General features: G+C 43.8%; 2 protein-coding genes and 2 non-coding genes across 4 annotated transcripts; 2 read left to right on the top strand and 2 right to left on the bottom strand.

Annotated features, from left to right (window-relative positions):
• The first annotated feature begins 41,378 nt into the window (after positions 1–41,378).
• On the top strand, positions 41,379–43,613 carry LRRN2 (leucine rich repeat neuronal 2). The gene has a single exon (XM_044285713.1). The coding sequence runs from the start codon at positions 41,508–41,510 to the stop codon at positions 43,611–43,613; it is 2,106 nt and encodes a 701-aa protein (XP_044141648.1). The 5' UTR covers positions 41,379–41,507.
• Positions 43,614–65,555: 21,942 nt separating this feature from the next.
• On the bottom strand, positions 65,556–119,933 carry MDM4 (MDM4 regulator of p53). Its single transcript, XM_044288411.1, has 11 exons — positions 119,796–119,933; positions 113,802–113,917; positions 109,653–109,727; positions 80,655–80,788; positions 80,362–80,411; positions 74,235–74,296; positions 73,579–73,657; positions 70,897–71,048; positions 70,259–70,411; positions 69,661–69,738; positions 65,556–69,462 (listed from the first exon to the last, which is right to left on the bottom strand). Exons 2-11 carry the CDS (start codon positions 113,880–113,882, stop codon positions 68,932–68,934), a joined length of 1,395 nt encoding a protein of 464 aa, XP_044144346.1. The 5' UTR covers positions 113,883–113,917; positions 119,796–119,933; the 3' UTR covers positions 65,556–68,931.
• A 303-nt stretch (positions 119,934–120,236) lies between these two features.
• TRNAK-UUU lies at positions 120,237–120,309 on the top strand. Its single transcript has one exon. It is a non-coding gene; the product is annotated as a tRNA-Lys (tRNA).
• Positions 120,310–120,590: 281 nt separating this feature from the next.
• On the bottom strand, positions 120,591–120,663 carry TRNAK-UUU. The gene has a single exon. It is a non-coding gene; the product is annotated as a tRNA-Lys (tRNA).
• Positions 120,664–144,179: the final 23,516 nt, after the last annotated feature.

Raw genomic sequence — 144,179 nt, 5'->3', positions numbered from 1 at the left:
AATCCCCTGCTCCCTCCAAAGCTGCACAGGGTACAGGCAAGACCTCCAGCCACCTAGCATTGAGATGCCACTGCCTGTCCGGGGGTGCCAGCGGCATTGACAAAAATCACCAGTAACGGGGCATGATCCGAAATACCCCTCGGGAGGTATTCCACCTTAGACAGCCACTGCAAAAGTTCCCTGTTAACGAACACCAAATCAGTACGGGATAAGGCATCATATGAGGCCATATGACAGGAATATTGGGATACATTATGGTGGGTACTATGGGGAAGGGGGAGAGGAGTACTATGGGGTCATCTATGGGGGGCACTAAGAAGGGGTATTTTATACTTGCAAATTATGAGGGAGACTGAGGGCATCTACTGGGGCACTATAGATGGGGCATTTTATACTGGTACATTATGGGGGGCACTAGGAGGAAGGGGGAGAGGAGCACTATTGGGGGCATTTACTGGGGGCACTATATAGAGGTATTTTATACTGGCACTATGGGGATATTAGCTCAACTGGGGGCACTACAAGGGGGTATTTTTCGCACTGTCTATTATAAGGAGAATTATTACTACGGGGGGGGGGGCATTATGGTGGGCTTTATTACTCCCCCATGGTATGAGCTCCCTAGTAGCAGCACCAGCCTCTCTCTGCTCTCCCTCTGCCCCTTCTCCAAATCCTTATTATGAAATATTTCTCTTTAGGATAAAACACAACATCGGCTCCACCGATTCCCCCAGCCAAAGTGTTGAAGTGGTGTCCGAGATCCCCAAGGGCCAAGCCAAGTAATTGTACGTTTTCATGTGAAATATGTTTGTTATACACATATAGCATACACTGTGCCACACAATATACAGTATACCTCTACACTGTGTAGTCTTGTGGCGGTGGACAGAAAATAATCTGGAAGTGCCCCTCCCAAGACCAGGCTCTGGATCCGCCGCTGTATAGTAGTGGATACGTCAGTCACTATCTTGATCATTTTTTTATTTATAGGTAGACACAAAACTTTTGATTGCCATAATATATCAACTTTCAAAAATATTATGGAATATTTAATGTACCTTTAGCAGAAGAAAAAACTGTCTTTCCTACAAATAACATAAATTTTATGGGCATTAATATTGATACTAGAAAAATGAAATTCAAAATTCCAGAGGAAAAAATTATTTCCTCTCATACGCTTTTAACTAATTCATCATCTGTTAAGAAAACAACTTTAAACAAATTAAAATCTGCTTTAGGATCATTGAATTTCATTACTAGAGTGATACCTATGGCAGGGGTGTTTCAAAAAGGATGTATGCAGCTACAAGTGGAAAAAAAAATTGGGGGGAAAAATATAATGCAAGAACAATATGGCAACAATATTTCACTAATACTAATGCATACAGTGGGTTATGGTGCCATATATAAAAAGCAATGGTCCGCAGAAACATGTCTAAATAACTGGATTGACTTGCCATATGTAAAAACTGTTTTCTTATTATTGTTTTCTGTGCTCGTTGCTTTAACAATTTGGAAAGATGATTTTAAAAATAGATGTATTTTACTTTATCCCGATAACAAGGGAGTAGTTTTTACAATAAACTGCTTATCTGCCTAATCTCAAACAGTAACAAGCCTATTAAGACAAATTACTTTAATTTGTTTGGAGAATAATATTTGGTTAAAAGCAAAATATTTAGAAGGCAAAAAAAATGTAATCCGAGATGCTTTATCCCCGAGGAATTTCGCACATTCAGGAAGATGTTACCAGAAGCAGAATTGACAGGAATCCCTTGCCCTCTACATCTTTGGAAAACTATTTTGAATGAACCAGTGAATTAGTTATAAAATCTTTAGCAACTAATACATGGGCTGCATATGCAGCAGCATGGTTTAATTGGAGAACTTTTTGTTCTGCCAACAACATAAAATTATTAGAATACAATTTAGAACACAGCATCAATTTTGTCAGAAAAGCTGCATATATACAAAAAATGTTAGCGGGAATATCCTTTTTTCATAAAATTCTGAAAACTAAACCTAATTTAGAGAATTTTGAGTTAATATTGACACTAACAAAACTAGGGCCATTACTCGGAAAAAAAAATCAAAAATTCATTTCTTACCTACCTTTTATTTGTTCTTATATTTACTAGCATTTTTAGTTTCCTTTTTCGGTGCACTTCACATCAACAAATTCACTGCCGCAAATAATAAATCAGAAGCAAATTTATTAATGAGCGACATATCATTACATAAGGAATATTTAAGGATATTCATAAAAAGGTCAGAAACAGATCGAAACACACAAATAAAGTTTCTGTGTGATACCAGGAACAATTAAGCAGCAGTTCCAAAAAGTTGGAGTGAGTCCCTTCACCAATAAAATCCAAAAGAGTACTTAAATATGGGTCCGTGCTAGACTTGAATGGCGAGTGTTTCACAAACAAGAAGTCTTCATGGAGATTTCACAGCTTCACAGATGCATCCCCAGTATAAGGTCTCGATACCCACGGTACCTACGGTACGTACCAAAATAGTACAGGGGTGTTTGAGGAAAAACTAAGGTTACCACGAGAACAATTTTGTGTGGTGTGGTTTTTGTTCCGGCTGCAAGAATAGATCGTTGGCAGACAAAAAATGTAGGACACAAAATGTCATATTTTCATGTTCCAGTCAAAAAGAAATGAAAGTGACAGGACAACTATCTTGTGAGTCTGCAGGGGTAATCTATGTGTTAGAGTGCCCCTGCAGGTTACAATATGTGGGCAGAACCCTAAGGAAACTCAAAACCAGAATTAGTGAACATATAGGAAACATAAGAAGAGATCTTGAAACTCATAGTGTATCTGCACATTTAAAAAAAGTTCACCACAAAATCCCTGCAGGACTGAAATTTGTGGGGGTTGAACATGTACATAAGAATTGGAGAGGTGGGGATGCGATGAAACAAATAAATAAGAGAGAAGCACAGTGGATCTACGAATTAAATACGCTATAACCCAAAGGCCTCAACATTGAATGAGACATGAAAGCTGTCAGTATGGATTAATACAACAATATTCCATGAGATTTCTAGTATAATACTCACAGGCCGCTTCCTTGAATGGTAGAGGGTGGGATATTATATGATATAAGGTAATGGGGATGTATTAGGTGTTTTTAGGTAGAGTAGGGGTTTTAGGTTTCCATATCCTTCATATATGCATTTTTATATTCAAACATGGCAAGTCATTGCCCACTGCCCAAACCTAAAGATTGGTTTGTACTCTAGGTACAGGGCACCAACCGGTGGATGCACGATCATGTTGTCTCCTTAGGGCATGCGTATATGTCATTCGATGCCAGTAGGTTTTGTGCTAGTCACAGAGTGATTCTACATTTGTCGCTGTGATTTAATATATGTTGCGCATTTTATTTTATTTTATATATGAGAACATTATGAGATTTTGTACTAACTTGTATTCTGGAAACCGAAAATGACATAGTACCCTAGGCGCATAAGATCAGAGTTCGGGTGGATTTGATTGTGACGCCCCAGACGAAGCAAAGGCGAAACCTGGGTCGGGCTAATTTACGCGCTTTATGCAAGTTGTTTTATTGTAAGTACAATCAATTATACCTTTTAACAAACGATTCGGGTATTGCACTATGATCTGTTCCTCTTGAAGGAAGTCGCTTTGCTGGTGGGTATCGAGACCTTATACTGGGGATGCATCTGTGAAGCTGCGAAATCTCCATGTAGACTTCTTGTTTGTGAAACACTCTCCATTCAAGTCTAGCGCGGACCCATATGTATGTACTTATTCAGAAACAGATCAAATTGGAAAAGGCTAAACTAGTTTCCATCATCTATCTTTTGTCCAGTCAAAGCTATGAAAGAGTGGATAGCAATTAGAGCTTATTTACATGAAAATAATTTACCACTTACTAAGTAGCAATTCAATAATATCCTTGCTAAATGCAAAAAAGAAGCGGGTTTACACAATGAAAAAATCTCTTCTCACTCTTTCAGGATAGGTGCGGCTAAATTGGCAGCAAAAATTGGGCTGAGAGAAAAATATATAAAAAAGATTGGGAGATGGAACTCGGATAGATTTAAATTGTATATAATACCTGAATTGGAATTATAATTTCTTTTTAGATCATCTGGATTATCGGAGACAAACCGATTTTAGAAGCAAAAAAAACAAAACGTTCCTTAATAAGATTTAAGTCCAAAAATGTAGGTTTCAACAACAAATTTCCCATATTTTGGAGATGCATAAATTGCCTGAGTATAAAATTTATTTATTTTGAATGTTTAGATGCAACTAAAAATTGGCCATTACCGAATATATACATTGTTCAAGTGGGTTTGTTTGACATGGGTAGATTAAAAACTCATGAGTTATTAAAAGAATTAAAGAATTTGTTACAAATAATTAATGTTCATTTCTCTAATACTTATTTAATTGTTTCCAAAATTTCACCTCGTTTAACTTGAAAAAACTAAATTATGTTTTTCATGGAAAAAATTTGAATAAGAATTAACAAGGGAATAGAGAATTTCATGAAATGTATAGATGGTAAGTCTTACAGACATAGAGAGTTAGAAGGTTTTATAAATAAATTATACGATTTTCTGATATCGGTTTGGATATTCTGAATGTGGGCTTTCAGAATATGATTGAGGTTGGCTATGGTTTCAGTTGTTTAGCCATTCAGCTTTGCTTTATGGCAGTATGGGGTAAAGTCGCCAAGGGCGGACTATTGTTGTTTGATATTATTTAAAATTAGTGTTGGTATTAATTATATAATTAAAGGGAGTCTTTCACATAATCTGAGCGTTTTAGACCACTCAGATCAGGTTATAGACTCTTTGACCCTCATTACCAATGGTACCTTTCTTTTCTGTCTCCCTCGTCCAGATCATGAAAAAAAAACACTTTTTAAACGTATGCAAATGAGCTTCTGAAGGTGCCCAGGGGCGGCTTTACTGTCCGATGTGCCCAGAAAAACACATCTCTTTCAGCCCTCTGGCCCGCCCTTCTGTCCTAATATTACCTCCTCCTCTGCCTCCAGCTCGGACGTCACGAGCGGCAAGAGAAGTAGTCAGGCTGGGAACTGGCCTGCACCTGCACACTAGTCTGCCCATTATGGGCAGAGGAACAGCTTTTCATATTGCGCATGCGCCAGCCAAGTAAAGACAGCCGTCCCGCCGTCCTCTGGTGCCGTTCGTGACTTTCGCAGGCTGGAGGTGGAGAAGTTAATAGGACAGAAGGGCGGGCCAGAGGGCTGAAAGAGGTGTGTTTTTCTGGGAAGATCGCCCAGTAACGCCACCCCTGGGCACCTTCAAAAGCTCATTTGCATACGTTAAAAGGTGTTTTTTTTTCATGATCTGGACGAGGGACACAGAAAAAAAAAGTACAATTGTAATGAGGGTCAAAGAGTCTATAACCTGATCTAAGCTGTCTAAAACGCTCAGATTAGGTGAAAGACTGCCTTTAAAGTTCAATGGTAACATTATACACCGTGGCCTAAATAATCCAAAAATAAAAACATGGATTTAACAAATGTGTTTTGGTTATTATTCATAAAGATTGACAGGTTAATGGGTTCTATGACACCATGTTATGTTTTGTTCTGTTGGTTATTCTAGCCCAGTTACTATGCATCTCCAGCTGGTTGCTTACATTTTATTAGATGGCTAACACCCTGGTAACGATATCAACATTTAATGGGGTTGCAATTCACCGGTGAAACGCCATCATGTTTTCCACATGTCTAGGATTAAAGCTAACATCTTGCTTCTACAGGAAGCAAGCGTTTTCGATTTGTTCCATTCTATGTATAATGTTTGGTATCATGTCCCTAGCCTTAGTTCAGCCTCTAGAGGCGTGAGCATAGCATTTAATAGGGGTACAGTGTTTTCCTTTAAAGATATGGTAGAAGATCCGGATAGTAGATACCTTTCACTTAAAGGGCAGGTGGAGAATAGGATGCTTACTATATGTAATCAATACGCGCCAAATCAGGGTACAGTTAAGTGGCTAAAAGGGTTCTACGCAAGATTTTGCTTATAGGGAGGTATTAGTGTTAATTGGCAGGGATTTCAACCTGGGGATGAATCCACTGTGTGACTCATCTTCACAGCGCTCAGCCATTTCATTCAAGGCTCTAGGGGGTCTCCAGGCATTTCTATCTTTCTATCTTTTGCACTGTTATATACCTAGGGAGGAGAAGACATGGCGCTTAAATAAAACCTTGTTCTCTTCTTATCCCACCATCCACTCTTTATCTGATAAATTACAATCCTATTTCAAATTGAATACCCGTATTGACACATATTCCTTGGTACAGTGGTCGGCACATAAGGCCTAGATCAGGGGAGAATTGATAGCTCTACGGTTCTTTACAAACAAGCAACTCCAACAGAAAATTTCTGAATTACTTTCTAAAATAAGCTTTCTGGAACGTCGGTATAAGCGTTCATTAGCTCTTAGAGACCAGAACTAGCTTGATATTCTGCGGCAAGAACTTAGAGAGGCCCTAAATGGTTGGGCAGCAGCAGCATACCTACGCATGAAACAAGAATACTATGTATGCACATGGTGATAAGGGTGGGAAAGTTATGTAATTTCTGGTAACAAAAAAAGGGGAAATCCTGCGCATGGGTCAGAAAGATTTGCACTTCCCAGGGGCAGCACTGTGTTTTGATGGAAGCCATTGCACATACATTTGCATCTATAGCCACCTCTATAAAATCTGTCCCAATGAAATCCGGTGCCTGGAAGCAGATGGTTTTTCAATTTTGTACTATAAGTTCTTTCTCACCTAGGCCCCTCATATGGAAGCCTATTTTAATGACTTACTTCAGGGCTCCCTCCCAGATCTGCATTCTCTAGAAGATCACATTTCAGTCTTGCCAAAGGAGGGTAAGGATAGTTCTCTATGTAAGAATTATCGCCTGATCATCTGCTATATACCGATATTAATCTGAGCCGCTGCAGCTGCCAGGTCAGGTTCCGGAGCGTGGAGGAGGAGCTTAGGGGCGCAGGCGCAGCGTTAAAGTGTTGTGCCTTTACAGAGAGCCGCGGAAGGATCTGCTCAATGTGTGAGAGCGGCGGCCAGTGCTCTGCAGACAGGGAGGGAGCAGAAGACTTCAAATAGTGAGTACCTATTCTTATTGTTGTTTTTTTTGTTGTTTTTTTTTACCAAATATCTTTCATTAAATGGAGGCAGGGTCTAATTAAGGGGGGCAGGGGACTGGATAAGGGTGACAGACACTGGGTATGATTAAGGGGGCAGGGGACTGGATAAGGATGACACTGGGTATGATTAAGTGGCAGGGGACTGGCTTTGGTTGACACTGGGTATGATTAAGGGGTGCAGGGGACTGGGTAAAGGTGACAGGGTATGATTAAGGGGCAGGAGACTGGTTTATGGCCCTTAATCATACCCAGTGTCACCCTTATCCGGTCCCCTGCCCCCTTAATCATACCCAGTGTCTGTCAGGGGACTAGGTAAGGGGGACACTGGGTATGATTAAGAAGGGCAGGGGACTGGGTAAAGGTGACAGGGTATGATTAAGGGGGGCAGGGGACTGGCTCTGGGTGACACTGGGTATGATTAAGGGGGGCAGGGGACTGGGCAAAGGTGACAGGGTATGATTAAGCGGGGCAGGAGACTGGCTATGGGTGACACTGGGTATGATTGTACTTGTTTGCACTTGCACTTAAATCATCTGTAATTAAAAAAGAAACTGTTACAAAGATTGTTTTCCTCTTTGTGTATGTTTAGGCAAATTGGGGGTGGGGGTACGGGCACAAGATTAGCTCGCACAGGGCACCTGAACACCTAAGGCCAGCCCTGCTGTCGAACTTAAAAGTTTACTACTCTAAATGTGAAGCATTGGCAGTTAATGTCTCCTCTCCAATTATTAGTACCTTGGAGAATAGGTATCCTTTCCCTTGGCCCAGATTGCACATTACCTACCTGGGGCTTAAAATTAGTCCTTCCCTAGCTATCAGATTTGATATGTTTGAATTATACCTTGCTCCTCAAATTCATTTAGGTGCAATTATCAGAGCTTCTTTTGATGTCCTAGATCGGTAAGAAGAACTATCTTGAATGTTTTATCTTACTGTGCTTATTGTACTTGTTGCAAACAGCAGCTGTATATTTACCACTCTCCTTTTTTTTTTCCAATCAATTTGTTTTCGGACTTTTTGTGGAAAGGGGGGACTCCCCACTTAGCCTACAGGCTTCTGGTCCTACCTAAAGACTTGGGAGGATTTGGTCTCCCAAGTATAGCTAGATATTATCAGGCTACTCATATGCACAACCAACTGGAATTACTAAATCCTTTCTGTGTTAAGGCCTAGAGACTGATTGCCTCTTAGAAGCAATGTTGTGGGCGCAGTATGCAGCTCTTTGGGGCTTGCCAATTCACTTCTTTCCACAATTTCCAGTCCATTACTTAAAGGCCTGCTTCACTGACAGCTCTCCTTTGCTCTTTCCTGTTACTCCCTTCTCATCACATGCCTGCTCATTTAGTGCCATATGTGGATCACTTAGGTATTTGGGACTCCATAGATACATTTTTGCTGGGCAGTGTGTATACTGGGGGTGGGTGGTTCTGTGATTTTCAGTTACCTAGGTGGTATACATTTCCGGGTAATTTCCCAGGTCTTCCTTTCCAGATAATCCTTCCGGTCTCCCCCTTCTTTGCTGGAGCCACTTCTCCTTCAGCCCACTCCCCCTAAGCACCTGATCTCCAGACTGTATAGACTGATATCCATAGATATGGTTCAAGGGAAGCCTTCATACCTGCTGGCTTGGAAAAGGGGATCTTGGGGTCACCTTCTCTCCCTCTCAATCTGAGCTAATCATTTCCCATTCTCATGGTCCCTCTCTGTATTTTAGAATTCAGGAGAATTTGTTCAAGATGCTGAGCTGCTGGTATAGATCCCCAGATGTGGTAGCTTTCATCTACCCAGATGCTCTAGATGTTTGCTGGTGGTGTGGACACTCTCCTGTACCACATCTGGTGGGTGTGCCCTATGATCCAGGCTTTCTGGTAGAAAATTGTGGAGCTGATTGATAAGATATTTTCCCTCTGCATTGCGCTAACTCCCTAATTAGTCTTGTTAAATCTTTGGAAGACAGCATGCTCAAATTAATTTCTCCCTCTTCCATGATTATGGCAGATAAATTACTTGTCCTATTGAAATGGCTGAATTCTGAGCCTCTTACAGTGGCAATATGGATAGACAAGATGAAACAAATATATTGCTTCGAAGAGCTTTCCCACTGGAAACTTTGTACACATGAGAAGACTGTTAAGCTGTGGGCTCCTTGGAGGGCCTGGGTGACCCAACAACAACCCTGACATCATAGAGCCTTATATTTACTCTGTTCCTTTGCATTTGTTCTTCCATGCACTATTTACCAGTGGGATAGCCTTGTTGTGTTCCTTCGTTGGCTACCCTTGGAGGTTGTGAGATGCTTGGTGTGCTGGGTCGCTATGTTCGGTTTATGTGTATTTACCAAATTTTGTTTATAAGTTTCCTTTGCTATTTTTGTTTACTTACTTGCTACTTTGCCATATTATTAGTGGCTTTTTCTGGGCCTCATTACTTATATGCTCTTATTGCAATGGCCTGCGCGCCGGTATTAACTGTCAAGCCTAGGAAGATGTAAGGCTTTCTTTTATGTATCTTTATGTATTGGAAAAATCTAAGATAAATTGCAGTTAATTGCAACGTCACTCCTTGCCATGAAAATTAACTTATATCATAAATACCCCATTTCCACTGCATTTCAGCCCTACCACAAAATGACCTAACATCTTTTTAGTAATCTTCTCGTTAGCTCAGGAGAAAGTGTTAATAAGGACAAGACAGCTGATATCACACTGTCATGCTGATTGAATTAAAAAAGCAAACTGGTTTGAAAGGAAGGGGGGAGCAGAAAATTATTGTGTTCTGTTAACCATGGATATCTTCACAGGCAGAGACATTAAACCAACCATTTATCGTATCATCTACAACTTTAAGGAGAGAGGTTCAATTGCTGTGAAGAAGGCTTCAGGGCACCCAAGAAAGTCCAGCAAGATGAAGTCTCATCTCCTAAAAATAATTCAACTATTGGATTGAGTCACCACCAGTGCAGAGCTTGTTCAAAAATGACAGCAGGCATGCACACAGAGGCGCAGGGTTTTGGAGGATGGCCTAGAGTCAAGAAAGGCAGCAAAAAAGCCACTACTCTTCAAGAAAAACTGACATTCTACAGGGAGTATGGGGATTGGATTGCAGAGGACTGGAGTAAAGTTATTTTCTTTGATTAAGCCTCCTTCAGACTGTTTGGGACATACAGGAAAACAATTGTAAAGAGAAGAAACAGTCAGCACTACCATAAGCCCTATGCTATGCCAAGAATAAAGCATCCTGAGACCATTCGTTTGTGGAATTGCTTCTCATTCAAGAGAATGGGCTCACTAAGAACACTGCCATGATAAAAGAATGGTATCAAAACCTCTTCCAAGAGCAACTTCTCCCAATGATCCAGGAGCAATTTCATGATGAGCAATGCTTTTTCCAGCATGATGGAGCACCATGTCACAAGGCAAAAGTGATAACATTGAAATTTCGGGCCCCTGCCCAGGAAACTCTCCAGTTCTCAATCCACTGAGAATCCTCGAAGTACAGGTGGACAAACAAAACCACAGAAATTGTAATAAACGTCAAGCACTTAAAGCACTGATTATGTAAGAATAAGTTAACATAAGTCAGAATTTGGACCAGAAGCGGATATCCAGCATGCAAGGATGAATTGCAGTAGTATTGAAAAAGTCTTTGCATAAACTTGATTTGTCAATAAGAAAAAAAACTTATAAAGTATGACATGCTTTTAATTAGACTTCTGTATACTATAGAAACATCTGATCTAAAAACAGTGAAGCAGCAAACTTTGTAAAAACTGAAATTTGTGTTGGTCTTAAAATTTGACCATGATTGTATAATACGGTGATAAAAGGTCATTTGAATCCACTCATTACAATCCAGCAGAGCTGAACATGGTAAAGGGTAGTCAAGGCTGTTGCGTGGGTTTCCACATTCATGCTGAAATATAACAAAAGTAAGGAATTAAAGGGGTTTTTCAAGGCACTGCTAAGTTGCATATGGATTAAAGTGGGAGAGCAGGACAGTGTCAAGCACAGCGCGCCAAAGTAACAATACATAGCATATCTTCAGTCTTTTACATAAAAGATGGAGGGGTTGGATGAGGTTTTCCTTCATATACATATTCGTTGATTTGTGTGCAGAGGCAAAAACATTTAAACTTTTGAATAAAATGATAGGGGTGGATACAAACAATGTCAGGTGAGCTACTCAACATCACAATGGCTCCAAGAACATATTTACCCCATCGCATTTCAGGAATGAACAACCATAATATATGTGAAAGCTATAAACCCAGTAAAGACTCCATCTAGTGCATAAATACCATATTTTTCACCCTATAAGACGCACCAGCCCATAAGATGCACCTAGGTTTTTGGGGAGGAAAATAAGAAAAAAAATATTTTTAACCAAAAGGTGTGCTTTTGGTGGGTTTGGAACTAATGGTGGTCTGTGGGTGGCACTATTACTGGGGATCTGTGGATGGCACTGTTATGGGGGGACCTGTGAAGGACACTGTTATGGGGGATCTGGGGATGGCACTGTTATGGGGGATCTGCGGATGACGCACTGTTATGGGGGAATCTGTGGATGACGCACTGTTATGGGGGGATTTGTGGATGACGCACTGTTATGGGGATCTATGATGGACACTTATGGGGGTGATCTGTGGCTGACACTGTTACAGGGGAATCTGTGGCTCACACTGTTACAGGGGGGATCTGTGGATGGCACTGTTACAGGGGGGATCTGTGGCTGACACTGTTACAGGGGAATCTGTGGCTCACACTGTTACAGGGGGGATCTGTGGATGGCACTGTTACAGGGGGGATCTGTGGGTGGCACTGTTACAGGGGGGATCTGTGGGTGGCACTGTTACAGGGGGGATCTGTGGGTGGCACTGTTACAGGGGGATCTGTGGGTGGCACTGTTACAGGGAGGATCTGTGGATGGCACTGTTACAGGGAGGATCTGTGGATGGCGCTGTTACAGGGGGATCTGTGGGTGTCACTGTTACAGGGGGGATCTGTGGGTGGCACTGTTACAGGGGGATCTGTGGGTGGCACTGTTACGGAGGGATCTGTGGGTGGCACTGTTATATATGTGCCATCCACAGACCCCCCCACCCCATAACAGTGCCATCCACAGACCCCAGCCTATAACAGTGCCATCCACAGACCCCCCACCCCTTAACAGTGCCATCCACAGATGTTCCCCATAAAACTGTCATCCACAGATCCCCCCCGCCGCTCCAGTGCTGCAGTATACAAATATAAAATGTCTCATTCAATTAAAAGTGATTACACATGCCCCCTCACTCCTAATATTACCGTACATCCTAACAGCTTCTATACAACCCAGGCAGGCAGGCCAGACGGCCGGCGTGTCACTCACTGACTTCACTTGCCTGCGCCGCCTACTTCCTTCATAAAGTAGGGGGTGCAGGCACGTGACAGGGAGTTACGCTGCCGCCCACCGGGCCTGCCTGCATTCTACAGAAGCTGTTAGGGTGTACTGTAATATTAGGAGTGGGGGGGGCATGTGTAATCACTTTTAATTGAATGAGACACTTTATATTTGTATAGTGCAGCACTGGAGCGGCGGGGCCGGACTACAGTGACTGCACCGCCCCGCCGCAATTGCCCCCGATTCCTCCCCCGCAGCCCCTGACGAAGCTAACAGCGAAACCCGGGTCGGGCAATCATATATGCATGTGAAAATTTGGAATATGTGAGTATAATAAAAATTGATCACCTCGAAATATAGAGGGTATTGCACCATTTGTTTGTGCTTCTTGTGAAGGTAATCCTGATCCGGTTTGGGGTGCACGGCTGGTGGCTCAAAGGGAGATCAAACGGCTGGCTGGAGGTGGATAGCAGGCTTATTCCATGTGAAGTACGGACCTGTGATTGACACTGCCGGCAGCTGAGTAGACGCTCGGCTGAGTATATTTATGGTTCTTTTTCCAACCACTTTCATTAACTGTTAATATACAGCGCGGTTCCCGTTCTTAACTTTTATCCTCCCAGTCCCTCCCCGCTCTCCCATACATCGCAGCCAGCGATGTAAAAATGTCAGCATTCGTCCCATAAGACGCAGGGGCATTTTTCCCCCATTTTGGGGGGGAGGAAAGTGCGTCTTATGGGGGCGAAAAATAAGGTAAAAACTGTGCTAAAACAACAAATTTTTGGTTGTCACCCAAAAATGGTACCAATAAAAACATTAAGTTATCCTGCAAAAAAAGAGCCCCTGCACAAGACGATTGTCAGAAAAATTAAAAAAAATATGGCGTTCAGAAAATGGAGACACAAAAACATTATTTTTTTTCAAAAATACTTTATTATGTAAAATTGAAACAAACAACCAAAGAAAGTAGACATATTTGATATCATTGCGTCCGTAACAACCTGCTCTATAAAAAATAGCACATGACCTACCCTGTCAGATGAATGTTGTAAAAAATATAATATAATAATAGCATTTTTAAAACAAAAAAAATGATGTGTTAGTGTCGCCATAGTCTGAGAGCCATAGCTTTTTTATTTTTTGACCGATTGTCTTAGTTAGGGTCTCGTTTTTTGCGGGATGAGGTGATGGCTTGATTAGTCCTATTTGGGGGGGCATAAGCCTTTTTTATCGCTTGGTGTTGCACTTTATGTGATGTTGGGTGACCAAAAATTGCTTTTTACACGTGAAACTTTTTTTTAAACACTATTAAACCCGACAGCTCCTGCACTCCCCCGGCAGTCACATGACCACCAGGCCAGGACAGGAAGTGCATAGCGCTTCCTGATCTGTATAAGCAGCACTCGTTGAGCGCTGTGTATACAGCGATCTAGAAGGTTGGGACACCTGGGAACTGTCCCTGCCTTCTCTCTGGGTTTCCCTGCTGTCCCTCCTCGGCAGCTGCATGATTAGCGTGCAGCTGCCATCTTTGAATGGACGTTTTAGAACGTCCATTTAGAGATAAACAACCACCCATAGGACGTTTATATCCTATGGGCGGTCAGGAAGTAGTTAAGGACAGCCAGGTGCTGCAAAAACCCGGATCGGCACTTACCGGTAATTCGTGTAAAAATATACAAATTCTTTTTTAGAAAAGGTGTCTACGGTACTTGTCTTTTAAAAGACCTACGCCGCTAACCTTCTTTACTGAAATGTAGATGCTTATTTATTATTGGAGTCATATCTGCAGATTTCCCCTTCCATCTTGTTGTGGTCTCTGTTTTTTCTGTACTCAACCCATTCCACCAGTTTCTCTTTTTTGAGGCTCAACCTTTTGTACATTGTTTTTTTAATCTACTCAAGATACCTTGGATGTTGACAATTATGGTTGTTACATAAGTTATTGCAGTTACATTTATTACTTTAGTTTTGTCTCGAAAAGAGTCTGAGTAATCATTATACTGTATGTTGAGTAATCTAGATGGTTCTATTGACAGGTACCCTTTAAAAAGTTGCAGTAAACTAGAGATAAACCTTAGATGTTTCATACAGTGGCGAATTATGGTGTTAATTGATAATTGATAAGTGGCATGTTCACGTATTAGTGCTCTAGTCCTTGGTACTCAATGTTGATGTTGGCTCAGAGCCTCGTCCTTGTTGACCATTAATTGCTTGCAATAGTCTGTTCCTTGTTGTCCTGTGCTTTAGTGTGCCAATCTGTCTTTTGTGTCTTTATTTTCACCCCTGCTTTCCTCCACTTTCAGCAGGAGTGCCTAGTATTTTCGAATAAAATTTTGCTGCTGTTATTCAACAGTTCCTCTGTACTTTATGTTCCTTAAAGGTTATAAACACCTTCTGGCACAATTTTATAAATTAATTTTGGGCTAAAAAGCATTTTTGTAATTGGTCTTTATTAAACATTTTCAGCAGTTTTAGTAATATAGAGGTTACATTTCAGTTTATTCCAAGTACCATCAAATGACAGCTCCTATATAGCTCTTATCTCTGATCTCCCTACCTCATAAACATTGATTTAAGCCATATTCTTATCTGTTTGCTAACAATTTATCTATAATGAATATTTATGAAGTCAGGATATCAGAGATCAGAGCCCTACATGAGCAGTCACCTGACAGGACTCCAAGTAAATAGAAAGTGACAGACTTATATTTAATCACAAAAACTGCTGAAAATGTTTGGTAACCCCTTCATAACTGCAATCCATTTGTATACCCGGTATAAACGTCAAGCCAGCTCTTTAATCCAAGCGCTGCAAAGCGCTTGGATTAAAGCTTCTGCCCCTGCACTGCTGCTGTCACGGACAGCATACAGTGCAGTAATGCCTGCAAGGGACCAATCAGAGTGGTCCCTTGCCGGCAATCGATCCAATTGGTTAGTCTGTTCAGACTAACCGATCGGATCGCGGTAGTGCTAAAATGCCGGTTTCAGGCTCTGATCTGCGCTCTGCAGATCAGAGCCAGAAATCAGGTAATGTGTCCCGATCTGTGCCCCCTTCCTGTGCGCCTCCAACCCCCCACCACGACCGTGAGCCATGCCTCTGCCTGCCCCTGATGCGGTTCGTCCCCGCCCCCCCATCCATGTATCATGCCCCTGATGCAGTCCGCCCCCTCCCCGCCCAATACATTTATCCTGCCCCCATCTGTGCCCCCTCCATGCTGGCGGTACCCACCGTTTCCAGCCATGCCCCATTTGTGCCCCCTGCCCCAATGCGGTCCCCCTGCTGTGTTTGATGGCGGCGGCTCCATTCCTGAGCCGCCGCCATCAGCAGCGAGTGTCAGCTCTTTGCTGACACTCTGCTGTAACCCCTAAGATGCCGCGGCAGCGGCATCCATATAATTGAGGGAGTGGGCTCCCTCTCTCCACCATCGGGGCTGCTGCGCTGGGATTGCAGCGCCCGATGGTTGCCATGGCAACCAGAGGCTTTGCAAAGGCGTCCGGTGTTGCCACCTACAGGACATCTAGTAGTATTATACTTTGCAATGCAAGAGCATTGCAAAGTATAGTACAGCCATCAGCCCCACTGGATCTTCAAGATCCAAGAGGGACTTGATAAAAAAAAAGTGAAAATAATAAAAGTAAAAATAAATACATAAAAATGTAAATAAAAAAAATGTAAATTTTTTTTATTGCCTTTTGCTATAAAAAACGCTAAAAAACCCACACATATTAGGTATCACCGCGTCCGTAATGACAGTCTCTATACATATATCATATGATTGACCCCGTCCAATAAACACCATATAAAAATTTCAAAAACTGTGTAAAAAAAAGCAATTTTTGTCACCTTACATCACAAAAAGTGCAACACCAAGCGATCAAAAAGGCATAAACACCCCAAAATAGTACCAATCGAACCATCACCTCATCCCGCAAAAATTGATACCCTATTTAAGACAATCACCCAAAAAATAAAAAAGGCTCTCAGACTATGGAGACACTAAAACATAATTTTTTGGGTTTCAGAAATGCTATTATTGTGTAAAACTTAAATAAATAAGAAAAAGTATACATATTAGGTATTGCCACATCCGTAACAATCTGCTCTATAAAAATGTCACATGACCTAACCCCTCAGATGAACGCTGTAAAAATAAATAAATAAAAACTGTTCCAAAACAGCCAACTTTTTGGTCACCTTGCCCCATAAAGTGTAATAATGAATGATCAAAAAATCATATGTACCAAAAAATGGTACCAATAAAAACCTCAACTCTTTCTGCAAAAAACTAGCCCCTGCACAAGAAGATCGGCAGAAAAATAAAAATATATGGCGTTCAGAAAATGGACAAACAAAAATGTAATTTCTTTTTCGAAAATGCTTTATTATGTAAAACTTAAACAAACAAACAAAGAAAGTAGACATATTTGATATCACTGCATCCGTAACAACCTGCTCTATAAAAATAGCACATGATCTACCCTGTCAGATGAAAAATATTGTAAAATATTAAAAATAACAAAACGGTGCCAAAACAGCAATTGTTTTGTTACCTTGCCTCACAAAAAAAACGTAATAAATAAATAAATATGTACCCCAAAATAGTACTAATAAAACTGGCACCTTATCCTGTAGTTTCCAAAATGGGGTCACTTTTTGGGAGTTTCTACTGTAGGGGTGCATCAGGGGGGCTTTAAATGGGACATGGCATCTAAAAACCAGTCCAGCAAAATCTGCCTTCCAAAAACCATATGGCGTTCCTTTCCTTCTGCGCCCTGCCGTGTGCCCTTACATCAGTTTATGACCACATATGGGGTGTTTCTGTAAACCACAGAATCAGGGTAATAAATATTGAGTTTTGTTTGGCTGTTAACCCTCAATGTGTTAAAGAACAAAATGTAATAAAATGGACAATCTGCTAAAAAAGTAAAATTTTGAAATTTCATCTCCATTTTCCTTTAATTCTTGTGGAACACCTAAAGGGTTAACAAAGTTTGTAAAATTAGTTTTGAGTAACTTGAGGGGTGTAGTTGGGGTCATTTATGGGGGGTATCCACTATGTAAGCCCCACAAAGTAACTTCAGACCTGAACTTGTCCTTAAAAAGTGGGTCTTGGAAATTTTCTTAAAAATATTAAGAATTGCTTCTAAACTTCTAAGCCTTGTAACGTCCTAAAAAAAATAAAATGACATTTCCAAAATGATGCCAACATAAAGTATACATATGGGGAATGTTAAGTAATAAATATTTTATGAGGTATCACTATCTGTTTTAGAAGCAGAGAAAAAGAAATTTTGAAAATTGCGAATGTATTGGATGTTTCTACTCCAGACTCAGTCCACTGCTTCCGCAGGTCCCCAAGGTCTGGAATCGGTCCTTCACCACAATCTTCCTCAGGGTCCGGTCACCTCTTCTCGTTGTGCAGCGTTTTATGCCACACTTTTTCCTTCCCACAGACTTCCCACTGAGGTGCCTTGACACAGCACTCTGGAAACAGCCTATTCGTTCCGAAATTTCTTTCTGTGTCTTACCCTCTTGCTTGAGGGTGTCAATGATGGCCTTCTGGACAGCAGTCAGGTCGGCAGTCTTACCCATGATTGCGGTTTTGAGTAATGAACCAGGCTGGGAAGTTTTAAAAGCCTCAGGAATCTTTTGCAGGTGTTTAGAGTTAATTAGTTGATTCAGATGATTAGGTTAATAGCTTGTTTAGAGAACCTTTTCATGATATGCTAATTTTTTTAGATAGGAATTTGGGGTTTTCATGAGCTGTATGCCAAAATCATCAATATTAAAACAATAAAAGGCTTGAACTGCTTCAGTTGGTGTGTAATGAATCTAAAATATATGAAAGTCTAATGTTTATCAGTACATTACAGAAAATAATGAACTTTATCACAATATGCTAATTTTTTTAGAAGGACCTGTATATATATATATACTCCCCAATGTGTCCAGTATATGGATGTACAGTGTATATAAAAAGTCTACACTTAAAATGTCAGGTTTCTGTGATGTCAAAAATGAGACAAAGATCATTTATTTCAGAACTTTTTCCACCTTTAATGTGACCTATAAACTGTACCACTCAATTGAAAAACAAACTGAAATCTTTTAGGTAGAGGGAAGAAAAATAGAAAAAAAATAATAATATGGTTGCATAAGTGTGCACACCCTTAAACTATTACTTTGTTGAAGCACCTTTTGATTTTATTACAGCACTCAGTCTTTTTGGGTATGAGCTATCACCATGGCACATTTTGACTTGCCAAGATTTGCCCACTCTTCTTTGCAAAAACACTCCAAATCTGTCTGATTGCGAGGGCATCTCCTGTACTCAGCCCTCTTCAGATCACCCCACAGATTTTCAATCGGGGCTCTGGCTGGGCCATTTCAAAACTTTAAAGGTGAAGCCATTCCTTTGTTGATTTGGATGTATGCTTTGGGGTTTGTAGACTATCAACTGTATGTGTATATATATATATATATATATATATATATATGTATGTGGACCCCTGTAATTTACATACATGTCTGTATATATACTCAGATATGCCCCCAGGTTGTATGTGTGTGTGTGTATATATATATATATATATATATATATATATACACTTATATTTTATGCCCCCAGTTGCGGGCACATCAAAAGACAGAGGATCAAAGAGATCCTCTGCCTTTTGCTAAACACCGGAGATGTTTTGCATAACAAGGACAGGGGAACAAAGAGCTCCCCTGCTGCTGTATGCCATGTACCTCCAGCACTGTAATTACAGTGCCAGAGGTGTGTGTCGCTTCAAAGGCAGGAGGATCAAAGAGCGGGTATGCACGGGCTGATGCATTGATGTCATATCACCGCGCCAGCCCATGTGCACATCCCTGCTGCTCGGGAGCGAGCCCCGCCGCATTTAAATAGTCTAGCGGCGGAGCACTCATCAGTTGAGCCCTGCAGCTCAAGCAAGAATATTATTACCCTTTCCCACTGCCACCAATATATCCCTACTCTCTGCCATATTACCCCTGCATTATCATTTACCCCTACCCTGCCATATTCCACCAATGCCCATTAATCCCCTTCAATACCCGGTCCCTGCATTTACCCTGCAGTACCCTTATCACTGCATTTAACCCCTGCATTGGACCCTGTAACCCTTGTATTGTATAACCCCTTGTAAGGACAGTCTATCGTCAGGTGGGAGAGCGCTGCTGTGATTACATGTATGTGTGAGTGTATGTCTAGGAATTATAGTTTGGATTGTATAGTGTTAGAGTAATTAGGTTTATTGTCGTGCTGTTAGTGTATTACAGAGTGTGTGTGTGTATATATATATATATATATATATATATACACTCACCTAAAGAATTATTAGGAACACCTGTTCTATTTCTCATTAATGCGATTATCTAGTCAACCAATCACATGACAGTTGCTTCAATGCATGTAGGGTTGTGGTCCTGGTCAAGACAATCTCCTGAACTCCAAACTGAATGTCAGAATGGGAAAGAAAGGTGATGTAAGCAATTTTGAGCGTGGCATGGTTGTTGGTACCAGACGGGCCGGTCTGAGTATTTCACAATCTGCTCAGTTACTGGGATTTTCACGCACAACCATTTCTAGGGTTTACAAAGAATGGTGTGAAAAGGGAAAAAACATCCAGTATGCGGAAGTCCTGTGGGCGAAAATGCCTTGTTGATGCTAGAGGTCAGAGGAGAATGGGCCGACTGATTCAAGCTGATAGAAGAGCAACGTTGACTGAAATAACCACTCGTTACAACCGAGGTATGCAGCAAAGCATTTGTGAAGCCACAACACGCACAACCTTGAGGCGGATGGGCTACAACAGCAGAAGACCCCACCGGGTACCACTCATCTCCACTACAAATAGGAAAAAGAGGCTACAATTTGCACAAGCTCACCAAAATTGGACTGTTAAAGACTGGAAAAATGTTGCCTGGTCTGATGAGTCTCGATTTCTGTTGAGACATTCAAATGGTAGTGTCCGAATTTGGCGTAAACAGAATGAGAACATGTATCCATCATGCCTTGTTACCACTGTGCAGGCTGGTGGTGGTGGTGTAATGGTGTGGGGGATGTTTTCTGGACACATTTAAGGTCCCTTAGTGCCAATTGGTAATCGTTTAAATGCCACGGGCTACCTGAGCATTGTTTCTGACCATGTCCATCCCTTCATGACCACCATGTACTCATCCTCTGATGGCTACTTCCAGCAGGATAATGCACCATGTCACAGAGCTCGAATCATTTCAAATTGGTTTCTTGAACATGACAATGAGTTCACTGTACTAAAATAGCCCCCACAGTCACCAGATCTCAACCCAATAGAGCATCTTTGGGATGTGGTGGAACGGGAGCTTCGTGCCCTGGATGTGCATCCCTCAACTCTCTATCAACTGCAAGATGCTATCCTATCAATATGGCCCAACATTTCTAAAGAATGATATCAGCACCTTGTTGAATCAACGCCAACATATTATATAGGTGAATCTCATTACAATAACATGATTGCTCATTAGAAACATATTCAGTGAACAGGAGTAAAAAATATGATTCTTTTAAAAATATTACAGTGTATCAATGTATGTGGATCACCATAGTGTCCACATAGTGTACATATATGCAAATAAACTGTAAATCGTACATACACATCGGTGTTGCATACATAATTAGTGCTGATTATCACATAAAGTGCAGCTGTGCAAAAAATACTGGTCAATTATATAAATTAAAAGAGGGACAAACCCACACTATGAAATCCCATGATGCGATCCAATATTGGCGTCCTCTGGCGCGTACTGCGCAATCGCCAGTATACATCAGCGGACCGCGAGAGTCCGCAACATCCCGCGCATCCACACAGAATACTACGTCAATGCTGGGATGCTTCCAAAATTCGCGACTTCTCCCCAAATCCCGCGCACCGTGCGCCGATGGTTTCTACATCCATTACAATCGCAGTAAGCCACTGTGCATGACCGGGAGATCAGGGACCAATGTTGTCACTATGTAACCATGGTAACCATGCTAATACGTGGTGTAAGGGAACGGTAATCACATGGAAAACGGGAAATGCCATCCGAGATACAGGCACCATAACTTAATACCATGCCTGATCTCCACTGCGACCAGATACTCGGGCTAGTCAAAGCCCAGGTTCCAGTCACTGCACCTCCGTTTCCAACGATTATAGATGGGGACAGTGTGGATGCGGGTGTTACACACAGGCACCCGCAGCCATTTCTGGATACATGGGCCTGTGCGGAACAAGGGACCGGGACACTCTCATGTCACATGTCCCCTGCTCTTCCACCCAACACCCCCCTCTGCCCCATATGAAAGCACCACATTGTTCTAGAACTGAACACTAATATATATGTTAATCTCCTGATCATATTTCATCATAGATATGGATATAGGGAGAAATCCACAAAATAAAAATTATATAGACACAAACAATACATGTAGATCGCATAGAGATTTCATCAATCTCTATTAAGACAATGATCTCCATTAAGGTAATCTGAAATAAAGGGGAGAAAAGAGAATAAGTAAAGAGCACAATCTTAACTTACACACTCTCAGACGAATATCAAGAATCCCACTGGTACATGATTATATCACCCTAAAATCAACATTTAGTCCACGGGGTTACAAAGTTTGCAAAAAAATCCAGTATAGTTCCCGCTGCTTCAGTGTCAGTGACCTGTCAACCCCCGTCGTGGCATGGCGACCAGTGTGTCCAGCTTCTGTGAAGTGTTTGGACACTGGTAGATCCAGTTTCTTTTTCCTAATCGTGTATGTGTGGTGATTTAATCTTGTTTTAACGTCCCATGTTGTCTCTCCCACATAGAGGAGACGGCAGGGACATTCCAGTAAGTACACTACATAGGAGGAATCGCAGGTCACATGATGTTTAATTGTATACTCTACTAGAAAAAGAGGTAAACATGACAAGGGATACCAAACGTATTCCATTTATCACACGGTTTTCACCCCTGAGTAACAAAATTGGTGATATTTTGAAGGGGCATTGGCCTATTTTGGGCAGCAACTTCAAACGCATTCCCGAATTTGCCAATCCCCCAATGATGTCATACAGACGCACACGCAACATTAAAGATCAGTTAGTGCGGGCAGACATCGGGACTAGTAAAATCTCATTTAGCACATATTTTGGTGCATTTGGTCCCAATTAAGTAATAAAAAAATGCTAAAAATAGAAAAATAAATAGACATATTTGGTATTGCCGCGTCCATCTGTATAAATATATCACATGATCACCCTGTCCGATAAACACAGAAACAGAAACCTGAAAACCCATCTATTCAGAAAAGCCTACAACCAGTGACCCTGCTGCCTCTATACCGCCATGAACAACTTCACCCGCACCTACTGTGTCCTTCTCCCATACCATGTAGATTGTAACCCCTTAAGGGCAGGGCTCTCTCTCCTTCTGTACCAGTTTGTAACTCGGCTTATTTATGATTAGTGCAATTGACTGTATTATGTACAGTTGCAAGAAAAAGTATGTGAACCCTTTGGAATGATATGGATTTTTGCACAAATTGGTCCTAAAATGTGATCTGATCTTCATCTAAGTCACAACAATAGACACTCACAGTCTGCTTAAACTAATAACACACAAACAATTCAATGTTACCATGTTTTTATTGAACACATCATGTAAACATTCATAGTGCAGGTGGAAAAAGTATGTGAACCCTTGGATTTAATAACTGGTTGAACCTCCTTTGGCAGCAATAACTTCAACCAATCGTTTCCTGTAGTTGCAGATCAGACATGCACAACAGTCAGGAGCAATTCTTGACCATTCCTCTTTACAGAACTGTTTCAGTTCAGCAATATTCTTGGGATGTCTGATGTGAATAGCTTTCTTGTGGTCATGCAACAATATCTCAATCGAGTTGAGGTCAGGACTCTGACTGGGCCACTCCAGAAGGCATATTTTCGTCTGTTTAAGCCATTCTATTGTTGATTTACTTCTATGCTTTGGGTCTGTAACGGTCACGTCCACACACACACACAGGGGAAAGGATAGTGACCACTGCGCTCCACCCTCACCCCTGGCCCTGCCTACTTGCCTCACGAGTCCTGATGACAGGGGACAACTGGACGACAGTCCCTTACTTAGGATATGTGCAGGGAAGGCAGACAAGACAAAATACGGAACGTGAACGGACCAGGTCAGAACCAAGAGAGCTACGCAGTACAAAGGGTTAAGCAAAGAATGTCAGGAGAAGCCGGGGTCAAATACCAGGAGAGTAGAGAAGTACCAGAGGAGTCCGCAAAGAGTAGTCAGGTGGGAGCCGAGGTCACAATACCAGGACAGATGCGCAGTACAGGAGGAGCAGGCAAAGGATCATCAGGGAACAGGATCAGGTGAGTATTCAGTAGTCCAACAAATAGCCAGGAACCTAGAAATTAACAGGCAACCTGTGGCCAGCAGGCTGCCTGTATTAATAGTGGGGAGTGAGGGTCATGTGATGTGGCCAGCGTCACATGACTGACAGACCGACCAGTCGAGCACCGAGTGGTCAGCTCGGCGCTCAAGGCAGACCTAGGAGCAGGGAACCTCCCAGCTAGCAAAGCCGCCCTGGGAACGAGGTCAAACACAGATCCTCGCTCCCGAAGCTAAGCAGCAGGTCTGCGGCTGATGGAAGACCGAGTGCGCCTTCGGCACCCCGTTACAGTACCCCCCCTTTTACGAGGGGCCACCAAACCCAAGACTTCAGGCGATGGCCTTTCAGGGTGTTCTAAATGAAATTTTCAAACAAGTCTAGGGGCATGAACCTCCCTGGCAGGTACCCAAGATCTCTTTTCAGGTCCATACCCCTTCCAGTGAATCAGGTACTTCAAGGAATTACGCACCTTCCTGATATCCACTATTTTAGACACCACATACTCGATCATTAACAAGAACCGGCAGAGGCGAGTCTTTCGATGGTACTACCGGTTCAAAATATTTTTTAAGTAGAGATTTATGGAACACATTATGAATGTGGAATGACTCGGGCAGCTCCAACCTAAATGATACCGGGTTAATTACCTCCGTGATCTTATAAGGTCCAATAAAACGAGGAGCAAACTTTCTAGAAGCTACCTTGAGAGATAGATTCTTGGACGACAACCATACTTTATCCCCAACCTGAAAGTTCACCCCCCTTGAACGTCTCCTATCGGCCTTGAGTTTTTGAGAACTTTGAGCCTTTTCTAGGTTCGATTGAACCCGGGCCCAAACTGTGCACAGTTCGGAGAATAGTTTATCCGCTTCAGGGTTAGAGGAGGAGACGGATGACCCAGAATGAAAACGGGGATGAAAACCATGGTTACAAAAGAAAGGGGAGACCCCAGCAGAAGAATTGACACGGTTATTCAAAGCAAATTCAGCCAACGGAAGGAATTTGACCCATAATTGCTGGTCATCAGCAACATACTGTGCAACCTCAAGAATTGTTCCACAGACTGATTAAGGAGTTCAGTCTGCCCATTACTCTCAGGATGGTAGGCGGAAGAAAAAGACAATGAAATTTTACATCTTTGACAGAAGGCCCTCCAGAATTTGGACACAAACTCCACACCCCTGTCAGAAACAATATTTTCCGGGATGCCATGTAAACGAACAATCTCTCTTACAAAAATAGATGCCAGGGTTTTAGCATTCGGAAGTTTAGACAAGGGAATGAAATGAACCATCTTGCTAAACCTATCGACCACTACCCAAACTACAGTCTTACCCTCCGCCAGCGGTAGGTCAGTTATAAAGTCAATCAAGATATGGGACCAGGGTCTACTGGGAATGGGTAGGGGCCGTAGGTTACCAGCAGGGGGAGTCCTAAGTGTCTTAGACCCGGCACAAACGCCACAGGCTGACACATAGGACTTGACATCCCTGGTCAGAGTGGGCCACCAATAAGATCTAGAAACCAGATCCTTAGTGCCCTCAAAACCCAGATGTCCACAAAAGGCAGAATCGTGACACTCCCCCAACAGCTGGAGACTAAATTGTACGGGAACAAACAACTTATCTGTTGGGGTGGATGCCGGTGCCAGATGTTGTTCAGCCTTAATGCGAGCCGAGATATCCTGGGTTAGAGCCGCTAAGATGTTTGCTGGTAGGATGGATTCAGGCGGTGCCTCAGTGGGTTGAAAAGAATGGAAGCTCCGAGATAATGCGTCTGCCTTCACATTTTTACTTCCCGGCCTGAACGTAATGGAGAAATCAAAACGGGTAAAAAACAGAGCCCATCGGGCTTGTCGGGGATTCAACCTCTTAGCAGACCCGATGTCTTGCCCCCTCCAAAAAATGCCTCCACTCCTCAAATGCCCATTTAATAGCCAACAGCTCCCTATTACCTATGTCGTAGTTTCTCTCCGTGGGAGAGAATTTCCTGGAGAAGAAGGCACACGGTCTCAGATTAGTGAGGCTAGCAGGACCTTGTGAAAGGACTGCTCCTGCGCCATCCTCGGACGCATCCACCTCCACAATAAAGGGTCTCTCCTGATCAGGCTGGATCAGAATGGGATCGCTACTAAATGCCTTTTTTTATGTTTCAAATGAAGAAATGGCTTTGGTAGCCCAATTCTCCAAATCCGCCCCTTTCTTAGTAAGGTCGGTAAATGGTTTAGCAATTACAGAAAAATTCATGATAAATTTACGATAGTAATTAGCGAAACCCAAAAACCGTTGTAAGGCCTTTAAGGATGAAGGCCTTACCCATTCCTTAATTGCCAAAACCTTACCAGGATCCATCTTAAAGGCGTGAGGAGTCAGAACATGCCCTATAAACAGTATCTCCTGTACACCAAAGACACATTTCTCTTGCTTAGCGGATAGCTGGTTCTCCCTCAACACCTCTAATACTTTTTTGACATGAGACACATGAGATTCGAAATCAGGAGAGAATATAAAAATGTCGTCAAGATAGACAATAATAAATTTACCTAAGAACTCCCTAAGAATATCGTTCATTAAGTTTTGGAACACAGCTGGGGCATTGCTGAGTCCAAAAGGCATCACCTGATATTCAAAGTGTCCTATCGGAGTATTGAACACTGTCTTCCATTCGTCTCCTCCTTGATTCGGATTAGATTGTATGCCCCTTTCAGGTCAATCTTGGAAAACCAGGTTGCCCCCAGAACCTGGTTAAATAAATCAGGAATCAATGGAAGAGAGTATCTATTTTGGACAGTGATTTTATTTAATCTCCGGTAATCAATACAAGGCCTAAGACCACCATCCTTCTTCTTAACAAAGAAAAACCCTGCTCCCATAGGAGAGACTGAAGGTCTAATATGCCCTTTAGCAAGGCTCTCCTTAATATAATCTTCCATAGCCTTGCGTTTGGGCTTAGAAAGATTATAAATTCGCCCTTTAGGAAATTTGGCACCCTCTATTAGCTCTATGGCGCAATCATAAGGTCTATGGGGGGGTAGAACCTCTGGAGTAGGGGATGAGAATACATCAGAATATTCCTTAATAACTGAGGGTAATGTATTAGACCTTACTGAAACCCCAGCCTGGACCACGGACAAGCATGAGTCACACTTAGGTCCCCATTTCACCAACTCTCCTTTGGACCAATCTATTATGGGGTTATGTAAACGGAGCCAAGGCAACCCTAGTACCACCTCAACCGGTAGGTTTTCCAGGACTAAAAGAGAACATCTCTCAGAGTGGCACACACCCACGGTTAGAGAAATTTCATAGGTACATGACCTCACCGTACCACCAATCAGGGGGATAGCATCAATAGCCATGACATGGATAGGTGTAGGTAAAGCAAACATTGGAATACTCAATTTACTAGCATATTTAAAGTCAATAAAGCTGGCCGCTGAACCGGAATCAATAAAGGCCTTACCCGGGCACTTATTAACCCCCAGAGAAATTGTTATGGGTACCAAAAGCTTACATTTGGAAAAATCAGGGTGTACCTGGTCTTTAGGTTGTCTTGCCTTAGGAGACTTGTCAGAGAGGACCCTCTTAGGACACTTGTTGATCCAATGGCCAAGATCTCCACAGTAGAAGCACTCTCCGCGTCTGCGACAAAGATTACCCCGGGTCATGCCAACCTGCATGGGTTCCTCGGTGGAGACCTCAGTGTTGTCCCTGGAAAAGGCCTCTGGCTGGACCACCATCTAAGAACAGAACTGTCGTTCTTGTCTTCTCTCTCTAACTCGTCGGTCAAGTCGGACAACTAGGGTCATCATCTCCTCTAAGGTCTCTGGAATTTGATAACTGACTAATAGATCTTTTAAATTATCAGACAGACCAGACCTAAAATGACTCTTCAGGGCTGGTTCATTCCATCCTCAGGGGACACACCACCGTCTGAATTGGGTGCAATATTCCTCCGCAGGGAGATGGCCCTGAACCAGTGCCCTAAGAGCTGTCTTGGCTACCAGGGCCCTGTCTGGTTCGTCATAGAGGGTACCCAGGGCCTGAAAAAACCCTCCACAGAAGTTAGACAACTGGCCCCAGGAGGTAACGAGAATGCCCAGTCCTGGGGATCACCCTGTAGTAGAGAAATGATAATCCCCACGCGTTGGCTCTCGGGAACGGAGGACACGGGGCGCAAACGGAAGTAGAGTTTGCAACTCTCCTTAAAGGAGAGAAACCTCTTCCGGTCTCCAGAAAAGGGTTCTGGGAGCTTGATCTAGGGTTTAAAATGTGGACTGGAGGACTGAGGAGTGGAAGGACCTTGCCCTAACTAAAAAAGAATGGAGTTTGTCTCCTAGCTCCTGCACCATCTGTGTCAGGTTAGAGACATGGTCAGTCAGGGTAATAAGAGGATTCATGATACATTGGTTATTGGGCCTGTTAATCTGTAATGGTCATGTCCACACACACACACAGGGGGGAGGATAGTGACCACTGCGCTCCACCCTCACCCCTGGCCCTGCCTGACAGGGGACAACTGGACGACAGTCCCTTACTTAGGATATGTGCAGGGAAGACAAACAAGACAAAATACGGAACATGAACGGACCGGGTCAGAACCAAGAGAGCTACACAGTACAAAGGGTTAAGCAAAGAATGGTCAGGAGAAGCCGGGGTCAAATACCAGGAGAGTAGAGAAGTACCAGAGGAGTCCGCAAAGAGTAGTCAGATGGGAGCCGAGGTCACAATACCAGGACGGATGCGCAGTACAGGAGGAGCAGGCAAAGGATCGTCAGGGAACAGGATCAGGTGAGTATTCAGTAGTCCAACAAATAGCCAGGAACCTAGAAATTAACAGGCAACCTGTGGCCAGCAGGCTGCCTGTATTTATAGTGGGGAGTGAGGGTCATGTGACGTGGCCAGCGTCACATGACCGACAGAACGACCAGTCGAGCACCGAGTGATCAGCTCGGCGCTCAAGGCAGACCTAGGAGCAGGGAGCCTCCCAGCTAGCAAAGCGCCCTGGGAACGAGGTTGAACACAGATCCTCGCTCCCGAAGCTAAGGAGCAGGTCTGCGGCTGATAGGAGACCTTTGACACCCCGTTACAGGGTCGTTGTCCTGTTGCAACACCCATCTTCTGTTGAGCTTCAGCTGGTGGACAGATGGCCTTAAAGTTCTCCTGCAAAATGTCTTGATAAACTTGGGAATAAATTTTTCCTTCGATGATAGCAATCCGTCCAGGCTCTGACGCAGCAAAGCAGCCCCAAACCATGATGCCCCCACCACCATACTTCACAGTTGGGATGAGGTTTTGATGTTGGTGTGCTGTGCCTCTTTTTCTCCACACATAGTGTTGTGTGTTTCTTCCAAACAACTCAACTTTGGTTTCATCTGTCCACAGAATATTTTGCCAGTACTGCTATGGAACATCCAGGTGCTCTTGTGCAAACTGTAAACATGCAGCAATGGGGTTTTTTAGACCGCAGCTTCCTCTATGGTATCCTTCCATGAAATCCATTCTTGTTTAGTGTTTTACGTATCGTAGATTCTCTAACAGGGATGTTAGCATATGCCAGAGACTTTTGTAAGTCTTTAGCTGACAGTCTAGGATTCTTCTTCACCTCATTGAGCAGTCTGCACTGTGCTCTTGCAGTCATCTTTATAGGATGGCCACTCCTAGGGAGAGTAGGAGCAGTGCTAAACTTTCTCTATTTACAGAAAATTTGTCTTACCGTGGACTGATGAACAGCAAGGCTTTTGTAGATACCTTTATAACCCTTTCCAGCTTTATGCAAGTCAACAATTCTTAATCATAGGTCTTCTAAGAGCTCTTTTGTGCGAGGCATCATTCACATCAGGCAATGCTTCTTGTGAAAAGCAAACCCAGAACTGGTGTGTGTTTTTTATAGGGCAGGGCAGCTATAACCAACACCTCCAATCTAATCTCATTGTTTGGACTCCAGTTGGCTGACATCTCACTTCAATTAGCTTTTGGAGATGTCATTAGTCTAGGGGTTCACATACTTTTTCCACCTGAACTGTGAATGTTTACATGGTGTGTTCAATAAAAACATGGTAACATTTAATTCTTTGTGTGTTATTAGTTTAAGCAGACTGTGATTGTCTATTGTTGTGACTTAGATGAAGATCAGATCACATTTTAGGACTAATTTGTGCAGAAATCCATATCATTCTAAAGGGTTCACATACTTTTTCTTGCAACTGTAATTATACCTCTTCTCATATGTACAGCGCTATGGAATGAATGTCACTTTAATAATAAATAATAATAATTGCCACTAGGGTTCTCACTTCCACCTAACTGGCAGTCCACTCCCTTTTGTCAGGCAAGATCCGTCCCCAGTAACAGACAAAAAAGACAACTCACAGAAAATGCAAGGGGGGGGGGGGGCTGCCAGACCTTGCTGAGATTCTGATAAGATTGCTTCTACACTGCTTCTGAACATCACAGGAGCCTCCTGCTTTTCTGTAATTCTGTAAGTGTAATGTATCCCTCCTTATCAGTATTTTTCTAGCTCCCTAGAAGAAAACAAACATAATGGGAAGTAAAGGAAGTGAGGTCACTGCATACTGTACTGGCAGAAGTGAGACATCCACTGCTTGTGAGATAAATGCATCTAGCTGAGCAGCTGAAACAGGGAATAATATGGCTGAAAGAGACTTTAGGGAAGCCCGCACATTTGTTCCTTTACCGTTATGATTGTACAAAGATGCACATGAAACTCATTATGAAACTTTTTTGGGAAAACTCAGGTACGCTTTAAGCCTCACTTGAACACTGTGCAGTTCCTTTGTTAGTCCTCTTGGAAATATATGAATACATTGAGAACTGGGTGTTATCATTATCCTTGTCAATAGAATGTGTTTCTACGCATTGTCAGACAGTAGGGACACACTCCATCAATAAGAGGAATGGCAACGACCAGTTTCCTCTGTAATACTTCATGAGGAAGTATTTACTAAAACACAAGGATGTCACTAAGGGCCCCAGGTCAGAGGTTCAGCTTTGGTCTCCAGCCCTACTTCCTCAAGCTTAACAGCTTCAGCCTGTCTATTCATCTTCTTTGATTGGCCATCCACTTCCCAAATAGTGACCACACAATGTAAGGTGCATGACAGAGGAAGGGGACCTACTTTTTGTGTAGTACTTGCTCTCTGGTGTCAGCCAGTTTATCAGTATCCAAATGTAATTTACCTCGGCTGCAGGTCTGATATGGACCTCACATTAAAGGGGTTAACCAGGAATAGATAATGATAACTTATCCTCTGGATAGGTCATCATTATCACATTAGCGGGGGTCCAAGTCCCAGAACCCATGCCAATCAGCTGCCACACTCACCGGCGCTCTGGTGAGCACAGCTGACTCCTGGAAGCTATTCAACCACAGTGCCATACATTGTACAGAGGCTGTGCTTGGTATTGCAGCTCAGCCCCATTGACTTGAATGGGGGTAAGCTGCAACTAGGACATGTGACCGATGTACGGTGATGTCACATGGCCTAGCAAAAGGCCATGGCACTCATGGAGCGCTGGCCTCTTCAAACAGCTGATTGGCAGGGGTCCCATGTGTCGGACCCCTGCCAATCTATTGATGACCTATCCAGAGGATAGGTTATCAATATAAATTACTGGATAACCTCTTTAATTACTGGATACCCCTATACACGAACCCCAATCTAAGTAGTGGTAGGGGTGGAGTATAATTTTCTGTACAGCTCAATTGTCTTTTCCCTATAAATATGCGCTAAGAGAACACTGTAGCACTTACAGCAGCCCATCTGAATTTTTCTCCACAGCTTCCGTTCCTTGCCTTTATACTGATCTACTGATACTTTTGGTATTAATAGATCACTTTTGGCAGTGAGGAATTTCAGATTTACGATACTTTGGATGCTGGGCATCAAAAATTAGATCAAATAGTTTTGCTTATGGAGTCCTGTGGACCAATTCGCAACTATGACTGCTGTGACCCCTATAGGTATGTCACTGCTAAAACAGGAATGTCAGGAGAGTTGACCAGTCTAGAACCATATGTATATTTACTAATAACTAAATATTTCCATATTGATTTATGAACTTCTCCTAGTGAGTAGTATTCAGAATAGCTACTTCTTGGCTTATATTGTAAGCCATGCTACAATGTCACACAGTCCTAGTACATCTGTGCTTCTTAACGTGAGATAAAAAATGTGTCCTTCAGTATTTTACTTTGCCAAGACTACTTGGTATTTGTTACTCCTCCTCTTTTGCTGTGCTGGAAAAGCTCTTTTTCATTTAATTTCTACCAGTTCTTTTCTAGTTTTTCCTTCCTTCCTGGCTCTTCGGATGCCTCCTGTTTAGGTCTCACATAGTTTGACTGTGATACTCCTTCCTCGGTGCTGGGTATTAAGTGCTGATGCTGACACTGCAGGGGTTATAAATTACCTCTGCTCCAGTCTAGAGAAGGAGGTGGCTTTCCATGCAGATCCCTTTTTCTCTCTCCTACAATACAAAAGAATCGTAAGGGTTTCGACACTGGCTATGAAACAGATTACGCCAGGCTGACTGATTAGTGTGGACTGTGGTAGAATTCAAAGCTCTTTGTAGTTCTCGTTTGAATTTTGTCCTTCGCAGGCAATGTGCAAGTAGTTTTTATTTTAATGCCATTTATTGGTGCATTATTTCTAGTACCAACACATATTTTTTAAACCTACTACTAATGTAACTACTGACCACTTCCATATTATTATCTGTTGAGCACAGAATATGCTTTTTTTTGTCTGATGTGATAATCAAAAGTGTCATGGCAGATGTGTGAAGGTGAGTATACTGCAGTAGCATAGGCATACCTATATCCGTAATAGCAGCAATGGATCCTAGATGCTGTGGGGACTCACTCAGGTACTAGAGAACTAGACGGTCATTCTTGTTTTGTGAGGAAAGATTTTATATGTGGCATGATACTCTAGAGAGAGTTCAGAGAAGAGCTACTAAACTAGTACATGGATTGCAGGATAAAACTTACCAGGAAAGGATTAAAGGACCTTAACATGTATAGCTTGGAAGAAAGAAGAGACAGAGGGGATATGATAGAAACTTTTAATACATAAAGGGAATCAACTCGGTAACGGAGGAGAGCATATTTAAAAGAAGAAAAACTACCACAAGAGGACACAGTTTTAAATTAGAGGGGCAAAAGTTTAAAAGTAATATCAGGAAGTATTACTTTACTGAGAGAGTAGTGGATGCATGGAATAGCCTTCCTGCAGAAGTGGTAGCTGCAAATACAGTGGAGGAGTTTAAGCATGCATGGGACAGGCATAAGGCTATCCTTCATATAAGATGGGGCCAGGGACTATTCATAGGATTCAGATATATTGGGCAGACTAGATGGGCCAAATGGTTCTTATCTGCCGACACATTCTATGTTTCTATGTTTCTATTATCAATCTTTTAACTTCTATTTAAAGACAAAATCCACCTCGAATACCATTTTGGATTTTTCAATCTAAACAGGTCCAAAATTCTATGTTGACAAATTTTTTAATACATCTATAGTTGTTGGAGCTCTGTTTCTCTTAGACAGAGCTCCAACTCAACTGCATAGACATACATTTAAACATAACATGCTAGGTATCAGCAGCCACCACTAAAGGGCGTTACCTCTACACACTTCCCCTGCCTGACTTTTTTTTTTACTACCTACCTTCCAAAAAGCCAAAACCATTTTTTTTTCTCATTCACATAGGCAATATTCTATATGATGCATTAAGTAGCTGGAAAAAACTAATGGTGGGTGTGATTAAAAAGAAGGGCAGTTTGTGCTATTGTTTTATTGAGTTCATTTTTACGGCATTCACTTTGCGGTAAAATGTACACATTACCTTTATTCTGGGGGGCAGTATGATTAATGCTATACCAAATTTATATCCAGTTTTTTTACTACTTAAAAAAAGTTAAAACTAGTTAAATTAAATAGAAAGCACTGTCAATCTGATAGCAATATATACATAAGCTAAGTAAGTTTTAGGAAAAAATAAAATATTTACTCATTTCCCTAGTTCTATTTGGCCCCTTTGTTTACATGCAGTTGCAGAGCTGTGGGGGGGACGTAATAACAATCTCTGAAGGTATCAACAAAGACTGCCTTTCCTCTCCCCCTGCACTGCAAAAGGGGAGAAATAATTTGCTGCTGGTGTATCTGTGGGACTAGCTGTACAGTACAATGACATTGCTGAGGCACACAGGATCTTCCCCCTAGCTGTTTTTGTGCAATTCTTTGCAGACACTTCTTCACAGCCAGCAGAAGAGTACACATGAGAGAACTCCTCCAGCCAGCTCTGTGTTTGCAGGATGAGGAGGGAGGGAAGATCCTGTGCACAGTATTTGTCTCCACTGCCTGGAGAAGAGGAAATCCTGCAGCTGCTCAGTACCTGAGGCAGAGCCTCCAACCCTGAGTCTGTGCTGCTGATGGTACAAGGAGTTAAACTTGCTGAAGAATCCAGTGGGAGGAGAGACACAGAGCAGACAGCTCAGCCAGCAGATCGGGCAGTGCAGAGAGTGTGGCCAGCAACTCAGGCAATGGAGGGGGTGTGGCTTATCACTCCAAACCTGTTCCCTCCTGCTCCATCAGGCTTGAGCACGGAAGGTCATCAGAGCAGGGAAGGAAGCTGATATCACAGGTCATGTGACACTCAGTTAACTAGGAGAATAGAGCCACTATACATGAAGTAAGTGAATTGAAAACCCCTTACATCTGCTTAGTTAGAAACATACAAATAACAATAAAATAACTTGGACAACCCCTTTAAGTCCTGCCTCAAATGCCATGGCCACAACTGATCATGGCATCTGAGGGGTTAAATGTCTGTGAAGGGAGTTGTATCTGATCACAGACACTGCATGTATGGTGGATGTCTGGTCTTTAAATATTGCACCCACAGGCACCACAGCCGACATGTGCCTATGGTGCACACTCATCTGTTGAGTGAGAACAATCTTTAACCCGTTTCCGACCAAGTTCCGTACATGTGCTAATGCATTGGAGTGTATGAGAGAAGCAATCTAATGACTGCTTGTTATACTTTCCTAAGGGAACTATAAAAAAGTTAATAAAAAATGTTTTACTTCAAATCACCCCCCCCCCTTTTCCCTAAAATGGTAATAAAAATATGTAAACAATAAAAAAATACAAGTCATGGGCATCACCATGTGTGAAAACGTCTGTACTAAGAAAATATAAAAGTATTTATTAGGGATCGACCGATTATCGGTTTTACCGATATTATCGTCCGATATTGAGGATTTTAACTGTTATCGGTATCGGCATTTATTTTGCCGATATTCCGATAACAAATCGGGAACACAGATCGCGCTGCTGACAGCGCTCTCCGTGTTCCCTCTGCAGCACAGGGGAGAAGGAAGCAGTGTCTCCATCCCCCCTGTGCTGCTGCTGCCGCTGCAGCCAATGGGAGGACAGGGAACAAGAGGAAGGGAGGAGCTATGGCCACTGCGCCACCAATGAAGATAAGTCTCTCATTCATTCATATACAGGAGGCGGGAGCTGGCTGCAGAATCACATAGCCGGCTCCCGACCTCTATGAGCAGTAGCTGCGATCTACAGTAGTTAACCCCTCAGGTGCCGCGGATCGCTGCTTCCGCTCATAGAGGTCGGGAGCCGGCTATGTGATTCTGCAGCCCGCTCCCGCCTCCTGTATATGAATGAATGAGATTTATTTTCATTGGTGGCGCAGTGTGCCCGCGGCCCCCCACCCCCACCCCAGTATTAACAACATTGGTGGCGCAGTGCGCCCACGGCCCCCGCACCCCAGTATTAACTAACAACATTGGTGGCGCAGTGCGCCCACCCCCCCCCCTCCCCCGCAGTATTAATCATTGGTGGCAGTGGCCACAGGATCCCCTCCTCCTCCGATCGGAGCCCCAGCAGTGTAATGCTGGGGCTCCGATTGGTTACCATGGCAGCCAGGACGCTACTGAAGCCCTGGCTGCCATAGTAAGCTCCATGCTGCTGTGTGCACAAAGCACAGAGCAGCAGGGACAGTGTGGAGTCCTATTCACCCTGATAGAAGGGTTCTAGTCCCTAAGGGGGCTAAAAGTTAGTAAAAAAAAAAACAACAAACAAAAACACCAAAATATTAAGTATAAATGAAAAAGAAAGATTTACAAAAAAAATACACATTAACAATAAACATTCATTTTCAGCAGGAATTATTTTTTTTTCAAAATTGAAAATTCACATAATATCGGTATAAATTATCGGCTATCGGCCTAAAAGTTCACAAATTATCGGTATCGGACCTAAAAAATCAATATCGGTCGATCCCTAGTATTTATCCCATACGGCAAATGTCAATAGGGAAAAAAAACTCAAAATGTCCACAAAAACTGAATAAAAAGAAAATCAAAAAGTTGTACAAAACCATTGCTATCAATGAGAAGTACAGATTGTCCCACCAAAAATTAGCTCCCACACAGCTCCATACACATAAAGTTATAGGGGTCAGAATATAGTGGTAAAAAATAAATATATATATATATATTATTTTTTATTTTTATTTTTTCAGTTTAATATTTTTTCCAGTAATAAATTATACAAATGTGGTATTGCCGTAATTGTACTGACTTGGAGAATGAAAGTAACAGGTCAGTTTTACCATATAGGAAAGACCGTAAAAACAAAACCCATAAAACTGCAGTGAAATTTAATTTTTTTCTGATTTCATTCCATTTGAATTTTTTTTCCAGCTCCCTACTACATCATATACAATATTACACTGTGGAATTAGAATGTGCAACTTGTCTCGCAAAAAACAAGCCCCCATACGGCTATGTAAACAGTAAAGCAGAGAGTGAAAAGCAAAAACGCAATATTTAATATATTTTTGACTAATGTAAAAGATGTCACAAAATATATTTTCCTCTCACATGGTTTCAGGGAGCAGCAATGAAATAGGTGTGAGGCTGAAAACACACCTATAGTGGTACTTGAAAGTTTGCGAACCCTCCAGAATTTTCTAAATTTCTGCATATATTTGACCTAAAAACTCAATCATATTTTCACACAAGTCCTAACAATAGATACAGATAACTAAATCAAACAAATGAGTCAAAAATATTAGACTTGGTAATTTGTTCATTTAGGAAAAGGATCCACTATTCATGTTTGTGAGTTGCAAAAGTATGCAAAGAACCTTTAGGATTGGCAGATAATTTGACATTGAAATTAGAATCCTGTGTTTTTTTAATCAATGGAATAACAATCAGGTGTGGAAAATCTGTTATTTTATTAACCACTTGCCATCTGGGCCATTTGCCCCCTTCCTGACCAGGCCTAATTTTGCAAAACTGACATATCTCACTTTATGTGGTAATAACTTTGGAACGCCTTTATTTATCCAAGTCATTCAGAGATTGTTTTCTCGTGACACATTGTACTTCATGATAGTCATAAATTTTAGTCAAAATATTTCACCTTTATTTATGAAAAAATCGCAAATTTACCCAAAAATTTGAAAAATTCACAATTTTCTCAATTTCAATTTCTCTGCTTTTAAAACAGAAAGTGATACCTCATAAAATATTTATTACTTAACATTCCCCATATGTCTACTTTATGTTGGCATCATTTTGGAAATGTCATTTTATTTTTTTAGGACGTTAGAAGGCTTAGAAGTTTAGAAGCAATTCTTCAAATTTTTAAGAAAATTGCCAAAACCCACTTTTTAAGGACCAGTTCAGGTCTGAAGTCACTTTGTGGGGCCTACATAGTGGATACCCCCATAAATGACCCCATTGTAGAAACTATACCCCTCAAGGTATTCAAAACCTATTTTACAAACTTTGCTAACCCTTTAGGCGTTCCACAAGAATTAAAGGAAAATGGAGATCAAATTTTTGAATTTCACTTTTTTGGCAGATTTTCCATTTTAATCAAATTTTTTCTTTAACACATCGATGGTTAACAGCCAAACAAAACTCAATATTTATTACCCAGATTCTGCGGTTTACAGAAACACCCCACATGTGGTCATAACTGCTGTATGGGCACACGTCAGGGCGCAGAAGAAAAAGAACTCCACATGGTTTTTAGATGCCATGTCCCATTTGAAGCCCCCTGATGCACCCTTACAGTAGAAACTCCCAAGAAGTGACCCCATTTTGGAAACTAGGGGATAAGGTGCCAGTTTTATTAGTACTATTTTTGGGTACATATGATTTTTTTGATCATTCATTATAACACTTTATGGGGCAAGGTGACCAAAAAATTGGTTGTTTTAGCACAGTTTCTATTTATTTTTACAGCGTTCACCTGAGGGGTTCAGTCAAGTGACATTTTTATAGAGCAGATTGTTACGGACGTGGCGATACCTAATATGTATACTTTTTCAGATTTATTAAAGTTTTACACAATAATAGCATTTTTGAAACCCAAAAAATTATATTTTAGTGTCTCCATGTTCTAAGAGCTATAGTTTTTTTTTATTTTTTGAGAGATTTTCTTATGTAGGGGCACATTTTTTGCGGGATGAGGTGACGGTTTTATTGGTACCATTTTGAGGGACATACGCATTTTTGATCACTTGGTGTTGCACCTTTTGTGATGTAAGGTGACAAAAATTGCTTGTTTTGACCCTTTTTTTTTTTTTTTTTTTTTTTTTTTTTTTTTTTTTTACGGTGTTCATCCGAGGGGTTAGGTCATGTGATATTTTTATAGAGCTGGTTTTTACGGACGCGGCAATACCAAATATGTCTATTTTATTTTTTCTATTTTTAACATTTTTTTTTATTCCTTACTTGTACTTTTTTTTTTTTTTTTTTCAACCCTTTATTTACTTTTTATTTTACACTTTTCGTCCCCCATAAGGTCATACAAGACCTCTGGGGGACATTTACTTCACTTTTTCTTTTTTTTTTTTCACTGTTGATTTCTCCTGTAACTGGGGCTGACATAGTAGCCCCAGTTACAGTGGAAATACACCCCCCAGAGAGGCTGCACAGAGCAATACTGCGCTGTACAGCCTCAGAGCAGGGCTGATCGAGGTCTCTGAAAGACCTCACACAGCTCCTGCACTCTCCGGTCCCGGCGGTCATGGAACAGGAAGCGCATAGTGCTTCCTGCTCTGCATACACAGCGCTCGGTGAGCGCTGTGTATGTAGCGATCCAGAAGGCAGGGACACCTGGCAACCCGATCAGCAGCTGCACGATTAGCGTGCAGCTGCGATCTCTGAAAGGACGTTTTAAAACGTCCATTAGGAGATAGAGATCCACCTCCCGGACGTTTATAGTCTATGGGCGGTCTATGGGCGGACGGGAGGTGGTTAAAAGAGAGCTATTAAAGTCTGATATTCCCAACACATGCACAAACAAAGGAGATGTCTCTGAAGACCTCAGAAAATGAGTTTTTTTTATGTTTATTAGGCTGGAAAAGGCTACAAAACCATCTCTGAAGAGTTTGGACTCCACCAATCCACATCAGTCAGATTATGTACAAATGGAGGAAATTTAAGACTATTATTACTACCAACAAAGATGATGCCAAGTAAGGCGTGTAATAGTCTGCGAGATCACAAACGAACCCAAGGTAGCCTCTAAGAAACTAAAGGTCTTTCTCACATTAGCTAAATCTTCATGAGTCCACCATCAGGAACAAAAATGGTGTACATGGTAGGTTGCAATAAGAAAGACGCTGCTCTCCACATAGAACATTGCTGCGCTTCTATGTGGTCACCTTGACAAGGCAGAAGGCTATTTGAACAATGTTTTTTGGAGCAATAACACCAAAATAGAACTTTTTGGTTTGAATGAAAAGTGTTATGTTTGAAAACCCTGCATTCCAACATTAAAAAAAACTCATCCCATTTGTGAAACCCAGTGGTGATAGAATCATGGTTTGAGGCTTATTTGCTGCATCGGTGCAAGGACACCTTGCCACCATTGATAGAACAATCAATTCAGAATTATACCAGCAAATTCTAAAGGAAAATGTCAGGACATCTTTCCGTGAACTGAACCTCAAGAGAAAGTGGTTTATGCAACAAGACATTGACCCTAAGTGCAAAAGTTGTTCTACAAAAGAATGGTGAAAAAAATAAATAAAGGGGGTCATTTATTATCCAGAAATAGATTGAGGCGCAATGGTTAGTTACGCCGCAATCTGCGACTTTTCCCTGCTCACGCCAGGTGTAAAAAAAGTGGGCATGATGTGGGAAGGGGTAATGCCCGACAGGCCGTCTCATTCATAATTTTCTATGCCTGTGTTAGGCGTAGAAAATATAAAACAGCCAGGAAGCTGGCTTACATTTAGACTGTCGCTGGATGCGAGGAAGTTATGTAGAGGCCTGCGCCTCTGCATAACTTCGGTGGATCCACCGCCAGATATAGGGGTTGTTAAGACCGGCCTCTAAAACGTCAGTCTTAATAAATGACCCCCAAAGTTTTTGAACAGTCAAGTCAAAGTCCTGACCTTAATCCAATAGAAGGAACTGAAGTAAGCAGTGATGCTGTTTTGTGCTAAGGAATGGGCTAAAGTTCCTCCAATTGGATGTGTAGATCTAATCAACAATTACTGGAATTGTGTAATTGCAGTTTCACACCAGATACTGAAAGCAAGGGTTCACATACTTTTGCCACTCACAGACTTGTGGTATTGGATCTGACTGTTGACGTGTGACTTTTCACATATATGACTGTTCACATGTGTGACTTTCTGTGAGGATGTTCTGTTATTTACACAAGGACCATGTTACTGTAGCTTTTTAGTACTGTAAATGGGAAGGATGTAGCTAATGAATAGTCAGGTTAACCCTGATCCCAATCATAAAGCTGATTAGAGATTTGTATTCAAATGTATTTTTGCTTCTAAATGACTGTATTAACAATATAAACTACATTTAACACAATAATAGAACTGTATCTTGTAGCCATTTCCACATCTCACAAAGTAAGTTGTTTTCTCTCAGCACTTTCCTTTTGAGGCCAGCACTGTATTTGGCCAAACTGAACATGTCTAATACTTGCTGGTCCGTCACCATGGTGACAAGTGAGAGGCTCTTAGGAAACAAAGGGCCATGGAAGAAAAGACTCAGCTTGTGGGGGCGATGCACAGGGAGAAGGAGATGAAAAATAGAGAAAAAAAAACACTAGGGATGGAGGGAGATAGAAACAAGGAAAGTGCATAAAAGGAAAGAGGTGTGTGAATAGGAAAGGGGCAGGTGGGGAAAATTCGATCATTCTGAAGAAGAAAAGAGGTGATGAAAAGAGGCCATAGATGAAAAAGAAAACATGCAATGTGCTGAATCTGATTTCTGCATTTTTAATTCTAACAATAATCCCTTCTCTCCACAGATCCTATCAAATGTTGGATGTTCTAAATGATGATTTTGCTCTCAAGAGGAAGAGCCCAGCAGCTTGGTGTTCATGATGATAAAAGGGTGGTCTTAGCTGACACTCTAGTCTTCTGGATGAAACTGCTCTCTTATTTTCTGTAAAGAATTCTAATTCATACACTTTATCTATGTGGAGAATGAATTTTGATTACCCCTCTCCTGGCTGCAAGATGAGAGTTCTTGTGGTCAAGTTAATCCTGTTTTGGGCATCCTCAGCTATGGCAGGCATTCCAGCTGTGCCTTGGAAAGTGCAGTGTCCATCACAGTGTGTCTGTCAGATACGTCCCTGGTATACTCCCAGGTCAGCCTACAGAGAGGCCAATACTGTGGACTGCAACGACCTATTTGTCACAGCTGTCCCAAATGCTCTACCAGCTGGGACTCATACACTTCTTCTGCAGAGCAACAATATTGCACATCTGGAGCAAGAAGAACTAGGTTACCTGAAAAACCTGACAGAACTAGATTTGTCTCAGAACAGTTTCTCACATATTAGAGACTTTAATGCCAGGCAACTACCAAACCTTGTAAGCCTCCACCTTGAAGAGAACCAGTTGGAAAACTTGCCAGATCATAGCTTTTCAGGACTTGAAAACCTTGAAGAATTGTACCTTAATCACAATCAACTGAGTGACATATCTCCCCAAGCATTTTCTGGTCTGCAACGTTTACTTCGTCTTCATCTGAACTCAAACCTACTGAAAACACTGAATAACCAGTGGTTTAAAGAAATGCCATCTCTTGAGGTCTTGATGGTTGGCGGCAATAAGGTTAGTTCAATCCTAGACATGAACTTTAAGGCACTTTCCAATTTACGGAGTCTTGTTCTGGCAGGTATGGGGCTTAAGGACATATCAGACTTTGCATTAGAAGGATTACTTAACTTGGAAAGTCTTTCTTTGTATGATAACAAATTAATCAGAGTACCAAAAGGCGCTCTGCAAAGGGTGCCAAGCCTGAAGTTTTTGGATTTGAACAAGAATCCACTGAGCAGAATCCAGCAAAAAGATTTTGAAAATATGGCTCAGTTAAAGGAACTTGGATTAAATAGCATGGAAGAGCTAGTATCTATTGATGAATTGGCTTTAGTGAACCTGCCAGAACTGACCAAGTTAGAAGTAACTAACAATCCTAAGCTTTCTTTCATCCATCCCAGGGCCTTCCAGAAACTGCCACGCATGGAAACGCTAATGTTGAATAACAATGCTCTGAGCTCTTTACACAGAGAAACTGTAGAGTCACTGCCAAACTTGCAGGAAATTGCTATGCATGGAAATCCTCTGAGATGTGATTGCGTTATCCGTTGGGTGAATGCCACAGCCTCACATGTACGCTTTATGGAACCCCAATCAACACTATGTGCCGAGCCTCCAGAATTAAGGCGTACACAGTTAAGATTAGTCCCTTTTCGCGAGATGAGTGATCGTTGTCTTCCCCTTATTCCTGTGCCAAGCTTTTCACCTCGAGTTCGGGCATCCAGTGGACAAAGCATAACCTTACACTGCAGAGCACTTGCTGAGCCAGAGCCACAAATATATTGGGTAACCCCCTCTGGAGAAAGGCTAGGAGTATCTGCAAACTGGGGTGGTTACAAAGTACAAGAAGAAGGCACACTAGAAATACAGGTGGTCTCATCTGCTCATGCTGGAGTATATACCTGTGTAGCACAGAATTTGGTGGGAGCAGATTACAAGAGTGTTCACCTCATGGTCAACCAACTATACCCACCTAGAGACGATCCTGTCCAGCTTAATGTGGGAGAAGTAGGCGAGCGCCATTTATTGCTATCTTGGGTCCCACCACTTAATGCTCTTGGATGCAGCCTGCGGTGGAGTTGCCTAACACCTGGTGCCAGTGTTGAACGTGCAAGGCTTCCTGTCGGTCTGAATTCATACAATGTCACAAGACTACTTCCAGGAGAGGAATGCAGGGTATGCCTACGTGTCTCCATCCTTGGGGGCAGAGTGCGAACGGCATGTGCTAGTGCCAGGACTAGAGAGACTGGCACAGGTTACAAACATAGAGGACAAAAAGCACTAACTGCACTAGCTTTCTGCTCATTGTTGGTGGTGATTGGGTTACTTGCCCGATATCGTCCAGGTGGCAGCTCAGACCCTTCGTCACCATGGTCTCTCTCTGGCAGAGTTATTTACCCTCCAGTTATACACCAATGGAACCAGAATAAAAAAGAGCATTTGTCAGGCATCAATGTGCCAGCTACTCCTTTGTGCTAATAAACATTTGCCTACGTTTCAGAGACTTTCCCAGATAGACTTTGGAGAGTAGTGCCTTGGAAAGGATCCAAAAGTGAGAGAACGTCTTAAAGAACTCAGGCAGATAGGCAAAGAGACAAAGTCAGCATGTGGGCACGGAGATGTTTGTAGAAACAAGTGCTGACTAATACATAAGAACATTTATGTACCTAAAAACACAGTGTACACTCACACAGATGTGTAGTTGCACAAATGAAGAATGCGTCCCTGCTGTACACCTGCAAAGAACAAAAAAATGTAAAATAAAAAAATAACTGAAAATGTACGCAAACATTTTACAAGCATGGAAGGACACGCTCAGTAGATACAGATAGTACTCTTACAGCAAATACACATATTGCATTTTTGTAAAGTGAACAGAAGCCTAATTTCATGTTAAATCAGAAAATTATACAAAAGGTGTATAGTTATGTATATGCTACACAATGCTGTGAATTTGTTGCTGTGCAGTTACCTGCCCTCGAACTTCCGGCTCATTTCCTGGACTCCTGAAGCATCAGGGTCACAATACACTGGGTTATCATTTTGCTAATTTTCTATGACTGAAGTCCAGATATTCTCAGTATACCCATGCAAAACTACTAAAAAACTATACAACAAAACTTGCATTTAAAAAGCAAGGAGGTGTCCCACCGTTTATATCATCTGATTCCAAGAAATGGGGACCATTTGGGATCACCTTTACTTTGATTGTCACTGGATCAGAAAGGAATCTTGGACTTTGTAGTAAAAGGCAGCCAGACTCCTCTTTAAATCCTTTCCCAACTAATATGTACAATCGTGATTGTTATAATAAAGCTCTAAGAAGCAAAAATTACTGGACTGCTGTGTCTGAAATAGTGTCTGTGTGCTCAAAACATTATCACTCTGCTGTCACAAGAACGACACATAGATTTGTAGTCTTCTAGTGTTAGGCTAGTGTCTAATATTTTTCATTTTTTTTAGGGGTTTTTGCATTTTTTGCCTACATTTTGCAGATGTTGCATGGAAGTCTGGTTTATTATTTGATTAAAAAAAATATATAAAACACGTGTAAGGTGAGTTGATATTTGTTTTATAACAGTGAGGCAGTGACCTTCCAAGGAGACATACTTTCCTCAGAATTTTTTTTTTTTTTTTAAATACAAATAATGGCATAAAAAAACTGGCAGGTACAAAAACACACTGGGGAGATTAATCAAAACTGGTGTAAAGGAAAACTGGCTTAATTGCCCTTAGAGACCAATCAGATTCCACCTCTAATCTCTCAGAGCTCCTTCGCAAAATGTCAAGTCAGGCATTTTTGGGGAATTTTATTACATATTCTATACATATTCTTAAGCCTCAATGCTATTAAAAAGACATCTAAACCTTTTTGAAGCCATCTACTGTATTTGCTGCGACTAGCTCCTGTGGCAGCCTATTCCAGAGATTCACAGCCCTTACTGTAAGGGCTGTTTCACACGAGCGGATGCCGTGCGTGTCATCCGCAGCGTGAATGACAGCCAAGCCCCGTTCTGAATAGCAGAGACACGCAGCATTAACATGATTGATAATACTCCGTGCCTCTCTGTGATCTTTTTTACTACAAAATCACGGTGACAACTTTATCTCACTGTGATTTTGTAGTAAAAAGATTACAGAGAGGCACAGAGCATTATCAATCATGTTAATGCTCTGTGTCTCTGCTGTCCGGAGCGGGGCTTGGCTGTCAGTCACGCTGTGGATGACACGCATGGCATCCGCTCGTGTGACACAGCCCTAAAGAATGCTTGTCGCCTCTTATGACTGAATCTTTTTTTCTCCAGGCGTAGGGAGTGGCCCCTTGTTTTTTGAGGTGGTTTAACACAGAATAGCTTCCCTTCATATTTTTTTGTATGGTCCGTTTATATATTTGTACAGGTTAATCATGTCCCCCCTAATGTCTTTTTTCAAGGCTAAACAAATTCAGTCCACTTAATCTTTGCTCATAACTAAGATCTTCCAGGCCCTTTATGAGCTTAGTTGCTCTCCTCTGTACTTTTTCTAACTCCAGGGCATCCTTTTTATGGACTGGTGCCCAGAACTGAACCGTGTATTCCAGTTGAGGCCGCACCAATGCTTTGTATAGTGGTAATATTACATCCCTGGTCCGCGAGTCCATACCTATATTAATACAAGGCAACATTCTGTTGGCCTTAGAGGCAGCTAACTGGCATTGCATGCTGTTATTTAGTCTATGATGTACTAATACACCTAGATCCTTCTCAACGAGTGACTTTCCCAGTTTTACTCCCCCTAGGACATATGCTGCATGCAAATTATTAGCCCCCAGGTGCATAACTTTACATTTATCTATATTGAACCTCATTTGCTAAGTAGAGGCCCAAACAGTCCCATTCTCGATGTCATTAATGAATAGGTTAATAGCGGACCCAGCACAGAACCTTGGGGTATACCACTTATAACTGGGGACCATTACGAGTACGATCATTTGGATACAATCATGAAGCCAATTTTCAATCCAACTACAAATTATAGTTTATAAATCAATAGACCTCAATTTACCCATTAGTCATCCATGTGGGACAGTATCAATTGCCTTTGCAAAGTCCAAAAACACAATATCGACAGCCTTTCCTCTGTCCAAGCTTCTCCTCACCTCTTCATAAAAACAAATCAGGTTAGTATACAGCTTCTGTTCTTAGTAAAATCATGTTGGCTATCACTTATTATATTATTGACAGTTACATAATCCTGTATGTAGTCCCGTAGAAGGCCCTAAAACATTTTTCTCACTGTGGATGTTAAAGGTGTTCTCCGGGAAAGATAAAAATGAAAATACTGAAAAAAAAACATCAAAAACATGTTATAAATAAACTCTTAGATGTCTTTAAATATTTATAATTGCTCCTTTAGTCTAGGGCAGGGGTGGCCAACCTTACCGACACAAAGAGCCAAAAAACAGGAGCAACAATCAGGAGCAACAAGCTATACATTTACACACGAGTCACTGTATTTTTCAGATCACCAATCCTCATCTGACCTTAAAGAAGATCCCCAAACCTCATCAGACCTCCAAATCAGACCCCCAATGCTCGGATCAGGCAACACAAATCAGACTCCCAGTGTCAGACCCTCAGTGCTCAGATCTCGCCCCCCCCCCCATGCTCAGATCTCCCCCTTCTCAGATCTGACCTCCATGCAGTGGCGTGCCTAGGGTGTTCGGCAGCCGGGGCGGGTCCTTTCTCTGGCACCCCCCCCCCCCCCATCAAATACTTAGAAAATATATATTGGACCCCCTCACAGTAGTATTACCCTCATTGTAAAACCTTCACAGTAGTTTTGTACAGATGCGTTCCCACTCACAGTAGTTATGCCCTCTTTGTGCCCCCTTCACAGTAATAATGCCCATTGTGCCCCCTTCACAGTAGTAATGCCCACTGTGACCCTTCACACTAATAATGCCCATTGTGCCCCCTTCACAGTAATAATGCCCATTGTACCCCCTTCACAGTAATAATGCCCATTGTGCTCCTTCAGAGCAATAATGCCCACTGTGCCCCCTTCACAGTAATAATGCTCACTGTGCCCCCTTCGCAGTAATAATGCTCACTGTGCCCCCTTCACAGTAATAATGCCCACTGTGCCCCCTTCACAGTAATAATGCCCACTGTGCCCCCTTCACAGTAATAATGCCCACTGTGTCCCCTTCACAGTAATAATGCCCACTGTGTCCCCTTCACAGTAATAATGCCCACTGTGTCCCCTTAACAGTAATAATGCCCACTGAGCCCCCTTCATTGTAGTAATGCCCTCTGGCTCTGTGCCCCCTCTATAGTAGAAATGCTCATTGTGCCCCCTTCACATTTGTAATGCCCTCTGTGCCCCCTCCATAGTAGTAATGCCCTCTGTGCCCCCAGCTGTTTGAAGAGAGGGCAGCGGTCATATGAGAGCTGCTTTCTCTGTTCTGTTCACCTGCTCGTCGTAGAATTTGCAGTGATGAGCAGGTAAACAGAGCAGAGAAGGCAGCGCTCATACAAAAAAAAAAAAAAAGCAGACAACCCCTTTAAAGACATACTTGGAAAACATTACATACAGCACTACATAACATACAGGGTCATACAGCGCCACATACCTCTTACATCCAGTGACCCTTTTGTAAGTTCAGCAAAATCTTTTGTACTCCCTGAAAGAGTCATATTAGCATCATTTTGATGTTGTAAGTCTCTACACCTCCATCTCCCATAATCGGGGTATGGACGCGGTTGCAAGGTGTCTAAACAACACCCCCTATACCGCGAAATGTAGAGAGTTCATGATTTCTCTTGAGGTTGTGCTCACCTGCAACTATTTCATGTTCCACGACAGTTTTTATGTTCAACTACGGGGGACCGCTATGGGGTCTAATATGGTGCCAAAGTATGCGAATATTTTTATGGCACACATGGAGGAGGAGTACGTCTATGTGAGCCACCGCTTGAAGCATGTCCTGGGGTGGTGGCGCTAAATAGACAATATTTTCCTCCTCTGGACTGACACACCATCGACATTATGCGATTTTAAGGATTTTCTTAATCAAATACATCCAGATGTACAATTTGCATTAGTCTCATCGGATACTGAATTACAATTCCTAGATATGACGGTCAGAAGGATTGATAGCCATCTATACACTGACCTTTTTGTTAAACCCATTGACAAAAATACGTTGCTTAGATATGATAGTAACCACCTTTTCTCTGATGTAGGTATTCGCTTTCCTGCTCTTCGCCTGTTACACCAGATGGTGACTTCTTTCAGCCGCGTCTCATCTCTGCAGAGTTTAACAAACAAACCTCTTATTTTCTTACTTTTCCATCATCCTCGCAACTTCTCAACACCCCATCCAGCCACCCCCAATTCTGTGTCCACTGTGCTCCCCAATACTTTCCTGCAGAAAGTCCCCCTGAAAATACTGGTACCACACAGATTTTAAACCTCAGATCAGACCCCCATTAGACCTCCATGTAAAGACACCGACCCAATATCAGACCTCAGATAAGACCCCCATATAAGACCTCCAGACCCCCATATCTGACCCCATGAGACCTCCAGACCCCCAATAAGACCCCCATACCTCCATCAGACCCCATTAGACCTCTAGACTCCCAAGTCAGACCTCCAGACCCCTAATCAGACCCCCATTAGATCTCCAGACCCCCATTAGACCTCTAGACCCCCAATCACACCCCCATTAGACCTCCAGACCCCCAATCAGACCCCATTAGATCTCCAGACCCCCATCAGACCTCCAGACCCCCAATCACACCTCCATTGGACCTCTAGACCCCCCAGTCAGACCTCCTGACCCCCATTAAACCTCCATATCAGACTGTAAAATAATAAAGTCACTTACCTCTCCTGCCGCCACTCTCCGTGTTCTGGCTGTCTTCTCTTCTCAGGGCCGGTGCTTCAGTCACCTGACCTCCTGCAGCATCAGTTAAGATTGCGCTCTGTACGTCCTGATGCTGCAGGCAGCCAGGACACAGCAGCGCCGGCTCTGAGAAGAGCAAGCAGGAGGAGGGGTAAGTACTGGACAGCGCTCAGAGCGCTTCACTCCCCCTCCTCCTGCAGACTAGTGAGTGCTTCCATTATGGAAGTGCTCACTAGTATTCCCTTTATAAGATGCACTGCATCTTATAAAGGAAAAAGCAATGAGTGCTTCCATTTGTATTGATTGAAGCGCTCATTGCTTCTGTTCTGGCACCCCCTGAGAGCGCTGAGCGCCAGCACCCGCAGTAAACTGCCCCACCCCTGGGCACGCCACTGCCCCCATGATCAGAGCTAACCAACCCCTGCTCAAACAAGACCTCCCATGCTCAGATCAGACCCCTATTGCCCATATCAAGACACCCCATGCTCAGATCAGAACCTCCCATGCTCAGTTCTATAATTTAAAAAAAATCTCTTCCCTCTCCTGATCAGGCACTGGGCTCCTGACACGCTCTCCACTGTGACCTGATGAGCACAACGTCGGGTCATAATGCGTATCTCCCCGTACTACGTTCTCACACTGTGTGCATCAGGACGTAGTGGAGAGTGAGCTGGAGCTGCAAAGTAGCAACAGTGCCCAATCGGGAAAAGAGATCTGAGCACTGGGTGGAGAGTCAGCCGGCCTGACTGCTTCCCGGCTCCACAGCTAGAGCCTCACTTGAAGAGGCAAAGAGCCGAATGCGGCTCAAGAGCCACGGGTTGGCCACCCCTGGTCTAGGGAAGAATCAGTCAAGTATCTAAAACTCCTTTCTGAAGCACAGGGACACAGCGGAGCAGTTATCTCAGCTGTCATCTGCACACAATATACAGCTTCACATTGCTGAGACCGGCAGACTTTACATAGGGCTCTGTGCTCTGCTTTCTGACACCGGCCGTCCTGCAGTGTCACGAGAAGGACAGATTTTATGATCATAAATCAAAGAGCCGCCATTTTCGGGCACTTTCACACTAGCGGCAGGGGACTCCGGCAGGCTGTTCCAGGGGGTGAACAGCCTGTTGGATCCGTCCTGCCCCTAGTTTACGTGTGCCCCCAGACTGCCGCTCCATCCCCAAAATGTTATTTTAGACCACGGGAGTACAGGCCCAAAATATTATGCATTCACTGGACAGAAAAGATCAAGTGATTATATGGCTGGAGGTTTATTAGACGGTCATTGGATATCAATTTTCCTGCAGGCCAGTAGAGTACTGGCCCCAAACATTAGGCATTCACCGGACAGAAAACATCAAGTGATTATGTGGCTGGAGGTATATTAGACGGTCAATGGATATGAATTTTACTGCAGGCCAGTGTAGTACAGGCCCTAAAAATTATTTATTCACCGCACAGAAAAGAACAATTGATAATGTGGCTGGAGGTACATTAGGCAGTCACTGTATAACAATTTTACTGCAGGCCAGTGGACTACAGGCCCCAAAAATTATGCATTCACCGGACAGAAAACATCAAGTGATTATGTAGCTGGAGGTATATTAGATGGTCATTGGATATCAATTTTAATGCAGGCCAGTGTAGTACAGGCCCCAAAAATTATTCATTTAAAGTAAAGAAAAGAACAAGTGATTATGTGGCTCGAGGTATATTAGACGGTCATTGGATATCAATTTTACTGTGGGCCAGTACAAATACATGTATACAGATAGAACCCAATAATGAGTATTTGCTGGAAGCCGGTAAATCAAACCCCTTAATCAATATTTGGTGGAAGCCAGTGTATTGCAGGCCTCAATCAATATTTGTTGTAAGCCAGTATATCAATACCCTGTATCAGTATTTTGTGGAAACAGGTATATAGAACCCAATAATGAGTATTTTCTGGAAGCTGGTATTTCAAACCCCTTAATCAATATTTGGTGGAAGTTGGTGTATCACACCCCACAATCAGTATTTTGTGAAAGCAGGTATATCGCACCCCGTAATCCGTTTTTTGGGGGGCAACAGGTATATCACACCTGTTGCAATTACTTATTCCAATAGCGTTTTTCCCTCTATCTAGCTGCATTATTGCAGCAGAACCGCACACTGCTGCACAATACAAATGCACTATAATATACACTGCTCAAAAAAATAAAGGGAACACTTAAACAACACAATGTAACTCCAAGTCAATCACACTTCTGTGAAATCAAACTGTCCACTTAGGAAGCAACACTGAGTGACAATCAATTTCACATGCTGTTGTGCAAATGGGATAGACAACAGGTGGAAATTATAGGCAATTAGCAAGACACCCCCAATAAAGGAGTGGTTCTGCAGGTGGTGACCACAGACCACCTCAGTTCCTATGCTTCCTGGCTGATGTTTTGGTCACTTTTGAATGCTGGCCGTGCTTTCACTCTAGTGGTAGCATGAGACGGAGTCTAGAACCCACACAAGTGGCTCAGGTAGTACAGCTTATCCAGGATGGCACATCAATGCGAGCTGTGGCAAGAAGGTTTGCTGTGTCTGTTAGCGTAGTGTCCAGAGCATGGAGGCGCTACCAGGAGACAGCCCAGTACATCAGGAGACGTGGAGGAGGCCGTAGGAGGGCAACGACCCAGCACCAGGACCGCTACCTCCGCCTTTGTGCAAGGAGGAACAGGAGGAGCACTGCCAGAGCCCTGCAAAATGACCTCCAGCAGGCCACAAATGTGCATGTGTCTGCTCAAACGGTCAGAAACAGACTCCATGAGGGTGATATGAGGGCCCGACGTCCACAGGTGGGGGTTGTGCTTACAGCCCAACACCGTGCAGGACGTTTTGCATTTGCCAGAGAACACCAAGATTGGCAAATTTTGCCACTGGCGCCCTGTGCTCTTCACAGATGAAAGTAGGTTCACACTGAGCACATGACAGACGTGAAAGAGTCTGGAGACACCGTGGAGAACGTTCTGCTGCCTGCAACATCCTGTCGGGTTGTAATAATTCAATTAAGAATTATTAATTATGGTCATAAAAATTATTTATCATAAAAAAATTAAATTTATAAAAATGTTCATAAATTCTTAAAATCATGACCTGGTGAATTGTAGACAACCTAATTGATACAATTCACATCTGAGGCCGACTATTTCCTCAGATAAATAAGTTCTTTTTGACGTGAGATGACGTTAATGATAAAACATGTAGTTCTGCATTATACAATAATACACAGGTTTATAAAAAATATGCAGATTTATTGGTTACAAGGTTATAAACATATATAAGTAAATAAACACAATGATACATGCAAAGGAATGTATATAGCGTTAATATAAAGCATTACAAGTTTAACAATACATGTGAGTGGAAATAACTTGTCACATTATAACCAAGCTATTATTAGGTTAGGATATCAAAAATATGAACATAATTTATATACATTACTTCTGTTCAGAGAAAATCTCATGATATCAGGACGGGCATGTCTAATCCTAGACATCAATATGGAATGCTAAATACATTCCACCCCCCTCTAACCAACTACACATCACATGACTTCAGGTATGGGCAAATCCATTCAAGGATATAACTTAGAAGAGATAACTGTATCCTTCCGCCCCATCCTGGACTATTTTCACAGATATAACTTTGGTAAGACTATTAAGACAAATGACAGGGATATAGGATCTTTGCTAGACCATATTTTAAATGGAAAGGACTTGAAATAAGTCTTTCCTGTGGGAATCCATCACTTAGCTTGGCGAAGAATGTTCTATCAATATATATATATATGTAAGCAATTATTTAATGCTTTGCTAGATTATGAGTCTTGATTCTTCTGCAGGTAGAATGAAGCCTCACAATATCCTAAAACTACATCTCAATATGGAGATGATCAATTAATTTAATTATGTATTTATTCGCCAATCTAGATGGTATAATTTCACCCACACTATCAAATTAGTCTTAATAAAATGAAATATCATTTTCTGTGTCTCTTACCAAGTTCTAGTAGGAATCTCACTTCTGCTCCTAGGAAAGCTGGGTGGTCCATCATAGCACATCTCACCATGGCTTTCATCTTGATAGACCCCTCTAAAGAGCTTACTTCTCTTTTTTCTCTTTCTTGTGTGTGTCCCCCCTCTGTCAGCCCATACCATCTTTTTATCCTATCTTAGAAAGGGCTTGGCCAAGTTTTATCATTAACTAGTGACCTCACTTTATAATTAATAGAACCTCCCTTTAGGGAAAAATATACCCTAGATCTTTGTTACCCTAACACTAGATGGCACTAGTATTCCATACAAAAATCGAAGCACTCATTTATTTCTCTTATTTATATAATAGCAATAAAATGTAATCTAAGGTTTCAGACAAAACCTTGAGAAGATCTTGAAGAGACAATGAGTTTTATACTTGGTCAACTAACTTGTGTATCCTTAAGTCTTTTGACCAGACTTAATTAAATCAAGATAAATAGGGCTATCTCAATTCATTGTTCTTGGAGGAGACAGGGTTTGTTCATGATCACCTGTGTTCACATTTCTCCATTCAAGGAAAGAAATAATTAATTTGTGTGTTACACCGAGACAGATTTTAAACATACAGGGCTCCCTCCTACATATCTTCTGGCAATGTGACAAAATCAAACCTTTCTGGGACTCGGTTCATGAGACCCTGGCCTCCATTTTTCCCTTTTCCATTCCTAACACACCAGAGTTTTTCTTGCTCTTTCTCTCGGATTTGCCGTTGAATCTGTTTCGGCGGTCCTGTCTACGTCACCTGGTCATAGCGGCTAGGTCTTGTGTCCCTGCGAGGTGGAAGTCTGCCTCTCCTCCCTCCATGGGAATGTGGGTTCAGAGGGTTGAAGAGATTCGGAGAATGGAGGAACTCACGGCATCTTTGCACGGTGGTAACAGAGCTTTTGTTGCTATGTGGTCCCCTTGGTTCACCTTTCAGGACTCTTCGGAGTATCGGAGTCTGCTGGCTTGAGAGTCTCGTTTGGATGCTCCTGTACACTTCTCTTACCCCCCCCCTGCTACCTTACCCTTTATCCCTTAATGTCTCCCTGATGTCCCTGTCCTGTGTCTCCCCCCCCATTCATGTTGTTGTTCATTGAAATTTTCTTTATTTTTATGCTGAGGCCATGTCTTCTTTGGCCCTTTGTTTCTCCTTTTTCTTTTATTCTATATGGTACATATCAGATATGTCACGGTGCTTTAGTGTGACAGTAGGCTGCGTATCAAACATTGTCTTATGTGCTGTAAATGTTGGTGCATTATTAGATTATGCTTATGGTTGACGGTCGGCGCTGGCCCGACTACTATTTTTTGTTGTATGTGATTCAACATGCCATGATTTTGTTTCCTTTGCGAAATAGAAATAAAGAATTTCAAAAAAAAAAAAAAAAAAAAAAAAAAAGATTTTAAACATGACAGAGGAGTTTATACCTCGTTTCTAATCTTAAAACTGAATATATCTATGAGGACTATACTCTTATATATATACTATATATTCAGCACACCTATTAAAATTGATAATATAAAATCAATCTACTCCTATATTGATTAATATAAAAACCACAAAGAAAGATTAGAGTCTTTCTATTCACTAAAATCATCAGAACTCGAATACATTGTCTTATCTAGGCCTTAGGACATCTCCTTCTCACAAAACAGACATAGGTAAACACTTTGGTATATATCGTAAACCTTAGGTTAGCAATTTCAGAGTAAAGGAAAAAAAATCACTCTGCCTTTTAAAATAAGACAAAAATGGTTGTCCCTTAGGCTCATGTCCATACTCTTATATAGGTCTTATAATTATGGACTTTATTCATACCCAATAGTTCTGACAATCCTCCAGCATGACCGGTTTGGCATTGGGTCAGTAATGGTGTGGGGTGGCATTTCTTTGGAGGGCCGCACAGTCCTCCATGTGCTCGCTAGAGGTAGCCTGACTGCCATTAGGTACCGAGATGAGATCCTCAGACCCCTTGTGAGACCATATGCTGGTGCGGTTGGCCCTGGGTTCGTCCTAGTGCAAGACAATGCTAGACCTCATGTGGCTGGAGTGTGTCAGCAGTTCCTGCAAGACGAAGGCATTGATGCTATTGACTGGCCCGCCCGTTCCCCAGACCTGAATCCAATTGAGCACATCATGTCTTGCTCTATCCACCAACGTCACGTTGCACCACAGACTGTCCAGGAGTTGGCAGATGCTTTAGTCCAGGTCTGGGAGGAGATCCCTCAGGAGACCGTCCGCCACCTCATCAGGAGCATGCACAGGCGTTGTAGGGAGGTCATACTAGCACCTGGAGGCCACACACACTACTGAGCCTCATTTTGACTTGTTTTAAGGACATTACATCAAAGTTGGATCAGCCTATAGTGTGTTTTTCCACTTTAATTTTGAGTGTGACTCCAAATCCAGACCTTCATGGGTTGAAAAATTTAATTTCCATTTTTTAAATTTTTGTGTGATTTTGTTGTCAGCACATTCAACTATGTAAAGAACAAAGTATTTAAGAAGAATATTTAATTAATTCAGATATACGATGTGTTATTTTTGTGTTCCCTTTATTTTTTTGAGCAGTGTACTTTCTATTTTAGAAGGTATATTTTAGGTATACAGAGATTAGTGGCTACACCTGCTTGGAAAAGCTATTTCTGCAAAAACACCTGCGCTAGCACACTAATACGATCTGGACAGCACATCTCTGTGTAGCACAATAAAGTGCAGCATCTGTGTCAACAAGCAGGAAGATTTCCTCTCAATGCTGAGCACTGCTACTAGCAGACAAATATGAATAGCCATAGCGCTACAACAGGTAGTACCAGCATTTTCTATAATCAGTCAGTCTAAAAAGGACTGTTTCTCAAAGACTCTCTACTGATTTATACAATTTTTTGGGATACAATCTTTTGGAGTCCATATTGGATTCCTCATTTGATCTTATTTTCATATTTTTATTTTCCATATATTTTTTATTCTCACCTACCACCCCTTACCCCCCCCCCTTTTTTATATATTAATAAAATTTCCATTTGTTTAGTTATATTGCAGTCATATTGTATTTATTCTATACCTTCAAGCATTCCAGACATCAACTATTTATACTGACAACATCCATCCATTCCTAGGTATTGAGTGCCCTCCACATCCACTAACTTTACAGCACTTATATTATAGGTATAGCACACCCCTCTATCATTTTTTAAAATATTTTTTTTTGGGGGGGGGGGGGGGGCAGCAGGTATATCAGTGGCAATTACTTATTCCAAATTGTCCCTCTATCTAGCTGCAGTATTGCAGCAGAACTGCACACAACTGCTGCACAATACAAATGCACTATAATATACTTTCTATGTTAGGAGGTATAAGTATATCACACCCCTCTGTATGTCACATCTATCAATAGCACACCTATACCTGTCCTTAGAAGGACTATTGTGGCCCTATTAGCTAGCGTTTGGTGTCGCTAACAGCCTGTCCCGGCTCCACACAGCAACCTCTCCCTACACTGGCAAAAAAATGAATGTAAAATGGCTGCCAGATCGGGTTTAGTTATAAGGTAGGGGGTATGTCCATGTGCTGAAACGTCTCAATTGGCTGTCCTGTACCACCTGATGGATGTGTAATGGGTCAAAGTTTGGCGCTATGCAAAAAAATATGGCGGTGCGAATATCACCATATGCTCGCATGTTCGGCGAATCGCGAATGAGCAAAGTTCGCCGCAAAACAACTGCAGTGCGAACCGCAAGGCCATCTCTACCCGTCTCATTCACCATTTTTTATGTCTGTTTTAGGTGTAGAAAATGGTCTCATTGAAAGACAGCAAGGAAGCAGTTTTAAATTTAGAACGTTATAAAGTTATGGCGAGGCCAGCGCCTCTTGATAAAGCCCCATAGCTGGCAGAGGATCCGCTGTAGTGTCTAAAACGCTGGTCTTAAAAATGTGTCCCAAAATGTAGGAAAGGTCAGTGCGGCTTATCGGACAAATACTAATGAGCGCTTCTATTATGGAAGCGCTCATTAGTACAAGAGGAACGGGAAACTGTGAATGCAGCGCAACCTGGTCTTCTGCAGGCTCCTCACTCTGTGCTGTGACTTGTGCACAAGGTGAGGACGTCGGCATTCTGTGACCTCACAATATGGGATGCCAGGTCACGGCACAGCTTGGCAGGAAGAGCTCTGGATGTTAGGAGTGGCGGCAGCATCAATAGGAAAGACAATTTTTTTAATGTCTGCTCTGAGCATGGGGGTCTGAATGGGGGTCCTCAGGAACGTGTAGTGCACCTCATAACTCATTGACCTGTTCTGGGCATGCTCTGTGACCTGTGCAGAGGTCAATGTGCAGTGAGGACAAGGTATATGGTCACCCCCACCTCTTATCATTGGTGTGACCCTGTTATTTGAATGTGGCATTACCTTTCCTAGTAACCGTAACCTATCAAAGTCTACCTCTTATCAAATGCATACATTAGAAGGAAGACTACGGAACCAGCTCCCACTTCATTGAGACGCAACTGAACAATGGATGGTACCATTGCCAAGGCAACCATACAACGCCCAGCAAGTATCATGCATGTGTCCTATTCTAAGCAATAGGAGAAACAATGGAGAGACACTGTATACTTCGAAATGCAGGGTTTTTTTTTGTCAGTCATGTTCCCAGTCCTGACCAACACATCTACAGTTAAGCTTCCTGAACATGACCGTATCTGTTTTGCGGTCAGCAAATCTCGGATCTGCATAATATGGATGCAGTCCGTGTGCAATTCGCAAAAAATGCAGATCGAATGTGGACCAAAAATAGTCATCTGCATGAGGCTTTAGTCTGAATGTACTGTGGTCATTAACCTCTTAATGACCAGGCCTGTACTAAAAGGGTTTTGCAGAATCAACATATTGATGGCTTATCCTCAGTAGGTGTCCACATCTTGGCAGCTCCACTAATCAGCTGTTTGAAGGCACTGCAACCTCTTCAATATTTACCCCGACGCCTCTATCTGTGCACCATCTACTTAGATGTGGCTGTTCAGGGTATTGCAGCTTCGTCCTATTCAACAGAAACAGGAGGAAACTGCGATACCCTGTACTGCCGCTACTCTGATTGGCCTAGACCTCAATATGCTGATCCTGGGAAAACAAAGTTATTTTCATTTTTCTTTCAATGCTTTATTTTGCAGGACGAGTTGTATTTTTAAAGGCACTTTTTGGGGTTAGATATAAGTTATTGTATAGCTAGATTTATTTTTGGGAGAAAACACCTCAACTCCATTATTGTGTTTTTTCTGTTGTCTAGGTAGCAGTAAGAATAGCATGCAAACTGTATACTATAAGGTCAGTAGGAATGCTATGGAATTTTTTTATGTTTTAGTCCTTCTGCAGAATAAAAACAGGTTATATGGCAAGTAAGTCATTTTGTGTCACTGTATTCCTGATAGCCATAACTTTTTTTTTCCACATAGCTGTATAAAAGGATGTGTTTTTTTTGTGGCATACATTTTTATTGTTATATTTTTAATATTTTATTCCTTTTATTAAATAATTATATAGACAATAAAACACTACCAACTTCATACACAAAAAATATAATGTCCTTTTCCAAACATAAATATTCCATAATTACCTTTTTCTTTTATTTTCCCATTACATTTTTAAAGGATAAACATACAGTCCACAGTTCTATGTTAACCTAAAACCCATTCCATCACCCCCTCACCTTCCCAAAAAGGATATATTTTTTTTAATATAGAAATGGGGAGAAGGAATGAGCCCCCTACCCTCCCTCTCCTCCCCCCAGATCAAACTTCTATTCGATCTCTTTTATCCATCTCTACCACATCTTAGCAAATTTCCTTTTTTTCCTGTGATTTATAGTATTTTTTCTCACAAGCTATCGAACACGTAGTAGCATAGTATATAAGGCCGAAAAAGACGTTTGTCATCCAGTTCGGCCTGTTATCCTACAAGTTGATACAGAGGAAAGCAAAGAAAAAAGAAAAAAAAAGAAAAAACTTTTCCCTCCTGTCACGGAACCCACCGTGACCTGGGCTCCTGGAGGGGAGCTGATGGCCAGCCTCCTTCCTAGCGACTACGGACCTGAGAATTTGGAGACCCCACTTGTTTGTTTGAAATGGGTGTCTGGGGCCCAGGGATGGATGTTGCGGTGGAGCCTGGCCCTACAGCCATCCAATTTCCCAATTCAACACAGGCTCTGGAAACCCAAGGCCAATGACCATGGACTATCTCGGCAAACAGAACCGAAGAGAGTGACTGTACCCTCATGGACATCCCCAAGTGGACCCGTAGATGGTCTCACCGGGTCTGCCATGGTTTAACTTGGGGGAGCTATGTGACAACATGGTCATCAGTTTGAGTTAAATGTGTACTGGGGTTAGATATGTGTAATTATGTTATGTTGTGTAACTTGTTTCAAAAGACTGTCAGCCCATCGTCCAAATTCTCCACATTTTTGACATTTAAAAACCTTGTTTTTACAACATTTCATTAGTTTAGTCGGGGAATAGTGCAACCAGTGACACAAATTTTTGTGGTCCAATCTATGGGCTGGATTTAAGGAGATTCTCTTTATTTCCAAAAAGATTTTTCCCCAGCCTTCAGGGTCCACAGCATCCACTATCCCCTCCCATTTTTTTTATTTGCAGTAACACCATTTATTTTTTTACTTTGTTGTAATAAGATATTATAAATTGTAGCTATCCTTCTCTTCCCTTCTGTCAACTTAGCAATCTTTTTTAGTCGCTGAGGAAATTCTAATATACCTGTCCTATCTCGCTGACACAATCTAATTGCATGCCTTAGTTGTATATAATCAAAAAAATTCTTTATTCAGAAAACCAAATCCATCCTTAAGTTCTTGAAACCCTATTACTTCACCATTCTTGCAGATCTGTCTAAACCTGTATATCCCATGTTTCAACCAAGGTGTCTTATCTATTGCACTTAATTCCTTTATAAAGGCATTATTCCATAACAGGGTATCTTCATGTATCTCTATATCATCCCAAAAATCTTTGACTGTCATCCATGTTTTATACATCAACTTCATTGTTGGAGAGCTCTTAAGTTGTTCTTGTAGATGGATACCTGCCATATCCCACTATTTAAAGAGGACCTTTTATCAGTTTTGACATAGGCTAATTATGGTATCACCTTGTAGGGCAGCCCCCACTGATGCCATGGGTGTATTATTATTTTTTTTAAAGGGAGTCTGTCAGCAGATTTACCCCTTTTTAACAGTTGCCATTCCGCTGTAGCTGCAAAACAGATGATTAACACAGTACCTTTATATGCTTTGGTGGACTTTTAAATATGCCAAAAACGAACTTTGAGGGCTCGCAAGTGCCCAGGGCGGAGTCCACCGGGTTGGAGCCCAGGCAGCTCTGCCTCTTCGGCTCTTATCCCCGCCCAGCCTCCTCCTCCTCTGCTCGCCTATCTGTTGTCTCTCCCCCTCAGCGAGATCCCGCGCCGATGCGATAACTTCCTTGGCCGGGGCATGCGCAATGCCATGCCCATTGCTGACACGGCATCGCAGTAGCTTATGCGCATGCCCCAACCAAGGAAGTCATCGCGTCGGCGCGGGATCTCGCTGAGGGGGAGAGACAACAGATAGGCGAGCAGAGGAGGAGGCTGGGCGGGGATAAGAGCCGAAGAGGCAGAGCTGCCTGGCTCCAACCCGGTGGACTCCGCCCTGGGCACTTGCGAGCCCTCAAAGTTCGTTTTTGGCATATTTAAAAGTCCACCAAAGCATATAAAGGTACTGTGTTAATCATCTGTTTTGCAGCTACAGCGGAATGGCAACTGTTAAAAAGGGGTAAATCTGCTGACAGACTCCCTTTAAAACCTCCCCCCATTTATCCGCTGTGGCCCCCCCACCCGATGATTTGGCACGCTGTATCCTAATGAGCTGTAACTTTGGAATGGGGCGGAGTCGCAGTCTTCTGCTGTAGGCGTCTCATTCTCCCTGGCTGTGAGCGGTCCGCTGATTGGATCGCGGTCACTGCCAGGGAGAAGGAATCTCGCTCCTCCCTGGCTGTGGAGCGGTCTGCTCTGATTGGATCGCGCTCACAGCCAGGGAGAAGAAGCCCACAGCAGAAGACTGCGTCTCCGCCCCGTTGCGAAGTTACAGCTCATTACAATACAGCGTGCCAAAATATCAGGGGACCACTGCAGACGAACGGTGGGGGATTGGCGTGTTTGAAAAACAAAACAAAAAAAACCACCCATAACATCAGTGAGGACTGCCCTACACGGTAATACCATAATTAGCCTATGTCAAAACTGATGAAAGGTCATCTTTAATCTATTTTTATCCGTAGTTCTTATGAGTAACTGTAAAAGTTGTAGTCTCATTCTGGGTCTCTGCCCCCTCCAAATCAACTCACAAAATAAACTCTAGAATTTTCACAATCTTCTTTGCTATGTCTGTCTATCGGCGAGTTCCATAATAAAGTATCATAGGAAGTAGACACATTTTAAGGATATTCTACCTGCCATTGAAAGGGGCAGTTTTTTCCATACCCGTATCTTATCTCTGACTTTATTTATTAGAGGTATTACATTTAGTTTTATGTAGTCCTTAGGGCGACACGATACCTTTACACCTAAATACTTGACACATTTACCCACCTTTTTAATCTCCAGGAGCCCTGGGACAGTCTCCTAGTGGGTCCAAGGGCATACAAGCCAACTTGTACCAGTTTATATTTGAACCTGCTCGTTTCCCATAACTTTCAAACACCTCAAATATACATGTCAAGAGAATCATGAGACCCCACAAGTAACATCAAATGATCTGCATGATTCCTAAACTTGAACCCTATTATCTCTTTATCTGGTCTTAGAGAAGCAAGGGGTTCCAATGCAATAGCAATTACTCCTCTCTGAATTTCAAAAGAATCTGACCCCTCACCATTTACAATTACTCTTTTACATCCGTATATAAAAGTTTGATCCATTAAATAATTATTCCCAAACCCCATTTTAGCAACCAAAAACAGCCATTCTATTGTGTCAAAAGCTTTCGATGCATCTATTGATACCACTAGTCACTATTGATTTCACGTGCATATTTAAAAAAAACATCTCCTGATATTATCCGATGTAGATTTTCCAGGCATAAATCCAGTTTGGTCCTCATGGATAAGTGTTGATATGACCCCTCTTAATCTAGTTGCCAATACCTTGACTAGAAGTTTATGATCTGTATTTATCAAAAATATAGGACGATATGAGTCCATTAATTTAGGATTTTTATCAGGTTTCAATATTAATGTTATCAATGCTTCGCGTAATGTATCTGGCAATATTTTGTTATCCCTGAGGCATTCCATATTTCCAACAATTTAGGCATTAATACTTTATATGTGTCATATACCTCAAAGGGGAAACCATCCAACCCTGGAGACTTATTCTTAGCAATGGAATTGAGCACCTTACCCATTTCTAATGGATTAATTGGGGCTTCTAACATTTTTCTGTTCTTTAGTGAATGGTTTCATTTCAATACGTTCCAAGAACCCATTTATTTCCTCCATTCCATCATGTAATCTACTTTTATATATTTCTTCAAAATATCTCCCCGATAACCATTTTATCTGCTTGTTCTACTATTTCTTGCCCAGATTCATTTTCCAACTGAAAGATATAATTAATTCCTTTCTGTGCAGCCATTATAGATGCAAGCCCCTTTCCTGGTATATGTCCCTGAGCATATTGTTCTTTTACATAATTTTCCGTTTGTTGCTCAGCTAACAAGTACAGTTCATCTTTATACTTAGTGTGTCTCTCAAAGTTGATTTCAGTAGGATTTTCCAGATTCCTTTTCTCTATTTTTGACTTCTAGTCCTAACTCCCTCATCTGTTTCTCCTTCATATATAGAAGTGTATTTCATAAATATCCCCCTCATAAAAGCTTTACTAACTTCCCAAACTGTCATAACATCCGCAGTGCCGTTATTAATATCAAAATATTCTTTAATTTTTTTTTTAATCTTTTCTTGTGTCCCCTTTATATTTATCCAACCTAAATTAAATTTTTACCCGTACACCTGTCCCTTCCCTCTCCCCTCTCTAGTATTAACCATAAGTGGACAATGATCAGATACACCTCTCTGTGCATATTTATTCTTAATATCGTGTATTGCATTTCTATTGACTACTGCCATATCCAGGGGCGTTACAAGGGTCTCAAAAGATCCAGGGCCCAAGCCCCAATGAATATTGCCCAATTCTCTAAGGCTCTTTTCACACCTGCGTTCAGGTGTCCAGTCGTGAGCTCTGTTTGAAGGGGCTCACGAGCGGCCCTGAACGCAGCCGTCTGGCCCTAATGCATTCTCAGTGGAGGCGGATCCACTGAGAATGCATCCGCCTGCCAGCGCTCAGCCTCCGCTCCGTTCAGTGAGCGGACACCTGAACGCTGCAAGCAGCGTTCAGGTGTCCGCCTGGCCGTGCGGATCCGTTTCCGACTTACAATGTAAGTCAATGGGGACGGATCCGCTTGAAGATGACACCATATGGCTCAATCTTCAAGCGGATCCGTCCCCCATTGACTTTCAATGTAAAGTCTGAACGGATCCGCTCATGCTACTTTCAGACTTAGAAAATTTTTCTAAGTTATAATGCAGACGGATCCGTTCTGAACGGAGCCACCGTCTGCATTAATATGAGCGGATCCGTTCAGAACGGATCCGATCGAACGCAGGTGTGAAAGTAGCCTAAGTTAACCAATCCCCCCCCCCACAGACATCTTAGCTTTCTCACTTTTCTCTACCCCCAAATACTATCCTGAAGGAAAATGAGTGTCCCCCATAGTAATAGTACTCCTCATAGTCCCACCAATACCAATTCCCTTCTAGAATACTCTCATTAGTAATCCTGCCTCCTACAGTGATAGTGCTCCTCGAGAGTGCCCCCATTAGCAGAAGATCCCCCCCGGTATTAATAATGTCCTTACAGAGCCCCTAGTAGAAATAAGGCCCCCCCTATTGTTATCCCAGTGGTAATAAAGCTCTCTACAGACCCCTCAGTAGTAATAAGGCCCCCCATAATGCTCTTAAAAGAAATAATGTGGATCTATAAGTCCCTCCTATAGAGCCCCCAGTAGTAATAAGAACGCTTAATGTCCCCACAGTATTTATAACACCCCCTGTTGTAATGCTCACCCAGAAGTGCCCCAGTATTTATATTGCCCCCTACTGTTATAATGCCCGCCTTGAAGCACCCCCAGTATTTATAATTCCCCCTGTAGTTATATTCCTCCGTTTACTGTCCTCAGAAATTATAATTCCTTAGCCCCTCCACCATACAGTCCCATGTAAACATTTCACCTCCTCCGCCATAGAGTCCCATGTAAATACCATCACACAATCTCTCCAGCCCCCTCCAAAATACAGTCCCACATAAACATCACCCGCTCCCCAGCCTCCAACATACAATCCCATGTAAATATCACCCCTCAATATTCAGTCCCATGTAAATAACATCACTCCACCCCACTGTCCCACTTAAATAACTTCAGCTCTAACATACAGTCCCAGTTAAATAACTCCCAACATTGCTCTGCCTCTCACGCTGAGTAACCTACCCCTCCACTTACCTCTCCTCTTGTAGCAGACCTCACCACAGCTTCTTCCCAGGACTTCTCTTCACTGCTGAGCCATCCTCTCCTGCACTGGTCACATGATGGTGCAAGGGAGGAGCTGGCCATAGGTCTTTTCAGCTACTGCATTTAGAACTGATTACATGGACTGATGTCATCACAGGCCCTTCAGCTCTTGCAAGGCATTAGAGGATGGCAATACAGTTGTATCTAACAGGCCCCGAATGTTTTAACCTAGCAACGTCCCTGGCCATATCCATTTGTGAAAATATTTTGAGTTTTAGAAAAACATGAACATTTTCTTGCTCTCGGATTTAACAACCTCCATATATCTATCCAGCAGTCCAATTCTTGCATATTATTTTTAAGTCTAGACTGTGTGTAAATCCATTTTATGCCCTATTCTGCATTTATCCCCTCATCCATTACCATATTAAAATCACCCACTATCAATAGTGCCCTTTTACTTCTATTTATGGAAAACTCATGAATCTTCAGCAATAACTACTGTAAAGGGGGGCGGTATGTATACACTCGCAATTATCCAAGGTTTATTATCCAATATGCAATCCATTAACACATCGCCCCTCTCTATCCATTACTACATCTTATATTTTTATCTTATTATCCCTATTAACTAAAATGCTTACACCTCTAGAATAAGTGGAAAACAGAATGATATGCATACTGTACCAATGGTTTCACCAATACTTTACTATTTTCTTTAGTTATGTGGGTTTCCTAAGAAACTATACAGAGACAATATCCAACGCTGAGGGATATGGGACGTGAGAAAGAGCAAGCAAACAAAAAAAAAAAAATATATAAAATAGCCCACCCACGCTCAAAATTCATTTATAAATAGATACAGCAAGCAGGTCAACTTTGTAAAATACTTTATTTTCCAGAACCATAAGGGGAAAAAAAAAACATTATAATCACAGTCTTAACGCATCCATATTTTCCTCCTGTCAACAAATGTAGATTACTTGGTACAAAATGATCACATAGTGCAAACAAGCTTCTTCACATGCATACATAAACAAAAAAACAAAAAAAAAACCCCACAAAATGAATAAGCACTAGGCTTGCTGTACGTGGAGAATAACAAGCTCAGTGGAGAACACACAGTTTCAGGTCCTCCACAGCTTCTTAACATCTGTAAAAACAATGAATCTTTACTAAAACTTCTTAGGCACAATATTAACGCCCTGTCCTGTAGGCCACATATGCAGAGATTAATAACCCAGACACAAGGGTTAAGGAGGTTGTCCCACGGGTCACATCCTTACCTAACCTACTAAGTTAAGCTGTTTCATTTACAGGCTATACGAGTATAGGAGGACCTGCTGTGGGACAACCTCAGCAGATCACAACAGGATTCAATTCCATTTTAACTGGACATGTCAACTGGCTGTTGCCTTTCCACATAATAACTGAACAAGAAAGAGCACATGTGTGAACACTTGTAAGTGACAATACTGGTAACAGATGAGGAGGGAGACGTTAAGAGCAGAGCTGGAACAAGCTCTTCTGGCCTTTTCCACCCATAAGAACAGGTGAGCTACAGTATTTGGTCTTCGACAGACGCAATGGGGGAGAGTTATCAAAACTGGTGCAAAGGAAAACTGGCTTAGCAACCAATCAGATTGGTCCTTTCATTTTCCAAAGCAGCTCTAAAAATGAAACGTGGAAGCCGATTGGTTGCTATGAGCAACCAAGTCAGTTTCCTTTGCACCAGTTTTGATGATTCTCCCCCATACCTGCACAGGGGAATATATTATGGAGGGCATTTAAACTCCACATCACTGTATTATTCCATAGCTTTGCAGTCATAGCCGCTGTTGGCCATGGATGGCAGAAGCCAATCTGTAAATAAACACTTCGAAAAGGGAAGTTTCATATATATTTTATTTTTATTTTATTTTTTTGTTACTATGGATTTGTCAGCAGTGAATTCATTGCAAAACCTTCATGTGTTATATGCAGCTCAGGACCAGGACGTGGATTTTACCCATGGCGTTGCAAACACACATCAAGTCTGCAGCAAATCACAATAATTACATGAAGATTTTGCAGTGGATTCACCGCAGCCAAATCCATTGTAGAAAAAAAAAAGCTAAAAAAGCTGTTTACATAATATTTCAGTTACTGCAAAGGAGAATTGCAGTAAAAGCTTTGGATTCAATTTTCGATGTCAACCGGATGAACCCTCTTACAGCATGCCCACTGCCTGGTAGGGTTGATTCTGCTGACTAAAACAATACCTGACCTGTGAAAATCTATTGCAGTGTTCCCGAGAAAATTAGACCTTTATTCTTTACGCAAATTAGGTCTTCAGTGCACTGAGGGGTGTATCTAGCACCGGAGAGCTGAGGTGCACTGTAGCTTGGCCTCTTAACTCTTTACACTGAAGTCCTCATTTGCAAAGAATAAAAACCTTTTTTGCTCGGGAACGCCAAAATCTATTTTACAGGTCAAGTATTATTTTAAACTGCAGGATCAACCCTACCAGGTAGTATGCTTGGTTTAATGGGGCTGGCCTTGCTGACAGGCCCTCTAAAGAGGATGGCCACTTTTCTATCTTGCAAGGCGCCTTATTGTATGTTATTTCATGTTTCCATGGTATGAATTATTCCTTTGCCGATTCCCATGTTGCTAATTATTTTTTGGTCACATGCCCAGCTGTAAACAGCGGCTGTGCTGTTCATTAGGACGTCATATAGCGAATGCTTAGCTTCATCCACCCATCTATTCGGCATTGCGCGCTCCCGTCTACTGTACTACGCATATTCTCCGGATGCGTCCTGCTCATACTCCGTGTAATTCAGCTCCGCTTTCTCCTGTCCCATCTTGGGTCACTTGTACTATTCAGACGCCAAAGCGATCTGCGCATGTCTAGTCTACGCCTGCTTCCTCCCGATGAAGCGCTCAGCACATGCCCTGCCTAGACTCCCTCCTGCGTCCAGCGCACTCTCCTTTATCATATTGCACCTGTGTGACCACACAGAAGGATAGAGAGTGCATCGGACGCCATTTGAACGTGCCGCCAACCGCACAGCCGCTGTTTAACAGCTCAGGATGCACCCTAAAAGCAATCAGGAAAAATGTATACAATGAAAACATTAAATGGCATACAGCAAGGACACAAAATGACAGAAAAGTGGCCCACCCCTTTAAGGTGGTAGCCATTTGCTTGCTTTCAGAAGTGCACATGAAAAATTAAAATTGCATTGGGCTTTTCAATTACTTTCACTCTAAACCCACATGTAAGTGAGAACTTTGGCAACATGAACACCTATAGGATAGAAAGAAATCACGTTTTTCTGGCACTTCTTTTCTTACAGAAGTGCCGTGTAAAACCTAAATTAAAAAAGACTTTCATACTAACAAGAAGGCAAAGAAATATACAATGAGCTTCCTTTTATGCATTGCTGACTATAGTTGCATTGTGACAGACTGCAGAAACACTGGCTGGAAGGGCCTTGTACAGGAATTCCAGGCACATCAAACCATAAAGACTGAAGTCCAAACATAAATAGATACACATATCTTCCTTATATATTCTTATATCTTCATAAATACTCTTGAACAAAAAAGTTTCATTTTCTGCTCCTGGTGGTATCTTAAGCAGAACTCCGCAACAGAAAACACTTCAGCATATCATGGCAGTGATAAAGCATGGTCAGATATGAAGACTGGAATCAGGCAAAACATCCACTGCTAAAGGTAAACAATAAAACATTTTTTGTACTGTCGAAATCCAGGTCTCCTTCAAAGAAAAAAAAAAAGGTGCTTAAAGGCAATCTGTCACCAGCGACCTCCCCATCAAGCTGTTCGCATAGACACATAGCTGTGGTTCCCCTGATTAAAATGAGTTTTTTCTTTTGTTGAGCTGAGGCTCCGTTCAAGAGTTATAATACTTTTTCTTTGTATGCAAATTAAGCCTTTGGTGCAATGAGGGAGCCACCATTGATCATTGCACCCAAACTCAAATCATTGCTGCAGCCAACTCCTCCCTGGCTGCTTTGACTGACAAGGCCAGGTAGAGGCAAAGCAGCAAGGAAGGAGCTGGCCACAGAAATGAATGGAGCTTGGACACAAGATTGATGGCAACACCCTAATTGCACCAAAGGCGCACCACAGTGAACCACAACTATGTGTCTACACAAACCGTTTGATAGGGAGGTCGCTGGTGGCATTTTAGGCCGCCAACAGCTGCAGGTCTACAATTCAGACAGCGGTGCTGCTCCAATGCTACGGCACATAGGTTTTTACCACCATCTGTATTGGTTTCTTACACACTGGACATCCCTTTCGAGTATTCTTCAGTTTGCATGCACAGAGAAAACAGGTCACCAAGTGGCCTGTACGGCCGTGCACTACGTTGCCATTACGTGGGCGCCGGTGGCACAGCTTGCATGGTTCCAACAAGGGACGACTGGACTCCAGTGATGCTTCTTCCAAATCGAGAAGAGTGTCTGTGCTTTCTGAGAGATTTCTGGCATTTGATGCCAAATCTAAGGGCTCTAAGAAAGGAGCTTGTCTATTTTTATCCTTGTTTTTCACACGCACCATGGGGGCAGAAACTGTTCTGCGGCAGTCGGGAATGTCAATGCCATTCTTCATTTCTAGGGAACTGACATTAGCAGATAGAGCAGGGGTGGAAAGTGTATGAGTTAGAGGCGGGCAGTCTGCATACCAATCCTTGCGTAACGCCCAGCAGCGGAAGCAGTAGCGCTTTGAAGGGGAATTAAACTTATGGCAATTGTTGCATTGCCAGCAGTCCTGAGGAGACAGAAAGGAGAGGTAATTTTATTATACAATAAACACATAATGATGAAGATTATATATCAAAAAAAAAATCTGGAAGTGTCACAGCAGGGGTGGAAAGATGAGAATTTTTTATTATTTTTTTTTTTAAGGCTTTGTATACATTTTAACATAAGAAAATATACTGACTACACTGAAGTAAACAGGACAAACCTCAGAAGAAATCTCTGTATCTGTATCACTCAGGCTTTGTGTGTCCTCTAAATCATCATATATGGTCAGCTCGATCACCTGAATAACACCAAGAAACACAACTCTTGACACTCTTGTAACTTCATTTACAGTTTTTGACAAATAAAACCTTGACCAAGGGAGCAGTTGATAAACATTTAGGTCTCATGCACATGACCACAGGAATTTTGCAGTCTACAAACTGTGAATCATCAAAATATGGATACCGGCCGTGTGCATGCCGAATTTTCATAACAGCACTGCCTGTTCTTGGATAAGAAGACATGTTCTATAATTTGTGGAACAACCGAATAGATGTGGACAGCACACGAATGACGTATGTATGCCGTCAGCATTTTGTGTGAATCCATAGAAATGAACAGGTCTGTGTACGATCCACAAAAAAATGTTATCAGACGTGGACCCACACAGTAGTTGTGTGCATTGCGCCTCAAAAATGGAGAAACTTACGAAAATTATGGGGAAAAAATAAAAATTGAAAAATGTGTTATTATGTGCCTTACTAGACAGTGTTGTGTGCTGAGAAGAAAAACATGCGCAATTATGCTATTGAACTTACTTTCTTTCCTTCATTTTCTTTCATGTCTTCACCCTCACTATCTTGAGAATCCAGACTTTCCACTTTCACCTCCACATTAATTTGATCTGACCGATTGTCATTGAGGAACCACAAGTCATCCGTGGTATCAGAAACAAGGGCTGTATCTATGTCCTGCCATGTGGAAAATAAGGTTCTTCACACAGAGAAACTGTCACAGTGCATCGAACAAATAGAATTCACTCAAAGGAGTTATCCAATAGTAGAAATACCCTCCACAATACCTGGGCCACTCCTATAGACTATACTTACCCATTCCCTGGCACCCGTGTTCCTCTGGATTGCTGCACGGCTGCCGCTAGCAACACAGGTGACACTAGGGAGATTGTGGCCCGCTATTGGCTCCTTCACCCGTTGCCGGATGTTTTGATCCGCGCGGCAGCGAGATGCAGCGTCGGCCATGCAGCGATACAGAAGAGAACGGGTGCTGGGAACCAGGTAAGTATCGTCTATAGGAAAGGGGGGTGGGGTATTTCTACTGTTGGATAACCCCATTTAGCACAACTTCATAAAAAGCTAAAAAAGAAGGCATCCACTGTCAATTTACATCTATTTAGACCACATGCATACAGAAATCAACTCATGTCTAAATATACTACCTGGTTGGAAGGGATGTCTGTGGACCCATAACTAAGGGGATTATAATTTGCCCTCAAATTCCCCAGAAACCACCAGGGTAGACCGGCAACATCCCATTCTTCAAAGGAGAGATTCAAGCCATCCTGCTCTAGAGTGGCCAGATTTTCACCATCTATATAACAAGACACATTAAAATCAGAAAACTTGTGAATGTCACTGCCATCCAGACATTTTATGTAGGACTTAAAGCAACCACTGTTTCCTACTTTTGCACCATTTTTTAGGACAATTTGAAAATTTTACATCATACTTCTCCGAAGGCACGGTCATAAAACATAACATTTAATATATCATAATAAAAAGCCATAGATATGAGATGCAGAAAGGAACAATTACATCAGGTCCATTAACAAAACAATGAAAAAAGTGGCCTTCTGTGAAGTATTCTCCAATAAGCATGGTTTACTCTTATCTTCTATATTGGTTCTTTTGTGATATGTAATTTTACATTAGCCACAAAGTTTATATAATAGGTATGGTTTTACCAGATGAAGCAAGGATCATGAGGTGCACATATTAGACTACCAAATCCGTTCACTTCTATTAGACTTCCAAGTACAGGCCTCAGCTGTCTCTGGCAGTCCTATAGAAGTGAATGGCAGGGTGGTCACATGTGAACATCCCAGCGATCATCCATGTTTCACCTATCCTGTGGAAAGGTAACAACTGGTTATAGAAAAACCCCTTTAACTTGAGAGCATTTCCCTATTACTCTAACGTGTGTGTGTGTGTGTGTATATATATATATATATATATAAATAATGTGTGTGAGATATATAGATATAGATATATACACACACATACATACATACATACATACATACATACACACACACCTTGTAAAGGATCGCTTCTTATTCGGGGGACATTCTCACAATGATCTTCATCGACCACAGTGTTAGGGGCCAAACATTGCTTTTATTTGGCACCTCAGCAAAACCAAAACATACAATACAAATAAAACACCTGCCCGGCTGGGCTCTAACTAAACATGAGGACTCCCTACCTCACTTAAAGCCCCGTCCACACACGGGAAGAACATGCGGCTTTTCCCCATCCTAACAATCCAGCACTTCCAGGCTGTAACAAAGTCCAGTACCTTTTGGGGGATTGTGGCCCAGAAGTCCTCCTGACTCTGGCCTAGCGATCGTCGATTCCAGGACCTTGCGGAATCCCCCAAAGTTCAGGCTAACACCTAGCCCCGTGGCCCCTCAGCCAGCTCGGCTGAGCCCACTTGTACAGAGCCTTCCCAGGCCTCTGCTGCACATGCAGACAGACTCTTCCTCCTCCTAAGGGTCCATTCACACGTCCGTTTTTTCTTTCCTGATCTGTTCCGTTTTTTGCGGAACAGATCAGGACCAGTTCTGGACCCATTCATTTTCAATGGGTCCTGTAAAAAAAAAAAAAAAAAAAAAAATACAAAATAAAAAAAAATAAAAAAAATCGGGCAACACAATGTGTGCTGTCCGTTTTCGTTGTTCCGTTCCGCATGTCCGATTAAATATAAAACTTGTCCTATTCTTTTCCGCAAAAATCGGATCCTGGTACAATACAAAGTCAATGGTTCCGCAAAAAACGGATGACATTCGTTTTATGCGGAATCCGTTCCTGGAAATTAAATCCTGCCCACAGAAATCACTTATTCACCTTTTTTTTCCCCAAGAAATCCAAACAACTTTATTTGCTTTGTGAAATTTATACATGTTTCCGTTTTTTGCGGATCCGCAAAAAACGGATGACATACGGAAACATTTTTAGGAACAACGGATCCGCAAAAAACGGACCGAAATTCGGGATATAGAAAAATACTGACGTGTGAATGTAGCCTAACAGTCTGGACTCTTATCCCAGACTGATTGTTCCACCTGGTGCAGCCTCGGACCTGCTGATTGACAGCGAAGAAATGGCCATATCTCTCCCCTAGCAGCCGTGAGGCCTGTCACTGCCTCACAACATAAACACACATATCTACACTGTACCACACAACAGTTGTCATTCAACTTACAATTAGATGTGCATACATTTTATACACCAGTCAGACTAGAGTTAAAAGGGGTTGTGTCAAGTTATTAACTTATCCACTGGGAATAAGCATCTGATTGGTGGGGGTCAGACCACTAGGACCCACAGGATTCACAAGTAGTCAGACGGGAGGATTGGCCATAGACCCTACAGGGAAATTTTATGGTGGACCGATGCCCAGGGGGCCACTCAAGCCCTCTTGATGTCCACAGGCCATGTACATAATAATCTGATGCTCAACGGCTACAGATGTCCTCCTGAACTCAACTTTATCACTGTCCTTATGACGGTGATACAGTTGAAAACTATGGCTGCTGAGACAGCATTTTGTGCTGTCCTGTGGTATTTGGTTCTGCTGGGTCAGTATTCTGTGCTCCACTACAGTATTGTGGGCCCCGCCTACTTTGGTTATCCCCGCCTACTTTTTTGGGCCCATCTTCTGTCAATTTGGACCCACCTACAACATGGGGCCACTTTTAGTTTTTTTCCCAGGGCTACTCTAAGTTTCAAATCCATGCCTGAAGTCAGCCCCATCAGTCAGATAGGATAAGGCATAAATTAATAACTTGGCATAACCAGTTTCAATTCTATGTATGTGAATTACAGCTTAATGAACACACCTTCTGCAAGTGGCTTATGGGAGGAGGAAGACGTAACCCTGATGTCAGTGATCTCTTCGTGCGCAGATTCATCAAAATGCTAAGAAAACGGGAGGAAACAATAGGGAAATACATTAACACCAAGATAATGATGTTATTCAGAAGAGATGCAGCAGTTACATACTGGCCACCTACCTAATGCCTGACATTTGACCATCCAAAGAATATGGATGGACTTGCAATAAATTAACCAATACCTGCATATAATTTCAATCATTAATCTCCAGTGTCATACAACAGGGGAAAAATATTCATTTATCCAAATTATCCAGTTTGTTGCAACTTGGACCTCAGCAATCATATACTCCCTAGTTACAATTTCAAATGGAAGGTTACTTGGTACCTAAGAAATTATGGGCACCAAAATAATATTCGGCAAACACATTCTATTCTCCATTACGCCGGAATGAGTGGTGGCCGGTAAAAACTGCTGCATCACTTTCACAGCTCTGAATGAGAAGCTGCGAGTAGAAAGGGAACAGAGAAGGGTAACTCTGTCCCTGCTCCGTGGACTCCAGATGAACCTGAGTGGTTTGTAAAAGCGGTCTGGAGATCCAACGCTGGCAGGTACAGAGAAGGGGGGGCTCTGTACAAGGTCAACAAACACCAGGCTTTACCTTCTGCCGCTCCAAACCGCCAGTATCCTGCGTTAGGTCTCTTGAGGGACTTTGAGCAGCATCTGTAAATCAGATGAAAAAACAAATCCCTTCCCCAGTGATATCTGTGCTTTTAATCCATGATGTGTTAGTTTGGCTATGAGAAATGCACACAGAGAGCCCCAAAGGAAACAGGGCCTCGTGTACTTTACCTAGGTCGCAAACAAGCTATAAGATCCTAAGAGTCAGCTGTAGTGGAATAACAGCAAAAAGTGGAAAGAAATACATTTATGAGCATCAGAAGGGTCCTAAAGGAAACAAACATGGTGCCTTTTTAATGGATTAAAACACGAGGGGTAGAACAGTAACTTATTACACTTACAATTTACAAGTTTAAAGAGGACCTCTCACCGTTCCCGACATTACAAAATAAGTACCTGGCACTAAAGGGCATTATTAGTAGAGGTCATCGCTGTCATTTGTTTTCAGCTCAGCTGTTCTGTTGCCTTGCTGTGCCACCCGTTCAGGTTTTGCACCCTTTATGCTAATTAGTAGCATCACTAAAGGGAGGAGGAGACGGCCATGCTTCTGGAGGGGGGGGCCTCCTTCTCCCTGACTGAGCTGCAGTAGAGAGCATCACATCCAGGGAGGTGGGGAGCTTTTTTTTCCTGCCTGCGCTACAGCCAGGGAGAAGGAGACACCCCCCCCCCAGAAAGACAGCCGTCTCCCCCTTCCTTTAGTGATGCTACTAATTAGCATAAAGGGTGCAAAACACGGCAGCCAAGCTGAAAAAATGCCCTACAGTGCAAGGTAATTATAATGTATTGTCAGGACGGACCTTCCCTACTAGAGCACTTCTAGTATTCGCTCCACTAGAACGGCAGATTCATTACGCCTTCTGAGTGCTGACCCTAAAAACTATTTGTTCTGGTCAAAGGAGTGGGTTCACACACAGTGCTGTAACTGGAAAGGATCCAAGACGAGTGAGAAGGATAAATCTTCATAAAAGAATGCTTCATGTTATCCTTCTTCCTTTCCTTTGATCCATTTCTGCATGACATTTGGAGGAAAACGCTGCTTTTGAACAGCAGTAAAGTTAAAATCTACCTACTACTTTGAGCAAATTTGCAAATGCTTTTCTTTAAAAAGGGAACCTCTCACCAGGATTTTGGGGATAGAGCTGAGGACATGGGTTGCTAGATGGCTGCTAGCACATCCACAATACCTCTGTGTGCTTTTATAGAGTATACAAACAGAATTGATATATATGCAAATTAACCTGAGATGAGTCAGAGCTTGAAAATATGACTCTTCTCTGGTCACACAAGTAAGATATGACTTATGTTAATTAGCACGTCTCAAATCGTTGTTGTTTTTTTTTTACACAATAAAAGCACACAGAGCTATAGGGACTGGGTATGGCAGATGTGCTAGTGGCCATCTAGCAACCCATGTCCTCAGCTCTATACCCAAAATCCAGGTGACAGGTTCCCTTTAATGTTGTGTTGAGTTACTTGCCGTTTATAAAGCTACATTCAGAATTCTGCCGATTTCCAAGGTACCGAAAGGCAGAGCACTGTGGGATCCAGTACCAATGCTTGCCAGACAGTGGACACCAACCATCTACTCAATGTGGTGGTGGTGCCTTGTAGGCTTCCACTCTGGGTACAGAAAGCACTCTGTAGGATCAGTGGTGCTTTTGGGGGTATTTTATTGTACAGCAATCCTTAGCGGTCATATTTACATAGAAAACTAATGTTTTAGCTTAAAAGGTTGGACCTTCCTCAAACACGAATTCAGAGGGGTGAGTAAAACAAGGAGCCAGAACACAGAGGAAAAGCAATCCCGGATCGGTATTGCAGATGCGTTCCATCACTTCCTCCATAGCAATCGTGAATAGCTTTTACTTTGGTTCTGGTTTCTTGTTCTTTTCCAATGCGAGTCCAAAATAATGGACAGCATCTCAAATCCAATATAACACAGTAAAGCAAAGTATCTGCAAAGATAGGCTTTGTTCACACTAGTGTCAACACTTCCACCAACACCTACGACAGATCCCTGATAAAACTGCATCTGTCAGTTTTCCGCCCCCTCTCTCCACAGAAACTTTAACAGACTCTAGTGGCAGTGCGATTAGAGCTTCATCTAGCTTTACCTTTCACCGATCCTGATATTGTGAACCAAGTATAAAAGGCATGGAGAGCGGCACCCGGGATCTCACTGCACTTACTATTATCCCTAGGCGCCGCTCCGTTCTCCCGCTATGTCCTCCGGTATCTTCAGTCACTAAGTTATAGTAGGCGGAGTCTGCCCTTGTTCTGCTGTAGCCCTGGCCAATCGCAGCGCAAAGCGATTAGCCTGGGAGGTTATTTTCTCCCAGGCTGTGAGCTCTGCACTGCGATTGGCCAGCGCTACAGCAGAACAAGGGCAGACTCCGCCTACCATAACTTAGTGACTGAAATGTCCGCCTACCATAACTTAGTGACCGAAGATACCTGAAGGCATAGCGGGAGAACGGAGCGGTGCCCAGGGATAATAAGTGCAGCGAGATACCTGGGCGCCGCTATACATGTCTATATACTTAGTTCACAATGTCAGGATCGGTGAAAGGTCCTTTTTAAGCAGCGAAAAGCAGAAATAAAAAGGACACTACGGTCTCAGAATAAAATGTTATTAATTACAAAAAATAACTTTTCATGGTGCATCAATTCCTGCTCATGGTCTCTGCATGCTGTCATTCAACAGAAGCCTACATTATTTCCCTCAAAGGCCAAAAAAAAAACGATGTGCATGGCCTGGACAAATTTTTATCCACTGGAAGTAAACAATGAAAGTCCCTGTTCAATGACAGCAAGCACAGATCTAAATGACCTGATGACCAAAGTATACTGGAAAATTGTAAAGTTTGGCATTAGTCAAATAACCTATTTGTTGAAACCGTAATATCCCTTTTACACTTTACAACTCATCATAAGGTTTCAAGGGTGTGTCCACAAGATGTAAAAGACTGCAGCAAAAGCCTCATGCACACAACCGTTGTGGGTTTTGCGGTTCGCACATTGCGTATCCTCAAAACACGGATGGTGTCTGTGTGCGTTCCACAATTTGCAAAACGGTACGGACAGCCATTGATTTAACTGCCTATTCTTGTCCATAAAACGGACAATAGGACAGGTTATTTTTTTTTTTTTTTGCGGACCACGGAACAGAGCAACGGATGCGGAAAGCACACGGAGTGCTGTCCGCATCTTCTGAGGCCCCATTGAAGTGAATAGGTCCGCATCCAAGCCGCAAAAACTGCGGCTTGGATGCGGACCAAAACAACAGTCGTGTGCATGGGGCCAAAATCTGCATGAGTTACCTACCAATTTTGCATATTTTGCAGCAAATTTAACCTTGTGTTCGAATGGGGAAGTCCATAGGTAAATTGGTAAAATCTTATCCACTTTGCTGCTAATGTAATATGCTGCAGATTTTCCACCCCAAAAAAGCCAGATAGAAAATAAACAGCATTACCACCCCATGAGAACATACCCCAAGAGTTTTTCTTTCAGACTTAAAGGGAGTCTCAAGTCATTTTCACCAATATCACAGCAGAGGTCGCACTACATTTTTTCCAGAAGAGTAAAAAATACTCCTCTTAACAATTCTGAGGAGTATTTTTAACAGTGGAGGAGTTTTGCGGTAATTCACATATATAATGCATAGGACCAAATAATGTTATGAGGCTGAGATTTCTGTAGGGAACCACTGCTTGTTTCCCATGCAGAAATAAATGTAGCCAATTTTACATTTATCCAACATCATACACTAAACATAAAAGACCACTGCTGCCACACACTGCGCCCGCCTGACACTACTATATAAATATTACATACACAGCTCCACCACATCTCCTTTACTATATACACATTGCAAACACAGCTCTGCTACATGTCCATTACACAGATAGAAAACTGTACAATAGACTGGTTACACTGATATAGCCCTGCTTTATACACACCTTCCATACATCAAGTACCTCTGCATTCTCCACCAGCACAGTCCTATAGAGCCCGTGTTCCCCTAACTCCTCCCACACACATGGCTGATCACATGACTGACATCGCCACAGGTCCTGTAACCACAATGTAGTGTTTAGTCCTTTCTCTGGAGCTGCTCCTGGCGAGAGAGAGATGTCCGTGAGGGGTGGGGCTTCTCGGGAAAGGGGTGGGGCTTCCTGTGTGCCAAACCTGGCAGCTTCTGATACAGTGCTCCTGACTAGAAAAAAGCCATGTGTAAAAATACACATTAGCTATTTTCAGGGAGTAAAATGGCCTGAACAGGCGTCTCTGACACTTGTACAGGCGTTATTGCGACCTCTGACTAACAGCACTGCCCCACAGAAGACTGCAAACACAGTACACACAAGTATGTTTGGAATGCGTGTGCAAGCTTCTGTGAGGCAATGCTGTAAGTAATATTGGGGAAAATAATGTGAGACTCCCTTTAAAGGGAGTCTATCAGAAGTTCTGGTCATGCTAAACTCCTGTCCCCACTAGTTAAGGGGTGTGGAAGAGGGCAAACCTACTGTGGAGCTTTTCTAATCAGTAGTGTGAATATGAAGTTTTATTCTGCCAGATTCTGCTCTTACAAGTGTCCAGGTCGAGGCTTCATTGCGAAGTGCTGTTTCTCAGCTATGCCCCTCTGCTCTAAGTGACAGCTAAAGTACCAACCAAAATGCAGAGAACAGAGTGCACTTTGCAGTGATGTTCAATCTCCAGTGCACTTCAGGAGCATGAATCTGGAGGAATAAAACTTCATATTCTCACCACTCTTGATGAAAACAGCTTTACAAAAAGTAGGTTTGTAATTCTCTTCCCAGCCCTTACCTAGTGCTGTCAGCATTTTAGCATAGTCAAAGCGGACTATTTTTTTTTTTTTTTTTTAACACAATGAGGGCATAATATTAGGTTATACTGACAGAGTCCCATCTGTCGGGGTCTGACTGATGCGACTACAGCAAATCACCAGAAATAAATTACTGCAACTCTGGGAAAGAAACCTGTTCGTTTGCCTTCTCCTTTTGCTCCAAGGCCACTTTTATAATGAACGTATTGCCTATGAGGCCTTGAACAAAAAACAAAGCAACAGGGAAAATGTTAACTGTAACTTCTGTAAGGCGTTTTTTTTTTGCGGTGATAACCAAAACTTTTTCCTATAGCCAAGGCCCTTAAAAAGAACCTGTCTCTATGACATTCTAATAAAAAGGGGTTGCCTGGTTTTCTAGTTTGATAACCTATACTATCTTGTGAGCGCTGTATTGTCTTCACTGTTTACCTGCCAGTCAGCCTGAGGATAGGTCATCATTATAGGAAACCAAAAAAAACCTTTAAAGGTTCAAGACAGTGAGCCATCTATGAGCTGATTAGTTCAGTCCTCATGGGCCAACTGAGAGGCATCATGTGGCCACATTCATTTACAGACTTCATGATACCGACATGGGAAAGCCGGCAGCTGATCAGCATATAGTGTTCAATATCTTTTGTGGAGTGGGATGCATATGACCAGCAGGCTCAAATGAGAGCATAGAAAAGAAGCCCTAATTAAAAGAAGTCTAACAAGTCCTCTACAGATAAAGTGGGCACACAACAGCACAGGTTTTTTTTTAATGCAGTTTGGGACCAAAAGCAGGAATGGATAAAAAAAAAAAAAAATAATAATAATAATGATGATGATGAACGTGTGATCGTACCCTTAGGGTTCATTCGCACGTCCGTATGTGTTTTGCGGATCCGCAAAACACGGACACCGGCAATGTGCGTTCCACATTTTGCGGACTGAACATTGCCGGCACTCATAGAAAAAAAATGTTCTTGTCCGCAATTGCTATTTTTTTGCGGAACAGAAGTGTGACGCGCACATTCCGGCCCCATTGAAAATCCGTTCTGCAAAATTGCAGAGCAGATTCGGATCCATTTTGCGGACCTGTGAATGGACCCTAATAAGCACACACTTTCAGTCCTCACATCCGCATTGTTCCCTGTACTGACTATTCATAAGGAGCTGTTGCTTGATGTCATGTGTTATAAGTACATTGGGATTGGGGAGCAACTGTGATCCTAACCTCAATTTAGGAGTATTTGACAGACAAAGCCGAAATATTTACCTGTGCAAGGAACTCTAGAAAGATTCTTCTTTAACATCTCATACAATGGACTGCAGAGGAAAACATGAAACAATTACTAGGGTCCCACCCAATAAAAATGGCAGTGAGAAAAACATGTTCCCATATAAGCATACCAGTCATAAGCAAAAACATAGGCACACAAGGAAAAAATATTTAGACGCCCCGAACAGCGCCAATACAATAAATACAATAAACTAAATCGTAAATGGATCAACGTTAAAATGCCTCAATTTTAATCATTTGAACTTATGACTCCATGTCAAGCTCATCACCTTGGGTCTTTGACAGAAAACGTTGTGATGCCCAATAGCTTCCCAAGTTCATCTGTGCCGCAGTGAACGATGTGCTGCTGCTGCTTGTCATACAGCTGCTTCACCATGATGTACTGTCCTAAAAAATGCATAACCTATGGAGACATAAAATAACAAAAATGTTCACACTACATCTTTACCGGATGCTTGTATACTGTACATATTATTAAGCATACTTATCCAATCTATGCATAAATGGCCAAATAACAGTGCGGTTAGGACTGCATTAGACCAGCAGATGAGCATTTCAAAACATTGCTCGTTAGAGGAGGAGGTCGCTGTTATTACATTCACAGATCTCCTCCTCAGTATGGGGAGGAGTGATCGTTAATACCATAGTTATCCCCATACAGAATCATTATTTGCTGGCAGCAGAGTGATTAGACAGCATGATCTGCAGCCAGCAAACGAGGATTTTAAGATGCAATTGCCAGATGAACAAGTACGTTCATCGGGTATTCAGCGGCACTATTACACAAACTATCCTACGGACACTTGGTACCAATGATCTGGCCGACCCTCGGCGGTGTAAGCACTGGTTAAGCAGTACTGGCAAACTTAATTTGCCAAATCTCATGTACATTTAGCTTTTTTTCCTTCTGCGTGGAAAGTGAACTGCCATGTAGATTTGTCAATTATTTGTGCGATTCCACACACAAAAAAAAATATATGATAAATGTGCGTTTTTTTGTGCGAATTTCCTGCACACAAATATGAAGGGGTTATCTGGGGAACAAATACCGTATATATAAAAAAATTAAAAAATAAAATAAAATATATAAGTCCTATGGCACTGGAAAGGTGGATGTTGGGTGGGATTTGTAGTCTTTCAGCATGCACTAAAAGACTAAGACCCCATTCACATCTCTGTGTCTTGCTGACATCTGTAGAAAATCTGTCTATGTTTCATCCATAAAGAATCTGTATTTGGTCCATGTGTCCCCTATTTTTGGCATGTTCATTCATTTTCAGCTGAGCAGTGTCCAATATGAATTTCAAGATTACCTCTTACCAATGGTTTGTGAAAAACCTGACAGAACAGGGATGCCATCCTTAATGTGTCAATTTTTAACAGACCCATGGACTTCAATGGGTGCGTTTGGTCCATATCACAGACCTAAGTGGTGCATGTCTTGCTGATTCTTCCACTGATGTAAACAAACTTTAAGGGTCCATTCACACAACCGTATGTTTTTTTGCAAATCCATTCATTTTAATGAGGCTACTAAAGATGTGGACAGCATAAAGGCGTACTGTCCGCATCAGCACTTCAGTTCTGCAGCCCTGCAAAAAAGCTAGAACACATCCTATTCTTGTCCATTTTGCAGACAAGAATAGGCATTTCTATCATAGGGCAGGACCTTCCAATCTGCAAAATGAAGAACACCGGTATCCATGTTTAGCAGATCTGCAATTTGAGGTTCGCAAAAACGGATACGGACATGTGAATGGAGCCTAAAAGTCATGGGAAACAAAATGAACATTTTCTACACAATATCCATAAAGAGATGAACTAGAAAAAAAATAAAATAAAAATGAACCCAGCCCAGCAAGTAGTTAAACACTGCTAAATGCTTTATTGCCTTTATTCCTGCCCAGCACCAATTGCAGATAAATACGTTATTAAAATGCATAAGTGTTTCAAATAAGTCACAAAGCTGCCGACGGCACTGACATAGTAGGAATGAAAGCGCAGTATATTTAGAACCTTGCTGACAGGAGCGCTCTGTCTGCAACCTTCACTTGCTGGTTTTCTTTTATATAGTTTTCCATTTTTCTTTTTATTTTAATCTTCTGCAAACTTTGCATTAAGACCCCAGCCAGCGACATCCAAGATAAATCACATGGATTAGTTGTCACCGCAATAAATCTGCTGTTTAAATTCATTTTGTCGGGGATTAGAACGGTTGATTGTGAGGAGATTGCTTTCTCCATACAAAGTGCTAATCAAGCACATCTTATTCAAAGGCATTTAAAAGGGAACCCGTCATCAACGTTATGCTGCCCATACTAACAGCATCATAAAGTAGAGACAGGTTGCCGAAAACCAAAATCACAATTATGGCAGACTGGGCCTGGAAAAGAGTCACGGCCACCTGAGAAGAGTCCTGGTTATTCATGAATTCCTGCTCTCCTGCCCACCTGCTGATGACTGACAGTCTTCTGCCTAGTTTTCTCCCTTTCTGTATAGGAGAGAACTGCCAATCATCAGCAGATGGTGAGAGAGCAGGAGATGTATAACCAGGACTCTTCTCAGGTAGAGTGGACTCTTCTCAAGGCCTGGGCTGCAATGATTATGATGCTGGTTCTTGGCAACCATTTATTTACTTTTAGCTCATGAGTGACACGCCGCTGAAATCAGCATTTCTGTAACGGTTTTATGCTGCCCTCAGCAAGGTCAGCATAAAGTTGATGACAGGTTCCCTTTAAAGGTCAAAGAGGCATCGTTCCTGGGGAAATTATCTGAAGAACCCCACTACATCGTAGCTGCTAGAACTTTAAAGGTGCTTATACACCTCCAGTAGCAGCTCTTGCTCCTTACTTCCCCCACACACATGCTCAGTTCAGCCAAGCATGTATGTGTTTTGAATGGGAGGAGAGGAGAAAACCATTGCCAGACAATAATCATCTGTCAGGGAAGTCAAAAGATCCCTTCAGAAATGGCAGGTTCAGCCAACAATACACTAATTACATGGGGGCCTTTAGGAGATCTCTTCTTTGGTTCAATCTTACCAGTGTCCTCTGGTACTATAATCATTAGGAATATTGTGATGGCCTTACACACTAGATCAATATAGAATAAACCCAACTCTCCTCTGACGGCAGAGGTTGGAGAAAAGAATTTTAACACACAAAACCCTTTTGTTCTCAATGGAGAGAAGACGCTGCCTTACACCTCTGGTAGTAGCCTGTTCCCCCGTCCCTATAGAGAACATGTGCTGTCACCTCTGCTGACATGTCTGTTTTATTACCTACATGCATTTCACATGTCGTAATGATGACAGAGATGTGGAGAAGCTTTTCCTAGAACTCCATGCTGTTCTGTTCCTCAGTTATTGCTACTAGAAGTTTATTTATGAATCAGGAAAGAGGGGGGGGGGGGGGGGTCCCTGCACAGTCTGACATTGGCAGCACTGACTGAATAGTGTCAGACTGTGCAGTCACACCCAGGTGCAGCACACTTGCTCCAACTGGTAGCACCCAGTTAATAAATTCTAATAGTGATATATGAGGAACAAAGCCACATACATTTGTATGAAAAGAGGCTCCAGAATAGCTACTGCATGCAGAATAAAATTATGAGTATAACAGACACCTCACAAGTGGTGACAGGCTTCCTTCAAGTATCCAAGTGACAATAGTAAACTACACACAGGCGCCACTTTGCCTTGCCCACGGTTCTTAGGGCCCTTTCACACCTGCGTTATAGTCTTCCGGCATAGAGTTCCGTCGTCGGGGCTCTATGCCGGAAGAATACTGATCAGGATTATCCTAATGCATTCTGAATGGACAGTCCGTCCTTCAGGATGCATCAGGATGTCTTCCGTTCCGGAACGGAACGTTTTTTTGGCCGCAGCAAATAGCGCAGCATGCTGCGCTTTTTGCTCCGGCCAAAAATCCGGAACACTTGCCGCAAGGCCGGATCCGGAATGAATGCCCATTGAAAGGCATTGATCCGGATCCGGCCTTAAGCTAAACGTCGTTTCGGCGCATTGCCGGATGCGACGTTTAGCTTTTTCTCAATGGTTACCATGGCTGCCGGGACGCTAAAGTCCTGCCAGCCATGGTAAACTGTAGTGGGGAGCAGCATACTTACCATCCGTGCGGCTCCCGGGGCGCTCCAGAGTGACGTCAGGGCGCCCCAGGCGCATGGATGACGTGATCGCATGGATCACATGATCCATGCGCATGGGGCGCTCTGACGTCATTTTGGAGCGCCCCGGGAGCCGCACGGATGGTAAGTATGCTGCTCCCCCGCTCCCCACTACTACTATGGCAACCAGGACTTTAATAGCGTCCTGGGTGCCATAGTAACACTGAAAGCATTTTGAAGACGGATCCGTCTTCAAATGCTTTCAGTACACTTGCGTTTTTCCGGATCCGGCGTGTAATTCCGGCAAGTGGAGTACACACCGGATCCGGACAACGCAAGTGTGAAAGAGGCCTTAGATAAAAGGGTTAGAAAAACAAACAGCCTTTGGCCTGGGTGAAGGAAAGCCCATCTACGGCTCTTCATACAGACGAGGAGGTGCGCCGTCATCTTCTGATCTACCCACTCATCGTTCAATACAAGTATTTACCGCAGATGGAACTTGGCTCTTTTCTTCTTAAGAGTAAATCACATAACCGTTCTCTACACTCACATGCACCATACATTCAGAATAACCTCAGGTTACACACGCTTCTTTTTCAAGGCTGTAACCTCTGAGCAAATGAGTTCAGTCTATTTGCCCACCAGAGCTGCTTTGATATGAAAAGCCCTTAACAGGCATCTGTCACCACATACCACTACGCCAAATGGTCGGTAGCTGTCCACCCGTGCTTGTAAGCAGAGTCCAATGTTGCCTCTAGCACCTCCATGTGTAAGTCTTTTTTTTTTAAATCAGAATCATTTTTATTGATTATCAATAAAGTTAAGAAAATAAAGCTTTGTCTACAATAACAAAGTTCCTGTCAGTCCATCCATCAAGTTCCTAACATCATAATAGACCAATCACTATAGTAACATCAAGTCGGTGTAATATAAGTTACATAGACAGAAACTTGATATTATAAAGATACAGGACAGTACAAAAATAATGCTAAAAAGATAATTACATCATTTTTATTTATTAATCGTATCTCAAAAAAGCCATTTCAATAAGAACTGATACTAAAAGGTAAGTGGCCCAGTAGGGATAGTTGCCTTCTTATACAATCTCTTGTCAGTGCTAATGAAGCCAAATTCCCAGCTTCCAACCAGCCCTTCCATATTGACAGGAATTTGTTTGGACATTTTCTCTTGACATATACCCCTCGTTCAAGGCGTAAAACAATATTCAACCTATTTATATATCCCTGTGTGTTGGGTGGATTTCCCCGTATCCAATGTTTAAAACCCTCGCCTGAAACAGCATTCTGTGCATACATGGGGACGTTTTATCGTCTATTCCTGGAGAATTCAGTATATCCAATACAGAGACTCTGGGATCATTAGGTAATCTTATCTGAGTCGTTACGGCTATGATTTCACGTATATCTTCCCAATTTTTGGCAATTCCATACCAAATGAAGCAATGTCGCTTCTGTTGCTCCACAGTGAGGGAATGTGGAGTCCAGTCGTGCGCCTATTTTAAATAGAAATTTTGGGGTTCTATATACTCTGTGTATTAAATCTACCTGAGACAGTCTCTGAGATTCGTTCTGGCTTTAACTACTAGTCTTACCATTGTCCACTTACCAAGTCATTCCATTGTTCTTGAGATATTGTCCCCATATCCTCTTCCCATTTTCCTTTTACCACCAATGGGGTTGAGGGGGCATTGGCGTCATGTATAAATTCATATAGTCGGCATATCAGGCTTTTGGCGGACCTGCCCTCCAGTAACAGTTTAACCACAGGAGGAGAGATGGCAATTACTAAACCCTTGGACATTGTGTTTGACATTCATGTCTTCATTGGAGGAATTGAAAAAAAAAAAAAAAAAAAAAAAAAAAAAAAGTTTTGGGTTCCTGAAGCTGGGTAAAAGATTTAAAACACTCCATGTGATTGTATTTGGCCTAGAAACAATATTCCCCTCTCCTTCCATGGAAAAAAGCCTTCTAGCTCGAATATTTCTGGCAATTGGGGGTTTTGGCGTATTATTGCTAAAACCTGTTAGATTTGACAATTCCTTGAATTTTGACCAAACTTTGGATATAAGGGAAATTTTGGAAAGTTTCCTACCAAGAGGGTGTTGCCTACTCTTTTCCACCGAGACAATAGGTGCTTTTTGTTTCATACTGTAAGCAACAATATTAGCCGAGGAGTCTAGATCAACTGTTCTAATCCACCCTCTGACATGTTGCAGTTGCGCAGCTATAAAGTAGGACCATGGGTTCGGGAGGGACAAGCCGCCCGTTTCCTTACTTCTTTGGAGTGTTTCTATGCAAATTTTCTGTTGCTTTTTGTCCAGATCAGCGATCTAAAAATCCCCAGAATTTTGTAGAATATCCTCTGTGGGACCCATACCGGCGAGTTGTGTAATTATATATATTAGCTGTGGCATAAATATCATTTTAAGTAGATTACAGCGGCCAATAACCGTAAGGGGCAGCTTACACCAAACATTAGTTTTGACTACAAATTTAGCAATTAGTGGCTCTAAATTCTGTTTTATGCATTTGGCTGGTATTTGAAGTGAGTGGTCAGCTGCAGGGGTACACGGGCGAGGTCTAATTAAGGTGGGGTAGGATCCAGTGGGAGAATTGTGGACTTCATCACGGGTCTATGGACTTCTGTAGATCTCCCACGTATAATAATAAATCGTCTGCATATAACGAGACACTTTCCAATGTGGGGAGTTACGTAGAAGACAGGCCAGGGGCTCAATTGCTATCGCAAATAACAGGGGGGACAAGGGGCAACTCTGTTGTGTACCCCTGTGTAAAGGAAAGTGATCGGAAAGAATCCCATTCGCTCTAATCCTTGCTAGCAGGGAGTAATTTGACACCGGAGACAAAACCCTGCCCAAATCCCATGACCTCCAAGACTTCCCACGGGTATTCTGTCGAAAGCCTTGGCAGCGTCCAAGGATATTATTGTGCGACATTCCCCAGTATTTAACGGTCTCTGGTGATTCAAAAACAGTCAGATTATTGGCCGTGCTCCTATCCGGCATGAAGCCAGCCTGATCCTTATGTATCAAAGGAGTAATTACCTTATTAAGCCGTGTGGCCAGTATTTAAGCTAGCAATTTCACAAAATTGATTGAAGAGAAATGGGTCTGTAGAAGTCAGGCCTAACTGGGTCCTTGTTGGGCTTCGGAATAACCACCACTATCGCCTCCCTCATAGATGCAGGTCATTCGTAGCACATCGTTAAAGGTCTCTAGAAGATGTGGGAGGAAACAGTCCCAGTATTGTTTAAAAAATTAAGTCTGTCCGATCCCGGGGTCTTTTCATTGGGGAGAGAACCTAAAGCTACTTCAAGTTCCTCCAAAGTAAGGGGTTGGTCCAGGTACCTCCATGTGTATGTCAATCCTAGGAAAAAAGTATTTTTATATGTAAATTACACCCTACGTGCAACAAGGGTAGTGCCTTTGCACCTTGTTGCACCCAGAGGCCCCACCCCATATTCTATGCTACGCCCCTCACCGCTGTGATGGACCAACCAAGGTGTCCCTGAAGTTTTTCAGGATTGTGCTTTGGACGTGAAATGGATGGAGACAGCTGGGCAATCTACACCGCTCATGTACAGAGTGTGGTCCCGTTAGACTACATAAATTGGCTGGTATATCACAGCAGTGGGGACGCACATAGAAGACGGCAGGGGGAGTATCTGGTTGCAACAGCACCACCCTCGTTGCTCCTATGGGGTAATTTACATATTGTAACTTTTTTTTCCCCCTAGAATTGATGGAGATGCCAGACTCTGCTTACAGATAGACAGCTGCCAAACATTTGACATAGTGGCATGTGGTGACAGATGCCCTTTAAACTGTTTTACCTGCAGCCTAAGTTACTGTGTCCATAGAAAACCAAAGTGGTTTGGAAAATGAAAGGCTTCCTTTTAAGCCCTTCTGTGATTAGTTGCTATGGGCAACTAAGCCAGTTCTACTTTACACCAGTTTGATAAATGTCTCTTTTTATTCAGTTTAATTTTTTGGGAGGCAAGAGGAACAAACAGCAATTCTAGCATTTAGGTCCCTAGATTAGTTATCCCATACCCTGTGGATAGGGGGTCACTTTAACCCCTAAAGTACCATTTCAGTGTCAAGTACTACAGAACTTGGATTTGTTTAGTGCCGTCGCATTCAGATTTTTTTTTTATTTTACCCAGTTTTGTTTTTGTGGGATAAATAGCCATTTTTAGTGTTACTAATTTTAGGGACTGTCATTTAAATAAGTAGGGGAGACCTGGCAGCATTACTGGAGGATTGCTGGCGTTTTTTCAAATGGAGTGCCCTGCCACTAAAATCCTTATTTGCATAAATAAAATAAAAAATAAAGTTGTATTTATCAGGATTAGAGGACCAGATTCCCATTCATGGCAGTATGCTTAAGCTGAAACCATCTTTGGAAGTGACAGACTCCCTTTAACATTGCTCATCATTATATCATCCAGGGAAGAAAAAAAAAAAACGAACCAGCACCTCCATAATAAGTAAATTTAAGAGCGCAGGTGCACGCTACCTTGGCTGAAACACAATTGGATTAGTAGAACTACAGGTAACAGCACACTGCTGGTCAATTGCACAAAGATAAAAGCAAACACTGAAAAAATAATGGCGGCTTGGTGGCCATACTTACTGCAAGTGCAGTTAGAAGCTCTTTGCCCTCTGGTGGTGAGATTGAACCGTGCACCACCACCCATTTACCATGTGCTTTTAATTAGATAGCTTGTACAGCTGTATTCCACTTTGCCCATACTGCAGGCTCACAGCCTGAGAGAGGCATGTAGGATACAGCTAAGTATGGCCACCAAGCCGCCATTATTTTTTCAGTGTTCGCTTTTATCTTTGTGCAATTGACCAGTGTGCTGTTACCTGTAGTTCTACTAATCCCATTATATCATCCAATGATAATTTTCAGTCAGAAAGATAGGTCATTACCAATGCCAGTGATTGGCTGAGTGACATTCAAAACCATTTCCTACTGTGTTGAGTGTGGACCGTGGCACGGTCGAAACTGCAGTGGCAGGACATGGGCAAGATAATTCTAAGTATTGCTATTATTTTTCATCAAGTGCAGCCCCGGGAAAAAGGTTGGAATATCCCTTTAAAAAGGAGCTCTCTGGACATTTCAGCTAATCCATAGCTGACACTAATGTGTGGAAGGAAGATCTTTCAGCTCGTACTTGCCCATCCCTCGCTTTGCCGATTCCACTGACAGGCTGCAGACTCTTCCATCAAGGTCCCGACAGGATGTGGCCATTTCTTTTTCTATTCAGCTGCATAGTTGTAAATGCAAATTAACAGAAAAAAAAAACACAATAATTCGGTCAGGACCCGGGCGGAAGAGCCCACAGCCTGTGGGAGTGCAGAGGAGATGGGGCAATGGCGGAATGAGGGACAGGCAAGTGTAGTCTATCTTACTTCCACAGAAAGGAAGATCCCATTTTGTTAATGGGGTTTTCCAGTATGTCAAGTAACCATGCCATAAAGTGTGACTGCACAGGTCTGATCACTGGCACCTTCACGAAAATAGCTTGGGACCCCATCTCTAATTCACAAGTCATAAATGTGGACATTTGAACATTTTTCAGTGTAAGCTTCTTTAGCTTGTTCTAGGTGGAGATGATCAGAAATAGAGCAAAAGACAAGATAAGGCCTTGTTTACTGCTGTGGCTCTAATTTTCTTAGTGGTCTTTTGGACAATGTAAGTTGCTATCGTGCCTTCATCATATCTTTTGCACTGGTTTTGATAAATCTCCCCCGCTATATCAAGTGGTTCATTTCTCATCCATGATAGAACAGAATTCCATCTTCTGATAGATTGAGTTCAAGTGACCACTTTTAAATCTGCAGTCTGTGCACAAAGCCTGTGAAGTCATAAGGTTATCAACTGGTTTCTCGTCTCCGAGAAATGCACTGGTCCCAGAAATATTATCTCCCTCGTTTATGTAAAGGTTTAGCTGTCATAAGATCACAGTTGCTCTGAATCAATCCTAAAAAGCCCACAGTATTGCTTGAAGTAATATTAAATCAGCACCATATGACGCCTCTTGGACCTGCACTTACAGTATACGGATCTTAAGGACAGCATAATTATAGAGGTTGCGCCATCTCGCCCTTTTCAAGGTGAGATGGAACTAATTGCATTCCCTAGATGGTTGGGCTAATAGATACACCCGAGCCAGCCGGTACTCAACTATTTCTGTAACTTCAATTGCAGTGAATGGGAGCTACGCAAAAAATCGTTGTAAAACACTGCTTGAAGGCTTCCCATGCGTGCTAAAGGAAACTGCCTGTTAAGCCCTGCCTCCAGAAGTGCTTAAATGGATGCCTGTAAAAATCCCAAATCAGAGGATCATGCTTCAGACCCCTAAGGCCACTTTTTTACAAGAGCGAGTTTCCCGCACGGGTGCAATGTGTGATGTGAACGCATAGCACCTGCACATAATTCTGACCCATTCATGTTCAATATTCTGTTTTTTCCCGCAGCCCTGGCCTCATAGAAGTGAATGGAGTTTCAGTGAAAAACGCATTGCATCCGGAAGTGTGGATGCGATGAGTTTTTCACTGATGGTTGCTAAGAGATGCTGTTTGTAAAACTTCAGTTTTTTGTGTGAAAGGGGCCTAAGGAAGTCTAAAACTAAGATTTAGGCCCCTTTCACACAAGCATGACAGATTAGGTCCGGATGCGTTTAGGGTTCATTCATTGACCTTGCTTGCAAATGGTGCAAGTTTCAGTCAGTTTTGTCTGCAATTGAATTCAGTTCAGTTTTTTCCGCGTGAGTGCAATGCGTTTTTCACACGAGTGATAAAAAACTGAAGGTTTACAAACAACATCTCTTAGCAATAAGTGAAAAACACATTGCCTCCACACTTTCTTACAGATGCAATGCGTTTTTCACTGAAGCCCCATTCACTTCTATGGGACCAGGTCTGCGTGAAAAATGCTGAATGCAATAATGCTATAATGCAACGCAGAACTGATGTACACAAACCCATTGAAATGAATGGGTGAGGATTCAGTGCGGGCGCTATGCGTTCACGTCATGCATTGCACCCACGCGGAAAGTGTGAAAGTGGCCTTAGTCTTACTGGCAAATGGTTTTCCAAGAGTCTGACATGACAGCACCAACTGGGCATGGCCTACTGCAGCATGGAGTAGGACGCATGTTAGGCTACTTTCACACTAGCGTTCGATCGGATCCGATCATATTAATGCAGACGGAGGCTCCGTTCAGTACGGATCCGTCTGCATTATTAACTTAGAAAAAATTCTAAGTGTGAAAGCAGCCCGAGCGGATCCGTTCAGACTTTCAATGTAAAGTCAATGGGGGACGGATCCGCTTGAAGATTGAGCCATATGGTGACATCTTCAAGCGGATCCGTTCCCATTGACTTACATTGTAAGTCTGAACGGATCCGCTCGCCTCCGCACGGCCAGGCGGACAGCTGAACGCTGCAAGCAGCGTTCAGCTGTCCGCCTGTCCGTGCGGAGGCGAGCGGAGCGGAGGCTGAACGCCGCCAGACTGATGCAGTCTGAGCGGATCCGCTCCATTCAGACTGCATCAGGGCTGGACGGAGGCGTTCGGGTCCGCTCGTGAGCCCCTTCAAACGGAGCTCACGAGCGGACCGGCGAACGCTAGTGTGAAAGTAGCCTTACATCGCTCCTGATAAAATCCTGAAGTCTAGGCTCGTTCTCGGCCAGGCAGTGGAGGCAAGTGGCTTGTTTTGTTTCACGAACTGCAGCGGCTCCCTCTGCTCCTGTGTTCGGAGCCAGAAATCATGCCGAAGCGGGGGGAAAGCGGCGCCCGTATGGAGAAGGTGGAGGCCGGCCAAGATGGCACCGGAACAGTGGAGGAAGACAGCGTGCAGGAGGCGAGCGGCACGAGCATAGTGGCATAGATATGCCAGGGTGCCGGGCAAACCGAGCGTTCACAAGCTGTTGCAGGTGACCATTTCTCCTCCTCAGACCAGGAGGAACATTCTTCTGATGAAGAGGGGGGCAAGGGCACTGGTGACCAGAGCTCTGGGTCCCTCATTAATGCTCAGGCTGTGCAGATATCCCTTCTGAGCCCTCCTCTGAGAAAGAGCCTACATTAAAAGATGTACTTAAAGTAGTAGCCTGCTGCAACACCTCCCTTAAAGTTCTTCACTTACAAGTGGGCAGTTTGAAAGAAGATATAGCACTGATCAGACATGATGTTCATCACAAGATAAATGAAAGAACCTTAGGAGGTTAAGAAAAGAGTCTCTGTATTAGAAGATAATACCAAACCCCTTAAGATGGCAGCGGGAGACGTGGCTGCATTGTTTGCAAAAACAGATGATTTAGAGAACCGCTCACGGCGCAATAATATAAGGATTGTGGGAATCCCGGAAAAAACGGAAGGGATAAATGCCACAATTTATAGAAAAATTGTTATTTCAACTTTTCCAGGACAAAGGACTGTCCGCGTTGTATGCTGTGGAAAGAGCACACCGGGTGCCCACAAGACCCTTACCCCCTGGCAGACCGCCAAGACCTATTCTGACCATGACATGACTGCTAATATTTGGTTGGGTTTTGCTGGTAGTTATGATATTAGTCAGGTTTTGCAAGTGCCTTATGTAATACTATTAATGGGAGGTCGGGATTACATTTATGCTCTAATATTATTCTATGTCACGTAGGATTAGTGTGCTCATCTGGAATGTGAGGGGCATGGAGTTGAAGAAGCGTCACAGCATTTTTGGCTATTTATCTCGATTTCAGACAGCCATTTGCCGTTTTCATCTGACCTCAGATACTATTCACTGGTTTAGGAAGAAATGGGAGGGTTTCCCTCACATTCCAGGGGAGTTAGTATTTTGCTGCTAAGAATATTAGATGGGAATGCACTAGTGAGTTTATTGATGCAGAAGGGAGGTTCGTGTGTGTGTTTTGCAGGATAGAAAATGTTCAATTGATTTTGGTGGCGCTATATATCCCACCTCCGTTTGAGTCGCCTATACCGAGATCGATTTCGAACTTTGCGTCCACTTTCCCAGGGATTCCATGGTTACTTATAGGAGACTAACTGTACCTGATGACCAAATAGACAGGTGTAGGGTGGAGGGTTCGGGGAAGTCACCGGGGAGCTCAGGGCTGTGAGGCATTATGACGAAGTGAGACTTCTGGAGGGTCCGTGCATATTCGTGCTGTTCGGCCACATATTCTACTTTGTCCAGAATAGACCTGGCCTTGGGTAATAGTGATATGCTTCCTTTGGTTCACTCCTCTAAGCATCTTCCTAGATCGTTATCAGATCATTCCTTATTGAAAATGGAGCCAAGATTGGGAGAAGATCGGATTACACTTCGATATTCTCACCCCAATCCTATCTGGCTCCAGCTCTTATGGAGACTTGACAGGGATGGAGAGGGATATAAGGGAATACTTCGTTAATAACTCAGGTACAACGTCCAGACACGTTATTTGGGATGCCATGAAAGGATTTTTAAGGGGACTTCTGATTAAGTACATTAGCTTGCGTAAAACTAAATCTAGAGCGACAGATGTTCAATTGCATGGGGCTGTAGCGGAGGCAGAAAGGGCGTTTGAGAGAGTTCCCGCTCCACTTACCAGCAGGGTGATGAGGGAGGCACAGGAGCAATTAAGGTGTCACTTGCTGCAGGTTGCGGATAGGAAACAGTCTTTTTACAGACAGCACAGTTTTATGGAAGGAGAGAGTGAGTGTGGGGCATACTTTGTCACTTGTTTCTAAGGCACAGCAAGGTCCGGCATGTATAGTGGAGCTAATGGACTCGCAGGGCAATTCGTATACAAGCTCAGGGGAGATCTTGGGGATACGCCGGGAGTTTTACTCTTCTCTGTATACCTCCAGGTCCATGGGCGTCAGGGAGGAGGAACTGTTGTCATTCATCAGGCAGTGTCCCAGAACTAAATTGGAAACGTTACAATATCCTAAGGCGGCCGGGGGCTTGGCGGTACCAAATCCTTGGCTGTATTACTTAGCAGCACAGTGTCGGTACATTATGGGTTGGAAATCTTACACATTGGGCGATGTTACTGGGCAAATCCTGAAATATAAATTAGGTAAGGATGACCTCATGTGGACAGTGGAGGGAGTCCTTTCTAGAAGCCAAGTTGCCTTTGATTACTCTCATGTGAAAAGTGCGGTCCAAAGTTAAGCAGGTGAGGGGAGTAGAGGGTATTTGTGAGCTTACTCCGCTTTAGAATAACTCTCTCTCCTCCCGGAGTTTCTTTCCATACCAGGCCTTCGGGTCTGGAGGGAGAAGGGTATCCTAAGAATAGGAGATTTAGTGGTTGATGGAGCTTTTAAAGCCTTTTCGGACAAACCAATACCTACAGGTACGACACGCATATGATGCCACGAGAAGGAGAGGAGGGAGACGGCAGTTCAGTTAGTCAAGTTGGATGCAGCTCAAAAGTATATACTTACAGGCTGTGATAAAAGGGGAATGAAATCCATGCTGTATGCTATGTTATTGGATAAGTTTATAGCCCTCCTTCCGCTGTCCAGAATGAAGTGGGAGTCTGACCTTGGGGACATTTCAAGTTACGTATGGAATGATGCATTATCGGAGGTGGTTCCGCTGGTTTCTCTGAGTGAACCAAGGAAATTATCCCAACGCTTTATTATTCATAGGGTGTACAAAACGCCAGTATTTTTACACCGCATCGGTGTAAGGTCTGATGCCTGTTGTCCGAGATGTGGGGTGGAACTGGCAGATCTGCTTCATATGTTATGGAGTTGTAGCGTTAGAGAGGTAGTGGGTAGCTGTGTTAGATGTAATTCACCGGTGTATGAAGGTTAGAGTTGAAAAAGACCCTAAAGTTTGTATCTTGGGATAGGTCTCCACTTTAAGGGCGGATGAATATAGTAAGACGGCGGTGGGTAGGCTATTATATGTGGCCAGGAAGCTTGTTGCTTTACACTGGATGCAGTCGTGTCCTCTAACCAAGGAATAAGTTGTAGCTAAAGTACATGATATGCTGGTTTGTGAGAAAGCAGTTTTTCTTGAGAGGTTGTCCCCAAAAATTTGAGAAATTGTGGGTACTTGGCTACTTGCTCAACACATTAGTATGTGATGGTAAAGGTGATAGATGTCATGTCAGGGGTGGGTGGCTTGGTGAATTGGGGTTATTTTTGCAGTTTGTGAATTTTAAGTTTGTAATTGATGAAACTGACAGTACACAATGAGATGTCGGCAACAATTTGCAATGTGTGATGTCAAGCTGTATGACTGATGTAATATCATCTTGATTGTCTGTCAAAAAAAAAAAAAAATCCGATTTAAAAAAAATTAGACAGAACAAACGGGGAGGGGGGGGGGGGGGGGGGGGCGACCACTGCCTGGAGGAGACTTTCCGTCCAAATGCCAGGTCTTGGTTGGCTAGTACATCTAGCCTATAATGTTTAGTGAATGTAAGAAAACTAGACCAAGTAGCTGCCTTGCAAATTTGGTCAACATAGGCCTCAGCTTTCTCTCCACGAGGTGGCCATGCCCCTTGTCGAATGGGCTCTCACAGTCAAAGGGCAGGATACACCCTGAAGTCTGTAGGATTCCATGATTGTCTCTTTTATCCATCTAGCCAAGGTCCATTTTGAGGCCTTGCTGCCTCTGTTCCTTCCACCAAACTGAATGAAAAGATTAGCAGATTTTCTCCAGGATTCTATTCTCTGAAAATATACCAGGATTATTCTTCTGATATCTAGACAATGGAAACGCTCCTCCTGCACCTTTTTTGGGGGAGGCACAGAAGGAAGACTTATTTCCTTTTCTCTATGAAAAGGAGAAACCAGCTTTGGCAAGAAAGACTGATCCAACCTTAGTATTATACGGTCGTCTAAGATCTTAAAGTATAGTTCAGCAAGCGACAAGGCCTGAATATCTCCTATTCTATGGGCCATAATAACTACCAGGAACGAGGCTTTGAGGGACAAAAGCTTATCAGATATATGTTCTACTGCAGGCTTGTCCAAACTGCAGCCCTCCAGCTGTTCCAAAACTACAACTCCCAGCATGCCTGGATAGCTTACAGCTATTAGGGCATGCTGGGAGTTGTAGTTTTGCAACAGCTGGAGGGCTGCCGTTTGGACATGCCTGTTCTACTGGTGTATTACAAAGGGCATTCAGGACTACATTTAAATCCCATGCTGGAACAGTCTGTATGAATGTAGGTGTCATCCTAGACACTGCCTTTACAAATTTTATCCATCTATGTTCCGCCAATGGAGTGTCCAGAAAACAGGCTAACGCCGAAATCTGAACTTTTAGGGTACTAGGTTTTAGCCCCATATCAAATCCCATCTGAAGAAAAATCAGAATGTTAGCTATTGAGGAGAAAGCATTATCTGGATGATTAAGAGACAACAACGATTTAAACTTCTTCCATATCTTGTTCTAGATGGCCGAAGTTACTGGCTTCCGACTGTTCTGTAAAGTCGATATTACCTTGTCTGAGAGACGCTGCCTTTTTAATGCCTGCCTCTCAGGATCCAGGCTGTGAGATTCTGCTTCTTGAAGTCTGGGTGTTTTAAAAGGACCTTGTAGAAGGAGATCCTGTCTCTTTGGAAGAGATATTGGATCTGCAATAGACATGTCCTTCAGAATTGGGAACCAACACCTCTTGGAGCTATCTAAATTAGAGTTGTTGAACTCGCTCTTAATTTCCTCAATACTGCAGGGATTAGTGGTAAAGGTGGGAACGCAAATCCCAGATCCATATTCCAATCCTGAGAGTGCATCCACTCCTACCGGATTGTCTCTTCAATTTAGAAAGTAGAAATAATCCACTTGAGAATTCTCCCTTGATGCAAAGAAGTCTATTTGTGGACTACCCACTTGAGACAAATCAGTTGGAATACTTCCTTGTTGAGCATCCACTCTCCTGGGTTGAATTTGTGCCGACTCAGGAAATTTGCTGTTGTGTTGTATACGCCTTTTAGGTGAATAGCTGAAAAGGATAAAACGTTATTTTCTGCCCATGTAAATATCTGGTCTGCTAGACCCTGAAGAAGAGGGCTTCCTGTCCCTCCCTGACGTTTGAGATAGCAGACCATGGTCATGTTGTCCGAGAGTATCCCGAGGTGTTGGTCCTGAAATAAATGCCCTGCCGCCTTCAACGTTTCCAGAACTGCTTTCAGTTCTCTAATATTTGACTGTCCTGGATGGACCATTTTTCCCCTGGAAAAAAGCAGTCTTTCCAATGAGCACCCCAACCTTTCTGACTTGCTTCCGTGTTGATTAACGCTGCTGGAGACATATTCCAGGGAACCCACCATTGTAGGTTTTTCAGATCCATCCACCAGGATAGGGAGCTCCTTACTTTCTCTGAAAGGATCTTTTTGGAATTGAGGGAGCGGTGGTCTCTGTCCCATCTTGATAGCGTTACTCCTGTAAAGTCCTTGAATGGAATTGTGCTCAAGGGACCATTGGGATGCAAGATGCCATTAGTCCCAGTATTTGCATTGATTCCCTTAAGGTACAACTTCCCTTTCTTCTGAAGGAGTCGATCCTGTCTCTTATCTTTTCTTGTTTCAAACGAGGGCGATAAGAACGCTGCTCCTCTGAGTCTAGAAGAGTTCCCAGAAATAATTTTCCTGATATCTGGGTACAGGTCCAATTTCTCATAATTTACTATCCAGCCCAATTCTTTTAATAGGGATAAGGTCTGTTGAAGAGGATCCTCCAGAAGCTGTTCCGATTTTGCCAAGAGTAAAAAAATCTTCCAGGTATGGCACTATCATTATGTGACTGTCTCAAATAGGCCATTATCTCTGCCATCAATTTCGTAAATATATATGGGGCTGATGATATTCCAAACGGAAGACATTGGAATTGGTAGTGGTAGATTCCTCCAACAAAACCTGAGATTTGCAATCAGAATTCTGATTGCAAATCTCAGGTATTGTTGGTGCTGTTCATGAATGGGGATGTGATAGTATGCATCGTTTAAGTCTATGGTAACCGCCTCCGGACCGCCTAACGCAGGATTGCGGTCCGGAGGTGGTCGATTCATTCCTCTTTGACGCGCTGGCGCATCATCTCACGAGACGCGAGATTTCCTGTGAACGCACGCACACAGGAACGCGCGTTCACAGGAATGGCAGGTAAACTAGAGGATCTACAGCCTGCCAGCGGCGATCATTCGCTGGCAGGCTGTAGATGCGATTTTTTTTTTAACCCTTGAAAAGGTATATCAGACGCTGTTTTGTTAACAGCGTCTGATATACCTGCTACCTGGTCCTCTGGTGGTCCCTTTTGCTTGTATCGACCCCCCACCCCCCCTGTCACTTATTAACCCCTGATCACCCCCCTGTAAGGCTCCATTCAGACGTCCGTATGTGTTTTGCGCAAAACTCTGACACCGCGGATCTGCAAAACACGGACACCGGCAATGTGCTTTCCGCATTTTGCAGATCTGCACATTGCCAGAACTATATAGAAAATGCCTTTTCTTGTCCGCAATTGCGAACAAGAATAGGACATGTTCTATAGGCTCTACAAAAAAACGCAGTGTTCGCCTGATCAGGCCCGATCTTGTGCGCACACTTGCGTTCAGCCCGCCCCACCGCAGTGACAGAATTTTTATTTTTTTTTCTGATCACTGCGGCGCTATAAAAAGAAGATCACTTTTGAGGGGCATGGCGAGTTCATAGAATTATTTTTTTTTGGCACAAGTTAAGCGGAAATAGATTTTTTATTTTTTTTTCTTACAAAGTCTCATATTCCACTAACTTGTGACAAAAAATAAAATCTCACATGAACTCAAACCCCTCACAGAATCAAAATGCATAAAATTTATATTCCAGACTTCTTCTCACGCTTTAGGGCCCCTAAAATACCAGGGCAGTATAAATACCCCACATGTGACCCCCATTTTGTAAAGAAGACACCCCAAGGTATTCCGTGAGGGTCATGGCGAGTTCCTATTTTTTATATTTATATATTTTTTTTTGGCACAAGTTAGGGGAAAATTATAAAAAAAAATTTCCTCTTTTACAAAATCATTTTCCGCTAACTTGTGCCAAAAAATAAAAAAAAATATTCTAGGAACTCGCCATGACCCTCACAGAATACCTTGGGGTGTCTTCTTTACAAAATGGGGGTCACTTGTGGGGTATTTATACTGCCCTGGCATTTTAGGGGCCCTAAAGCGTGAGAATCCAAATGCCTAAAAATGCCCTCCTAAAAGATACTTATTGGAATTTGGGCCCCTTTGCGCACCTAGGCTGCAAAAAAAGTGTCACACATGTGGTATCGCCGTACTCAGGAGAAGTAGGGCAATGTGTTTTGGGGTGTATTTTTACATATACCCATTTGAGAAATATCAAATGATAACTTTTTTCCTTTTTGTATAAAAAAAAAAAAAAAAAAAAGGAAAAAGTTGTCTTTTAGAGAGATATTTCTCTCACCCAGAATGGGTATATGTAAAAAGACACCCCAAAACACATTGCCCTACTTCAGAGTACGGCAATACCACATGTGTGACACTTTTGCAGCCAAGATGCGCAAAGGGGTCCAATTTCCAATGAGTACTTTCAGGATTTCACAGGGCATTTTAACGAATATGGATTCCAAACTACTTCTTACGCTTTAGGGCCCCTAAAATGCCAGGGCAGTATAAATACCCCACATGTGACCCCATTTTGGAAAGAAGACACCCCAAGGTATTCAGTGAGGAGTATGGTTAGTTCATGTAAAATTTAATTTTTTGTCACAAGTTAGTGGAATATGCGACTTTGTAAAAAATAAAAAATATAAAAAAAAATATATCATTTTCCACTAACTTGTGACAAAAAATAAAAACTTCCATGAACTCACTATGCCCATCAGCGAATACCTTAGGGTGTCTACTTTCCGAAATTGGGTCATTTGTGGGGTTTCTACTGTCTGGGCATTGTAGAACCTCAGGAAACATGACAGGTGCTCAGAAAGTCAGAGCTGCTTCAAAATGCGGAAATTCACATTTTTGCACCATAGTTTGTAAACGCTATACCTTTTACCCAAACCAATAAATATACACTTATTGCATTTTTATTTAATTTTTTTATCAGACACATGTAGAACAATAAATTTAGAGAAAAATGTATATAGAAATTAGGGGTGGGCGATATGGCCTAAAATCTATATTGAGATATAATTTTAAGCATGTGCAATAAGGAGATTTTTGTGAAACTCACCTGTAAAATCTTTTTCTCGTCTTTTCCATTGGGGGACACAGACCATGGGTATAGCTTAGAGGTATTAGTAGGAGGGACACTATGCAAATGAAAGAGCTCCTCCTCCTCGGGCTATACCCCCCGACTCCACCAGGAGGAACTCAGGCGTTGCACAAGCAGTAGGAGAAGGAGCAAGAAAAAATCATGGAAACCATCGGACCAAGCCATAAGGTCCAACCAGAAACAGAAAAACTGAACTAAAGACCCCTCCTGCAACAGGAATAATGGGTGGGAGCTGTGTCCCCCAATGGAAAAGACGAGAAAAAGATTTTACAGGTGAGTTTCACAAAAATCTCCTTTTCTCGTACTTTTTTCCATTGGGGGACACAGACCATGGGACGTCCAAAAGCAGTCCATGGGGTGGGAAAAAATATCAGCACCGCCAGAAGGAACGCCCAACGGTCAAACAGGAACCACAGCCTGCAAAACCCTGCGGCCAAAGCCGCATCAGCCGAAGCCAGTGAATGCAACTGACAAAAATTTGCAAAGGTATGCAAGGACGACCAGGTGGCCGCCGTACACAGCTGAGACGCAGAGGCACGATTGCGTCTTGCCCAGGAAGCCCCCACCGCCCTAGTGGAGCGAGCGACAATCCTAGCCGGGGGAACTCCACCACAAGCGCGACAAGCCGCGGAAATAGCCAAGCAGATCCAGAGCGCCAAGAACGGCGGACGGAAGCAGTAGCCGCGAGAAACACCTCCAGGACCCGTACAACATCCAGGGACTGCAGAGTGCGTTCCTTGGGGTTAGCCGGAGAAGGACAAAAGGAAGGCAGGACAAGATCCTCATCAAGGTGGAAGGGAGAGACCACCCTGGGCAAAAAGAAGGGGACTGGACGGAGCACAACTTAATCCTGGTGGAAAACCAGAAAGGCTCCTGACAGGAAAGAGCGGCCAGCTTCGACACCAGTCTGACTTAAAAGCTCGTGATGGGATGTGAACTCACAGCCACTGCATAATAGCCCAGAACTTTAATCACTACGCTATGTAGCTGTATCAGAAGCTATGGTCACAAGGAAGTCCAGATGAGAACAGTCAGAGAGACCCTCCTCAAAGGCTCGAAGGGGGCCGACTGCAGAGCGCGCAGAACCAAATTGAGATCCCAAGGAGACAAAGGGGGAACATACGGGGAACCGAATGCGCCACCCCCGAAGAAAGGTCACCACCGGACCCTTAAGAGCAAGGGACCTCTGACGGCCCGCGCCGAAACCTGACCTTACAGGGAACTAAGCGACAGTCCCTGCACAAGCCCAGACTGAAGAAAAGACAGTACCATCAAGATGGAAAACCGAAGGGGAGGGAACCCCGAACCCTCACAAAAGGACAGGAAGGCCATCCAGGTACGATAGTAAATCCGGGAGGAAGAAGACTTCCCCGGACTGATCATGGTCCTAACCACTGAATCCGAGAACCCCATCTTCATCAGGATGGCGGTTTCAACAGTCACGCCGGTAAACGAAGAGACCGCAAATTCCGGTGGAAGAACGGGCCCTGAGACAGTAGGTCCTGTCTGTCGGGAAGAGGCCATGGGGCGTCCGTCAGCAACCGAGCCACGTCCGAAAAACCACGCGCGGCGAGGCCACTCTGGGGTGATGAGAACGGTCGGATTCCCTTCCGCCTCGAACTGGCGTAGACCCTTTGGTAGGAGAGGAAAACAGAGGAGGCTGAAGTCCTGCCACGGAGACACCTGCGCATCCATCCGTACGCCTCCGGATCTCGGGCGCGAGCCAGGACCACTGGGATCTTGTTGTTGAACCCGGACGCCATTAAGTCCACATCCGGACGGTCCCATCTGTGGCAGACTTCTTCGAACCCTTCTGGATGCAGAGACCACTCGCTTGGATCCACCGTGTAGTGGCTTAGAAAGTCCGCTGTCCAGTTGTCCACTCCTGGAATGCCAACTGCTGACAACACCAGAACGTGCGTCTCCACCCACGTCAGAATTCTCTTCACCTCCTGCATCACCATCCGGCTGCGGGTCCCGCCCTGATGGGCGATATAGGCCACGGCCGCAGCATTGCCCGTTTGAACCCGCACTGGGAGGCCCGCAAGGAGAGAGGTCCAATAGGAGAGAGAGAGCGGAAAAAATCGCCCCCAGTTCCAGAAAGTTGATTGGAAGGCGAGACTCTGCCGCCGACCAAATCCCCTGAACCGTGCGAGACTGGAAAACGCCCCCCCCAACCCAGGATGCTGGCATCGGTGGTGGCGATCGTCCAGGAGAATGCGAGAAAGGAACTCCCCGACCTCAGGTTCATCGGGAACAGCCACCTAGGGAGAGCTGCCCGAACCCGCTGAAAGGTAAAGGATCTCCTGTTGCGCCAGGCGAGTGTGAAAACTGGGCATATGGAAGGCCTCGAAAGAGGCTACCATAAGACCCAGGACCTGCAAGTATTCCCGAATGGAGAGGCACGGGGAGCGCAGCAGATGCGACACTGCCCCCTGGATCTGAGAGGACTTGAAGGCTGGTAGAATACTTTGGCAGCCGAGGTGTCCAAAATCATCCTCCGGAAGGAGAGCCTCTGGGACGGGAAGAGGCAGGAGTTTGGGAAAGTTACCAGCCAGCCGAACCGTTCCAGAGTCTGAACAGTGATCCGGACGCTGTCCTTGGTCTGCGGTAGAGAGGGGGGCCTCTATCCGGATATCGTCCCGATAGGGCAGCAAAGGAATGCCCTTGGTACGAAGAAGCGCCATGAGCGGTCCAGGACCGTGGTAAGGACCCGCGGGGTGGTCGCCAACCCGAAGGAAGGGCGACAAACTGACAGTGTCGACTCATAATGGCGAAGCGCAGGAATCGATGGTGGGATTCCGCAATCGGGACATGTGATAGACCTAGGAGCAGCAGGGCGGGCTGACTGGGCCCTCTAGCGCCGGGAAGGCTGGTGCAAAGGAAGGCCTCTTTGCGGGCGACCTGAGACCCCCAGCGGAGGAAGCAGGCGACGGCCTACCAGATGAGAAACGGCAAAAGGCATGCAGAGATGAACTCGTCCAGCTGATCCCCATAAGGTCTGGAAACCCCAAAGGGGAGATTAGCAAGGGAACGCTTGGTGGAGGCGTCAGCGTCCCACACCTTCAATCAGATCTCTTCGCGCTGAGTGACAGAGATGGCCAACCTGCGGGCAAAGAGGGAAACAATGTCCCTAGAAGCTTTGCAAAGAATCTTAGAAGCCTGAGACATCTGGAGAACCAACTCCAGTGTGTTAGTAGCCGCATCTCGTACCGCCAGTTCCTGGTGGTGGTGCTGTAACCACACCGAGAGAGCACTGGCTATTCCTGCTGAGTGAAAGGTAGGTCACAGGGACGCGCTGCCAGCGAAAAAAGGACCTGGAAGAGAGTCTATGCGTCTGTCTACAGCATCCTGGAAAGAGGAACTGACTAAGACAGGAAGGGCCATATAATTGGCTAATCCGGCCACCGGAGGATCCACCTTAGGGGGAGGAGACACCTCTCCTCGCCGTCAGCAGGGAAAAGAAAGTATATTCATGCGCTGGGTGGTCGAGAACCTTATTAAGACTACCCCAGGCCCTGGACATGACCGCGGAAAAATCCCTCATGGACCGGGAACATGGTAGTCTCCGACTGCCTGGACGGAAAAAGGGGGAACTCCTGACCAGTGGAAGGAGGAGAATCCCCTTGGAGAATAAAGGCGTCTTGGACAGCCGCCACTAAGTCAGCCACCCTGGTGGAGAGCTTAGGCGAGGGGTCCCGCTCCATGACCTAATCAGAGCCGGAAATTCTCCTTCAGACTTGCGCTCCCTAAGGGAGGGGAGAGTCGCCCCAACGCGCCTCTAGACGAGGGGGGGGGGGGGGGGGGGGGAGAGCCGGAGCCATCCGAGGAGGGATGCTGCTGCTCACACTCCCTGTTAGTAGTCGGGCGTCTTCTGTGGAAAACCACTTAGAGAGGTGGTTGGCGTCACAGGATTTGAAAATGCCCTATAGTCCAAAAGGGACCTGGCTCGTCCGAGCCGGATAATTCCCCTTCGGATTACTCTCCCTAGGGAGGGGGAAGAGCAGTCCGCAAGCGCCACCGGCGAGGTGAGGGGGGTGGAGAGACGGATATCCGAGGTGGGATGCTGCCGCTCACGCTGCCTCTTCGTAGTCAGTCACCCACTGTGGGGACCACAGAGAGATGGAGTTGTTAGCGCCACAGGATTAAAGGACATGGTTGCCTTGGCGACTAAGACCAATTTAGCGGCCGCGCTGGACATGGCAGATGCCCAAGCGGGGACCGCAGGCTCCCATGGACGTGGAGGAGGGGGGTAAGGCAGGGATGCAGGTAATACTTATCTGCTCCTGCAGATCTTCTCCCTCTACTCCAGGACCAGCAGGGATGCACCTCTTCAGGCTTCTGACTCCTTGTCCAGGAGTGCAGTGTCCTGGTGGAGGGTGGCAGCAGGAGACCCAGTAGCTGGTGGGATACCGGAGCTGCAGGTCGAGCCCGGATCCACTTGTCTTCTTTGGGGGGCAATGGAGGCAGCCAGGCAGCGTCCAAGGACGGCGGCGGGCATTCCACGGGGGACCAGGAAGGCGCCATGCCGACCTGTGTCCCCATCTAGAATAATGTAAACAATTATTGAAGGCTGAAAGGGGCTTTGAAGTCAGAAAGCCTGGACATGGGGCAGCAGCAGCATTACCACTGAGCTACCGGCTTGCCTGGCACAAAACGGAGTAGAGTGATGAGGAGCTGCACGGCCGTGAGCAAACAGAGTCTCCGATGTAAGGAGAGTCAGAGCGGCATGCCGAGGCTCCGCCCCCCCGAACGCGTCACTATGGCGCGAAAAAAGCGCGCGAAATAAGCGCGCGAAAAATATGCGCGAAAATAATCGCGCGCGAAAATAAGCGCACGCGCGAAAATAAGCGCGAAAATAAGCGCACGCGCGAAAATATGCGCGGAAATAAGCGCACGCGCGAAGATAAGCGCACGTGCGAACAAACACCACGTGGAGGAGCGGCCTGCCGGCGGGCGCTGAGAGAGCGCAGCAGCCAAGGCCTGACGAGAGAAGCGCTGAAGCCCACAGTTTAAGGGGGAAGAGATGCCAGTACTCCAGTGCCAAAATGAAGAAAGTGCCCCATCAGGATCCTTCTTCAAGCTCACCCAGGTAGCCACAGACAAACAGACACAGAGGGAGGGGGAGGGACTGGGCAATACTTATCTGCTCAGCATGCTCCCTCGATGTCCAGACCAGCAGGGATGCGCCTCTTCAGACTTCTGACTCCAATCCAGGAGAACAGTGCTCTGGAGGAGGGTAGGCAGCAGGCGTCCCAGCAGCTGGTGGGATGCCGGAGCTAACAGGTCGAGCCCGGATCCACTCATCTTCTTGGGGGGAAATGGAGGCAGCCAGGCAACGTCCCAAAGACGGCGGCGGGCACTCCACGGGGGACCAGGAAGGCGCCATGCCGACCTGTGTCCCCATCTAGAATAAAAATAACAAAAAGGAGTAGAATCAGAGAGTGTCAACCTCCTTCACCAGACACTAAGCAAAGACTGAGTTCCTCCTGGTGGAGTCGGGGGGTATAGCCCGAGGAGGAGGAGCTCTTTCATTTGCATAGTGTCCCTCCTACTAATACCTCTAAGCTATACCCATGGTCTGTGTCCCCCAATGGAAAAAAGTACGAGAAATATTGTTTTCTATATTTGGGGGAGGGGTTAAACTTTATTTTTTTACCTTTTATTTAATAACTATTAGCCTCCTTGAGGGCTAGAACCCTTGTCATAGTCACCCTAATAGATCTCTATTAGGGTGAATAGGAATTTACACTCTTCCTGCTGCCCTGTGCGTTGTGCACACAGCAGCAGGGAGCCGACTATGGCAGCCAGCCTCTCATGTGCCCCCCAGCCTCTGATCAGCCCCCCAGCCTCCCCCTCTTATCAGCCCCCTCTGGTAACTCAACCCCCCTCCCCAGTATTCATCATTGGTGGCAGTGGCCACAGGGTCCCCCTCCCCCCCATCATTAGTGGCAGCAGCAGTGCGCCCCCCCCCCCCCCCCCCCCAGTATTGATCATTGGGGGAAGGGGCCCCCTCCCCCCCCCCCCATCATTGGTGGCAGCAGCAGCTCCGATCGGAGTCCCAACAGTGTAATGCTGGGGCTCCGTTCGGTTACCATGGCAGCCAGGAGTCACGCTACTGAAGTCCTGGCTGCCATGATATGTCAGTGAGCAGCATTATACTCACGTGCGCCGTGGCCGCCGGGAGCTCCTTCTTCTGTCTGTGCGGCGCATTGCTAATGCCTATAGCATTAGCAATGCGCCGCACAGACCTATGAGAAGGAGCACCTGGTGGCCACGGCGCACTAGAGTGTAATGCTGCTCACTGACATATCATGGCAGCCAGGACTTCAGTAGCGTGACTCCTGGCTGCCATGGGTAACCGATCGGAGCCCCAGCATTACACTGCTGGGACTCTGATCGGCACCAGCCGCTCCGCGATATCGCGGTCCGGCGATCTGCACAAAATCCATATCGTGGCACAAATTTATATCGCATATCGCCTATACCGAACATCAGTTTTAATTGAAAAATTTTACAACCAAAAGTGAAAAAATGACTTTTTGCAAAATTTTTGATTAATATCAAAAAATGTAAAAAATGTCAGCAGCAATGAAATGCCACCAAATGAAAGCTCTATTAGTGAAGGGGGAAAAAAAAGGGAGGTAAAATTCATTTGGGTGGTAAGTTGTATGACCGAGCAAAAAACCGTGAAAGTAGTGTAGTGCAGAATTGTAAAGAGTGGTCTGGTTTAAGCTAGGGGGGCTGAAGTGGTTAATTACTCCCTCTTGAATTTGTGGTATAATCCAGTTTCTCAGTTTTATGAAGAACAGTTCTGAATAATGTCCCTTGAATTCCTGTGGATAAGGCACCGGGATTATTGCTCCTAGACTGGCAAGTTACTGTATGTCTGCTAGAAGCTGCTCCTGTAGAGACGTGATCTGAAATTCCGTAACGTGAAAATAGTGGAGAGGACAACGGAATTCTAGAATCTCGCTGCTAGAATCTAGAATACACTGGTTGTGCGTAATTCGCAGCCAGTTCTGTCAGAAGTAACGAAGCCTTCCACCCACCAGCCTGGCGTCATTGGATTCATGGATTATTATTGGAATTTGGATTGAGGAGAAATCTTCCTCCTTCAGGATAGCTTCATCTCCCCGTTTCGCCTTTACCTCTAGGTGTTGTATTTTGAAACTGTCTAGAGGGTTTCCGAAATGGCTGCAGCTTCCTTGATTCCTCCGGAAAGCCTCTCTCTTTATCCGCTGCTCTTTGTAGAATTACATCCAGGACAGGTCCAAACAGATAAGATCTGGAAAGGGGCTTGCACATAATTTATTCTTGGAAGCCATGTCCCCTGACCATGACTTAAGCCAAAGAGCCCGCCTTACCGTATTTGTTAACGTTTCATCACGAGCCAAAAAACTGATAGACTCAGCTGAAGCATCTGCCATGAAAGCTGTAGCCATCTTCAACAGTGGTAGAGATTCCAATATCTTCTCTCTAGAGGTTTTTAATTTGAGATGGTATTCAAGCTGATCTAGCAAAAGATTCATTGCTCTGGCTACTGACATGGCAGCCGAAGATCCCCACGCTTTCTTTAAAGGGCTTCTGTCACCCCCAACCCCCAATTTTCAGTTTTTGACTTATTTGTTAATGCAAGAAGATTCCATATATGCCCCTCTTACCTCGGGTAGTGCAGTAATTACAGAAAAAAAAAAAAAAAAACCCACACACACAACACTTATTATATGTACATTTTTTCACTACCAGCAAGTTGGGCGGACTTGCTGGTAGCCGCCGCCCCCTCCTCCACTGATTGACAGAGCCAGCGAGCGCTCTCCTCCTGTCGCTAGCCCTGCCTGCAGCCTTAAATCCCGCACCTGCGCGGTACCGGTCATCATTCGACGCAGGCGCTCTGAGAGAAGGACGGCAGCTCCATCCTAAGTGCGCCTGCGCCGTTGACGTCAGCCCTACACCCGGAAGAGAAGACCTCCAGAGCGCATTTGGAATGTCTTAAGCCACAGACCCCTTGATAAAGGTCGACAACCGACCGAAACGTTGGGGTTGTACCGCTAGGCCAACTGTATTGATTTAATATTTGCTCTGGATGGAACGAAAATTATGTAAAAATTACTATGCATTAAAAACACTAATTGATGAAGAACATATGGTGTGCCGTGGATTTCTCATAGACATCAATTGACGCATGTCCTCTACGAGCACCCACCACTTAGGGTGTGCAGATCTCATATCTCCCTTTTTATACCTCCATTTTCAACCAGGCAGCTCCCCTGACTTGAGCAACAGAGCAGTTCATGCTCTGATCCTCTCCTTTGCCCTGCGCTAAATCACGCAGGACAAAGGCATTTTCAGGAGTTCCGATGAGGAACTGGGCTCTCCATGGGGCTGCCAGGAAGCCCGATGAAGTCACTGGCACTCATGGGCGGGCTTTAGCACTGCCCTAGCCAGTAAAACGGCTAGGGCAGCGATAAAGCACGTCCATCAGAGCCGGTGACATCACCAAACACACTGCTGGGCGGAAGCCTCCGTCCGGTAGTGTGTTATGGTAAACCAAAGAGCCTGTGCCCTGTGCGATCTAGCACAGGGCAAGGGAGAGCATCAGAGCACAAGATGCTCCGATGCCATCATCAGGTGGGCTGCCTGGGTGAAAAAATAAAATAAAAAATAAATAAAATGTATACACTCAGTAAAGGATTACTCCAGATGTGATTGTGAAAGAAACCTTTTAGGCATGCAGCAGTTTAGCTACCTCTTCTGCGGCTGGATTTACATCCCATCCACAATTATAGCAACTGTGTGCAAACGTTAGTATGGATCTTGCAGGTTGTTCCTTGGAAAAGAAGAACTGCAAATGGAGAGGGAGAAAAGCTCACCTGTTTTACAGTAAACGTATGTCCCTTTGCCCCTGCTGTGTGCAGAAGCTTCAGCAGAGCTGGTTGTGGTCGTACCTAGAACATAGAGGGGAGGGGGAAAATAAATAAGATTACTGAAAGTGATGTTGTGGAGAGGAATCAAAACATTGCATTGCCTAAAATAGAAGTTGTTTGAAGGCTGTCTCACATCAGAATAGCTGCAGATAAACCAGCATTGTGGATGTGCAGTTCTCACAGAACATTCTTCTGAACAGCTACCATTAGTACAGCAGTACAACTGCAGGCGAAGTGCTACAAATCATGACCCATATAAATGGCTGAATTCTAATCTTGTGATAGACATACAGAGGGACATTTACCAAGGCCTATACGCCACAGCTGTGGTGTAAAAAGTGGCACATTATGGCACACAGCATGCGAGTACCATAAGTTGCGACTTTTTGAGCTTCTCTGCAATTTTCACAAATGCAGGGGGGGTGGGGGGGGGGATTAGCTCAGTGGAAGTGGCCTCCGCCACATTTACTATACCTTTCACCAGAAAGTGGTGGAAGTTATAGCTAAAGTCTACGGCAGCCTGTAGCTGGCACAGATGCACCTAATTTGTTCTGCCTCCTAACAAATCAGACACATCTCACGCCAGCGCAGGGAGATAAAGACTGGTGGATGGATCCAATTGTTTTGATATATCTCCCCCATAATATATTACAGGCATCAATTAGAATATGCATTCATTTGGGAAGCCAGAGACACACAGAGAGCTCGAGCGCGCCCTCTGTCTCTCTCTCCTCTGTCTCTCTCCTCTGTCTCTCTCTCCTCTGTCTAAGTGTATAGAACTCTAGGGGGAGACATATGCATATCATCAACCCCCTTCACTCAATCAGAAAATAGGAATATAAATATCAATGCCTACGATTGTCCGCAAAGCGCGGACAAGAATAGGACATGCTATATATTTTTTTTTTTTTTTAGCGGGGCCGCAGAACGGAGCCACGGATGCGGACAGCACACTGAGTGCTGTCCGCATCTTTTGCGGCCCCATTGAAGTGATTGGGATGCAGACCCAACCAACGGCCGTGTGCATGAGGCCTAAGGGTTACACAGCATTATTAAAAAGTATAATGACGTGCAAAACTTGTCGGAGCAGAGGTCAGAACAGGGCCTCTCACTGACACAGCTGGTGCAGGGAATAATAGAATACAGCCGGCACTAGGCCACAATCCTGGTCATTTCTTAGATGCTACCGGCAAAAGAGAGAGATTGCAGCATCCGTGGGCTTAGGGCACAGAGAGGGGGCTTTCTGTGCCTTCTGACTGGAACATTAGGGCCTTAAAAGGGTATTCCCATCGCTAGGATATGCCCCCATTGTCTGAAGGGTGTGGGTGCCACCTCTGGGACCCGCACCTACACTGAGAACGGAGTGGGGAGGGTGGTGGCTGGAGGATGCCTGGTTTCCCGGGGTTCGGCCACCGCCAAGCACTCCCCATAGGATTGAATAGGAGAACACCACGCATGCGTGGCCCCCGCTCCTATTCATTTCTACGGGTCCGACGGAAATAGCCAACTCAGCACTCTGCCATTTTCGGTAACCCCACAGAAATGAATGGAGGGCAAATGCCCATCCACAGTGCGCCCTGCACAATCTTCAGGGGTCCCAGAGGTGGGACCTGCACCTATCGGCGATATGCCCCTATTGTACAAGACGGTAATACCCCCTTTAACTGTGCAGGGCAAGGGCTTTTTCAGCACATCCAGTGACATACTGGGTCTCACTAAGGGAACGCTAGGTGGAGGCTTCTGCCAAGCAGGGAGCCTCCCACTTTACATATAATTATTTTTTTTACGTGGCATTGAGTCAACAAGGTGCTGATAGCATTCTTTAGAAATGTTGACCCACATTGATAGGATAGCATCTTGCAGTTGATGGAGATTTGAGGGATGTACATCCAGGGCATGAAGCTCCCGTTCCACCACATCCCAAAGATGCTCTATTGGGTTGAGATCTGGTGACTGTGGGGGCCATTTTAGTACAGTGAACTCATTGTCATGTTCAAGAAATCAATTTGAAATGATTTGAGCTTTGTGACATGGTGCATTATCCTGCTGGAAGTAGCCATCAGAGTATGGGTACATGGTGGTCATGAAGGGATGGACATGGTCAGAAATAATGCTCAGGTAGCCCGTGGCATTTTAGGCTACTTTCACACTTGCGTTCGGAGCGATTCCGTCTGGTGTCTGCACAGACGGATCCGCTTCTATAATGCAGACGATGGGATCCGTTCAGAACGGATCCATCTGCATTATATTTCAATAAAAATGCTAAGTTTGAAAGTTACTCAGACAAATCCGTTCAGACTTTACATTGAAAGTCAATGGGGGACGGATCCGTTTGAAAATTGAGCCATATTGTGTCAACTTCAAACGGATCCGTCCCCATTGACTTACATTGTAAGTCTGGACGGATCCGTTTGGCAAGCAGCGTTCAGGTGTCCGCCTGCGGAGCGGAGGACAGACGGTGCCAGACTGATGCATTCTGAGCGGATCCGCATCCACTCAGAATGCATTGGGGCCGTACAGATGCGTTCGGGGCCGCTTGTGAGAGCCTTCAAACGGAACTCACAAGCGGAACCCTGAACGCAAGTGTGAAAGTAGCCTAAACGATGGCCAATTGGCACTAAGGGGCCTAAAGTGTGCCCAGAAAACATCCCCCACACCATTACACCACCACCACCACCAGCCTGCACAGTGGTAACAAGGCATGATGGATACATGTTCTCATTCTGTTTACGCCAAATTTGGACTCTACCATTTGAATGTCTCAACAGAAATCGAGACTCCTCAGACCAGGCAACATTTTTCCAGTCTTCAACAGTCCAATTTTGGTGAGCTCGTGCAAATTATAGCCTCTTTTTCCTATTTCTAGTGGAGATGAGTGGTACCCGGTGGGGTCTTCTGCTGTTGTAGCCCACTTTTTTTTCCCCATTCTGACATTCAGTTTGGAGTTCAGGAGATTGTCTTGACCAGGACCACAACCCTACATGCATTGGAGCAACTGCCATGTGATTGGTTGACTAGATCATTGCATTAATGAGAAATAGAACAGGTGTTCCTAATAAATCTTTAGGCGAGTGTATATCTCTCTCTCAAGTCTTAAAATGGGCGAAATACTCAAATTTAAAAAAATATTTTCCTGCCTGTTGTATGCGGATTAACTTGTACCAGAGTGATGGGAAGAGAAGAATATGGAGAAGGAAAGGAACTGCTCATGATCCTAAGCATACCACCTCATCAGTGAAGCATGGTGGTAGTAGTGTCATGGCATGGGCATGTATGACTGCCAATGGAACTGGTTCTCTTGTATTTATCGATGATGTGACTGCTGACAAATTCAGCAGCAGCATTCAAGTCAATGGGTCCGTGAAAGAACACGGATGCAGACAAGATTGGCATCCGTGTCCGTGATCCGTGGCCGTAGGTTACTTTCATACAGACTGATCCGAAGATCCGTCTGCATAAAAGCTTTTTCAGAGCTGAGTTTTCACTTCGTGGAAACTCAGATCCGACAGTATATTCTAACACAGAGGCGTTCCCATAGTGATGGGGACGCTTCTAGTTAGAATATACAACGAACTGTGTACATGACTGCCCCCTGGTGCCTGGCAGCACCCGATCTCTTACAGGGGGCTGTGATCCGTACAATTAACCCCTCAGGTGCCGCACCTGAAGGGGTTAATTGTGCGTATCATAGCCCCCTGTAACAGATCCGGGGCTGCCAGGCACCAGGGGGCAGTCATGTACACAGTTCGTTGTATATTCTAAGGTGTAACAGCAAAACCCCTGAGAGGCTCATTTGCATATATTTAAACATCATTTTTCTAAGTAATGCGGGCACATATAAACATGGGACCAACACAGATGCCTTCATCTGCCAATGGCCCATGTAACAGGTCAGCCAGCGTCGTATGTACAAAGCTGCTGACAGATGCACCTTAACTATTCTCATGAAAATATAGAATACTGATTTCAAGGAAAAAAATAAAAAAAATTAAAACATACAAAAATTTAGTTAGAAGTTAGCCATGATGTTTGTTACATTAAAAACAGACAGTAACACTTTTCTATGATGCTATTTGACGAGCTGTTCTAACATACCACATTCCCATCTGTGTCCTGTATGCTACGATTACAGGGGTTTAGTCCCAGCAGCTGCTGCGAGGAGGTAGAAGTTGACATTTTGGCAGTGTCAAAAGCTATACGTGAAGGTGTACCTACAAAAAGGAGAGAAAAATAAAAATAAACCACAAGCAAAATCACAAATGAAGCTCCGATAAACCTCCTGAAATGCTCCTGTTGGGGCAAGAGAATCTCTACCCTAACCAGACCAACAGGAGATAACTTTATTCTTTACATTACTGTCCTGTAATAAATAGGATTACAGCCAGACAGAGGATCAGAGGGAGATCCCTGGGAACGGATCACTGCAGACATAACTGCCACTGGCTGGTGGCCCATAACATGTCATGGCATGGTTATCTATAGTATTCACAAAGATCATGCCAACTGAGAACTGGAAGAAGTTATACTTATCTAGTGTGGAAAATGGATCAAGAGTAAAGCCAGGACTTAAAAGGGTTCTCCGGGAATAATGAAAATACTTTATTATAAATATAATTTCAAATACCTGTCATTAGTTATGATGGCTCCTTTAGTTTGGGAAGAAGCAATCAGAAGAAACAAAATGGCCGCTGTCCAATCAGTTCACACTAGGGGTGCACCGAAATTCCGGCGGCCGAAAATATCGGCCGAAAATGGGCCTAATCCATTTCGGCCGATATTGGTACATAACGGCAGAAAATAGCGGGGAGGGACTGGGAGGAGGAGCTGGGGGCCGGTGCGTTCACTGTGCTCCGGCCCCCAGCTCCAGTAGTTATAAAATGTGTACAATTAATAAGGATTCTATTCATGAGGCCCCCTCTGCAGTAGAACATTCAATATAGCCACATCCTACTCACAGGGCTGTTATCTTAATGCTGGCCGGCCGGGCAGACGAGCGGCAGCGTCACAACTGACGTCATGTGCCCGGCCTACTTTCTGAATAAAGGAGGCGGCGCAGGCATGTGACGTCAGTCGTGACGCTGCCGCTCGTCTGCCCGGCTGGCCAGCATTAAGATAACAGCCCTGTGAGTAGGATGTGGCTATATTGAATGTTCTACTGCAGAGGGGGCCTCATGAATAGAATCCTTATTAATTGTACACATTTTATAACTAGTCTGTACTGGAGCGGCAATGGGGGTGGGTGGGGGTCTGTGGATGGCACTGTTATGGGGTGGGTGGGGGTCTGTGGATGGCACTGTTATGGGGTGGGTGGGGGGTCTGTGGATGGCACTGTTATGGGGTGGGTGGGGGTCTGTGGATGGCACTGTTATGGGGTGGGTGGGGGTCTGTGGATGGCACTGTTATGGGGTGGGTGGGGGTCTGTGGATGGCACTGTTATGGGGTGGGTGGGGGTCTGTGGATGGCACTGTTATGGGGTGGGGGGGGGTGTGTGGATGGCACTGTTATGGGGTGGGGGGGGTCTGTGGATGGCACTGTTATGGGGTGGGGGGGGTCTGTGGATGGCACTGTTATGGGGTGGGGGGGGTCTGTGGATGGCACTGTTATGGGGTGGGGGGGTCTGTGGATGGCACTGTTATGGGGTGGGGGGGGTCTGTGGATGGCACTGTTATGGGGTGGGGGGGTCTGTGGATGGCACTGTTATGGGGTGGGGGGGTCTGTGGATGGCACTGTTATGGGGTGGGTGTCTGTGGATGGCACTGTTATGGGGTGGGTGTCTGTGGATGGCACTGTTATGGGGTGGGTGTCTGTGGATGGCACTGTTATGAGGTGGGGGGGTCTGTGGATGGCACTGTTATGAGGTGGGGGGGTCTGTGGATGGCACTGTTATAAATATCATTAAAAAAAAAAAGTATTTTAAAAGTATTTGGGCAAAAAGGCAGTTTCGGTTTTCGGTCAAGGGCATCCTGAATTTTCGGTTTCGGACCAGAATTTTCATTTCGGTGCACCCCTAGTTCACACAAAACCTGTCCTGATCACACAGGAGGACAAGTTACTTCACAACACTGAGCTAAAGAGCTGCCTCATCCTCTCTGATCTGCTTGTCAGGGATTATGATTCTGAATACAGATAAGAACTTTAGCTGAATGTCTGGGGAATTTAGTTCATGAGAAGACATGAAGTACAGAGAGGACGGACAGGACAGTCTGTGGTAATGTGTTGCTGTGGTAATGGAGACTGTAAGTGCTGCTGCTCATTAGCCACACCTCGCCCTCCTCTCATGTCTCCTCATCACCTCCATTCCCACAGATTCACCTGTAGTCTGGATCATGATTCCTGACAAGCAGAGCAGAGAGGAGGATGAGGCAGCACTGTGGCTCATTGTGGTGAAGTAACTTGTCCTGCTGTGTGATTAGGACAGGTTTTGTGTGTACTGATAGGACGGCGGCCATTTTATTTCTCCTAATCATTGCTCCCTAGACAAAACGAGCCATTATAACTAGGGATCGACCGATTATCGGTTTTACCGATATTATCGGCCGATATTCAGGATTCTGACCGCTATCGGCATCTATTTTGCCGATATTCAGATAGCGTATGGGGAACACAGATCGCGCTGCTGTCACAGCTACTGCTCATAGAGGTCGGGAGCCGGCTATGCGATTCTGCAGCCAGCTCCCGCCTCCTGTATATGAATAAATGAGAGATTAAGCTTCATTGGTGGGGCAGTGCGCGCCCCCCCCCCCCCCAGCCCAGTATTAGACATTGGTGGCGCAGTGCGCCCCCCCAGTATTACGCATTGGTGGCGCAGTGCGCCCCCCACCCCAGTATTAAAAACAGGATCCCCCCACAGGATCCCCTCTCCCCTGCTCCTCCGATCGGAGCCCCAGCAGTGTAATGCTGGGGCTCCGATCGGTTACCATGGCAGCCAGGACGCTATTGAAGCCCTGGCTGTCATAGTAAGCTCCATGCTGCTGTGTGCACAAAGCAGCAGGGACAGTGTGAGCTCCTATTCACCCTGATAGATCTCTATCAGTGTGAATAGGACAAGGGTTCTAGTCCCTAAGGGGGCTAAAAGTTAGGGGAAAAAAAAAAATAAATAAGCATATTTGGCGAGGATTTTTATTTTTTTCGGCTATCGGCCTGAAAGTTCACAAATTATCGGTATCGGTCCTAAAAAAATGGGGGGGTGGACTCCTCAGGTACCTCCTATTCAGAAGACAGGAAACCTGAACTGGGGTATGGTGGGAGTGTGAGCCATTTTATCTCTTCAGGTTTCCCGTCCTGGATGGGAGGTCCTAGTCGCATGGGTGCGGTCATGGGTGAGGGGAAAAATTATTCCCTTTGAAGTAGTTTAATCATAAGTTATCTATATTTATTATGTCATATTTGGAATATGGTAGTAAGATTGGAGGTTTGGACTATTTAGACCAGGCATGCTCAACCTGCGGCCCTCCAGCTGTTGCGAAACTACAACTCCCATCATTCCCGGACAGCCTACAGAAAGGCATCATGGGAGTTGTAGTTTTGCAACAGCTGGAGGGCCGCAGGTTGAGCATGCCCGATTTAGACCCACAGAATCCATGCTGCGCATGCTTGGGGAACTGGGTGTGTCCCTGTTAATCGCAGCCTTGCATGTGAACGCACTACCTCTTCACCTCGGAATAAACGTGCTCCAGTTATGATGAATTGTTGGATTCTGCACTTTTGCTATAAGAAGTCATTGTGAATGATATACCTCTGAGTTGTTGGATCATCTTGTCTTGAAATACAATTGAATGCACTTTGTGTCTTATGGTCTGTGCTTAAAAGAAGGACTGGGAGTATTCTTGGACAAATTTAATGTAGATATCCATCCTCTTGGTCTCGTCTTGTATCTTAGGGTCAGATATCTATCTCGGCCCTGTCAATCTGATGTCCAGGAGGGGAGGCGGCAGCTTAGAACAGAGGAGCGTCACCTCCACCTCCAGGTGTACCCAGATGACAGCGGCACATGCTTGGAGATAAAGCGACAAAGGCAGAATAGTGCGACACGTGAAAGGTCTCAAGTCTGGGTCCTAATAAATACCCCTGACCAACAGTACTGCCTAGCATTCCGAGGTCTCTCCATGCCCAATGTAAGATTGGACAGGAGATCCCAGGCTGCTTTAAAAGACATCTGTCAGCGTTTTTGATCCAAGCTAAACTGTTGACAGCACTAGGTAAGGGATTGGGACAGCAGGACAAACATACCTTTTGGCTTTTATTACTAGCAGTAGTGTGAATATCAAGTTTTATTCTACTAGATTCTGCTCTTGCAAATGCCCAGGGCTGCAGTTCAAGGGGAAGTGTCTCTGCATTCAGCTGCTTCACAGACCCTCCCCTCTGAGTGACAGATATACTATATACAGGTCTTCTGGTTGGCTGCCACAGCTGTCACTCAGAGCAGAGGGGCAGAGCTGTGAGGCAGCTCAATGCAGAGAGCACTTCAGTGAAGCTCCACCCCCGGTAATTACAGGAGAAATTTGGCAAAATAAAACTTCATATTCTCACTACTTCTGATGACAAAGCTCTACGACAGGTGTTTTTACTGCTTTCCCCAATGCCATCAACAGTTTATCATGATCAAAACTGCTGACAGACTCCCTTTAAACCCTTCCTGACAACGATTTTTCGTCTTTCACTCCATGCCTTCCTGGAGCTATAACTTATTTTTCCATTCACATAGCCGCATGCTTTTTTTGCAGGACAAGCTGCACTTTCTAAAGGAACCATTTTATTGTTTTTTTTCGTACCATAAGGCCCCTTGCAGACAAGCGTGTCCGGATTAGGTCCTGATGCGTTGCATCTGCGATCAGGTACGTAATTGTAGTCAGTTTTGAAAGCGATTGCGTTCCAATGTGCAGTTTTTATTGCGCAGTTGCCATGCGTTTTGCATGTGCGTGATAAAAACAAAACAAAAAAAAAACACCAACTGTGGTACCCAGACTCGATCGCGGACTTCTTCACTGAATTTCTGGTTTGGGATCGGTATTCTGTATACTTTATTATTTTCCATTATAACATGGTTATAATAGAAAATAATAGCTTTAATTACGAATGCTAAGTAAAAGGTCGATTGTGGGGTTAAAATAAAAAATAAACGTAACTCGTCTCATCGACTTGATGGTGCAGCCGGGCTCGTCTTCTTGCAAGACCTGGCTGGAAAAGGACCTCCGGTGATGACATTGCGCTCACCACGTGAAAAATCACCGCTAATGTGCACAGCCCCATAGAAGTGAATGGGTCCGGATGCAATGCGTTCACCTCACACATTGCACCTGCGCGGAATTCTCGCCCTTGTAAAAGGGGCCTAAGACACACTTTTCCCCCCCAAAAGCAGTGGGAAAATGGCAGGGCGTCTTTGGCTACTTTCACACTAGCATATTTTTATTTTTTTGGGATCTGTCATGGATGTGCAAAAACGCTTCTGTTACAATAATACAACCGCATGCATGCGTGGCGGATCCATAACGGATGCATCTTGAACACCATTGAAAGTCAATGGGGCGGATACATTTTCTATTGTGCCAGAGAAAACGGATCCGTCCCCATTGACTTACATTGTGTGCCAGGACGGACCAGTTTGGCTCCGCTTAGTCAGGCGGACAGCAAAACGCTGCAGACACCGTAAAAAGAAAACTGAGAATTTAGTTTTCTTTCTTCAATTTCTCCCCATTTTTAATTTTTTTACGAAGATCGCCCAAACCACCACCAGCTTTGCTTCCCAGGTTGCCCTATTGGTAAATCTATGGTAGCACTTGCTGCCCAGGCTCAGACTGGCACACCCTGTATATACCACAAGTGTCAGGAAATAGAGCAGGGGTCTGGTGCAACTGCTTGGCTGACTCCTATGGAGGCTTCCTGGGTGACAGGAGGCCATTGGCCACTGCTCAGGCACTTTTCGCGCCTTCGCCACATGGAGACCCGAGGGGGACATGTGACCTCCGGCCGCCGCACTACGTGTCACCAGACCGTAGAATATTCCACAGTCACGGGGTCAGGCAGAGCTCGTATCCCGTCCCTGCAGGCCTCGGGTCAGTGGTCAACCAGTCTGACCATGTCACCTCTCACCTTATAATCGCCCTATGACATGTCGTAAGGCCGTGCGCCGCCTCCCCGGCCACGACTAAGGACAGTTAGCGACAACGTCCCGGGAAATTAGCGCTTCCGGTTCACGCACGGCGGTGTGTCTTCCGAAGTTCTCCAATAGCGGCCAATAAATGGGCGGAACTGGATACCATAGAGGAGCTGAAGCCGTGGGCTAGACAGGCAGTACGTGCTATACAGTCTGGCTGTGTGATTATAGCGCTAGCCTGTGGCAGCGGCCTATGAGGTTGCTACAGCTCACCAGCTGCATACTGTGGCCTTTATTTGCAATTCCATTTATGTATGGAGAAATCATGTTATTATGAAGACCTTTTCCTCCTAGTGACGGGACTGCTTTAATATGTGGGTTTTACCAGGACTGTGTTATGGATAAGAGAAGGCTTTGGCCGCTGATGTTTCCAACGAGCCCGGATAGCTCAGTCGGTAGAGCATCAGACTTTTAATCTGAGGGTCCAGGGTTCAAGTCCCTGTTCGGGCGGCTCGTTGCTTTTTAAATTTTTCCTCATTTAATTTATGTATCTTTATTATTCTGGCAATTCTGTTTACATCTTGTATTTATATGGGTAGAAGGAGGATGCGTGAGAGCTAATAGATGTGTGCATGCAATGTATGCAGTACATTACAAGTGTTGCACGCACTATGTGAGGTACATTATATGTCTGAGCTAAATAGTTGTTATTGTGGATAAAAGGGCCTAGTGTAGGCTCGGCATAACATTTGTACTAGGTATAATAAAAAATAAAAAAAAAGTCTGAGTGCCGCCCGAACAGGGACTTGAACCCTGGACCCTCAGATTAAAAGTCTGATGCTCTACCGACTGAGCTATCCGGGCGCTCATGGAAGTGAGATGTGATTTTCACAGGGTAGTAAGTAATAGGGGAAGAAAAAACGTGTCACAAGGATTGTATATTGTAACTTCTTGATTACTACAAATAGTGCAAAACTTTCCTTAGGGTACTTTCACACTTGCGGCAGGACGGATCCGACAGGCTGTTCACCCTGTCGGATCCGTCCTTCCGCTGTTGCGCCGGACCAACGCTCCATCCCCATTGACTATAATGGGGACGGGGGTGGCGCAGTACGGCAATGCACAGCCTAAGGCCGCCGGACTAAAAGTCCTGCATGTCCGACTTTTTAGTCCGGCGGCCTCTGACCACGAACTGCGCCGAAGTGCCGCCCGTCCCAATTATAGTCAAGTGGGACGGAGCGGTGGTCCAGCGGCACGGCGAAACAGCGGAAGGACGGATCCGACAGGGTGAACAGCCTGTCGGATCCGTCCTGCCGCAAGTGTGAAAGTACCCTTAGGGTACTTTCACACTAGCGTTCCATCACAGGGGCTCTATACCAGAAAAGAACTGATCAGGCATATCCCCATGCATTCTGAATGGAGAGTAATCCGTTCAGGATGCATCAGGATGTCTTCAGTTCAGTCGTTTTGACTGATCAGGCAAAAGATAAAACCGTAGCATGCTACGGTTTGATCTCCGGCGACAAAAACTGAAGACATGCCTGAATGCCGGATCCGGCATTTTTTCCCATAGGAATGTATTCAAAATACCGGAATGCAGGATCCGTCCTTCCGGCCTGCGCATGCAGACCGGTAAAAATTTGAAAAAAGATACAAGACAGATCCGTCGGTCCGCATGACAAGCGGAGAGATGGATCTGTCCTTGCAATGCATTTGTGAGACGGATCCGCATCCGGATCAGTCTCACAAAGGCTTTCAGTCAGCGGCAGATTGGTGGATCCAGCGGGCAGTTCCGACGACGGAACTGCTTGCCAGATCACACTGCCGCGAGTGTGAAAGTAGCCTAAACCCCTTAAGAACCAGGACAATTTTCATTTTTCCTCCTCCGTTTTCCAAGAGCAATAACTTTTTGACTTTATTTTATTGATGTTTATTATAGGCAGTCAGGTTCTATTTTTTTTTTAATGGCACAATTTAATTTAGGATATCAGGGGCGTGGCTAGGCTGCCGAAGGAGATGGCCGCTTGAGTGAAGAGCTCCTGCACCTCAGCGACTGTAACCTTGCCAGCCCGTCTTCACCCAGCATACAGCAGCATTTGCCGACTCCCTCAGATGCACTACTCCCCCGCCGACAATATGGGGAAGACCAGAAAGAACTTGCAGAAACTGCAGGATGGAAACTTGGAGAGCTATTTTGACTGGGGGCGATTTAAAGATGGCGCTGATGGAGCTGACAAGGCAGCGCTGGGATCCCCTATCAGCGCGATGTCGCCAGCGCTCACAGCCCGCTCTCCCTCCCCACCGGACGTTTCTGGCAGCACTAACCTGCTCCATGTGTCGCCTCCGTCGCTCCCGCCGACTCCAGAAGAGGCCAGAGCTCCAAGGCAGTCGCAGCAAGGGATCCAAGATGGCGCCCGTCTTATGGCGCAGCGGGAACAGCCGCCCAGCCTACAACATACCCAGCCGCATGTCGGATGTACCGGAGACCATCCACAGCTGAGTGAGTACACCTCTCACAATATTCCACCCCTGGATCCCTTCCAAATGCTTCCCACCTCAGATAAGCCTGTTACTGAGGACTCTCTTAAAGCCATGTTACTAGCCCTGAAGTCCTCCCTGCAGACAGACATAGCTGGACTGATTAACCCTCTCTCGGCCAGACTGCAGACCACAGAGGACAAGGTGCAGCATGTGGAAGTGAAAATGGCTGAATTTGCAGCTTCACAAAATGCTATTATTGATGCCCATAATGCTATGGCTGATGAGTTGGAAGCTGTCAAGTTGAAAATGGCGGATCTGGAAGACCGTTCCCAACGAAATAATGTGAAATTCAGGGGTATTCCTGAGGATGTTGCCCCCCAGGAACTGCAAACTTACCTGAAAGGGTTGATAAGGGCACTATTACCACAGATCCCAATCCCTGATATGATCATTGACAGGGCCCATAGACTTCCTAAACCCCCTCATCTGGATCCTGATGTTCCACGTGATACTCTGGCGCGTATCCATTTCTTTCATACTAAAGAGGCACTCATGATGGCAGCACGGAATACGCCTTCGCTACCTGCTCCGTCTCAGAAGATCAAACTCTACACGGACCTCTCTATGGTCACCCTCCGCCGGCGCAGAGCATTACAACCTATTACTAGTGCCCTCAGGGATAATGACTTCCCTTACAAATGGGGTTACCCACTAAAAATCCTTATCCGCAGAAACGGACAGACGCACGCCATCAAGACCCTGGAAGAAGGGAAGCGACTACTCCATCTCTGGCAGATCCCATTGTCCTCCAGTACTGTGGATGCAGACATTGCTACTGTAGTTCCTGCTACCCCACGCACGTCTGAAGGCTGATGCCCTGAGTGTCTCTCCTATGCCTGACAGCCAGGAATTGGGAACTACCGGTGTGGTGATACGTTGTTCTGTCTATCATGCTGTGACTCCTTCTATGTTACCTTATCTGGGCGTTGGAACAGGACTTTCCATGTTGGGTGCAGGTCCTCTGTCACCGTTTAATTTAATTTTTGATTTATTTCAATTCTAGCATTGAACTTTCGCCCTTTCTCTGCCTAGACGGTTGTTTCCGTCCTGTTCAATACTTACAAAGTCTCAGGAGGTTACCTTCGCCTCAATTGTTTGTTCGTTTGATTGTTGTCCTTTCCTCCCTACCACTCTCCTCCCCCCTCTTCCCTCCATTGCCTTAGTGCCTGACACTTTGCCTTATTGATCTTGAAGCATAACGTTGTATTCCCTTACTTAATCTAAAGGTCGACTTAGCTGTTCCCTTTGAGATTATGGGTCTCAAAATTATGTCCCTCAATGTTAAGTGCCTCAACTGCCCTCAGAAGAGGTCTTATATGTGGAAGGAAGCTCTGACGGCTAACGCTGATGTTTTGTGTATACAGGAGACTCATTTACTGCAAGCAGACGCTAATAGAATACACCACCGCCTGTTTCCTGCGGTCCTACATTCGCATTGTGACAAGAATAAGAGAGGTACACTGATCGCAGTCAAAAACACTGTTGCCTATACCCTGATTAAGTCTAGAGCGGACCCGCAAGGTCGATATTATTATTCTAGTTTGCTCCATTAACAGCATTACGTACACTATAGTTAACCTATACGCCCCTAACTCTCACCAGTTGGTTTTTTTACGTAAACTTATGCGCAATGTGAATAAACTCAAACAGGGGAAGGTACTCCTCTGTGGAGATTTCAACACCACTTACACCCCACTATTGACTCCTCTTCTCCCACTAGGCGACCTGATGCAGGGGTTGCCCCCTTCTTGCATTCTGAGGGCCTTACGGATGTGTGGAGAGCGCAGCATAGCCTCGAAAAAGATTTTACCTTTTTCTCCCCAATACATGTGTCCTACTCGCGAATAGATATGTTTATGGTAGATCACACTGCTCTGCTTCATACAATTTCCACTGACATAGGCCTTATTAAGTGGTCAGATCATGCCCCGATTACCATTACCCTTGAGGAGCAGTTTCAATCGACCAGACCCCCTATCTGGAGAAATAATACATTTCTCTTTAACAACCCAAAATATGTGTCGGAGCTCTCTACGCAGTTGAATGAGTATTTTCAGTTTAATGACGGCTCAGTTTCTGTAATGACCAGCAACACCCACAGGGAGGAAAACAGGGAAAGCCCTGCCCAAGGGAGAGGGAAAGGTGGTGACCCCTAACTCTCCTTGCGGCTGGCACCTGACTGCCCTGACGTCCCTAGACGGGTTCCTCACCCGTGCGGCGATCACGTGCCTAAACCCTGGCTTTCCCTGAAATGAACCCTAGATAATGAACGGGCCGGTGGGATCGCTAGTCCTCACCACTGACACTAAGAGGGAAACACCAGGGAGAGGACAGACAAACACAGACAAACACAAACACCCAGGTGGACGACAACAACTGTCCACAAAGGTCCAACAGGGATCCGGAGGGTAGCGTTCTGGATCAACTACCAGAGAATGCAGCAAAACAGCTCCAGTGGGTCAGAATAGATGTCCAGGCAGGAAGCTCTATATCTGGCAACCAGAGAAGTGTGAGAGGGGAATATAAGGAGGATTGGGAGTGCTGGACAAGGAACAGCTGAGAGAAGGAGCTACGGATCCCTGAGTGAGCCAAAAGGGTTTGCAAAGCAAACCCAGAAAGCTACAATAAGGAAACATCCCTATCTTACATAGAGCGTGCAGCCAACCGCTGCGACCTTCTGACCCCGGGTACAACGGAGTCAGGCGTGGCTCTTGACACCCTCGTGACAGTTTCGAACAAGTTTATATTGTGGCAGGCCCACAAAGCATACATGCGAGGCTCGTTGATTAAACTTAATTCTACCGTGAGAAAGCTCAGAGAACAAGACATCACCCAAGCCCTAGAACACATTGCCAACTTAGAGGCCACAAATAAACCCGCTCCTACCTCTCAATGTTCTGCTGCGCTTCGGGACGCGCGTAATAGGCTTAGTAGCCTACTCTCCCAAAATTACCAAAAATCACTCCTACGGCTCCGCTCCAAATACTACTCCCAGAGCAATAAGGCAGGTAGGCTTTTGGCGCAACAACTAAAAACCCAACAGGCAAAGTCTAAAATATCACACTTGATCCACCCTATAAATAAAGCAAAACTGATAGACCCCAGCGAGATTGCCAACCAATTTAAATTGTATTATCAATCTCTTTATAACCTTAAAGATAGCACTCCTCTTCCTGACAATTATTCTGTCTTGGTGGAGAATTTTCTTTCGCAAGCGGCTCTCCCTACTCTCACTCAGGCGCAATTGCAGTCCCTTAATGCATCATTCTCACTTACGGAAATTCAAAAGGTTGTTATGTCTCTCAAGCTGGGTAAATCCCCGGGTCCTGATGGACTCTCTAATGAATACTACCGCCACTTTCAGCATATCCTTGCTCCTTACATGCACGAGATGTTTAAATTAGTGCAGGATGGACACTCTTTTCCCTCGGACATGTTAGAAGCCCTAATAGTCACTATCCCAAAGCCTGGTAAAGTGCCTGATGTACCCCAGAATTTCCGCCCAATTTCATTGCTTAATTCTGACGTAAAAATCTTTGCCAAGATGATCGCCAATAGATTAGCTCCTCTTCTCCCTTCCCTGATCCACCCTGACCAAACTGGGTTTGTGTCTGGTCGGCAGGCATCTGACAACACTAGACGGATTGTAGACTTATTCAATTATGCAGAGTTGCATAACCTCCCAATGCTGGCGATCACATTAGATGCAGAGAAAGCATTTGATCGCTTGCATTGGGACTACACATTCTCTACACTCCGTCGAATGGGATTCTCAGGACCAATATTACAGACTATTCATAGCCTATATTCTTCTCCATCGGCGAAGGTATGGGTTAATGGAGTGGTGTCAGATCCATTTAGTATCACTAACGGATCCAGACAGGGCTGCCCCCTATCGCCTCTATTGTTCGTGTTGGCACTGGAACCCTTGGCGCAATCTGTTAGGAATTCACCATTAATAGCTGGAATGGAAATAGGTAACAAGTCCCACAAAATCATGCTATACGCAGATGACATTATTCTCACGTTGACTGACCCCAGCAACTCAATAGACGCTGCCCTTTCCATGATTGCAGAGTATGGGTCCCTTTCATATTATAAAATGAACAATGCCAAATCTCAAGCTCTCCCTATTAATATGCCGCTAGCGGAGGTGGCCTCCTTGAAATCTTCTCATGATTTAGACTGGCAAACATCAGAGCTCCCGTATTTGGGAGTAAAGATTACCTCTCCTTGCTCTCTACTGTACAGTAGGAACTACCTTCCTCTCCTAGATACCATGATGAGCGATCTCAACAGCTTCTCTATGAAAGCATTATCCTGGGTGGGTAGAGTGGCCTCATTTCAAATGATGACCCTTCCTAAGTTTATATATATATTTAGAGCTCTCCCAATCCCGATCCCTATGACATTTTTAAAAAAAGGGCAGTTGAACTTGGGTAAATACGTATGGGGTCCAACCAAACCCAGAGTAGTGAGGGCATTACTTTCTAAGAAAAAACATGCTGGCGGATTAGGCCTCCCTGATATTAGGGACTACTTTCGAGCGATAGCGCTTTCCTTTGGCCGGGAATGGTGGATCCCTGATGACACAAAGGCCTGGATTCAGATTGAATTATCCACTATAAAGCACGCTTCCTTGAAAGATTACTTAATTCATCAACTGTGGAACCCATCCCAGTCGCACAGGAATCTGCTCACGGTACAGCATGTTTGTAACCTATGGTCCACGATTCATACTGTTCAGAAAGACACGACATCTACCCTCTTAACATACGCCACTATGAGAACGCTGGAATTAACCATTCCTGACATCAATTTGACAAATTGGCGAGAAAAAGGGATTACTTCTGTATCTCAAATTTTGTCAGACGGTTGTCTTCTCCCCTTTGATTCTATCCACCGTTTATTCGCATTGCCGCATACTGAATTCTATAATTTCCTTAGGATTAGACACTTTATTGCGTAGATTACGCAGAATCCACCCTCAATAAATTCCGACATCCTGAGATTATTCCAGTTCCCGCTCCTTTTTAAAAAACATACCACGCGCTATATATATGATGTTCTAGGGGACAAAGCCACTTTTGCCAAAACCTTGCCTATCCAAAAATGGGAAGCTGAACTGGGGAAGTCATTTCCAGAAGAAGATTGGGCACAAGCTATTAGATTTCTGGTTTCTAATTTCAAATGCGTTACCCACTACGAAGCGGGACTGAAAACCCTACTACACTGGTATTTCACCCCACAGAGGCTACACACAATCTATCCTGTGTCCTCCCCCAATTGCTGGAGAGGATGCGGTGCTAGAGGTTCTCTACTCCATATCCTATGGGCATGCCCCGTAATTACCCCTTACTGGCACAGTGTTTTCGACCTGATCTCTGGGGTACTAGCTCGGGTAGTGGATCCTAGCCCTGAGTTGGCTCTCTTGTTCTTGGGTATACACACCATCCCCTTAGATTGTAGGAACTTGGTTGGTCACGTCCTACTTAGCGCTAAACTGATTGTTACACGTTATTGGAAGCAATCCATTTCACCGACTATAGCAGAGGTTATACAGGAGATTAACAAGTCATGTAGATATGAGAGTTTACTGCCTCCCACGGTTATCTCCCTTAAATCCAGGATTCTCACTTGGGATCCATGGTTCCATAACTCCAACTATTCCCCCTGAATAACCAAGACGTTCCTGCACTGAGAGGGAAGACAGTGGAGTACGCCTAGTGGATACAGGTCTCTCGAACCTGGGTAGACTACGTTAGGGATCATCCCAAACCACTTCTTTCCTCCCTTCTTTTCCTCCCCCCCCCTTACCCCTCAATGTTATGGTCTATGTGTTACAGACCTTAGCAGATATGCAATTTGTACTTGTATACTATTGTATTATGAGCAAGCCTACTGCGTAGGCACGTATTGTTATACTTTGGAATAATGCGAATTTTGGCTCATTTTGCCAATTTACAGAAAATGCCAATAAAAACGATTTCTTCTAATTTAGGATATCAAAAAAATCTTTATGGGGTGTAATTGGAAAAAAAAAACTTCACCAAAGTTTTAGGGGTTTTAGTTTTACGGTGTTCACTGTGCACTAAAAATAACCTAACGACCTTTTTCTGTGGGTCAGTATGATTATGGCAGACCCTCTTTTTTCCCCGTTTACTGGCCGTTTTTTGCGTTCCGTATACGGTCCGTATATGGAACCATTCATTTCAATGGTTCCGCCCAAAAAACCGAATGTACTCCGTATGCATTCCGTATTTCCGTTTTTCAATTCCGTTTAAAGATAGAACATGTCCTACTATTGCCCGCAAATCACGTTCAGTGGCTCCATTCAAGTCAATTGGTCCGCAAAAAAACGGAACAAATACAGAAATGCATCCGTATGTCTTCTGTTTCCGTTCCTTTTTTTATTGAAAATGTTATGCCCAGCCCAATTTTATCTATGTAATTACTGTATAGTGTATAGGCCATACGGAAAAACAGAATGGAAAAACAATGGAAACGTGAAAAATGGACCGCAAAACACTGAAAAAGCCATACGGTCGTGTGCAGGAGGCCTACAAAGTTTAAAAAAAATACTAATCATCCCCTTTCCTCATAATAAAAATATAAATAGTAAAAAAAATAAAGATCATCCCAAAATGCCTGAACTAGTAAAATGCCTACGGTGAACACCTACCCCCAAGAAAATGAATACAAAGTGACAAAAAAGTCATACACATCAAAATGGTATCAGTAAGACCTCATGCACACGGCCATGCCGTTTTTTTGCGGTTCACAAACCGCGGATCCGCAAAAAACGGAAGCCGCCCGTGTGCCTTCCGCAATTTGCGGAACGATCAGCCCATTGTAGAAATGCCTATTCTTGTACGCAAAAATGGACAAGAATAGGACATGCTATATTTTTTTTGCGGGGTAACGGAACGGAGCAACGGATGCGGACAGCACACGGAGTGCTGTCTGCATCTTTTGCGGCCCCATTGAAGTGAATGGGTCTGCACCCGAGCCGCAAAAGCTGCGTCTCGGATGCGGAACAAAACAACGGTCGTGTGCATGAGGCCTAAAAATGAGAGATCACCCCACAGAAAGTGAGCCCTCACACAACTTCGTAGACATAACTATTAAAAAGCTATGGGGGTCAGAATATAGTGATGCAAAGAAAAGAAAAACATTTTCTAAGTTTTTAATTTATTTCAGTATTAAAACACAAGAAAAGCTATATAAATTGGTATTGCTGTAATTGTAGTGACTTGTAGAATGAAGGTAACAGGTCAATGTTACCACATAGGGAACGCTGCAAAAACTAAACCCATAAAATTATGGCCGAACTGTGTTTTTTTATTTTTTTTTGCCCAATTCCACCCTATTTGGAATTTTAACCAGCTTCCCACTACATCATATGCAATATAAGATGTGCCAATTAAAAGTACAACATATCCCGCAAAAACCAACAGAAAAATTGAAAAGTTATAGCCCTGGGATGGCAGGGAATAAAAAGAGAAAACACAAAAAAGAAAAATCACTCGGTCCTTAAGGGGTTAATTTTTGAAAATAATTTTGTGGGGGTTTTTATACTTTGAAAACAACTTCTTTCACTTTTTAACTGTATGTTTTAGTCTTCTTAAGTGACTTTAAACGTGCTTCCTTTTAAAGGGCATCTGTCAGCAGATTTGTACCTATGACACTGGCTGACCTGTTACATGTGCACTTGGCAGCTGGAGGCATCTGTATTGGTCCCATGTTATGTGCCCGCAGTGCTGAGAAAAATGAAGTTTTAATATATGCAAATGAGACTCTAGGAGCAACAGGGGAGTTGCTGTTACACCGAGAGGCTCAGCTCTCTCTGAAACTGCTGCGCCCCCTGCACTTTAAATTGACAGGGCCTGGCAGTGTAAACATCATCACAACTGACCCTGTCAAAGTGCAGAATTAGAAAAATTCACAGTTAAAAAAAAATCTATTTCTCTGCTTTTAAAACAGAAAGTGATACCTCATAAAATATTTATTATTTAACATTTTCTATATGTCTACATCATGTTGGCATCATTTTGTAAATGTCATTTAATTTTTTTTAGGACGTTATAAGGCTTAGAATTTTAGAAACAATTCTTAAAATTTTTAAGAAAATTTCCAAAACCCACTTTTTAAGGACCAGTTCAGGTCTGAAGTCTCTTTGTGGGGCTTACATAGTGGATACCCCCCATAAATGACCCCATTGTAGAAACTACACCCCTCAAGCTACTCAAAACTGAGTTTAAAAACTTTGTTAACCCTTTAGATGTTCCACAAGAATTAAAGGAAAATGGATATAACATTTCTAAATTTCACTTTTTTGGCAGATTTTCCATTTTAATCAATTTTTTCTTTAAACTTTAAACACATTGAGGGTTAACAGCCAAACAAAACTCAATATTTATTACCCTGATTCTGCGGTTTACAGAAACACCCCACATGTGGCCGTAAACTGATGTAAGGGGGCACGGCAGGGCGCAGAAGAAAAGTAGCGCCATATGGTTTTTGGAAGGCAGATTTTGCTGGACTGGTTTTTAGATGTCATGTTCCATTTGAAGCCCCCCTGAGGCACCCTACAGTAGAAACTCCCAAAAAGTGACCATTTTGGAAACTAGGGGAAGAGGTGCCAGTTTTATTGGTACTATTTTGGGGTACATATGATTTGTATTGCTCTATATTAAGTTTTTTGTGGGACAAGGTAAGCAAAAAATTGCTGTTTTGGCACCGTTTTTATTTTAAATTTTTACAACATTCATCTGACAGGGTACAGATCATGTGCTATTTTTATAGAGCAGTGATATTAAATATGTCTACTTTCTTTGTTTGTTTCATTTTTCCATAATAAAGCATTATGTTTTTGTGTCTCCATTTTCTGAATGTCATATTTTTTTATGCCGATCGTCTTGTGCAGAGGCTCGTTTTTTGCAGGAAGAGTTGACCTTTTTATTGGTACCATTTCTGCGTAGATATGATTTTATGATCATTCATTATTACACTTTATAGGGAAAGGTGACCAAACAATTGGTTGTTTTCACCTGAGGGGTTAGCAGGGCCATCTTTAATATTGATTGGACCCTGGGCAAAAATTTACTTGGACCCCCTGGATCCCGCCTTCCCACACCTTAGCAGGCAATCACGCCCTCCACCACAACACACACAAAAAAATCCACACACCTGGTAGAGTACAGTGAATGACTGTAAATACTTCCAGTTCTGAAGACTCCAGCAGCTCAGGATCATTGCTCTGGGCAGCTGGGCTCAGGGCTGGAAGTGGGCACCGATCTCGGCTCGGCTTACCCTAGTGTTACAGTGCACCCCAGCACCCCACAGTACGCAGTATAACACCCTATAGTATATAGCAACCCACAGTATGCAGTATAGCACCCTATAGTATACAGCACCACACAGTATGCAGTATAGCACACCACACTATACAGTACCCACAGTATATAGTAGAGCAGACCACAGTATATAGCACCCCACGGTATACAACACCTCACAGTAGAGCAGTATAGCACCTCAATGTATACAGCACCCCAAACTATACACGATACAGCACCACACACTATACAGCCCCCCACACTATACAGTACAGCAGTATAGCACTCCACAATATACAGCACCCACAGTATACACCCCCCCACAGTATACAGCCCCCCGCAGTATACAGTACAGCAGTATAGCATTCCACAATATACAGCACCCACAGTATACAGTACAGCAGTATAGCACTCCACAATATACAGCACCCACAGTATACAGCCCCCCACAGTATACAGTACAGCAGTATAGCACTCCACAATATACAGCACCCACAGTATACAGCCCCCACACTATACAGTACAGCAGTATAGCACTCCACAGTATACAGCACCCACAGTATACAGGCCCCCACAGTATACAGCCCCCTACAGTATACAGGCACCCACACTATACAGTATATTAGCATAACAGCCCTGTCACCCTTTTCTGATGTAATCTTCACAAAAAAGCTCCACAGTTAAGGCAAACTTCTACAGCAACACTCCTTGTAGAAAGGACCTTGATGACCTCATAGCCATGTGACCAGTAATATTGCTAGGTTACTGGTCACATGGTGATGATGTCATCTAAGGTCCTAGAGAATCATAGCTTTCACAGTACACTGCCTGGAGTGACGGCAGGCATGGCATGGCAGCACCCCCTGTGTAGCTAACAGCCTAACACCCTGGGCAGTGGCTAGCAGGGCTCAAGAGGCAGCTGCCTTGGGCCCCTCAGGAGCAACTAGGCCCGGGGCAGCTGCCCTTTTTGCCCCTTGTTAAAAACGGCCCTGGGGGTTAGGTCATGTCATATTTTTATAGAGCAGATCGTTAAGGACATGGCAATACCTAATATATATAGTTTTTCTTATTTATTTAGGTTTTACACAATAATAGCATTTTTAAAACAAAAAAATGATGTTTTAGTGTCTCCATAGTCTGAAAGCCATAGCTTTTTTATTTTTTGACCGATTGTCTTAGGTAGGGTCTCATTTTTTGTGGAATGAGGTGACAGTTTGATTGGTACTAATTTGGGGGGGCATACGCCATTTTGATCACTTGCTGTTGCACTTTATGTGATGTTAAGTGACAAAAACATTGCTTTTTTGGCACAGTTTTCATTAATTTTTTTTACGGTATTCACCTGAGGGCTTAGGTCATGTTATATCTTTACAGAGCTGGTTGCTACTGATGCGGAGATACCTAATATGTATAACTTTTATTTTATTTATTTCACTTTAACACAATAATAGAATTTTTTAAACAAAAAATGATGTTTTAATGTCTCCATGTTCTGAGAGCTATATATATATTTTTTTTTTTCAGAGATTTTCATATGTAGGGGCTCATTCTTCTGCGGGATGAGGTGACTGTTTTATTGGTACAATTTTGTGGGACATATGCCTTTTTGATCCCTTGAAGCTGCACTTTTTGTGCTGTAAGGTGACAAAAATTGCTTTTTTATGATGAGTGTGTCACAGGAGGGGGATACGGAAGGACACCACCACTCAATGTGACACTTGCCCAGATAATCCGTGCCTCTGCGTTATCGATTGCTTCAGGGAGTATCACACTTCCATGAAGTACAACATTTTTATAATCCCCAACAGTCCCCTAGAGCAGTGTTTCCCAACCAGTGTGCCTCCAGCTGTTGCAAAACTACAACTCCCAGCATGCCTGGACAGCCTTTGACTGTGCGGGCATGCTGGGAGTTGTAGTTTTGCAACAGCTGGAGGCACACTGGTTGGGAAACACTGCCCTAGAGAACATAAAAAACTATGGCTCTCAGACTTTGGAGACACGGAAACAATTTTTTCCCCAAAAAATATTAGTTTTAGTGCAGGTATCCTCAAACTGCGGCTCTCCAGATGTTGTAAAACTATAACTCCCAACATGCCCAGACAACCTACAGCCATCAGCAGGGCATGGTGGAAATTGTAGTTTTACAACATCTGGAGGGCCGCAGTTTGAGGATGCCTGCTTAGTGTCTCCAAAGTCTGAGAGCCATACATATTGGGCATCGCCACGTCCGTAAAAAATCTTCTCTATGAAAATAATATTTATTCAACGCCCCCGGATGAACAGCGTTAAAAAAAAAGTGTAAAAAAAAAGCCATTTTTTGTCACCTAACATCACAAAAAGTGTAATAGCGAGCGATCAAAATGTCATATGCACCCCCAATTAGTGGCAATGAAAACCGCCATCTCATCCCGCAAAAAATGAGCCCCTACATCAGAAAGTGGCTAAAAATAAAACTGTAGCTCCCAGGCTACAGTTAATGGGTTAAAATCGAAAAATTTTCAAAAAATTGAAATTCAAAAATTGTTTCTCCATCTGCCATTAACTCTTGTGGAACACCTAAAGGGTTAACAAAGTTTGTAAACCCAGTTTTTAATACCTTGAGGGGTGTACTTTCTTAGATGGAGTCACTTTTTTAGAATTTCTATTCTAGGGGTGCAACGGGGGGCTTGAAATAGAATATGGTATAAACAAAACCAGTCCTGCAAAATCTGCCTTGCAAAAGCCATATGGTGTTCCCCTCCTTCTATGTCCTCCCGTTTGGACAGACAGTAGTTTACGACCACATATGGGGCGTTTCTGCAAACTACAGAATCAGGGCAACCCATATTGAGTTTTGTTTGGCAGTTAACCCTTGCTTTGTTCCTGGAAAATCGAAATTCTTAAATTTTATGTCCATTTGCCATGAAGTCTTGTGGAAGACCTAAAGGGTTAACTAAGTTTGTAAAATCAGTTTTGAATAACTTGAAGGGTGTCGTTTTTAAAATGGGGTCATTTTTGGGTGGTTTCTATTACGTAAGCCTTACAAAGTGACTTCAGACCTGGACTGGTCCATAAAAAGTGGGATTTGGAAAATTTCTGAAAAATTTCAAAATTTGCTTCTAAACTTTTAGGCTGGGTTCACACTTGAGCGTTGCGCAAACGCGCGTTTTACGCGCGTTTTTGACGCGCATTTTTATGCGCGTTTTTGTAATAGTAAACGCGCGTTTGACGCGCGTTTGTGTGATTCACTACAGTGTCCTATGGCCACAAACGCCCCAAAAGTCGCTCATGTACTTTTTGGAGCGTCGGGCGTTTTACAGCGCGATCGTACGCGCTGTAAAACGCCCAAGTGTGAACCATTCCCATAGGGAATCATTGGTTTCTCCTTGTTGAGCGTTTTACAGCGCGTAGGAACGCGCTGTAAAACGCTCAGGTGTGAACCCAGCCTGAAGCTATGTAACATCCCCCAAAAAATAAAATGGCATTCCCAAAATAATACAAACATGAAGTAGACATATGGGGAATGTAAAGTCATCACAATTTTTGTGGGGTATTACTATGGATTACAGAAGTAGAGAAACTGAAACTTTGAAATGTGCAAATTTTTCAAAATTTTGGGTAAATTTTGTATTTTTTTGTGGAAATTTTTTTACTGTTTTGACCCAATTTTAGCAGTGTCATGAAGTACAATATGTGACGAAAAAACAGTCTCAGAACTGCCTGGGTAAGTCAAGTGACATAGCCAAGTCCTTAAGGTGAAATAGGGCTGAGTCCTTAAGGGGTTAATAAGGCACCTGGTCTCCCATTACTGAGCCCAGTGGGAGCAACACCGTCAGACCCCACAAAGCCACACTCCTGGTGCTCCATGTCCTGCCTCTTCTCCTTCTCCGCTCCCCTCCATTTGTCCTCCACTCCACCTTCCACCGTGCCGTCGTCGCATTCATCTGGCAAAAGGCAGGCTTCCGTGGCTAAAATGTTCAAACGTAAAAAGTTTATGACGCCGGATAGCCCTCTTGCCCAACGGCTGACCGCCGGCTTGTCGAAAATGCTAGCCCGCCAACTACTGCTATATAAACTGGTGGACTCTGAGGCCTTTAGAAAAATTTTGGCCATTTTCACACCGCAATGGAAGGTCCCGGAAGGAAATATTTCTCCCACAAGAGCTATATGGCCATGTTCAGCGGCAAGTGAATGTATGTCAGGCACACAGTGTCAGTGCCAAGATACATCTGACCACAGGCAGGGAAGTTACATAACTTTTACTGCCCACTGGGTAAACCTTCTGACGGCTGTCAAGCATGCAACCCATGGCACCCGTGTGGATTTGTTGTTACCGCCATGGATTGCATGCAGGCCTGCCTCTTCTTCTTCTCCTCCTACCCCATCCTCCGTCTCCTCCTCGGCTAGCTTCTTCTTTTCCAATGCTACCGCCTCTTCCGCTGCACCCCCCAAGCTCCCCAGAACCTATTCAACGTGCCAGGTGAGATGTTGCTATGCTGTGCTGTGGCTGTTTTGCTAGAAAGCCAAGAGCCACACCGGTTCTACACTGCTTTCAGCTCTGCGGTCACAAACCGATCAGTGGCTAACCCCGCTCAATTTGACAGTTGGTAAAGTGGTGTGCGACAACAGTGCCAATCTGCTGAGAGCGCTGAAACATGGCAAAATGACACACGTGCCATGCATGGCACACATCCTAAACTTAGTCGTGCAGCAATTCGTTGCCAAATACCCCGGGGTCCAGGACGTCTTGCGGCAGGCCAGGAAAATCTCTGGCCATTTTAGAAGATCTTACACGGCCATGGCTCGCCTTGCTGACGTTCAGCGGTGACACCATTTGCCCGTCAGACGTCTGATTTGTGACTGCCCAACGCGCTAGAACTCCACCTTGTATATTCTTGATAAGCTACTCCAGAAGAAATGTGCCGTTAATGACTACCTGTACGAACTCAGCGGCAGGACAGGGTCTGGGAGCATGTTTTTTGTTCACTGCGCCAGTGGCTGCTCATGCGCGATGCATACAGACTTCTGCAGGCATTTGATGAGATCACCAAACTGGTCAGTTGCAGCCAGGGCGCCATCAGTGACATCGTACCTTGCTCCTTATTTCTGGAGTGTGCACTGCGTCATGTCATTGGTCAAGCCATCGAGGAGCAGGAAGATGAGGAAGTCGCAATGCTGAATGAATTACCAGGGGGGCTACTTCATCTGAGACAAGTCAGCAGGAGTCCACTGGCCTGCAGTAAAATTGATATCCATTGACCGTCTAATATACCTCCAGGCACATAATCACTTGATCTTTTTTGTACGGTGAATGCACAATTTTTGGGGCCTGTAGTCTACTGGCCTGCAGTAAAATTGATATCCAATGACTGTCTAATATACCTCCAGCCACATAATCACTTGATGTTTTCTGTCCGGTGAATGAATTATTTTTGGGGCCTATAGTCCACTGGCCTGCAGTAAAATTTATATCCATTGACCATCTAATATACCTCCAAAAGGTGATAAGACATTCTTTAGATACATAAATGAAAAAAGGAAATTAAAACAAGGAATTACCAGATTAAAAACAAAAGAAGGAAGGTATATGGAAGAAGATAAAGAACTAGCTGACTGCCTCAATGAATACTTCTGTTCAGTTTTTACAAAGGAAAATGAAGGAAAAGGACCTCAGTTAGGGAGGAAGAATTTTGATACATGTGTCTTTACAGAGGAAGAGGTTCTAAGTCAGCTGTCAGTGATCGGCTGGCAGTGATCGGAACAAGGTGCCTGCACAAATCATTGAGCAGGCACTTAGGCTAAATGCGCGGGGGGGTCCCGTGACCCCCCCATGTCGGCGATCGCAACAAACCGCAGGTCAATTCAGACCTGCGGTTTGATGCGCTTTTTGCCGTTTCTGATCCCCGCGGTCCCTGACCGCGGGGATCAGAAACTTTACAATGCCCAGAATATATATGTTCTTCCTCCCCCTGCACCCCTGAATGATATTTAGTGGGCGGGTGGTGCAGGGGGAGGGTTGCGGGCGGTGCGGGAGGCGGGCGGTGCGGCAGGCGGGATCGCGATCCCCCGCCCGCCTCCCCTTGAATAATCGTTGGTTTCTAGTGGGTATACCAGGGTGCCAGCACATTGCTGGCACCCTGGTATAAACGGCTGACATCGTTGATGCGATGTCAGCCGTTTAACCCTTTCCATACAGCGGTCCGTACGGACCGCTGTATGGAAAAGGTTAACAGTGCAGGGAGCTCCCTCCCTCTCCGATCGGGGGGCTGCTGTGCCTTTGCAGCCCCCCGATGGGAGAGGGAGAGAGCCCCCAGACAGCCCCCCGACACCCCAGTCCTCACCCTTCCCCGTCTGCAAAGTTGTGGCAGACGGGGAAGGTTCCCATGGCAACAGGACGCCTGCTCAGGCGTCCTGCTGTCCATGGTGCTGAACAGATCTGTGCTGAAAGCATAGATCTGTTCAGTGTAAGTAAAATACAGTGCAGTACCCTATATAGAGTACAGTACTGTATTATACAGACATCAGACCCACTGGATCTTCAAGAACCAAGTGGGTCTGGGTAAAAAAAAAAAAGTGAAAAAAAGTGAAAAAAAGTAAAAATCAAAAAACACATTTATCACTGATTAAAAATGAAAAAAATTAAATTCCCTACACGTTTGGTATCGCCGCGTCCGTAACGACCTGATCTATAAAACAGTCATGTTACTTTACCCGAACGGTGAACGCCATAAAAATAAAAAATTAAAAACTATGATGAAATAGAAATTTTGCCCACCTTACTTCCCAAAAAAAGGTAATAAAAGTGATCAAAAAAGTCGCATGTACGCCAAAATTGTAACAATCAAACCGTCATCTCATCCCGCAAAAAATGAGACCCTACTTAAGATAATCGCCCAAAAACTGAAAAAACTATGGCTCTTAGACTATGAAAACACTAAAACATCATTTTTTTTGTTTCAAAAAATGAAATCATTGTGTAAGGCCTCATGCACACGACCGTTGTGTGCATCCGTGGCCGTTGTGCCGTTTTCCGTTTTTTTTCGCGGACCCATTGACTTTCAATGGGTCCGTGGAAAAATCGGAAAATGCACCGTTTTGTAGCCGAGGCCGTGATCCGTGTATCCTGTCCGTCAAAAAAATATGACCTGTCCTATTTTTTTGACGGACAACGGTTCACGGACCCATTCAAGTCAATGGGTCCGTGAAAGAACACGGATGCACACAAGATTGGCATCCGTGTCCGTGATCCGTGGCCGTAGGTTGCTTTCATACAGACGGATCCGAAGATCCGTCTGCATAAAAGCTTTTTCTGATCTAAGTTTTCACTTCGTGAAAACTCATTTCCGACAGTATATTCTAACACAGAAGCGTTCCCATGGTGATGGGGACGCTTCTGGTTAGAATACACTGCAAACTTTGTACAAGACTGCCCCCTGCTGCCTGGCAGCACCCGATCTCTTACAGGGGGATATGATAGCACAATTAACCCCTTCAGGTGCGGCACCTAAAGGGGGTAATTGTACTATCATATTCCCCTGTAAGAGATCAGGGCTGCCAGGCAGCAGGGGGCAGACCCCCCCCCCCTCCCCAGTTTGAATATCGTTGGTGGCACAGTGTGCCAACCACCATCGGCCCCCCTCCCTCCCTCTATTGTATTAAATCGTTGGTGGCACAGTGTGCCAACCACCATCGCCCCCCCCTCCCTCTATAGCAGTAACATTGGTGGCAGTGTGCGGTCTCAACAGTAGAAGATTCATACTTACCTGCTTGCTGCTGCTGCGATGTCTGTGTCCGGCCGGGAGCTCCTCCTACTGGTAAGTGACAGTTCTTTAGCAATGCGCCGCACAGACCTTTCACTTACCAGTAGGAGGAGCTCCCGGCCGGACACAGACGTCGCAGCAGCAAGAAGCAGGTAAGTATGAATCTTCTACTGTTGAGACCGCACACTGCCACCAATGTTACTGCTATAGAGGGAGGGAGGGGGGGTGATGGTGGTTGGCACACTGTGCCACCAACGATTTAATACAATAGAGGGAGGGAGGGGGGCCGATGGTGGTTGGCACACTGTGCCACCAACGATTTAATACAATAGAGGGAGGGAGGGGGGGCCGATGGTGGTTGGCACACTGTGCCACCAACGATTTAATACAATAGAGGGAGGGAGGGGGGGCGATGGTGGGGGCACACTGTGCCACCAACGATATTCAAACTGGGGAGGGGGGGGCTGCCCCCTGCTGCCTGGCAGCCCTGATCTTTTACAGGGGAATATGATAGTACAATTAACCCCTTTAGGTGCCGCACCTAAAGGGGTTAATTGTGCTATCATATCCCCCAGTAAGAGATCGGGTGCTGCCAGGCAGCAGGGGGCAGTCTTGTACAAAGTTTGTAGTGTATTCTAACCTGAAGCGTCCCCATCACCATGGGAACGCCTCTGTGTTAGAATATACTGTCGGATCTGAGGTTCACGAAGTAGCTCATATCCGACAGTATATTCTAACATAGAGGCGTTCCCATGGTGATGGGGACGCTTCAAGTTAAAATATACCATCGGATTGGAGAAAACTCCAATCCGATGGTATAAAAGAACTCCAGACTTTACATTGAAAGTCAATGGGGACGGATCCGTTTGAAATGGCACCATATTGTGTCAACATCAAACGGATCCGTCCCCATTGACTTGCATTGTAATTCAGGACGGATCCGTTTGGCTCCGCACGGCCAGGCGGACACCAAAACAACTTTTTTTTCATGTCCGTGGATCCTCCAAAAATCAAGGAAGACCCACGGACGAAAAAAGAGTCACGGATCACGGACCCACGGACCCCGTTTTTGCGGACCGTGAAAAAAAACTGTCGTGTGCATGAGGCCTAAAACTTACATAAATTAAAAAAAAGTATACATATTAGGTATTGCCGCGTCCATATGGACCGGCTCTATAAAAATATCACATGACCTAACCCCTCAGGTGACCACCGTAAAAAAATAAAAATAAAAACGGTTGTAAAAAAAGCAATTTTTTGTCATCTTACATCACAAAAAGTGCAATAGCAAGCGATCAAAAAATCATATGCACCCCAAAATAGTGCCAATCAAACCGTCATCTCACCCCGCAGAAAATGAGACCCTACTCAAGATAATCGCCTAAAAACTGAAACAACTATGGCTCTTAGACTATGGAGACACTAAAACTTTTTTGTTTTAAAAATGAAATCATTGTGTAAAACTTATATAAATAAAAAAATTTGTATACATATTATGTATCGCCGCGTCCGTGACAAACTGCTCTATAAAATTACCACATGATCTAACCTGTCAGATGAATGTTGTAAATAACAAAAAAAAAAAACTGTGCCAAAAAGGTATTTCTTGTTACCTTGCCGCACAAAAAGTGTAATATAGAGCAACCAAAAATCATATGTACCCTAAACTAGTACCAACAAAACTGCCACCCTATCCCGTAGTTTCTAAAATGGGGTCACTTTTTTGGAGTTTCTACTCTAGGGGTGCATCAGGGGGGCTTCAAATGGGACATGGTGTCAAAAAAAACAGTCCAGCAAAATCCAGCCTTCCAAAAACCATATGGCATTCCTTTCCTTCTGCGCCATGCCGTGTGACCGTACAGCAGTTTATGACCACATATGGGGTGTTTCTGTAAACTACAGAATTAGGGCCATGAATAATGAGTTTTGTTTGGCTGTTAACCCTTTCTTTGTAACTGGAAAAAAATATTAAAATGGAAAATCTGCCAAAAAAGTGAAATTTGGAAATTGTATCTCTATTTTCCATTAAATCTTGTGCAACCCCTAAAGGGTTAAAAATGTATGTAAAATCAGTTTTGAATACCTTGAGGGGTGTAGTTTCTTAGATGGGGTCACTTTTATGGAGTTTCTACTCTAGGGGTGCATCAGGGGGCTTCAAATGGGACATGGTGTCAAAAAAACAGTCCAGCAAAATCTGGCTTCCAAAAACCAAACGGCGCACCTTTCACTCTACGCCCCGCTGTGTGGCCGTACAGTAGTTTACGGCCACATATGGGGTGTTTCTGTAAACGGCAGAGTCAGGGCAATAAAGATACAGTCTTGTTTGGCTGTTAACCCTTGCTTTGTTAGTGGAAAAAATGGGTTAAAATGGAAAATAAGGTAAAAAAATGAAATTTTCAAATTTCATCCCCATTTGCCAATAACTCTTGTGCAACACCTAAAGGGTTAACGACGTATGTAAAATCAGTTTTGAATACCTTGAGGGGTGTAGTTTCTTAGATGGGGTCACTTTTAGGGAGTTTCTACTCTAGGGGTGCATCAGGGGGCTTCAAATGGGACATGGTGTAAATAAACCAGTCCATAAAAATCAGCCTTCCAAAAACCAAACGGCGCACCTTTCACTCTACGCCCCGCTGTGTGGCCGTACAGTAGTTTACGGCCACATATTGGGTGTTTCTGTAAACGGAAGAGTCAGGGCAATAAAGATACAGTCTTGTTTGGCTGTTAACCCTTGCTTTGTTAGTGAAAAAAATGGGTTAAAATGGAAAATTAGACAAAAAAATGAAATTCTCAAATTTCATCCCCATTTGCCAATAACTCTTGTGCAACACCTAAAGGGTTAACGACGTATGTAAAATCAGTTTTGAATACCTTGAGGGGTGTAGTGTCTTAGATGGGGTCATTTTTGGGAGGTTTCTATTATCTAAGCCTCACAATATGACTTCAAACCTGAACTGGTCCATAAAAAGTGGGATTTTGAAGATTTCTGAAAATTTTCAAAATTTGCTTCTAAACTTCTAAACCTTGTAACATCCCAAAAAAATAAAATATCATTCACAAAATGCTACAAACATGAAGTAGACATATGGGGAATGTAAAATCATCACAATTTTTGGGGGTATTACTATGTATTACAGAAGTAGAGAAACTGAAACTTTGAAATTTGCAAAGGCAGGGCGCAGAAGGAAAGGAATGCCATATGGTTTTTGGAAGGCAGATTTAGCTGGACTGGTTTTTTTAACACCATGTCCCATTTGAAGCCCCCCTGATGCACCTCTAGAGTATAAACTCCAAAAAAGTTACCCCATTTTAGAAACTACGAGATAGGGTGGCAGTTTTGTTACACTTTTTGTGAGGCAAGGTAACAAGAAATAGCTGTTTTGGCACCGTTTTTATTTTTTGTTATTTACAACATTCATCTGACAGGTTAGATCATGTTGTATTTTTATAGACCAGGTGGTCACGGACGCGGCGATACCTAATATGTATACTTTATTTTATTTATGTAAGCTTTACACAATGATTTCATTTTTGAAACCAAAAAAATCATGTTTTAGTGTCTCTATAGTCTGAGAGCCATAGTTTTTTCCAGTTTTAGGGCGATTATCTTGGGTAGGGTATGATTTTTGCGGGATGAGATGACGGTTTGATTGATACTATTTTGGGGTGTGTGTGAATTTTTGATCGCTTGTCATTACACTTTTTGTGATGTAAGGTGACAAAAAATGGCTTTTTTTACACCGTTACTTTTTTTTTGTTTTTTACGGTGTACCTCTGAGGGGTTAGGTCATGTGATATTATTATAGAGCCGGTCAATACGGACGTGGCGATACCTAATATGTATACATTTTTTTAATTTATGTAAGTTTTACACAATACCAGCTTTTTTAAAACAAAAAAAATTATGTTTTAGTGTCTCCATATTCTGAGAGCCATAGTTTTTTCAGTTTTTGGGTGATTGTCTCAGGTAGGGGCTCATTTTTTGCGGGATGAGGTGACGGTTAGATTGGTGCTATTTTGGTGGGCATATGCCTTTTTGATCGCTTGCTGTTGTACTTTTTGTGATGTAAGGTGACAAAAAATTGTTTATTTAGCACACTTTTCATGTTTTCTTTTTTATGGTGTTCATCTGAGGAGTTAGGTCATGTGATATATTTATAGAGCCGGTCGATTCAGACGTGGCGATACCTAATATGTCTACTTTTTATTGATTTATGTAAGTTTTACACAATAACAGCTTTTTTAAAACAAAAAAATGACGTTTTAGTGTCTCCATATTCTGAGCCATAGTTTTTTTATTTTTTGGGCAATTGTCTCAGGTAGAGGCTCATTTTTTGTGGGATGAGGTGACGGTTAGATTGGTACTATTTTGGTGGGCATGCACCTTTTTGATTGCCTGCTGTTGTACTTTTTATGATGTAAGGTGACAAAAAATTGTTTATTTAGCAACGTTTATATTTTTTATGGTGTTCATTTGAGGGGTTAGATCATGTGATATGTTTATAGAGACTGTCGATACGGACGCGGCGATACCTAATATGTCAACTTTTTCTTTTTCCCTATTTTTTACCAATTTTTTTAACTTTATTTGGGGAACATTACATTTTTTTTTTTTTTACTTGAAACTTTAAATTTTTTGGGGGGAAAACTTTGTTTTTTCAACTTTTCACTTCATTTTTTTCCCACTTTGGGACTTTTACTTTTGGGAGTCTAATCCTTTACAATGCATTCCAATACTTCTGTATTGGAATGCATTGGCTGTATG

This window comes from Bufo gargarizans, chromosome 3 (genome assembly GCF_014858855.1).
Source record: "Bufo gargarizans isolate SCDJY-AF-19 chromosome 3, ASM1485885v1, whole genome shotgun sequence".
Lineage (NCBI taxonomy): Eukaryota > Metazoa > Chordata > Amphibia > Anura > Bufonidae > Bufo > Bufo gargarizans.
Note: the sequence above shows the minus strand (reverse complement) of the source record. Positions and strands in the feature narration are given on the sequence as shown.

Excerpts from the sequence above, each read along its gene's own strand:
- LRRN2 (XM_044285713.1), top strand. The coding sequence starts at position 41,508 with ATGTGGAGAATGAATTTTGATTACCCCTCTCCTGGCTGCAAGATGAGA.
- MDM4 (XM_044288411.1), bottom strand. The coding sequence starts at position 113,882 with ATGTCAACTTCTACCTCCTCGCAGCAGCTGCTGGGACTAAACCCCTGT. Across the intron at positions 69,739-70,258 it reads AAGAAAATGAAGGAAAGAAA|GTGATCGAGCTGACCATATA; the intron begins GTAAGTTCAATA and ends GGTGTTATTCAG. Across the intron at positions 69,463-69,660 it reads ATACAGAGATTTCTTCTGAG|GACTGCTGGCAATGCAACAA; the intron begins GTTTGTCCTGTT and ends CTGTCTCCTCAG.